Source organism: Platalea leucorodia, assembly GCF_965183815.1.
Source record: "Platalea leucorodia genome assembly, chromosome: Z".
Classification (NCBI taxonomy): domain Eukaryota; kingdom Metazoa; phylum Chordata; class Aves; order Pelecaniformes; family Threskiornithidae; genus Platalea; species Platalea leucorodia.
The window spans coordinates 88,257,689-88,369,389 of NC_138858.1; the positions used below are offsets into that span (position 1 = coordinate 88,257,689).

Consider the following 111,701-nt stretch of genomic DNA (forward strand, 5'->3'; position numbering starts at 1 on the left):
CCCAGACTTCTAATTGCTTTGTTTTGGGGTCCAAATATCCAGTTCCTTGTGCTGTGCAACGTACAGGAGTAGTGTCTGTTTGAATACAGCTTGCAGGCTGGTGCTGATACTCCAGAATTGTCAGGTGTGCCTCATGGGGACTGAAAGTTTTTGAAAGGAAGAGGGGCAGGTATCCCTGTTAGTGCAGAGCAGGTCCATGGAGACGTTGAGATGAGAGCAGTGCTGGAGGAATGCCTTGCTCTGAAAGTACTCCTAAAATTGCCCTTTTCTAATGTTATAGATCAAAGCCTGAGACAAGGTTTTTATTTTTTAACCTATATCTCTTCCCTTGTTTGACTTAATTGGCTTGTGTGTGGCCCAGTGTTGCACTCTGAGGAATAACTAATTGAATTCAGGATCTCCCTTTCCATCTCTGAAGGCAATAACTATGCACGTTCTCTCCCACTCTGTGGCGTCACACCAGCCCTCATCCATCTCATGTTCCTGATGCTGCTGGCCCCTGGGCCGATGGCAGCTCTGGTTCCCAGATGTTGTCACGTACTGCTTGGCAGCAGCTGAAATGTGTCCATTAAAGCTGGGTCTGACCGGGAGAGTGGCTGCTGATGCAAAACCATGAATCAGCCTCTATTAGGGGATAGGAATGTGGGTTTGTTTGGGGTTTGGGAAAGGGGAGAGGAAGTGGAAGGGAAGTTTAGATGGAAAAAGAAAAGGGGGAGGGAGAAGATGCTTTCAAGTGGGGCTGATAAGATATAGAAAGTTGGGAAGCCTGGGTTGACTAAAAAGGATAAGTAAATGTAGGGAACAGGAGAAGAACATGCTGATATTTCTGGAGGAAAGGCAATTAAATTAACTTATTTTTTATTTGACAGAAGCAAAGTCCTCAGGCAGCACAGTGTATAAATTAGAACAGTCCACACTGTATTGGTCACAGGGCTGGCTGTCTGAGGGATGGCCACAGGGAAATTTTCCTCTCTGCAGGGATTGTTTTATATCTAATTTGGAGAAAAGGAGACACTTCTGGGAAAGAAAAAAAGTATGGAAAAATGTAGACCCAGACGACTTCATTCTTTGAGTTGACATATTTCATTCTAAGCATGGTTTTCCTCCAGAGTGGAAGTCTCTAGATGTTCAAATGTTTATTAATTGTCTAGCTGTACTGTAGCTAATAGCCAGGGTTCAATTTTGTCTTGCAAAATAGCATGAGTTTAAATTTATTTCAAGAGATTAGAAAATTTTACTGCAAACGCTTTGTTGCTCTGAACCCGGTCTGTACTGTAGCAGTGGTGCTGCTCTGGTGTAGGTTTGAGTGTAATCGGTGCTGTTGGCTCTTTCATTTGTTAAAACATTACATAAGGGTGAAGCTTTGCTCCCAAACGGGGCTGTTGCCCATCTGCTGTTGTTTTGGTGCCTCTGTGCTGATACATTACAATAGGATCTTTTTAATTTTCATCCCACTCCCGCTGCACTGTGTACCTGCATGCGTGATTTCCACGGCCGGCTTGGCTGCTTCGCTGCCTTCCCTGAACTCGCTGACTGTGTAGCTGTATCCTTCAGGTGCCTATCCAGGTGCCAGATGCGGCTGCCGAACCCCGCAGTTAATGGCTCTGCTCCTCAGTTCCCCTTCTGTAAAATCACGGGTGTTGTGGGTTTGGGGAGAACTGACTGACGCACTATAGCAGTGAGGGTGACAGGAAAAGGCCTGTGAAGAAGTTTCTGGTTCTAGAGCAGGGCTTGAATGACAAATAAGGCACTGGACGAACACTGATGAATGAGGATAATACTGAATAGCTATTCCCTTTATTGAGCATCATCCATTCTGGGCACTCGGCAAGGCAGCTGTCTCAGAAAAAAAAATAGTCAGTGTTTATATAGCCTGATGGGGTATTACTATGCACGGAAGCTCTGGAGAAAGAACAGGCACCCAGATTTTAGGCTTCTTCTCTAGTTTGAGTGCTTGAATTCATGTATGATCAGTGATGTTCTTCTATTGCTGTTGTACGGTGTATTTATACAATTATGTACTTAATACCATAAAGTTGCTAGAAAGACACTTGGAAATGTGATTCTAGAGTCCTCTAGCCTGAGCTACCAGCAGTCCCAGAGGAATTCCCCCCAATGCATTATTTATAAAAGCAAAGACTCATTTTAAGTAAATCTCTTAATTTTATTTTTTTTGACTGTCTGGAGTGAACAAAGCTAACTGAAGTTCCCAAGCATCCTCACATCAGAGGAAACTTCCCTTATGTAGACAAGCTGTTTGAAACATCTAGGTGAATAAACTGGGGGGAACAAACAAGGTAGCAGTGGAAACAGTCTTGGGTAGCTGCAGACATTAACTACAAGCCCTGGAAACTGATGCTAAAGCCAAAATGGCTCTTCCTCTGCTTCTCATTTGCAATGGCTCATTTTTAATAACATATTGTGCTCCCCAAGGCAGAATGGGCCCTGTTCCTCTCCTCTGCGGGAGGCTTCTTACCACTGTTGGTGGTGCAAATGCCACCAGCTGAGAGAGATGGCCACCAGTGGCTCCTGGCTCAAAGATGCCACGTGTAATTAATTTTCTAACACTTCCCACAGCCAGTTTCCCTTGAGAAGGGAAGTCAGGCAGCAGACTTGTACCAAGTGGTGACATTCGAGTGCAGAGCTAAAGAGTCAACCTGCTGCCCATGCACCGGCTGAGAGACCTCGGTGGGCTTCCAGGAGAGGCTTCACACCCAAAGATGCTGCTCAAAGCAATGCAGTGGTCTCTGCCAACTCAGGCACTGCATAAGGCTGAGGACAGCGAGGGTTTACAGCAAGCATCGCATCCAATGCTGCATCTCCAAGGTCACAGCTAATGCCCCTTTTGGGAGAACCCATAGAAGGATGCCTGCCTGAAAGAGGTTCATGGCAAAAACAGGAGGGATGGAGATAAACTCAGCAGTGAAAAAGAGCAATAGGAAAAGCCAGAATTATCCAAAGCGTTATGAAAATTCATAGAATCATAGAATCATTAAGGTTGGAAAAGACCCTTAAGATCATCGAGTCCAACCATTAACCCACCACTGCCAAGTCCACCACTAAACCATGTCCTCGAGCACCGCATCCGCCCGTCTTTTAAATACCTCCAGGGGTGGGGACTCCACCACTTCCCTGGGCAGCCTGTGCCAGGGCCTGACAGCCCTTTCGGTGAAGAAGTTTTCCCTAATATCCAACCTAAACCTCCCCTGGCGCAACTTGAGGCCGTTTCCTCTCATCCTATCGCTTGTTACTTGGGAGAAGAGACCGACCCCCACCTCACTACAGCCTCCTTTCAGGTAGCTGTAGAGAGCAATAAGGTCTCCCCTCAGCCTCCTCTTCTCCAGACTAAACAACCCCAGCTCCCTCAGCCGCTCCTCATAAGACTTGTGCTCCAGACCCTTCCCCAGCTTCGTTGCCCTCCTCTGGCCACGCTCCAGCACCTCCATGTCCTTCTTGTAGTGAGGGGCCCAACACTGAACACAGCACTCGAGGTGCGGCCTCACCAGTGCCCAGTACAGGGGCACTGTCACCTCCCTGGTCCTGCTGGCCACACTGTTCCTGATACAAGCCAGGATGCTATTGGCCTTCTTGGCCACCTGGGCACACTGCTGGCTCATGTTCAGGTGGCTCTCAACCAACACCCCCAGGCCCTTTTCTGCCAGGCAGCTCTCCAGCCACTCCTCCCCCAGCCTGTAGCGTTGCATGGGGTTGTTGTGACCCAAGTGCAGGACCCAGCACTGAGCCTTGCTGAACTTCATGCAGTTGGCCCCGGCCCAACGATCCAGCCTGGCCAGGTCCCTCTGCAGGGCCTTCCTACCCTCCAGCAGATCGACACTTCCACCCAGCTCGGTGTCATCTGCAAACTTACTGAGGGTGCACTCCATCCCCTCATCCAGATCATCAATGAAGATATTGAACAGGACCGGCCCCAACACTGAGCCCTGGGGAACACCACTGGTGACCGGCCGCCGACTGGATTTGACTCCGTTCACCACCACTCTCTGGGCTTGGCCGTCCAGCCAGTTTTTAACCCAGCGCAGAGTGCGCCCATCCAAGCCGTGAGCAGCCAGCTTCTCCAGGAGAATGCTGTGGGAGACAGTGTCAAAGGCCTTACTGAAGTCCAGGTAGACAACATCCACAGCCTTCCCCTCATCCACTAAGCGGGTCACCTTGTCATAGAAGGAGACCAGGTTAGTGAAACAGGACCTCCCTTTCCTAAACCCATGCTGGCTGGGCCCGATCCCTCGGTTGTCCCGCATGTGCTGCGTAATGGCACTCAAGATGATCTGCTCCATGACCTTTCCTGGCACCGAGGTCAGGCTGACAGGCCTGTAGTTCCCGGGATCCTCCTTCTGACCCTTCTTGTAGAGGGGCATCACATTTGCTAGCTTCCAGTCATCTGGGCCCTCCCCGGTTGACCAGGACTGCTGATAAATAATGGAGAGAGGCTTGGCCAGCTCCTCTGCCAGCTCCCTCAGCATCCTCGGGGGGACCCCATCTGGCCCCATGGACTTGTGAGCATTCAGGTGGAGGAGCAGGTCGGTGACCACCACCTCTTCGACAACTGGGACTTCATTCTGCATCCTATCTCCATCTCCCAGCTCAGGGGCCTGAAAACCCCGAGGATGACCAGTCTGACTATTAAAGACTGAGGCAAAGAAGGCATTAAGTACCTCAGGCTTCTCCTCACCCTTCATGGCAATGTTTCCCTCCCCATCCAACAAAGGAGGGAGATTCTCCCTGGCCGTTCTTTTGTCGCTGATGTATTTGTAAAAACATTTTTCATTATCTTTAACGGCGGTGGCCAGTTTAAGTTCCAGCTGGGCCTTCGCCTTTCTAATCTTCTCCCTGCATAACCTCACAACATCCTTGTAATCCTCCTGAGTTGCCTGCCCCTTCTTCCAAAGGCGGTAGGCTCTCCTTTTCTTCCTGAGTCCCAGCCAAAGCTCTCTGTTCAGCCAGGCCGGTCTTCTCTCCTGCCTGCTCGACTTGTGGCACATGGGGACGGCCTGCTCCTCTGCCTTTAAGATTTCCTTCTTGAACAACATCCAGCCTTCATGGACTCCTTTGCCCTTCAGGACTGCCTCCAAGGGACTCTGTTAACCAGACTCCTAAACAAGCCAAAGTCTGCCCTTCTAAAGTCAGGGTAGCGGTTTTGCTGACCCCCCTCCTTACTTCTCCAAGAATTGAAAACTATCATATCATGGTCACTGAGCCCAAGACAGCCTCCAACCACCACATCGCCCACCAGAAATTGTTCTAATAAACTCTTGAAGAGGCGGAAATTGTGGTTCTGTAGGTTGCTTGAAGTGATGAAGGGAGCCGTGAGGTGTTTCCCCAGCCTGGAAATTGTGTGTGAGCTTTGAGTTCAAATGAAGCCACCGCCCTGAAGAGCTTATCACCCTATCCTGGTCTCTCAATTCTTCTTTGTTTTAAGGCTTGTGGAGCCAGCAATGTTGTGCTTTTTACAGGCTCATGATTTTGCATCTGTCCATACAAAGAGCCTTATAAAGAGACGTCGTTCCCTCTACAGGGGAGCAGCTGCAGGCGCTGTGGCCCGAACCTGGGAAAGTGGGTGTAAGTACTCCAGGCAGCAACTTTACTTGTGCTATATGTGTTTTTTGGTATCACTGTTGATCCTTTTCTCTGAGATTCTCCATGTGCTTGTGCTGATGGAAGTTCATGGGATGGGGAGAAGAACAAGGGCCATCGCTGGTCCTGTGGCGATGTAGCAAGAGGGAACTTGAGTTTCTAACTCCTTGTTCGTCTTTTCTCAGCAGTGATTTGTATTTCCTCTTACTCTTCTGATAACCTCGTCCTCGAGGCCTGGCTGGATGTTCTACTGTTTGTCCACAGAGCAGGGTGTTTGTAGGGAGGTGGGGCTGGCCAGCAGGTTACTGATCTTAGCGCTGAAAATATTTTAGCAGAAGTTGTGCGAAACATCTGCGGAGATGAGGGAGAAAGAATGTGATGCCTCACTTGGAGCACGCTGGCTACGACCCCCATGCTATAAATACAGCCATAAAACAAATGCTTTTTTTGAACAAACAGCACAATCTGCAAGAGCCTCTCTAGTGCTTTTCTGGTACCCATCATGCAGGCACACTTAGACAAGCCCCTGCGGTTGGGGTTTGCTTGCTTTCTGTCAACTGCAATTAGCCAAATTCAGCAACATTTGCCACTGAGAGGCTCAGTGCTGTACTGCTACTCTTCCAGCAATATGGGTTTTGCTTAGCACAAAAGATGACGTAAAAACCCTGCAGGGCAGGAAGAAATGACTCGGCACAACAGTTTTGTCCCTTCTAATCAGATTTGTGCTACATTCCAGTTATGCCATGGTCTAAACGAGTTTCTCCATGCTCTCGCCATACTCCTCCCCCTCATGCCTAGTCCTTAAAAGTCCCAAGCCTCAGCCCTTTCCTACAACTGTCCCTCACATCTTCTGCCTCTCCCTAAACTGCTCCTTAAGCTTTCTCCTGGCCCTTCCCTTGGGGTGTTTGTCCTGCTCTTCCCAGCAAGATCTCTACCTGCAGAGCACCTCCAGGACTCCTTGCCTGATCCTGTCTTGCCACTTGGCACTTTTCTCATTGCTGTACTCTGGAGCTGCAGCTCATCTGTTTAGCCGGTAAGTGCAAATTGCCTGGCCCTCACATCTCTCTGGCCTCCCAACCCCTAGCAGAGACCTTGGGTTTGCCTCTTCCAGCCTGGGGAAGTCAGCAATCCTGCCTTCATTTTCTGCCTTCTCGACCTGGTGAAAAGAAATGTTCTTTACCTTTTTCCTAGAGCTCCGCGTTCAGCCCAGCTATGATTTCATGCTGCAAGGCAGCTGGCGTGCTGTCTTCTGCACTCCTGTGTGAAATGTGGATGTGCATGTTCACAGTGTTTCCTTTCTCCTTCCTTAATACACAAGCAGCTTGAGGTTTTTAGGAATGCTGGATTTAACTAAAAATAGTCCAGACAGTTCAGCGGGCCATGGCAGATTCCCCCTACCCAAGAGAACTGGCTTTGTTCTGAGATGGAGCCAAGGGTCAAGGGGGAAAAATAAAATCTTGAGGAAAAAAGCTTAGTTGTGGATTGGAAATTATTGTTTCCAAATTATTTCATTGACTGTTTTGCCTCTCCAGGCTCAGGCAGACCTTGGTTTGTGCTGGTTAGGTACTTGTTACCTTGAGGCCCTTCCTTCTGTGCTTTCACCTCTGTCTAGGAAGATGTTAAGAAACTTCTTTTAATTGGAAGTAAGGCAATTACTAGGAGGTCTGTCTTTGTGGCCTGCACAGACAGAGCTTCCTTATGCCAAGAATCAGGAAGCAAACATTTCCTTTCTCTACACTGTACTTGTGTTGGATACTGAGCCATGCTGCTGCCCTCCGTCTCTGGAGCAGCGTAAAGGCTGCTCTTGGAGCTTGCCTCTCTGACAGTAACACGGACCTATGAGATTCACATAGAGCTTTTCCAGTCCTGCTGCAATTACAGTAAGGAACAAAATTGCAATGAATCTTCTTTGAGAGAACTCTTTCTGCTCCTGTGAAATAGCAGTTTTGGCACTGAAAGCGTGAGTTCTGTGGAGGAATCACCATTTCAGCCTGTGCTGTTCAAATGAAGGAAAAAGAAATCCACTAGTCACCTCTAATTAATTTTATTTTGAAATATTTACTTGGACTGAAGTAGTAGCTGCTCTTAAGTCTTTAAAGGATTAGCTGCCTGCTAGCCTTTCGTGCCTGAAACCATTTATTTAAGCTGTTGCTGCAAATCATGCTGTTAACCTGTCATGCAAGGTTTTAACCTTTCTTTCCTTGTCAGTGGGAAATGCGTGGTACACATGGTCTTGCTGGGAAGTTAATACATCTGCAGTCAGGTCTTCTGGGTTCTTTCCCCAGCTTGAAAAGCTTCTTCAAGGAGGGGAAAGACGGAAAATGAATATAGTAATAGCTGTCTACTTTAGGACATTGCAAAGCCTAATGAGGGGCTGTAAAAAGTTTAGGGAACACGAGATGTTTGCAAATGCATCCTACTCCCCGCCTCTCCGCTTTTCCATGCGCTGTTACCAGGGCAAATAATTCCTCTCCCTCCCACTGACCTGTCAGATAAGATGCAGCATTTCCATTGCACTCCATCCTGATGTTCGCTTGCGTTTGTCATACCGTGTTGCATCATGTTTAACGCAAGTGGTCAAACCAATCGACCAAAACCCAGCTGCCAGGGGAGAGTTTGCTCATGCAAAACCATCAGTTTCTGAGCTATAAGCCATGTTTAGCAAAGGAGAAGTCAGGTGGATTTAGAAAGAATCCTTGAAGAAAGCTGAGAACTCACCTCAGCACGAATTATTTCTTACTCTTATGTACGTAGTGTATCTAGTGTAAAACGGAAAGAGATCAGGTCCTTAGACCTACAAATACTAATTAGCATCACCATAGAATTTTCTAGCAATTGTTTTCATTAATATGTCATTAGAAAAAGTCTGCCACCTCCTATAATGTTCATTTTTCTTGTCTCAACTCTTAACAGTTCATGTTGCAGCACGACTTCACTGCTATTTCGAGTGGTTCTTTTCCAGACAAATGTCTTATTTTCTCTGTATACTGGAGGTCAAGTGAATCCTCTCTGCCTTTCATTGCATGAGAACAGAGGCAGTTCACAGCCAGTTCAAATGTATGGCTAAAAATAGGCCAGTGAATGGTTTCCAACTTCAAACACAAAAAATGTAATTGTAAAGGTTTCTCTTTGTTGAGTGACCGCATTTCAAATTGCTAAGAAGAAACTTTGAAGTTCAAGTTACAAACAACTCGTGTTTTAATCCTCCCCATGAAACAGAGGAAACGATCTTTGCCTTGCTTCTGCAGTTGGCTGAGACACTGAACACTTGAAGCTGAGAGCCTGCTCTGCTCCTGGGAGTTTATCATCCCTTTAGCAGGGTCAGCGCACTGGGATGCTGTTCTGCCCTGATGCTTCCCACCCTGTCAGTGGGGCATGGGCCCAGGTCTCAGGAGAGAGTTAAGAGCAGGAGCACATCCCTTCTCCCACCTCTGCTGCAGGGAAAATAATTTAACAGTGGCAAGACAGGCCAGAGCTTGCGAGAACACTTCAGTGACACTGTATTGGACTGTTTGGCACTAATTATGAGTCGCGGAGAGGTGGCGCTTCAGGCAGGGAAGGAGTTAAGAAAATAAAGGTCAGTTTGTGGGGGAGAAGTTGGAGTTCATTGTTCCAGGCTCTGCTGTGGACTTCCTTTTTATCCTTTCATCTCTGAGTCTTGGCTCTCATCATAAAAGTGGCTGCTACTCCTTCCTTTTTCTGTTTTTATTTAGACTGTGAGCCCTTCAAGGCCTGGACTGTACCTTAACCTGTGTGCAGCCGCACAGTGGGAAAGCTCTGTCGGTAGGGAGCTATAAATAGTGAGCCTGTCCAGCCCTGTGGCATCCATGCTTGCTATAATTGCCTGGTTTGCACTCCTGTGACAAGTGTTAGTTCGGCTGTCGGGCAAAGAAGGAACTGAAAAGTATTGCCGCAGAAAGTTTCCAGCTCTCGAGTTGTCCGTTGAGCTCGGTTTGGGCCCAGGTTTCCCCTCTGCCTCAGGGAGTTCTTTTTCTAGCTGTGTGTGCATGACGACTCCCGGTGTTTGCCAAGCGTGATTCAGACAGTTCAATTTCAGAAGCAGCTTTGCAGAGGGCTTGCTGTGGTGCTGCTGCCTATTTCAGTCTTTAACTCGTGCCTCAGCACCATGCTCATTTATTTTGTCTTTTGCCACTTGCTGGAGGAGGTTGATTCTGCAGCAATCATTTTCCTGTCATTCCTGACATCACTGTGTGTTTTTGTTACTATATGCTCACATGAGGCATTAAATGAGTCGTGGGGAGATAGCGGATAAAAGTAATGACCACATGCAAGACCATCCTTCCTCTCTAAGCACATTGTGGATGTTCTTTCAGAATTGCTTGCAAGTGGATTCAAGCGATGAAAGGTTAAAACAGGGATTCTCTGCTATCACTTCTCTGCTGAGATATGAGTAAGCAACCACGAGGGTGCTGCTGCCTGTTCTTTGCAAAGTAAAGGACTTTCATTTGAACTCCCAGTGGAGGTGGCTTAAGAAAACCTGTTTTGTTCTGTGCTACAAAATTTTTCTAATGGACTCAAAAATTATTTTGTGCACCATGCCCACACCCTTTCTGGAAGTATATTAAGTGGAAATAAGTTGCTCTGGTCCTGCCTGTACACATCTGTCAACAGAAGCTGCCATTTATCGCCACGGCTTTGAACAACAGCCACGCATGAACTTGATGCAAGGTGGCAAAACCCAGCTTGTCTCCTGCTTGTCATCTCCAAATGACATAGGCTCCATCTGACGGGTAGCTGCAAGCAAAACGCCAGTGTGAATGTGCACTGGCAAAGCAAAAATGTCAGGAGCTGTCAGCCACGGGCTCTTGCAGTGCCTTTTCTGCTGCCACAACATCTCAGAGTCAGGATACATGGCTCCAGCAATTCAGCAGTACTGGCAACTGGAACCTGGCAGAAAAAGAAAACAGGGAGGGTAAATGCATGCCTTTTTGCTGGCCCCCTCCTGCTCCCAATCTTCCCAAGATGTACAGACTCTCCGTTGGCTAGTTTCAGGGGCCGTGCTTTTGAAAAGAGGACTGGGAATGAACTCTGAGAGGTGACTAAGCCCATCTCTTCCTTCCTCTGCCAAATACAGACCTTCCTCCTGACTCAGCAAGTTAAATCTCATTTATTTGGTTCAGCCCCTGAGGTACCAGACATAGCAACATCAAGAAAATTAGCTTCTCATCCAAATCATGACCTGTCCAGTTGAGTTAGTGTTACTGTAAGTGTTCCTTATTACTCTTCCTTCCCTATGTTCACTGATAACATTTGGATGAATACCGTGTGGCCACTGTGGTCTGAGAAGCACAGGAAGCTCTTCTGGGTTGTTTGTGCTGTGCTGGCTGCCAGAATCTGGTCTCCATTTACAAAATATTTTGCATATACAAAGGTGAAGGAAGGTCTTCTCTCTCCAAAAGCTACCAGAGGTAAAACCATCTTGATAGAAGCAGCTGGAATCTAACAATTCTGCAACTATACAGATTTTTTTTCTTCTCCTGATCACCTATTGATTTATTACGTGAGTTCAGGAAACTGTAACTTTGCAACCCCTGCTATTTATCTTTCTATACAGCAAGCACAGCAGTACATCTGCCTCTTGGATTGCTGACTGAAGCCTCAGTAATTTGAGTACTTGGACCAAAGTAGTTCGAGATCCTTGGACTAAAAGCCCGATTTGCTATTAAGAGCACTTTGCGCTAATTAAACTTCATAAAATTCTTCCTGGGTCTTCCTACCTCCATTTTGCAGATGACAAAACTGAGTATTTAGCTCAGATGAGAGACCAGGAAGTATGTCGTTCAGTTTTAGAAACAGCTCTTAGAAAGAAATAAGTTTTTGATAACTCTATTTCCACATAGCATTGGGAAGGGGAGGAACAGCAATCAACTCATGACTGTCCCCAAGATAAACTATAAATTTATATAGGTCAAGGAACCTGAAGCAGTGTCTTCCACTAGGTGGTGGTAGACAGCATTTTTAAGAAGCGTTATTCACTCTCGCTTTCTTTACCTTATAGAATAGAAAGCCAGGGTCTGCCCAGTTCAGCATTCTCTTCCCCTTACAGTTGCTACTCCATATTCCAGAAGAAGAAGCAAAAACATCACTGGTGGTGAGTTGCTAACTGTTTTGCCTTTTTTTGGGGAGTTTTTTTCACCTCCTAGGCAGCTGTTGAAATACCAGGGGTTTCATTTTTATTTTGTGTAATCCAGTAAAAGATATTCGTGTTATCCATATATCTGTGTGCTGGGTTGGTCTTAGCTCCTGGGCTCCATCTGTGGGATTCACATTAAATATTGTTAAACTGATGTGAGGCAAACTATGTTTTTATCTCCTTGTTTTATGTTGCTTAAAAACAAAAACAAAAACACACCAAGAAAACAAGATAGGAAATTGGAAATGAACTACGGATCCCAGACCCAAAACAATCATCCCTGGATATAACTGGATGTGAAGTTTTGATTTGGTCTTTTGGAGATCCTGTACTCAGATCAATGATTCACATCCCAAGTGAGGCAACACTTTGGTTTAAAATGGAAATTTTGAGTAAACAGAAGAGATGCCAGCCAAAAACATTTCAGTGTTTAAATTTATGCCAGTAACGTACATGCTGCATCTCAAGAAAACCCTGACCTTCTGTAGTCCTGTCCTTACTGTTTTATTTGCACAAAGCCATGAAGAAACAAACAAAACAAAGCTGGCATGGTTGGGGAACATACTCATTAAAGGTTACCTCAGACTATCGCAATAGCATTGTGTTTTCTGGCTGCAGAGAAGGACACACAGCCTGGGCTAAAGGCTCGCCTGTCCCACAACAACATCTCCTTATGGAGACTTTTAGCTCCACGTGGGCACAACCTCACCACAAAATCAAGTCCCTACCTGCACGCTGTTGTGGAGATGTTGCAGTGATTCAGGCTGGCAAATATCACAAAGCACTATTTGCTCATGCACTCGCCAATTGTTACTACTGTGATTACATTAATACTATAATATTTATCCTGCATTATGAAAGCAAGCACAATGACTGATTAGTACAAAGAACAGAGGGAGGAACTGGTACTCCAAGACTGTAGTTTTAGCTGAAGAAAGTCGTTAACAGGAATTTAGGCCAGTTAAGGCAATTACAGGAAGAATTCAGGCTGTATATTTTTTTTGATGGACAGGTATTTTACACTGGTTGAATTGGGAAGACTGGAATAAGCCTTCTATTGTGACTTCTATTGTGAGGCAGCAACACCTCACCTGTTCAGGTAAATCCCTGAGTGAGCTTTGAGGAGCTCAGATAATCTAGATTAGATGTAGCAAAGAAAAGAAAGCAACAAAGGGAAGGTGTCTCTTTCAGGATCTCAAAGGTCTGCACACCAAATGATTAATGACTGCTAATTTCTCTTGATAGCACTGTTATGAAGGACATGCACATGCATATCCTGTGTCTCTGATTCTTCCAACTTTTTTATGGTCCCGTGAATCATTCAGGCAGAAAGCAACTGAATGTTTTCATAAATACCTCATAGTTCTTCGCTACATTTTAATAACAGAAATTATATATGCCAATAATCCCAGTAAAATTATTTTTACTTCTACAGCAGGACAGTGTGACAGCATAAAATGGGCTCTGGCTCCCTGAACAAGTGAAATGCCAGGGTATTTTCTGAAACTTTACAGCACAGGAGGCTACCTGGAAGGTAATTTTTCTAGTTAAGAGGAACAAAGGCCTGAAAAATGCTTTGCTAGGTTTGAGCCTGTGGTTCCAGGGGGTCTAGCTATGTCAAATTCAATTTTTGGAGCGCTAAATCCACCTTTATCATCTTTCCCCTGCTTGTCCTTGGGATTATCATGACCCCAAGGTCTCTTTATCTGTTCAGTTTCAATCTGATTGATGCACATGTCTGAACTCCCCGCTTGCAGATGTCTTGCCATATTACCTGTATTTCACTCTGCCATCTTCCACCAGGGGGGGGCAGGTTAGAAAATTGTAAGTCTTAAAAAAAAAAAAAAAAAAAAAGCTGTGTCTTTGCCAATGATTTCTGGACACAGAAAGTCCTCGCAGGGAGACTGCATCACTGAATACATATGATCCATCTTCCTGTACAAACTCCTGTCAACAGCAAAACTGCTGCAGTCTCAATCAATCTTGCATTACTAAAATGTCCCTTACATCATGGCTCCACGCTCCTCTACCCTAACAAACAAAGGCTATTAACATTTAAAAGCTGCACTAACTCTATGTATATGTTTGGGATAAGGCCAGGTATTGAATAATGCTAAGGGATCAATATTCATAATGTAGAGCAGTAGAAGAGGTGTGTTGTGACTTATCCGTGTCCTATATAGTTCTCCATATGGTTCATCTGAAAGCCTTTTAGAAGCTTAACAAGGAGAGTATTGCAGTGAATGTGGAAAAAATGATGCACGAGGATAAGAAGCACAAATGCTCCAGAAGCCTCACAGGGTCTACAGTCTTAAAATAAGCTCCTGGGTTTTAATGGGATCTGATGAAACCCTCTTTATAGGGGCAGCAGGATGGAAGGGGTCAGGCAGCTGGTGAACAAATACTCAGTAAACATTCCCAGTAGTCGAACTCTGCACAAACAGCAACTATTAAGGCAAAGACCTGAAAAATCAACAAAGAATTGCAGGTCTTGGTAAAATGATGCAATGGATTACAATTAGTGTCACTGGTCTAGGGAGCACAGGCTTTCCTATTGACTTACAGCTATGATGCACCTTAATCAAATAATGAAGGGGGCTGGTGGGGGAGAAAGCTCAGCATCAGTCAATATTATCTCAAGGACACCTACTGTAAATTAGCAGGCTCATGTTTGTAGCACGGTTTTGTTGGGGGGAGAATAGGTAGAAATTACCAGAGGTGGCTTCCCAGAAAAGCATTGAGCAGCAGAAGGTCTCATGGGCCGGCTGCCTCTCGGCATGTCCAAGAATTGTGCATACTGGAAAGGGCAGAAGCCAAATTAAAGCAAGTTAGTGTCATCAAAACCCATCAGGAATTTTGGCTTCTGCAGAGAGGGATGTGAGAGAGCCGGCACCCATCTTTGGTACGGGGTATCGAAGCGGCAGATGTCTGAAAACGCCCAACTGCAAGCGGTGGTGGGGGATCATGTCAGATTTGCCCCATCCCCCCAGCCAGAAAACACTGAAAATCTCAGAAAAGTGAGATTTTAGGAAGAGGGATGTGGGTATGGTGGAGGTGTCATCTTTTGGGGGGGGGGACTCAACTTCCTCATTTTTGTTTTCCTGGTTCCCCCCTGCCCCCCCCAGTTCAGTCTCCTATTATAAAACCTGGATTTTTCCTAAAAAAATCCCCAACCAAACCCCTGAAAGGGCCAGGGCTGAGGGCAGCCTGTGCGGCCACCAGGCGAGTGCCATTTTACTGGGGGCTGGGGAGAGACCCCCGCGCCCAGACGAAGCGCCCCGGGGGCACCGAGCCGCGCCGCGGGGCCGGGAGCCCCCCTCGGCCCGTCCTAGCGCTTGAACCGCCCGCCCCCGGGGCCGCCATGGCGGCCGGGCCCTGAGGGGAGAAGGGCGGGCGGCAGGGCGGTGGGCGCCATTTTGTCGGGGGCGGAGCGGGGCCCGGCCCGCCCCGTGCTCTGCCTGCCGGGGCGGCCCCGGCCCCGCCGCACTCCCCGCTGCCGACTGAGGGGAGTAGAGCCACAGCCCCCGGCGCCATTGCCGTCTTCAGTCCGCTATGGCAGGTGAGCCCGTCCTCCTCCTCCCGCGGGCAAGGCGCCGCGGCTCGCCCGCCCTGAGGGAGAAGCCTCGCCGGCGCCTCCCCCGCGGCGCTCTCCTCTTAACCCGCCGCGGTCATTGCTCTCGCCTCCCGCCTGCTGTCACCTCCATCCCGGCCCCCCGCCGCCGCCTGAGAGCCGGCCTCCATCCCCAGCGCACCCGGGGCTCGCCCCTTCCTCCTCCCGGGGAAGGTGGGTCGGGGCTCCCCCGCAGTCTCCACCATGTTGCCCGGCCGCCGTTCACCTTGGCCGCGCGGCTCCTGCGCCGTCCCTGCCTCTCCTCCTCTCCCTTTTATATTTATATTTTAAACCCTTCCACGTTCTCCGTGCTGGCGTTTTCTGCCTCGGCGTCGCCTCCAGCCGGTGCTGGGCGGAGGGGAAGGGGCAGGGGCACCTACCTGGGGCATGGCCTGGGCGGCCGCGGCCGAGGGGGTGCCTGAGGTGGGCACCTGCGGCGGGATCGCCGGCCCTGCGGGGCACGGACACCGGTGGGGGTTTGTCCGCGGGGGTGCATGTGGGGGATTTTCTCTGTTCCATTGAGATCATCTGCTTTTTTAATTGTTTTTTTTCCTTTAATCTGGAACAAAATGGGTGGCGGAGTCGTAAGCTTGCAAATGGGATGGAGAAATGCAGGTTAATTCTCCCCTGGTCCTGAAGGGGTGGGCTCGCTTTCTTGTCTGATCCCGTTCTCGTGATACGCTTTGAGGGTTTTTTTTTTTTTAATCCTTTTTATTTATTTGTTTGCGTTTTTGGTTGGCCCTTTTTTTTTTTTTTCAGTGCAGATCGAGGCAGTAAATATTTCTGATTCCTGTTTTTGACTCGCGAGCCCCGTTCAGTATCGTGCGTGGTTTTCTTTTGTTTTAAGGTACATTTTGGGTAGAAATAAGTGATGTAGGTAGTGCAGAAAAATGCCCGAACAAAGCTTGTTGAAAGCTACAATTAGGTTTTCTTACTTAACGGATAATGACTAATTACCTCTGTCGAGCGTTTCTGTTGTTAGTGGCTTTTGCATTTTTTCATAAAAGATGGGAACGCAGGCAGGGGCTTGTACAGTTTCGTTCCTCTTTTTTCATTTCGGAGCCGTCGTTGTCATTTTGTAGGCTGGGAAGGCAAACGCTTAAGGCAGGTTGGGGTCCCATGCAGCGTGTCCCTTCACCTCGCCAGGTGAGTGCAGGCAGGGGCTGACCCCGAAAGGGAGCTGCAGGCAGAGCCAGGAGAAGATTCTGGCAGGAAAGGGAGATCCCCAGATGTATTTAAGACAAGGTAAAGACCTCGCCTGTTAATTTTTTCCATCTTATCATTTGCCCTGTGTAGCTAACTCTCTGAGTATGAGTTCAGTGCCAGGTAAATGCTGGGATCCCTGTTGCTGTTGAACTTGACCAGCTGAAATAAAAATACCAAGTGCTTCGTTTTCACAGGGAGCTTAATAGGTCCATGTCTCCTCACTGCAACGCAGTGTTGCCATACTTGAGCAAGCTTTAAATTACTCAGTTTAAGCTTTCAAAAAAAAAAAAAAAAAAGCTGGTTTGGATAGTGGTTTTACTGGCAGCTGGAGTTTGATACAGGCTGTAAAACCTAGCAGAGAAGCACAACAAATACTGGAGCGATAAGCTACTGATGTGCTGCACACTGCCAGAGCTAGACTTAACAACGCTGCACACCTTGAACTGCCTAATGATTTCACTATAGATAAAGGATTATTGCAACAAGTAGCTCAGGTCAGTAAACTGGGAAATAATCCTTGAGATATGTAGAACAATTGGATTAGTAGTTGATGAGCTCTTACAACCCTACCCCTAGCTTTGAGTCATGATTCAGATAGCTTGAAATTAGAGCAGTATTAACGTGGAGATGCACTGGAAGAAATTCAACCTTGGGCTAGCAATGAGGTTAAACAAGCCATGAGATTTTTATCGTGGATTTAAAAAAGCCTTTTGTTTAGTAAAGATGGAAATAGGAGTTGAAAATGTCTTGTCAGAGCCCTGGGGATAAGGGCAGGAGGTAAGGACTGTGATTCTCACGGGTAGGTTGTGCTCCTGCTGTTCCTTAATAGGCCGCATTCATATGGTTTAAAATCCATCCCAATCTGTCACTTGTCTGGAAGCCCTGCTCTTAGCTAGGCTTAGATTTGGTGAACTGCTTTCTCAAGGCACCTGGCTCTCACGTTGAGTAGATGCAAGGAGCTGGATGGAAATAAGGTTCTCTGAGTACGGGCCTCTGGCTCATTCTGCGTCTTCAGTACAGAAACAAATCTGAAGGAAAAACGGCTTTACAAATAGTAGGATAATTTGGGCTGCAGGTTGATGAATGTTTCCTTTGGCAACAGCACCAATTCAAGCAGCCCCCATCCATCACTGGCTGCGTGCTCCCAGCCTTGCAGTGACCCCTCGGTGGTGCTGGTACCCCTGTATGGATGGCTGCTCAGTAGTGAGGTCAGGGAGCTTTTTAGGGTTAGCCCACAACCCCCCTGCTTTTATACTGAAGCCAGATATGTTTGGAGAATTTTTACCTGCTCCTTACCCTCCCTGAGCCACGGGTAGACCTGCATGTACATCCCTAAAGCCGTACTGAGTGATGTAGGTGTATGGGGTTCTTTAAAGGCTGCTAATATGAGAATTTCTCTCTTCTGTAGCTGAAGCTAACAGGGAGTTGAATTCCAATGGAGAAATAAAAGTCGTCTCTTTGTTGGTATTATTTGTTTGGAGACTATTATCTTCAGGGGGAGCTTAAGATAATGGCAGTGTTTGAGGATTACTTTTTACCTAACAGAAAACTTCATGACTCTGGATTTTGCCCACATTTGTTTAGAAGATTCTGTAGAAGATACTGAATTTGTTAGAAGTTACTCTGTAAAAGATTCTTAAATTAAACCAAGTTGAGTTTTCTTTCTTTGATTCTGTCAGTAAGTTTCTTTTTTTTTTTTTTTTCCTTCCTGGTATAGCCAAATCTGTCAACTTCTTCAATATAATGGACTTTCTTATTGTGCCATGAAGTGGCTTTGTTGTGCTATTTAGGTTGATTGGAGAGGGTTGAAAACTAAATGGGTGAAACTTTACCTATCTTCAGTATGGATTCCTCCAGAAGTGGCTGTTAAGCTGCTCTAATGACCTAATCTGAACTGCAGCAGTTAACCTCTTCTCATTCTTGTGCGTACAAGGGGAAGTCAACTGGCACGCGCGCCTTCTCGTGAGCTTTTCCAGTTCATAGCAGGTTACAAAACAGTGTCCCATGCAAAGTGATTTTTGGAAGACCTTATTTTGCTGTAGCTGTTCCTGTCAGTGTCTTTGTGTGAACCATGTAAGAAAAATAGTAGGAAAACTCGAGCCCGGAAAGATTCTGCAGGACCATTTCTTCAATACATTTATTTTACTTTTGAACCCTTCTTTATGCGGTTATCCTTACAAGAGAAAATGCAGATGGCTGAACAGAACGGTGTTTCTTCCATTGAACGTGATGGTTCATGTATTGCTGGAAAAATTTATTTCTATCAAGCGTTCTTATTTATGAAACCTTAGTGGTTGTGAAACGGTCTGACAGCAGTTACAGTGTGTTTTATTTTACTTAAAAGCTGCAGGAAGAAAATATTGACAGTCAGGATGAGTAAAGAGAGAAGCATCCTGATGTAGTAGTGTAAGGCAGGAATAAAATAAATCATTTAAAATGAAAGCTATTTGCCATGTTCTCTAGCCGTTCCCAGGGGTGAAGTGCATTAAGACATTGTGCTAACTTCGTGGTACTGCACATAATACTTCTATCAGTACTGGGAAGCGTATTTTTTTATGGCTAAATATTTTTAGTTGTTATGAGCCGTCTTATGACAGTGTTTATTTGAAGGCAAAAAAGAATCTGATGATATTTGGCCATTTTCAGGTTATGGGAAGGAAACGTCTGCTATTTGAATGTTCTTCTATTAGAGATGAATCTAAATGTGGATTTCTTGCCATGGTATTTTGGCCATGAAAGGAGTAGAATTACCTCCTTGGGAAAGGGGTGTTGAGACATTGTTGGCACCTGGTGGGGAAAGGAAATAGGAGGGAGAACTAGTCTTCTAGTTAACTTGCGCTCAACATTACTCTTCGCAATTTCTGTTGCCAAACATAGTAATAAAAATGTGTATGGCATCAGAAATACAGTGTGCCTAGCGATGCGCTATATGTCTACCATGATATTCTAATCTGGTGCTCTCTCAGAGGTTTGATGAATTTATTTCTTGGTACTCAATGATGTCATCAGTCTAGTAAATAGTGAATCATCATTTGCCTTGGGTCTGCAGAGAGCTGTGAGTCTGTTCTTGGCTGTAGAGTTGGGCTGATTGGGGTTTGAAAACTCTGGGTTGGTTGTGGGAAGGATGAATTGGCCGCCGAGGTCCCAGCCAGGCTGTTGCGAGGGAGTCCCAAAGCACACGTTTTGGTTGTCTCCATCCTGCGCAGCGGGAACGTATTGAAATACTCTCTTTTCTTATCCGATGACTCCATTTTGTTATTTGCAGAGGAATAGCTGGGCTTGAGGTAGTTGTAAAACTAGTCTTTTAACGGGTTTATATTTAGAAATTCAGTGATTTAAATCTCCTTGTGTCTCAGTTCTCAGGCCAGAAGATGAAAGTGCTGGTTGTGGAGGGCAGGAGAGGAATGCACTTACCATCCAAGTGTCTGGTCTTAAGTGTTTTTGTTTTGTTTTGTTTTTAATTAAAAAAAAAAAAACAAACCCTGCTTCAGGAGAGAATAAATTTTGTCCTATTCTGGTGAAAGGGAATTTCTGGAATTTCTTCTTACCACATTCAAGCGGTCAGGATATTTTATTCTTCCCCCAAAACCTACATTACTAAGCATGTAATAAAATTTGTATGTATTGGTAAGAGTGTGTCACATGCACCTTAGAATGATGGGATAGCTGGATTTTAGCTTGTGTATTATGGAGACTGATAAATCTATCTCCTCTTGAGTGAGTGATGTTTTGATCTACTTGTGTCAGCAAAATGCCTGAGAAAACAAGCTCTGTCTGATAGTTGTGTTTTTAGGAGCAGATGTGAGCAGATTAGTCCAGTTATAATTGTGTTAGAGGAGCTGTAAGTAGCAGCACAGTACCTGGGACTGTTTTTTAACTTTCAGGCTCTGTGTGGTATGAAAGCAATAACTGAACTTGTTTATGTGTGTTTGGATTTAGCCAGCATTTGCTTGTTATCTCCTTTGTGATAAAAGGAACTATTTGAATTTGGCACCCATTTCCTTTATGCTTGCTTTAGATTAAAATTGCTTGAAGTATGGGCTCAAATTAACATAAATGGTGAAGGGGAGATTGACTCACCATTATTTTGTTTTTGACTGTTTTGAAATGTAGTGACTCACCAAACGGATTTCGAATGGCTGCATGTCCCCCAAATCTGTTGTCTGAATTTATTTTAAAATCAAGCTATTGCAGTGCTTGTGTCATTCAAACAGTTGGCTGAAGCATTTTGAGAATGCACAGTAGACAGCAGTACTGGTGTAGCAGGAAGGTAAGTAAAAAGCAAATTCGGGGGGGGTTTATGCACTTACATTCCTGGACATTAACCTCGTGTGTGGATGCCTCGAGTTGTTTGGGCTCTAAATGTAGCAACACGTTTTAATTGGATTTACTTTTATTTTGCATGGCCATGAAACGGTAGCCTAGGGCAGTGAGGCCTATTTTAGTGGCACGCTGGCTATTATTACGCTTGTAAGACTGTAAAAGTTAAGAGAATAAAGTGCAGTTTGGAAGCTTTAATAGGAAGGTGCCTTAAACACTTGGTCTATTAAGCCTGCTCTTAGCTGTGTTTATATGATGAGGCGGTTAATGTGCCGTTAGTGAATTTATCCCAGTCTTTCAGTGCCCTGCATGTCGTTTTTGACCTGGTGTTAGCAATGGGAAGGAAATGCTGGAAGTCTTTGACCGCTGGAGTCTACCATTAAGCACAGTGTTACTGAACACTCCTTTCTAGCACAGAAGTGGTGATCCGAAGGGTTTCTTTTTTTCCTGGCCTTGTTCCTTTTATCACTTAACCTGTATTGTCTTGTATTTAAGCATATAGCTCAGTGTCTCTGTTTTGTTGTGCTTTTAAAGAAAAAAGTGTGGATATGTTCTTCTCAGTATTCAAGGTCATATAGAGTATCTCATAAAAATAGGCATGTGACTCCATGTCACGACTGTCACTTTTTATTTAGAAGCTTGGAATGGAAATAAAATGCTGCACTGCAAAGTTAGCAACCTCTTTCTTATTTTGTGGGCTGAATAAAACCAAAGTGTCCCAGAGCTAATAGTGCTTAATGGACTGTGCTGTGGTAAGGTTTGAATTTCCATGGAGTCTTTGGCAGGAAAATAAAATGGCAGGAAAATAAATTTATGAATTGTACAATTTTTGCTCTGTTTATTACTTGCCTTTTGTGTGGAGAATCCTGTGTTTGGGCCCTTACCATACCTGAGCAAAGAAAACACGTCCTTTTTTTTTGGAGAGGATGCACTCTAAAGCACCAGCTGCTTCCCAAGTTATAGCAGCTTTTTTTTTTTTTTTTTTTTTTTAACTTCTTCATGTTTTATGAATTGTTTCTAAAAGTTGAGCTAGATGTTTCTGATGCACGAAGCATTTGCTTGGTCATATTTTAGCAGATTGGAGTTTTTGATAAAAGCTTAGAGAGTATGGTTTCCTGATGAGCATTTTATTGTATAAAGGCCAAACCAAAGGAATGATTGGGATTCAGACTGACAAGGAAGAAATTGGAGCTCTAGATCCTTATTCTGTAGGATCAGACTGCAAGACATAACAGCAATATTCTCATACTGTTCTGTGACCTTTTGTATATGGGAACAATAGCGGTTATCAGTCATTTGCTGATCTTGGAAGTATGTATTTACATGGGTACCATTTAATTTTGTGTGCGGAATTTTGGGAGATTCTGCTGAGCATTACAGTTATTATCAATATAATTTTACAGGGCTCTGTTCTGGTTTATTCAGGCTGTTAGACACTTGTTTGGTTACCTGTAGTTTATTTCAACTTACTAGTAGATGCTTTGAAAACTCAAAACAAAAGAATTATATGGACGAAGAGGTGGCTTTTTTTTTAATACCCAAGTGTTGTGTTTTTCTTGTAGTAGGATAGTGTATCTATTTATTTGCTCTAGCCAGAAACTGAAAATTGAATGGGAACAGCTCATTTTCTACTGTATACATTTCAGAACATAGGAAACAGAAAATCTGGCTTGGTATAAATAATAATCTTTAGTGTTGACTGGCCCTACGGCTTGAGTTTTTCTGGGTTGCTAGTTGCGTACTGAGGTCTATAAACTGAGTCAGCTCTTATGAGTCAGGCTTTCAAACGAGCTGACGTTTTCATTGTCTGTCTGTCTTGTTTGCAAATATCAGAAAAAGCAAAGGGTGGAAGCCTGAGCTCTTTCGGAGATGATACATGATCCTTCTCGTAAGAACATAGATCTAAAAAGCCCCTTCTGCAGAAGTGGAAGAACTCCTGTAATCTTGAGCCCTGGGTACTTGTAAACATCCATTGCTAATGAGTCTTCCCCTTCTTTGGAAGGGATTAAACACATTTAATGCTTTTCATGAAGATGCCTAATAAGGCACAGTCGAATCAGGCAAAGCTGTCCATTAAGCCTTCTGTTAAGTTTCTTAGTATAAATGAGCCTAAACCCAAAGTATTATCTGAGCTCTCCTCCTTGGCTGTTTGGTTTTGGTAAAGATTTTATGATCCGTATTGGCCCAATTTTTAATCTCGCTTAGGCATACTGTTCCTTGCTTTCTGAACCTGCTGAATTGTAGACCGCAGAACAGCGTGCCGAGTGTATTAAGATCCGAATCTAATTACTGTTTTTGTTCTGGAGGCTGTTGTGACAGATAATGTTTTGTTGAATGGCAGGTAATAGATTTATTACGGAGACAGCACAGCATGTGGGTACCTTCAAAGGAGACTCTATCTGTATTGGTCTTTTCTCCTCTTAATTATTCAAATGGAGAATTTTGTTTGAGGGCAAAACGTATGCCTAAATGATACTACTCCAAATAGTAGCAGCAAAGAATTCTCTCATTTTAAGTGATGCCAATTAAGTAAGAATAATTGCGATTATTTTTTTTAAACTTGTGCTATACAGACGTCTGCAAAAGAGCCCTGACGATGAAGGAACCAGTAAGGTACAACATTGAAACCACAGTATATTGGCTAAAAAAGGGTTGTTTTACTGGCAAAAATCACAATAAAGTATTCCACTAAATCTTGCCAAAATACTTTTTTGTAAAAGGCATGTCTTGCTGAAAAGAAAAAGCTTTCCTTCGATAAACTATAGTTGGCATAAATATTATTATAAGTAATGTGAACTCTGTCAAAATATGATAATTTTTTGTGCTTTTTCTGAGCAATCAGTTCCGTATTAAGTGGACTGTTCCATTTCTGTCACTTCAGTTGGAGAAGAATTACTTAGCTTTCTTGAACAGTTTTGTTGCTTGCAGGGATATTTAGTGCATTAGTATATATTTAACGCATTCTTAATTAACTGCTTACGTACAGAGAAGAATCTTCAAAGTGAAGGGACTAAATTGCCTCTTGCGTCTCTGTGTGGTAACATGTTCTATGACGTACAGGTTAGATGTCAGCTGGGTTTCAACAGGTCCTAGTTACGTCCTGTCTCTACGAACTGTCCCTGTGCAGTCAGAGGACCGAACCTGTGGTATCACGTTATCTTCTCGAGCTGCGAGCAAGATGTACCAATGCACGTTTATGAGGAAGTAGATCATGACTGCTGTGCCTGTAAACACTTTCACCTAAGCCTGCCTGAAGCATGAGTACGGGAAGTTAACTAGCAAGTCTGGTTAAACACAAGCCTGTGTCTATAAACACTTCCAGGCTCGTTGTGAAATTAATAAATTAGTAATTGCTTGGCTTAATGTGTGGGAATCAAATGCAGGGTTGCATACAGTTGTTTAGTATGTGGGCAGAGAGTAAGTAGTGCTGATTTAACTTAAAAATCATTAATGGCAGTAATGACTTAATTTTTCCCCTTGGCTATGGGAAACCAAGCTATGCTTCGTGACCAAAACTCATGGGACAAACAGTTGGTCAACAGTTATTGGCAGTAATAATAGCGTCTATTATTACTAATATAATTAATAATAGCATCTATTATTGCTCTATGGCACCAATAGATGATCTGCTTGTGCCCTGCCTCTTGCCTGTTCCAGAGGAAAGAAATTCTCTTGCCATTTTGGGAATTGGCTCCACGTAAGGACTCGGGGGCTCTAAAACCCGGCACGGTGACAACTTACTTCTGGGAAGGTATTTGAGCAGACGTGTCGGGGTTGTGCTCACAGCAGTCAGCAGTCTGACGCCAGAAGATACTTGGCCTGCAGAACTGAGGGTACTGTGTAACACAGCACAGGCTGCCGGCACAAAAGCACACAAAGAATCATGCTGTCTCTCCCCCTCAGCGCTTGGAAGCCTTGAAACATTTCCTCTGCAAGTGGTATAAATTTGCTGATTATTCCCAGGAAAGATTTCTTGAAGTAATCTTGAAGGAGTGAAAGGTCACTGAGCAAGGAGGGCATAACTCTCCCAGCTGGATAATTAAAAAGAAAATTAAAAAGTGTGCTAAGTTTGAGATTGACTTGTGGCCATGCTTTGAAGATTAAAAGGGCTTTTTTAATTTCAGATGAAGGAGGTTGGGATTGGTGGGAGGAGGAGTTGCGGCTGCCGGAGCAGTTGGGCAGTGCTGTGAAGCTGCATTTGCCGTTTGCTTACTGAACTGTGAACGTGATACCACGATCACTGAACAGAAGTATGGCTATCTGCTCTTTTTCTCCCTATTTTAAAACATTTTAGTCTTGCAGCTAGAGTTTTCAACCTGGCTGCTCACTATTTAGTGCAGGTATATTTTTAAGCATCTGAGCAAATGATGTATTGAGTTCAAAACTGTATGAATGTTTTTTGTATAAACAAGTTTTGCCTTTAGAAAATAAAAATAACAGCAACTTCAACTAAAGGACAGAACTTTCCATGCTCTTTGCACAACCTGTAGCAAGATCAATCTGCTGGTTTTTTTCTGTACAGAGATTTAGCCCACACTTTCAAAACTACTTGTAGTCACAAAAATAAGACATATAGAGAGAGAGATAGACAAAGCTAAAACATGAGTGTGCTAACTGAATGGTAACAGCAAAATAATGCCAAAGTAATACAAAAAAATTACAAAATTGCAACTTAAGCAGATAACACCAACAGATGTTTCAAGTCTAGACTTAGTATATAAATTTGCATATCAACTCTTGTTTCGTGATCTGCTGCATCGAACAGGTCAGAGCTGTTGGGCTGATCATGGGTTTTTGCTCGTGGCTAGAACCTGTGAGTGCACCTAGGATGTGCTTCTGTGGTCTGATGTTTGGGAAATGAAGAGATTGAAGTCGTAGATGTGACGTCTAGCCGTCGAGTTTAAGTTTATGGCTTATTAGGTGTAGGGTTATGAGACACTTGGGTTCACTAGGTCAGTTGTGTGTTGTTCCCTTGGCTGAGTTATTGCATACTTCAGTTTGGGCCATATACTGTCTTCTTCTAAGCCTATGTTGAAGTTGACAGCATTTCCCCGGGGCATCTGGGAATACGTGAGGGTAATGATGCTTTAAGGGTAGCAGCCTCTCATGGTGCTATGTTGACTAATAAACAGGCTTTACTTTTGTCAGTTCTTAGAAGAAAAATGAATTGAGCTTTTGCCTTTAATTACAAGCATAGCTGGAGGTCCAGGAAAGATGTAGGCGTCCGACTTAAGTTTATGAACATAGCGAATACAATAGCAGGTCACAAAAAGCACATTCCTTCTCCATTAATTTTTGAAGCACTTTGATCTGTGCCTGTGGAGTATATGGCTTTGGCTTCACTACCCTTTTGTTGTAGTTTTTCCTTGAAAATGATTTCTTACTTCTTGCCCAGAAATCAGCCATAAGTATTTTTAAACCTGCTTCCATCTTGTAATTACTTCTTTACCTAGAAGAACCATCAGTTTGCTTTGATGTACATCTCGGACCCTAGATTTTTCTTACAAGTATTTAAAAATACACAGTTGCAGGAAAAAGTTCTAAGAAATACTATAATACAAGTTGTAACCGAACTCAGGATTTAAGAAGAAGAGAAGTTTGGGCACAAAGCATTTCATTCTCTAACTGGAAAGGTGGAATTCACTTAACATGGACTGCCTCTAGGTATGGATGAGAAGGAGGTACATTTTAATGGGTTGAGTCACATACAAGGGGTACATGTAGGTAGTACGCAGGACCACGCGTTGCTCATTGAATTAAATGGTAAGCTTTCAAAGCAATTTCAGTAATTTGTGTGTATTTGATAGAGCATTAGGGAGGAGAACAGTAGATGTTTTCATATTAAAACATATCTTCTGGTAAGTGCTTTTTCAAGGAGTTTCTAATTCAGTGGATTTATAAACGTCTCTATAAGATCAAACTTAATGGCTTAGTCTTTCTGCTGTTCCAAGTTGTGGGTGGAAGTGGATCTATTTATTCTACTGTGATGCTATTTTCTTGTGTTTGCTGTATTATGTTAAGTGTATTCTGGAAGATGTTCATGGGAGTCTGCTGTATAAATTGAATCTCTTCACTGATGTAAAAGATTACATATTTGTTATGACTTAGGTAGGAAGAATACTTAAATTAGGAGATGGCTACAAAAATGTAGTTGGGAGACTCATTTGGCCATCCTAAATGAGGCATCCTGCACCTCACCCTCCTGATGAAACAGGATGTTCTTGCAAAGAAGATGTGCCTTTTTCTGACAGCATTGCTCTGAGAGGGGTGCCTTGCCACAGCTGAATATTTGTGAGGCATCTGCTATGCTGAAACAGGCTTTTTTTTTTTTTTTTTTAAATAAGTTGTAGAACAGAGAACCTCTTCTTAACAGTTTTTCAGTGACTGCATCAGACTTGCCTTTTTTGTGCTGCGTGCTTTTCTTGTTATTACCTGGCAATATATGAAGGTTGAAAGGAGGGATTTAATTACCAGGTGTTTGTGGCCACTGGGTCATATTATTATCGGTTTTGATCATACGAGATAACCATTGTGTGCCATTCCTATACAGAAGACATGGTTTTCAGTACAGTGGAAATAAGTTACTTCAAAGAAGAATTTTTTCCTGACTCTGAGTGCTGCAAAACTAGGGAGGATGGCCTCAGAATAAATATTCAAACTCAGAACGTTGCCTGTAAATTGTCAGTTAGTTTACCAACGTGTGTCTAAGAGCAAACACTTGTAATTTGACTAGCGCACTCTGAAGTACTTGTTTCATCCTTAAACTGAACACTGTATGTCTGAGAAGAAGACAAACAATTGGATTTTTTCATAATAATCAGAAGTGAACTCCTAGAAGTAGCATTCTCAAGCAAGAGAAATGCTCCCATCAGTTTAAATTTCAGATATTAAGCAGCTAATAAAAATGATGACTAGCTATGTAGGATCATCACGACAGTGCTTCCTGGACTGAAAGAGCAAGATAAATTGTCTACTGTGATTTCGCTTCCATCAATAAAGTGCAGCAATACACAGAGCTGCTCAGCTGTTTATTCCCACCTGTCTTTCACAGTCTTATGGAGTTTGAAGATGCACTGTAAAATATTCCACTTTCTTGAAACAGTAGTCGCAAGAGTTATATCTTGAATTAACATTCATCTCAAGTATGGCAGTGATTAAGTACCTATTCACTGCAAGGAATTTTAACCAAACAACCTGCGATTAGATCTGTCCAGACTGTCGATCATGGAAGCTGGGTTTTAAGTGGAGGCATCCAAATTAGTAGGTGGTTTACTTGAACTAAATTATTGAGCGTAAATACTAAGTAATCAGAAATAGATCTTTTGAATGATCAAGTTCTGCACTCACCAGTGGTGAACTTTAGAACGATTAGTCTTAGTTGTAAGGTAAATAGACAAGTCTTGTTTAATTGGATACCTAAGTAATATTACTTGCATTGAACTCAATTATACTTTGATATTCAAGTTAAGCAGCATTTGAGTGCCTGACATTTTTTAATGCAACTATTTAAAATAATTCTGGACATCGGAGTAAAAAAAGCGAGTGGCTTATTTCTTTCAAAACCTTATGGTTTTTTCTTGCCATTGATTGCTTAGTCTTGTACCTCCCTGTGAGCACATCAAGTCCCTTGAATCTTAACTTCCAGCATATTCCTCAAAAGTATTGTAGATGAGTAATCTTACAGGTGGTCTGTGGACCTGTGGTATAGCAGTTTATATTTTATGGTCTTAAAATTTAAGATATGGTGATGCTTGCATTAAGGGCTGTAAGCTTTCTCCATATTGAAATTGGAAGACGTTTCTGTTTGTGAAACATTTGGAATTAAGAAGTAAAGAGCAAAGGAAAGAATCTAATAAATGGAAAAGGAGCAAGTGGAAGAGAAAACTTTTCAACATCTCTCTGCAGTGGAGATTAAATGCTGGAACATAATGTGGTTTTATATACGCACACATTGCATAAAATAATCAGTGGAGATAATTGGCTTTCTTCCATGCATTCTTAGTAAATGAGGAATAAAGAGTATTGCACATAATAAGTGTCAGCTTTCAATTAAGTGTACCCTATTCAGTAGTTGGTTCTTTGATGCAAGAACAAGCACATGCAGATCAGCAGCAGATCAGAAATCGGCAACTTTCAGGTCTTGACAATTAAGCAAGCTTCGGGGGTGTATGACAAACTTTTAAACTTGCGTAATGCTGACTTTGCTGACGAAGCGAAGGGAGCTAGATGGCGCCATCGGCCCGTCTTTCACCTCCACAAATTTGGGTTCAAAAGGTGCGTTTCAGGTAAAGTGAACTCTTTATTCTGCCCTCCAGCGCCGTGCTCTTGGCCGGCTCCCAGTTGCGCGCAAGCAGCAGAGATCCTGCGTATAAATGTGGGCAGCACCTGGTAGTTGGGTGCTACTTTCTGGTGGCTTATTTTAATTATCGGTTACAGTGTTGGTTGTAAAAGAGGTGATGGTGTCTCATTAATAGTGCAAGCACATGATGTATTTAGAGAGGTAATTACCTCCCTCGTGGGTAAGGGGATGGTGTGCAGACTTGATGGCAAGCGATAACTTGAGGCAGGGGCTGCGATGCGACGAATTATAAAGTGATGTTTAGAAGTGTAAGGGCAGCCTTAAGACAGCGCCTTAAGACAGCCTTAAGAGAGGTAGGTCAGGGGGAGAAGAGGAGATTCGTGTGGAAGGACTGCACGTTAATTAATTGGTGGTGTTGTTTCAAGTCTCTCACTTCTATTCCTGCGTCCCTTTCCATCTCGCTTTGCTCTGCGGCCTTAACATCACAGTTACGCAGCATTTTCCATTAGGAAAGTGAATGAGCCCAGTACAAGTTACATTGTGTGTTTCCAGTTCTTGGTGAGGTTGTGGATTGCTAAACCTTGTCTTATGGAACAGAGCTTTGGGATCTGGGACCTCTTCAAAACTGGCTAATTGCTAATAAAAATATTTCCGTGCAAGTTGCACAACGGAGGCTTATGGAAATGCTAAATTGGTGGAGAAAATCCCAATCCTGATTACAGCTGTTGGAGTCAGGCATATAAATATTTATGCAACTTGAATTTTGGAGGGCCCCGGCTGGGTTTTCTCCCTGTAGCGTTGCAGGTTATGTAAAACACTTGACCCTCCTCCTTGTTCGGGTTGATCTGTACGCACTCTGCTGTTACTCAGAGAGACTGTCTGTTCACTTACGTTTTGTAACTATGGCAGAGGCGTGTAGTAACAGTTTATGACCGTGTGGTGTCTTCCTGCATTTCAGCCGTTGTGTAACGCGCAGAGATTGTGATTGGACACTGTACAGTTATACAATGTAGTGAGCCCAACCAGATTATAAAAATCCTCCTTCGGTATGTCTGCATCCTTTCAGGCTGCGGCTTGCAACTCGAGCCGTTGCACTGAGCATAGGCTGGAAGAAAGGCAGTGGAAGAATTGGCTGAGACGGTCTGTGGAAGTTGGTACAGGTTTCTGGAGGTAAGAGCTTCTTTGAATTCAGATGTTAATGGGGATGTTTACAAAAATCCAACTGCTTTAGTGTGGGCATTATTAAGTAAGAAAACTTAAACCTGACAAACTGAGGTTTTTAGTAAACAAGTTTCAGTGTCTTAAAAATTTGAGGACTTTTTTTTTTTTTTTTTTTTTCATTTAAAAATAGTTATCACTGTAAAGAGAGACTGAAAAGTATTTAGCCTCTTTCCTGTTTACCTGTAAACTTTGGCTTCCTTTTAATCTTTAAAATGGGAGAAATGTATATGAGGTGTATGTAGTAAAGAGATTTTAAGAATGCCGCATCTTGGTTAGTTTTTGAAATTTTCTTGAATTCCAAATCTTTTATTAAGTTATGTTAAATGGAAAGGAAATACTTATTTCAAGACAAGCCTAATAGATCAACTCAGTATAAACTTTTTCAAGTGTGTAATCAGTTACTGGTTTTATATTGCTTACTGGACTAAAATTGTTCTCTTTCAGCAGGGAGTGAGTATCTATTTCAAAAGTAGACGTAGGAATGCCTAAGCCTTTGGAAAGGAGCTTCATATTCAGAGTTGAAAAAGTTGGCACATTACCCTGATTTGCTTAATAAATGGAATTTTTCTTAGACGAGTCTCTAACTTCACCTTTGTTTTAATGGGATTAAGGTCTTGGAAAAAAAAGTAGCTTTCATCAAAGTGCCAAGTAGAAGTACAAAGAAAGTGGAGAAAAGAACCAGTGTGTGCTCAGGTTGCTTTCTGAGTGCTGTGAGGGAGCTTAATGAACTGTGTATTAACATCCATAATAATGCGGAGGTATCTGAATTCTTTGGTTATTAATGCTCCACAGGGAGACTGTAAGGACTGTATACTATTATAAATCAAGTTAATGTGTACCATAAACAGTGAGGGAGGTGTACTGAGCTGCAAGTAAGACTATAAAGTATGATGTGTTTTATAAAGAACAGTGATACACTATTTCATTTTTATTTACTGTGAGCATCATCGCTATCTAGAGAACACTGCAGGTGTCATTTGATATCAGTTGCTTGATGTCAAGCTGTAAAATAGTTATCTCCTAGATTTTGCTTACGCTTCTCTGAAATGTAATCTAATGGCTTCTTCTGTATACTTCTCTCTTGGTCTTCATTAGGACTCCGTTAACGCGGACCATTGCATAGGCATTGATGGGATCTCCTGTGGAGGGTGGCACACGCTGCACAGGAATTTGGCAAAGCTGTTGCCTATTGGAACGATAAAATGAGATAGTAATGGGGTGAAAGATGAGCGAGGAAAGGCTTGACTAATAATGTTTTTGACCAAACGCACCTTCAGGTTGACCTATACTTACTGGAAATACTCGTATTTCAGATATTTTTGTTTAGAATCACAGCCTAAATAAGCTCTTCTTTAATAATTTGAATAACCAAACGTAGTTTTTGAAAGCTGTGAGATCCTTTGTTAAACATCTCATTCAGTTGGATTTAAGTCCTCGACAAGCTCATTCACACAGGAAGTTAATGAGATTTAGCTAATGTGCTTTAAATCAACGGAAGGTTTGAGCTCGGCATAACTTTCTTGTACGTCTTTGTGTAGACATGCCCTAATAACCTTGGTCAGTTGTTAAGACATACTATTCTGGATGGCAGTCAAAATGCCAACTACTTAAAAATTCATTAGTGCCTACGAAGAAAGAATACGTTTTCGCTTTGAAGATGTACTTTGAAATGAAGTGAGAAACTAACTCAGGACTGAAACTTCTTAAAGTGCCCGTCAACTCTTGTTTTTTAAAACCTGAATGTTAGGAAGTTTGGGCATATTTAAAATAGCAGTACTTTGTCTGCTTCTACTGCAGGTAAAGGGCAATGATGTTTTTTTGTGAAGTGTTGCATTAGGAATTTGAAGTATACTTTTCTTTTTACGTGTGGGTGTAGTTTGCTCTTGAGTGGAGGGGGAAAATCTTCTCTGTAGCATTTAAGGACATGGTAGCATTTCAGTGCAATTTAATTTCATGGGAAGTGAGTGCAAGAGACACCTGGTAAAGACAAATCCCGCGTATTTTTCAGACCAAACAGGCTCAGTTTCAAAATAGCCTGAGGAAAAGCTCTACTTAAGACTAAAGCGGGAAGATGGTTTTTACATGTAGCAACAGAAGATTAAGCATGGGTGCTGTGCACCTTTTTTCACATCTGTAAGACAGTCAAAATCCCCTGGAAGGCTGAAAAAATGCCCTTCAGGCACACCTACGTATCTGGAACAGTTTGTGGGGTAGAGGACCTCGCGGGTACCTTATCCAAGTACCAATCTGGAGATGTAATACTCATGGCCAGCACTGTGAGGCAATTGAAGTTGTGGTTGCGGGTCTGCAGACAGTACTTTGATTGCATCATGTTAAGTACTTGTTGGGCTTTATTAGCCTTGCTGATGAGATACTTGTTGATGAATTCTTTGAAATGGGGAGGACCTTTTTGCTTTGTAGGAAAACATCAAGCAACTTTTTGGACAACTTCGAGTAGCAAAGTTGCTACTCTTTTGATCGCTTGTAATTTGGTCATTAATATTTTAAAACCCCTTGATAATCGTATTGTTTCATTTTTAATAATTTCTCAGAAACAAGTTTCTCAGGCTTCCTGTGTTTATGCTATTAAATAGCAGATGTGAACAGCTATGGCAGGTGGGCTGGAGAGTGAAAGGGGGAATCTTGTTCTAAGGTTCTGCTAGTATTATAAATAGCATAACTCAGGACTTGTGAAAGTGAGGACGCATAGAAATAGAAACCACAGTGCCTGTGGCTCCCATCTGATGCACAGAAGACGAGGTGTGTCTAATAACAGGAAAAGGAGTCTTTGTCTTTTAATACCTTAATGGCATAAAATCAGTAAAGAAATTTTGTGCAATGGGCTTAACTAGAGCCAATGGCAATCTGGAGGAAGCCGTTCCATAATTGCCTTACTTTTGTGTTGAACTGTGTGTCTGGCCCAGGGTAGCTGTAGCCTGTAAGTAAACTTGTCTAATTGGAGCCTCCACAAAATTCCTTAATTGTCTGCATTGCCGGTCTTGAAAACGTAGAAGTACTCCTGTTCGCCTGATCAGTTTGGTACAGTGTTTCGGTGAAGGAGTTTCTTTCAAAACTTCCCTGATCTCTTGGCATCCATCCTGCCGCCTTCTCAGCCATCTGCGTCTCCCTGGATACTCTCGTGCCGATCCGAGCCGTGTGTCTGCCTTTCCCCCTTCTCCGTGTCTCTTGGTGAATGTCAGCTGGCAACCAAACTGTAAGCAGCTCTGTCCCTCAGCGTGCATTTTCTCTTATAATATGTCCCTAGTGCTGTAGAGTAATATTAGCTGTTTGGCCTAAATACACTTTCTTAAACTAAACAAAGTAAATGTGGTGCATTTGTTACTGGCTTAAATTCTTTGTAGCTCTCCGATGCTCCAGGAACTGAGAATTTGTCTTTATTTGCGGTCTACAGTGTGCCCTTTCCAGAAACAGCTCTGCAGTGCTTAGAGTATTGGGTGTGAGTGAGTGAAGTGGATTTTAAAACTGGTCTTATCTTCTGCTCAGACTTGGTACATTTTAACAGTAAAGTATCCTGACGTACAGGGAGTCCAAGTCCGTTTCTGCATCTCTGTCATTTGTCTATTGCCAAAAATATGATCTGAAATGTGGAGGATGCCTTGATTTGTATTCAAACACATCGTGTGCTTGAGTTTCAGAGATGCCAAACACTTGAAACTACTATTGGAGCCGGTGGAACTCCAGATGTACTGCTGCAGTTCAGGTTATTCTCCTCAAGTGTTTTGGATTTATTTAAAATTTAGGTGAAGCTAACCTCAGGTGATGTAAGGTTGGACAACTTCTTGTTGAGCGTCATCTCTGCTTGCAGGAGAAAGTTGTTATTGACATGAGTCTGACAGCTAATTACAAATAATAAATTGAAGGTTGTAATTAAGCTGTCACGTTAATTTGATTCTAATCTCCTTAGTGTATGCAACAGACTGAGCTCTCTTGGCTCTTCAGCTATCTGTAAAAGCCAGAAAGGTCCTGGGCTGGATCTGACACTGCTCCTTCCTCAGGGCGGTGTGACATGGGCTTACCTGGTGGCATACCTACAGTAGTGCTCCTGGGAGCTTTTCCATCAGTATGCTCTGAAGAACGGGCTGTTTCATCACCAGCTTGTTTATAACCACGCCTGTTGTGCTTCCTTTACGAATATTTCCCTTGCGCAGCAGCGTAGGGCCACTGAATGTAGGTCAGTTCCCGATTTTCCACGGTCGAGGTGGAGAGGAGAGGACCACAGGTACTGATTAACTAGTTAATTCTGTTTGACACTTCTACTATGCGAAGAGGTAGGAAGGAATACACTTACCTTTCAGGCTAGCTAGGATTCTCCTTTTAACTTTTTCACATGCTGGTTGACTTGTGTCCTAGACCTCCTCCAGCAGAACTTAGTGTTTGAAGGAAGGCAACACAGTAAACCACAACTGTAAGGTAGCCAGTTTCCATTTGTCTTTGCAGACAGTTCTGCCGCTTCATAGAGCGGTAAAACATTTGTGATTGTCCAGCAGCTTCTGGTTGTGGCTGTGGTTTTAGGAGACCTGGTACCAGTTCTAAAATGCTGCAGCCCCATCATGCAAAGCACTAAATCAGGCCACTTAAGTTGTGTTCAAACTTTGTGCCCATTGCTCATGTTTACTTGCTCAGCTTTATGCTGGGTCAGCTGTCTCCTGTCCTCTCAAAGCAGCTGCACAAATCAATACAGAAAGTCTAAAGTATTTTGGCTAACATCTTTGTATGGTGGGCCTGGCTCAGTTGATAGAAATTTGAGATCCAGTTGGAATTTGGAAAGACCCTCATGGTTTTAGGAAGTTTTCATTTTGAGTTTGGCAAATCAGGAAATACATAGAGCTGCTTCCCTCTTAAAGCTTCTGGGGAAAAAAACCTGCGTCATTCATACACTTTGCAAAACCAGTAATTTTCAGAGTTGAAAGTCATCGTGACAATCATAGGGGAACCTGAGGTCCAGACTAAGCTTCTTCCAAAGGGTTAACCTCTAGGTCTGCTTATTGCAAATGTGGGGCAACAAGCTTTATACTATTGACAATATACCCTGAACACAGCATTGCTTCCCAGTTCTGGTGCTGCCAGTCTGACAGCACCTGACAAATTGTTGACTCTTCTAATGGATGTTTTTTAAAAAAACAAACAAACAAACAAAAACAAAAAAAAAAACCAAAAGCAAAAAAAAAAACCAACAACCAAAAAACCAAAAAACAAGTAAACAGAAAAGCCCCAACAACCTATTGCCCCAAGCACGTTGCAGTCTGGAGGTCAGATGCTTTTTGTTTTCCCCAGTCTTTGCTTTGCCAAGCTCTGGATTCAAATGTTAAAGGCCCTCAAACATAGCACTGTGGAGGTGAAGGCCATCGCAGCAAATCAGATTTTTTTTTTTTTTTTTAATTTGTCTTTTGTAGTTGTTACTGAGTATTCTCAGACTCATGAAAAAGTAGGAAACATTTTTAGTGTGGTTCAGCCTAAAACTATATCAAATAATACTGTTTTTAAAGAAAATGCATGCAAAGGAGAAGACATATATATACAATTGCCTGCTCCTTTAATGGGATTCATGGTCCATTTTTCCTTTCCATGTTAAGAAGCTCTTCACGTATATCTGTATCTTCTGTCCTGCACAAGTTAACTCTTGAATCTAGTAAGAAATGAGTTTTCAAATTATTTTTTAGACAGACTTGCATGTAGTTTGGCACCTTGTGAAACAGAAGCTTTTCGTGCAGCCTCTCTTGGTATATGGGCAGATTTTTCTGTAGGAAAACCTTTGTTGTATACTTCGGTGAATGTTTTTATTTGTGGTAGAGGTTCCAGAGTAATAACTTGCAGGCAGAAACTGCAGGAAGAAAAAAAAAAGTACGTTTAATCAGTGTCTTGCATTGTACATCTCAATTTCTGATGGTTTTTATCTTTTTTTCTTTCAGCAAACTTTGAAACGCATTGTAACTTGTTTAAACAAAATAGGACCTCCCTTGGTAAAATAGAAAATGTGGTATTAGTAGTCATGAAAATGCAAAGTGTAAGAACTACCATGTTGTGTCAAGCCAGACACTCCTGTAGCTTCGTGTCCTGTCCTGATGGTACCAAATCTGGAAGAAGATTTGTGTGTCAGAGAACAGGCAAGCGTGTCAAAGATGCAGAGTGGCCTTTCCCCAGCTAGGAGGGTTTTCCTCTTGTGAACTTGCACCTGGACTATCCCCTGCAGTAGGCTATTTGTCTAGATACTGATCTTATCTAAAGCATTGTAAACCCATGTCAGCTTTTGGCCTTCCTGAGTTAATCATGTATGAGCTAACATAACTTGGTATAGAAAGAGATGAATGTTAATCAGTATCCTGGTGGAAATTTCACTTCTAGCCTTTCCATTTGATCCAAGGCAGCAGATAATGAATTATACTGTGTGTACCTAGCTGATCTCAAATGACTTTTATCTCTTTTTACATGACTTTTCAGCTTCTGATCAGTTAGATTTGTTACGGAGGGCTATAAAGTGTCTGAGTCATCTTGTTTAGCTATGCTCAGTTGGTGGGTTAAGAGGTCTGATAAAGAAGGATATCTTTCAGATAATCTGATCTACTGCTACCTAAAGATTTCTGTTTCAATTTTACACTTATGATTGCAAAATAAAAGTATTCTGAAAATCTCTTGATGATCATCTGTGTCATTAAGTGCAAGTTTAATTGCTGAGTAGAAGCAAGAAGAGTTTGGAAATTTGTTCCCTTGTTTTCCGACTGCCCCCCGCGACACACATATGCGTAGTGTTTGTATGCATGTATATGTGTGTACACAAATGCACACTCGCTTTCTCTGGGAAAAGTTGCAGATGAGGCTATTTTTGCCTGTTTATTTGGAGTTTCTTGTTCATCATCATCTGGGAACCCTCATCCAAACACTATTGTTCTAGCTATTGTGTTTGAGTTCTCAAGAATTAATATAAAGCACAGCTTATTTGCGTGCTCTCCTGATGTAATTCTCAAGAACAATTCCCAAGGAATGATTACATCTTCTTTGAGAAGATAGCAGTCTTACTGTTTTGCAATGCAAACTAAAATAGGATTATATGGTCTTTTCTTTTGCATCAGTGGAGATGCTAGTTAATGCTAACTAAGAAGCTTATCGTGCCAGAATACCTTAAACCACATCTCCTGAATGGCAGGTTTCCTGCTGGTGTAACTCTTACACTGGTGTTTTATTGGCATGGCTACATGTGTTAGGGAGGTGTAATTCTGCCCTTTCCCTTTTCCTTTCCAACCTGAGATGATAAAGCTGCCAAAGTAAACTACGCCTGTCTCCATCACTGATTTTCTTGGAGAGTAAAATATGTCTACATTGACAGAAAAAAGCAAATTCTTTTCTTTTTTTTTTTCTCCTTTGGATGTGCTTAAAAAAAAAAATCCATTATGCCTTTACAGTAAAAGCAAACAAGACCCCACCCCAGACACCCCCGCTGCCCCCAAACCTTTAACTAGTATCTGTCTCTTCCTCCTCTCTAACCTGTTCACCTCTCAGACCTGCATAGGCAGCTTTGAGACAAACGTTCCTATAAAGATTTGAGGCAGCATCGCCAGTTATCTGTGCACAAACTCAGAAGCGGAAAGGCTAATTTAAAGTTGCTCTTCATGTCTGGAGATTTGCGCTTTTGAAGGGGAAGTTTGTCATTATTGTAAAAATGGGAATGCCTCTTTTTTTCAGAACAGCATGATGGTGAGTGCTCAAACTAGTCTTCTCTTTTAGTCTTAATTTCAAGTGAGAAATAATTAGTTATGCTATCTTAATATTTTAAGAAACAAGTCTTAATTAAGACTTTATTTGAAGGCACTACTTTCCATTCCATTTTGATTTAATTAGGAGCACTTCAAGGGTATCTCAGTGCCCAGCTAGTATTTCTTACGTATGTTTATTTTCTCTCTTGAAAAGTTACATCGCTTTGAAAGATTAGTATCTTTCACCTGAAGTAAACAGAATTTTCTGGCAAATGAGCAATTAACAGCTTTTAAGAGGTTCTAAATTATTAGTACTCTGTAATTTTTCAAACAGTCCTAAATTGCCCCTAGCAGAAGGGTCTCTGTCAAGTTTCATTATTATTGCAATTACAGTAGACATTCAAGCTGCTGGCATTTTCCTGAGCAGGATTTTGGAAGGGAGGCTTAAGAAAAAAAGCAAACTCTACTTTTTTTGCTTTCCAATAAATACGTAACTGTGTTTTTCGAATGTCCGTTAGCTGCGTTTCCACCTCTAGCAATTAAGTTGAAAATGGCATTAACTTGCTTTTTAAGTAACGCCAGTGTGCAGTGGGTTTTGCTGCTTGATTGTCTTCCTGGTTTTGCAGAAAATTTCACTTGATATGATTTTGAAAAGGCCATTTTTCAGGTTCTATCATGTACTTTCATCTGTAGCTTAAGTTTGTTTTATCCGCAACTGTCTGCAGCTGCACTTTCTTTTTTGAAACTCAGTAACCACAGGTTGCAGAGCTTGGTTTGCTGCAGCATTTTCTGTGCTGTCCTGTAGGAAGTTTACGTTCAAATCTGTTAATTCGTGTTCCTTAACTTGAAAATGGCAGAAGTGTGGATGACCATGGGCTGGCAGGTCTAATTTAAGGAGCAAATGTGGGAAAACTATACTGTAGTGACCCATCCGGGAAAACAAAAGAGAACCAGTAAGCTGTATGACCTCTCCTGTTCCTGTGCCAACATAGTAGTGATACTAATTAAAATGCACTTTTTTATCCTGAAGCAGTTGCTTCAACATCATCAGGCAGATTACTTTGAACGTCCCTCACATAACTGGGATAATTTTGGGTAAGTGTGTTCAGCAGAAAGGGCTGTTTCTGTCTGTCTGAAATAAGCTCACTGAAAGTCAGGTGTGATTCACTGTCCACCTAGTCTAAGCTTTCTCAATGCCTTTTATTTAAAAATAAGTTGTTTTAAAAGGAAGGATTTAGTTATACAGAGGTGAACTAGTGAGTAGGTCTACAAATTTGTGCTCTTTGAAGAAGCACAAGAACTGTGACACCGATCTACAAGAAGGGTCGGATGGAGGATCTGGGGCACTACAGGCCTGGCAGCCTGACCTCGGTGCCAGGAATGGTCATGGAACAGGTCATCTTTAGTGCCGTCACGTGGCACGTGTGGGACAACTGGGGGATCAGGCTCAGCCAGCATGGGTTCATGAAAGGGAGGTCCTGCTTCACTAACCTGGTCTCCTATGACAAGGTGACCCGCTTAGTGGATGAGGGGAAGGCTGTGGATGTTGTCTACTTGGACTTTAATAAGGCCTTTGACACTGTCTCCCACAGCATTCTCCTGGAGAAGCTGGCTGCTCATGGCTTGGATAAGTGCACTCTGTGCTGGGTTAAAAACTGGCTGGACGGCCGAGCCCAGAGAGTGGTGGCGAACGGAGTCAAATCCAGTTGGCGGCTGGTCACGAGTGGTGTTCCCCAGGGCTCAGGGTTGGGGCCGGTCCTGCTCAATATCTTTATTGATGATCTGGAGGAGGGGATCGAGTGCACCCTCAGTAAGTTTGCAGATGACACCGAGCTGGGTGGAAGTGTCGATCTGCTGGAGGGTAGGAAGGCCCTGCAGAGGGACCTGGACAGGCTGGATCGATGGGCCGGGGCCAACTGCATGAAGTTCAACAAGGCTCAGTGCTGGGTCCTGCACTTGGGTCACAACAACCCCATGCAACGCTACAGGCTGGGGGAGGAGTGGCTGGAGAGCTGCCTGGCGGAAAAGGACCTGGGGGTGTTGGTTGACAGCCGCCTGAACATGAGCCAGCAGTGTGCCCAGGTGGCCAAGAGGGCCAATGGCATCCTGGCTTGTATCAGGAAGAGTGTGGCCAGCAGGACCAGGGAGGTGACAGTGCCCCTGTACTGGGCACTGGTGAGGCCGCACCTCGAGTGCTGTGTTCAGTGTTGGGCCCCTCACTCCAAGAAGGGCATTGAGGTGCTGGAGCGTGGCCAGAGAAGGGCAACGAAGCTGGGGAAGGGTCTGGAGCACAAGGCTGGTGAGGAGCGGCTGAGGGAGCTGGGGTTGTTCAGCCTGGAGAAGAGGAGGCTGAGGGGAGACCTTATTGCTCTCTACAGCTACCTGAAAGGAGGCTGTAGCGAGGTGGGGGTCAGTCTCTTCTCCCCAGTAACAAGTGATAGGATGAGAGGAAACAGCCTCAAGTTGCGCCAGGGCAGATTTAGGTTGGATATTGGGAAAAACTTCTTCACTGAAAGGGCTGTCAGGCCCTGGCACAGGCTGCCCAGGGAAGTGGTGGAGTCCCCACCCCTGGAGGTATTTAAAAGACGGGCAGACGTGGTGCTTGAGGACATGGTTCAGTGGTGGACTTGGCAGTGCTGGGTTAACGGTTGGACTCGATGATCTTAAGGGGTCTTTTCTAACCTTAACAATTCTATGATTCTATGATTGTTTGCAATGTATGTTCAATAGCAAGCTGTTCTACCTCATTGGGTAGCTGGATTACAGGCATACTTTGTTCCCAAAAAGTTTTATGGAAATGACTGTGAAATTGAAACAAAACCAAGATTTAATATACTACTAATAATTGAAGACCAGAAGAGAAGAATGAGAGAATACTCGCAGTATTCCCATCCTGAAATAATTTAAAATACCATCAGCTTTATCTTTAAATGGTAATCCACTAATTATCAAATCAAAAAGCAATGGTAAGAGTTGGTGAGTCATGAGCATGAAAGGGAACCAAGGCTGCGGGGCATGTGTGTTTGTACATATATCTTAGGTAATCAAGAAAAAATTAATTTATCTCTTCAATTCTAGGTGCCATTGATGATAACGATACTTAAAAAAGCAACCCTGATGTCCCAGCTGGCTTGCTGAGCACTTTTGTTATTCTTGGAGGTGCTGCTGTTTAAATAAGAAGTTGTCCTTAGTACTTGGCCTGTCATCCCAGAAGCATCCACTTGGGTACTGTATGCAAGTCCTTGACATTCTGGAAACGATGGGGATTGGTAAAAATACTACTTCGAAATCTGTGGAGGCAGGAGGCTCAACAGAAGGCAAATATGAGGATGAATCTAAACATCCCACCTTTTTCACGCTGCCTGTAAGTAACACCTTCAGGTACTACGTAGTCAAGCTCAGTGTGAATCAGTGAATAAGGCTTTGTTCTAACCGTGTTGTACAAAACCTTTATTTCCACAGTAGTTAGTAAAACCTCTTTTGCCACTTGTTACTGTTTATATATAAACATGGTCAATTATGTTGTCTGTAGTTATTTCATGTCTGCGCTCCAAAGCAGTGCTGTTCGCAGGACATGCGATTCCCCAGGCAGTTCATGATTAAAACAATTAACTGTCCTACTGCAGAATGCATCAGCTCCCGGTATGTCCTGAGTTGCTTGACTAAGAGTGGCAGGCAGCAGCAAGGAATGTTTGCGTGTTGTCTTTTACTTATTCAGATTTTCAGTTGTATCATTCTGTTATACATGTCTGCCTCTTAAGAACTCTTTCAGTCAGTCTGCTGCCAGTTTCCCCCCACCCTCAGCTGAAACTGTCCAGGCTTTGAGGAGCTGAATGCGATGTCTTTCAAGTTTCTGTATATTCCTTGACCTGCTGTTATAGAAATGATTGCTTGCTGTGCTTGTGATGTTTTCTCACAAAATGTCAAAGGCAGATGTCAAGTGCCAAGGGAGAAAACTGAGTGACATGAGGTATGGTCACAGAGAAAATGTTTATTTTAAGACCTTGTGTTTTTTTTTTTTGTTTTATTTTTAAGGTAGTGATAAATGGTGGGGCAACATCCAGCGGTGATCAGGATACAGAAGACACAGAGTTGATGGCCATCTATACTACAGAAAATGGCATAGCAGAAAAGGTATGTAGTGGTTTCCTTCTAGGTGAGAACTCATTCTTGCTTTTTCAGTTCTGTTATTTGTCCACACTAGTTTTACTTGGCTGAGAGGTTTTCTTTCTCTAATCAAACATGCTGACTTGCAGGTTCAGATCAGGCTTGGGGGAGTTCTGTCCTCGTGACTCTTCTGGTCACACATTTTGGTTGCAGAATGTGGGGAATGACTCAGCAAATGTTAGAAGCAGTTAATGCACTTTGACCTGCCACCAAAATTTGTAATGTGCAACTTTTTGATTTCTTCATTTCCACTGGCCTTTTGCATGGCTTCCCTGATAAGGTCATTCTCTTTCTGTTCTTCAGTTCCTAACTTTTTCTGCATTTAGTCAAGTAAACTGGTGGTGTTGAGCACCTTCAAAAGTGGGATTTTTCCCACTCTCTCTCCCAATTTCTTCCAAGCTCCAACCTCATGAACTTAATTTTTCTAACGCTTCTTTCAAGTAAGGGGCTGCTTATTGTTATTTAGTGACCACTTTGTGAACGAAGTTCAGGTCTTTCATAAAAACCCTTGAACATATTTCCTTAGGATAACGATGATTGTATCTTAGCTATTCAGAAAGACCCAGTTGAGGCCTCAAAGGAGAGCAATTTTGTTGTGATTTTGCCAGGTTTTTTCTCAACTCCATCATTCCTCAAGCCTGTTCAATAATAATCCTGCAAGAAGAGGCAGTGTGAAGCTAAGCTTTTGTTTAAAATAAGTAAGAGGATTACAGTAAATCTGAACAGCACCTTCTTCTGAAATATTTATATCTAATTTTCTTTGTGGTTAAGCCTTATCTCCAAAAAGCCTCAATTTGACCAAATTTTTCAAATGTCCTTATTGAAACAAGAACAAAACTCTCGTAGTTCCAAGCAAGAGCATCATGATGCTCATTTCTTTGAGGCTGTAACTTCTGTTGGGGCAAGGATGATACCAAAGGGTGTAGCTAAGGTTTTCCTAACTCAGACATCAAAATTCACTTCTGAATTTCAGATTTTAAATGTACCCTAAACAGGTGATTCTGACAGAGGTCTTTTAGTGTTAGATTTTAAAAGAATGTTAAGAATGCCACCATGTGCCTTCATATACTCTGTCTCTTACAGATAGTCTGCCTGTATGTCTTGAATACATCTCTACTATCATCTCGATCATGCTGATATTTTAATGGACAAATTTTGGCAACTGTTGACATGCTTGTGTCTCTGATGGCTGATTTTTGGAGCATGCTCAGACTAGTGTGGAGAGAGACAATCTGATAAAAGCTTTGAACAAAAGGTGTTGGGAAGAAATTGTGCAACTAAGATTAGCGATCTCTAGACATTAAAGCATGTCTTCATGGCCTGTTTTTACCAAAGGAACATTTTTCTCACTTCCACTTGATCTATGTGATCAGAACTGTAAATGATGGATGATAATTCACCTTAAAGAGACCATAAGCTTTTAATCAACCAAATTTGCTTGAGTTAAAGCTTTGCTGTGACTTACAATGAACGAACAGTGAAAGGAGGGGCTGTAGCAATTAACAGCCTCATGTATTTAGATAGTATTTCTGGTAATTTAGGCAAATCTCCTTCATTTCACTTAAAATAAGTGTGTGCATGAGGCATGTTTGTTCTTGTCTTTCCATTCTTCTTGAGAGATCATTCACCAGAAAAGCAAATGAAAGACCTTGAATAAAAAGCCTTTAACAAAGAGGACTGAAATGTACTTAATTGCTGGAGGATTCCCAATGCTTACGTTGTCTCGCAGTATTTGTTAGTGGAAAAAATAAACTATTAGCCCAGATGATAAATAACTGTATTGCTGCATCCGTATAAAATAAACAATACTATGTTGCTTATTGCTTAATAGAGATAGTTTTAACATGTTGTTCGCTCTTTATCTAAGGTATTTCTCTAAAGGCCTTATTCCCTGCAATTAATCAGTTTTCTTTTGATCCTTCCCACTAGTACTTGATAACAGAGCCTTCATCTTGCACCGTTGTTGGTGTTTGCTTCTTTGGATTTTGGGGTGGGCTTGGTTTTCCCCTCTACTCACCATCAGTTTTGCTCCACCTTTATCTCTGTGTCATTTTTTTCCCCGTTTGTACTTATTCTGTGCTTTTTTTAATTTTTGTGTTGTGTCACCCTTGGCCAATTAAAAAAAAAAAAAAAAAAAAAAAAGAGAATTAGTCTCTGATCAGTATCTCATTCAAAAAGGTGCAGTTCATTCCCGGTAGTTCCCTACAGCATACTATGGTGTACTTGGCAAGCACCAGCACATAGTCAGTATATTAAACCAGCAGGCACATGCTGGAGATATGAAAGGGTCAGTGACTACCCAGTGACTTATCAGCAGGATAGCCAGACCTCACCCTAGTTCTCAGCCTTGTCATTGTTTGGTCTTGGTCTCTTTTGTGTTGGTTGCCTTTAGCCATTATCTGCTAAAGGTCTGATGAAGGTGAAAGCTTCGTCTTCCAAAGCAGAATAAGTCTGGCTTTTGGAAAGAATAAGGAGTATCCTGGATTTTTTTTAATCTGACCACTTTGCTATGTAGGACAGCCGTTGCTATGACAATTGTGCCTTAAAGTTTGAAATTCTTTTGCTAGAAGACCTATAAACTTCACTTACTAAAGGAAAGCTTAAAAGGGTTAGCAGTTGTTGATCTGTGCCCGAAGAGAGCTTTCTACATGCCGAGGATGAGTCGATTGTTCCTAGCCCTGGTACCTGCTGATCTTTTTGTTCTTTGCAGACAAATGTAGGCATAAGTGTAACCACAAATGAAAAGCTCTGAAAGGACTAATAAACGTGCTGCATGTACCATGGTCATATTTGTAGAAACAGGTCATAATTTCTGATTTCTGCTGCCCAAACATGAGGGGAAACATTAATATGATATGGTATACTATAATATAATAGCATGTGCTATAAAATAGTAGCAGGTGGAAAAGTTGAGGAATGTACTTGATGCAATCTCATCAGTCCTACGAAGAAAAATTAGTGTTCAGCACTAAGTGGAACAGTTAGGTAGCTACTGGATATTGGTCTGGCAAAGTTAGAGAAGCTAGAAAAGAGGCCAAAAGATGGGTTTTCAAAAGGCAGGGGCCAAAACAGAGCTACCAATCTGCACAAATCACTTACTACATTTTTAGAGGATCTGGTATCCTTCATGGGAACATCGTGAACTTTGAAAATCCCATTTTTGTCCATCCTTGGAAGGAGTAATACAAGTTGCTCAGTGCACAGTGGTAGGTATTTTGACCTTTTCACACTGCAGTCAGGTGGGGATCTATCCACAGTTTGTTCTCCTAAATCTGTGCTGCTATTTGTGTGGCTTCAGCAAGCTAATGTTGATGTGATTAATGAAGCAAACAGTTAATTTCTGCTGATGCTTCTGTGTTCCCACCTCACAGGCAGATGTTGTAACCATTCTTACTCTTCCTTCATGACCTCTGCCTCTCTGTAAGTGTATGATGACCTTGTAGTCAAAGTGTTGAATAAACAGGCAGTATCACTTGTGAGCAAAGTTCTTGGGTGGAGCGTATGTTGCAGTGAAATTGAGGGGAGGTGAGGCAATCATACACACATTATTTTTTTTAATATGTATATATATGTGTGTGTGTATAGTCTCTGGGGAAAGGTTAACAAAACTGCTTTATAACAACAGAAAGTATCACAGGAGCTTCTTTGGGTGAATCTTTGCTTTGTTTTCCTGAGCAAGTTCTTCAAAGAAGCCTCTAGTGATCATAAATGTCCTGCTGTTTGTCCATAACTACGTTGGCTGTTGAGTCTTCCTCCCTCTGCCTGTCTTTGTGGGTCAGCCACTGTGTCCTGCCTTCGATCTACACATAATTGCATTAACATGAGGGTGTACGTGTTTTCTAAGTTCCAGTTAAAGACAAGATATGTACAGGTTTACTGCTGCTCAGTGCTCTCCCTCCAGTATGAGGTGAAGCTCTAAAACTCAAGTTCCTGATGTTTTTCATTTGTTGTTTTTTAGAGAATCGGGTCAGGAGAGCGGTCTCTCATTTTTCAGTCGATGAAAAAATTACACTGGTACTGCAAATTGGCAAGATGAGTTGTGCAGTGAACAGTTTCCCTTATTTCTCTGTTTAGGACCTGTACCTTATTTAAACTAACCCTAGTGAGCAGATTGCTTGGTGCTTAACGTTGTTTAAAAGAGTTTTCTGAAATTAGTGTTTCTAGATTTTGCTTTTCCACCATAATACCCTTGACCTTTCCATAGCGATGTGGTCGTTTACACTCCCTGAATTTGAATTAACCCAGTGGCATTTGTTTTCCCAACAGAAATCGGAGTTAAGAGGGAAGTACCCTGGGTCAGGTTGGCTTCCCTGACCTTGTAGATGATAAACCAAATGGAGATTATCTAAGCATAATCTGTGGATGTGTTGTGATTTTTGAAGAAGTAAAGACCATTTGTGGCAAAGTCATGAGTCTGGCAAAATTCCCGGCCTTTGTGTAAGGCTACTTCACGGGTTTGTTATGTTCTAGGGTGGATTAGGTCAGAACAGTAGTTATATAAGGTATTTTTTGGTTAGTTGAGCTGAAACGATAAAATCTGATACTTCCTTCTGCTTTTGTTGTTGGCATTTGGGCTTTGGAGCATTGTGTTTTTGTTCTCAGGAATTTCAAACCCAGAGAGTTCGAACAAAATGATTCCACTTAGTTGTAAAGAAGAAAGGATTGAGCTGAATCTTGTTCTAATGGAAAATCTGCGGGGATTTTGATGTGTGTATATGTGTGGTCAGTTAGCTCTCTGCAAATTAGGGCACACAGTAGGCCAGAATGTGGTCTTGCTTAAATTCCTGTAGGTTTGGAGGAAGTCCACTTGACTAATGTGAATTGGCCGTGGATGTATTCAGTTATAATAACCAGCATTTTTCTTGACTGCTCGAATGTGGGGTGGAAGCAAAAATAATAAATCTTGTGGCTAAAAAAGGTTAACCAAGACTGAAATTGAGTAGGAATTAGGTGGGGAAGCAATTACTGTGAGGAACTTTCTTGCGTGTGATTTTGGTCTCTTATGCAAGGATAGCCATTCTGCTTTGAAAATAGCCATTGTTGACTCTTCTACTTAGTTCTGATTCTTCATTTTTTTTCTTCTTTTTTTCTTCTTTTTTCTTTTTTTTTTTCTTTTTTTCTTCTTTTTTCTATAAACAGTTCTGTCATGATAATCCCATTTTTTGGGCACCTTTTGGCTGTCAGATCGGTTATATCATAAATGAACAATTGTGTTAGTATAAATAAGCAGGGAATGGCTTATAGAAGTGAATGTGTTTGGTACAAGGTCAGTAGCTACAGCTGGAGATGAGCTCATTGTCAGAGGTAAAAGACTTCAAAAATGTAACATATCAACATTGCTTGGGAGTATTATACCAGCCTTGGAGTATCTGGGAATTGCCTCATAGTTCAAAATCGGTTTATTCATGTGTAACAGTAACCTACTGTTGTCCTTTGTGTCCTCCCCCACTTTTTTACTCACCCCACCTTTCTACCCTCCCTATCAAAATAGAGCTCTTTGGCAGAGACGCTGGACAGCAGTGGCAGTTTAGACGCACAGAGAACTGACATGATTTACACTATCGAAGACGTTCCTCCTTGGTATCTCTGCATATTTTTGGGGTTACAGGTATGTTTCAAAACAGCTATAATATTTTCTCTGTAACTTCTAAAGCTTCTTTAGCATTTTCTTTGTAGTTCATTGCATTTGTATATGTGATAATTTTATTCTTCCCACACTCTCACACATTTGAAGAAAGTGTTAAGATAGTTTCTTCTGAAGTTCATCACAAAGATTACTGTGTTGATAATGATCTATATTATTGTTTGCTGGCTTATGCATTTGAGAGATTCACTTAAATATTTAGTCTTCTAAGCTGCTGCTAGTTAATAAGTGAGCAAATGCTAAGTGGTAAGCTTCAGAAACTGACATTTGGCACCTCTGGAATTAAAGATGGAGAGATAGAATGGTTTAGTCCTGAAATCTTGAATATTAAAGCTTCTACTATAGTCATTTCAATTCTGCAAGCTTGATAGCATCATCCTGGACTTGTAGGCTTGCTGATAAGTGGGGCAGGCAAATTCTGCCCTACTTGGAGTGAGAGCATGTGCTTCCTGCTATGAGTAGGACTGTAGTGGTGAGCTGGTCCCCACTACCAGCTCAGCCACTCACGTGTGTGAAGCGGAACAGCTCATTTCATCTTCTTGCTTTCTCGAATGGTAATAATATCTGTCCCACAGGAATGCTGAGAATTTGTTAATATCTGTAGAGCATGTTGAGATCTCCAAACAAATACATTCCAAAGCATCATTTTTATTTCAGCCTTTCCTCAAGGACAGACAGTTCTGTAGGGATTATATTTTTATTGGCATTGTTGAATATGGAGACTCTTGTTTGTTTGTTTGCTTAATGTATTGGATCAAAAAAGAATTAATGAGTACCTAGTTTTTGGTGCTTGAGAGCTTATTTGCAGCCTGGTTTGTGTGTGCTCTAAGTTCGTTTGTAAGCTAATGGTTTTTCACATGGTTGAAAGTGAATGGGGTTATTTATCTGCTTTTCTGAGTTAGAAGCTGTTTTCAGCGCAGTTACCTAGATACCTCCTCATCAAGAACAGTAGCTATGTAAATAACCTAGTTTATCCTACAGAAATAGTGATCATTAGCAACAGGCTAGTGGTAGCTCAACATGGAAGGAAAATACTTGAAGAAATGCTTAGGACCAGGAAGTGAGAGCTTTGGTGGATAATTCAAAAGCAAAAATACCCAATGCAAAAGAAAAGATGGTCATAAATTTATTTACTTATTAATATTGGCTGCAGTATTAACAAATCATTTTTCTCTTCACAGCATTATTTAACATGTTTCAGTGGAACTATAGCAGTGCCCTTTTTGCTAGCTGATGCCATGTGTGTTGGATTTGACCAGTGGGCTACCAGCCAGTTGATTGGGACCATTTTCTTCTGTGTGGGCATCACTACATTGTTACAAACAACCTTTGGGTGCAGGTGAGAGTCGGGACTTGTTTCTAGTTTTTGAGATGGTGATAAGACTAGACATCTGTTGGGATTTCCAGGATGCAGTCTGAGATCCAAGAGGTAGTTAGTCTATTTTTAAAGGATAAACATGAAACACAAGTTAGCAGGTCAAATACAGGGCAGTTAGGGAAAGCTTTTGGAAAGCTGCTCCCAAAAAAAGGTGGATCTGAAATCAGAGAAGGCATCCCAAGGGTAAGAAAATACAGCAGGGGCAGGGGGAGGGAAGAAAGAAGAGGGAAATCTACGAGGACAGAGAAGGTCGAAGTGGTTCTGGGGGAAAGGAAAAAATTCATGCACCTTGGTAAAGAGGAACTAATTTTGATATTTTTATGGGTTTCTTGAATGATACTATGTTCTGGCCAATATTTAGGTTGTTGTGATTAGTCCTACAGGAAATTGTGTGCTTGTTCCCATAAAGTGCTTGTCAGTTTAAAAAGATAGGGAAAAATTATGAGGGTAACTTTTTATTCTCTGAACTGAGTGTCTCTGGTACCTTTCAATACAAATAATTTGTTTTTATTTCTTAGTTGCTCTGAGTTGCAGGTAATGATCCTTCCTTGACTTGGGAAGAAATGCATATGTGTACAGGGATGCCTGTAACTCTCCTTTGGTCTGTTCTCCTTAGGAGGATGCAAGAGACCAATTCAGGTGTTAGCAAATACTTGTAAAAATCTGGTGTTGGTAAGAACAGGATGTTTTAAGTTTTATTGACATGAAGGTAAATCTTTTTTAAAAATGTGTGTTCTACAGTGAACACTGCAGAGAGATGTTTAACGTGTTTACTTAAACTTGTTGACTCTGCCTGTGAGAACCGTGAATAGCTAAAACCTGCAGAGTTATTTCTGCATCTTCTTGAATAAACCAGGAGCGATAAGTAAAACCAGAAGAAAAGTGCATATTGTAAGAGTATGCCCTCATATGGTTACTTGAAATGATTCATGGGTCATTTAGTTCAATTTAAGAACAATGTGAGCTGAAATCTTGCATTCCAATCGAAAATGGACAGACACCCCCCACATTTTTAAAGATTTATCTAAGAAACGGAATCTTTGGGTGGAAAAGTTGTCTCAATGGGGTGCAGAAGGCAAGCCTATGGTAGATCACTTGCAGTTTTAGATCAGCTTTTCATCTAAAAATTTTCCAAATATTTCAGGTTTTCCAATGTAATCTTTAGTTGCTATTTTAGTTAGCTTTAGTTAGCTTTCTTGTCTTTTTTTCCTTTGGAAAAAAACTTCCCTTTATTTTTTTACTATGTCTTACTAAACTTATAAAATCGCTCCACTGTTTTGTATGAAAAGTTCATTCTGATGACAAAACAGCATAATGAAAATTGTTGAAAGAGAAGGTTTTCTTTCCTCAAGGTATTTTCTTTTAGTCAAGACTACCTGCAGTTAATCATCATATTTTCTGCCTGATCAGCTCTTTGTGCTCATAGGGTAGCTTGCCTTAGCTGTAATCATAAATTTTCAAGTACCTCATCTGCAGGGAGGCAGAGGAGCAGAGTTGTGCCCTTTGGTGTTTTGAACCTCTCTTTTAATGGGAGTGATGTATTTTTTTTTCCCCCATCTTCTCTTTGTGCTTTGTATAGGGATTGTTGACCTAGGTGTGAACTGGAAGATAAGGTCCTTTATTGTTCCACTCCGAGTCTCTCCTCCCTGGATTTACTGAAGTTTAAAATCTTCCAATTTCGTAAGAAGTGCAGAGTTGCAGATGGAGATGAACTCGAAGGGGAGCTTGGTTTTCCTGTGCTTCTACCAGCTTTCTTCTTCTGCCTCAAATTTATCAGAAAAAGCTTAGGGTTTTTTTGTGCTTCCTGAGACTTGTATCTCTTCACAGAACTGAAGTTTGTCATATTTTGTCTTTTTTCCCTAGTTAATCTTGGGCTCTTTCTCATTATTACTTACTATAGGGTGATTTTGGGCTCTTGCAGAAACCAGTGCGGTCCTGTCAGTTTGAAATGCTCTGTTCCTTCTGTGTAATCCCACCTCTGCCCTCTGGTGTTTTTTTATACTTTTCAGTGGCTTCCACTTGCACATGTTTATATACGGAAGAGGCAGTGGTGTTTCGGTTTTAAAATAAGTGAACTTGTATTTAAGGAGAAAATTTCTGTGGTTGAATGTTTTATAACTATTTAACGTGTGATTCTGGTTTTATGTAAGGGTGGGAATGGGATATAGCAGCGACGTTCCCTAAATGAGATTTTAAAGTATTTATTGGCAAGTCTGTCAAATGCAAAGTATTTCAGCAAATAAAGCCACTATGGTTTCAAAAGGTCAAATTCCATGGTTTAAAGGTCCTTAAAGATGGATTTAGCTCAATTATGAGGAGTTGTTGTGGTCAATGTGGTACCCATACTAATTTTAGGAATTCAAGCTATTTATTAGGTTATGTAATAAGCCAAAAGATTTGGCAAGGATTCAGAGTAATTAGTGTGACTGAGACAATCAAATACAGTTTTAATATACCTAAACATTTTAGATTTGTTGCTGTGCCCATTGCTACATTGTCTAAGCATTCTTACATCTGCGTGACATGTTAAGATAATGAAGACATTTCCAGATAACTTTTAACTGCATCAAAAGCTCTGTCTTCACAAGGGCTCGTGCCAAAATTGAGAAACTTCACAATTTAGACATGAAATTAAAATGATATCCCAATCATAAGCTGGTGGTACTTTACCCAGCTAGTAATGAATGCCTGGCTTAGCAATCAGAAAGGTATTTCATAAGTCATGTTCCAAACTGCAGCTGTCTCTTCAGAAGGAGACTGATCATAGTGGGCTGATTTTGAGTAATGAGTTTAAAAAAAAAAAACAAAACCACAACACTTTTTCTTTCTGCTTAGGGAAAAAAAAAGGCAATATTTTGAGCCTACTGGCCCTTTTGGTAAATATTCCAGGTTAACTGTCTCATATAAAGGTTGAGCAGATAGCTAAGCGAGACATACTAAGACCTTATTACACAATATGTATGCAGGGTATTTTATGTGATACAAAACTCACAATCTGGACCTAAGTCTCAGTACAACTGACTTCATCACTGGAGAATGTGTTTGCAATGTATATTTACAAAATCATTGGCGGGGGGACAGAGTACTGTGTAGGTGGGATAGAGGAGTAACAGCTTGTTACAGGTATTGCATATTTTGTCATGGGCACCAGCTTGCCCAGTTTGCTTAATGAACCTTGAAAAATAAGGTGAATCATTCACTCATAGCTACCAACTGTTTCTTCACCAAAGATAAAGCTTTGATTTTTGCTTGAAGAAACTTAGAAGGGAATTGCATGCCAGCCAGGTGTGCTCAGATGGCTCGTGTATTTTATGAAGTTTGAGTTTCTAGTGCACTTTTCAATGTTTGCGGTAGATGGGTCAGCTTTTTAGATTGCTCATGGCCCAAACTCCTTTGCAATGGTAGTTCAACTGTTCTAACTTCCTGCCTCTGAACTTCACAACTACTGTTAGTAACATGCTTCTGGTTTGATCTTTTTTGTGTTAAGCATATATAAGATTTTTTTTTTCCCCCACAGATTTTTTTTTTTTCCTTCTTTGTGCCTTTTCTGAACTTTATCTGAATTTGCTACAGTTACTTCTTTTTTCTTTACTGGTGTTTGCACTGGCATCGAGGCACTTCATTGTGGCTGTAAAACAGCTATAAACACGGTGCAGTAACTAGAGCCGCATGAGCAATTAAGTGTTCCACATGTTACAGTTTGAGGTCTGCTATTAAAGAGAATCCATTAATTATTACAATCTATTAATGACGGTATTTATAGAATAGTTCAAAGTGCATCTTCTCTGTAGTTAAGTAACATCTGGATATTTGTGATGTTATGCAAGCTACAGTTGATTCAATAAATATGTAGTTGGTGCTGATAGATGCTCTTTAGATTGTAAACCTTTTGGGAAGTGTAAACACCAGTGCTAAGAATCTGATCTTGAAATTCTTGTAGTGTTTGTATTTATTGTTGGTAGCCACCTGGAACATCTAATCAGCTCTTATCAACGTAATGGTTATTTACACATACACTTAAAGATGAATATATAAATGACTGTACTTCAAGTCATGCAGAGGGAAGGTATTGAGTATGCAGACTGCATACTGCTCTATCAAAGAGCGTTTTTAATGTGACGGGACGGTAAAAGCTGCACGTTCAGCAGTCTGGCTGGTGCTTACATCAGAACGTGCATCTGTGTCCTTGTTGTGCTGCTGAGTCAAAACCTTAAATCAGTGTCTGGTACTTGCATGCTGATATCCAGTAATTATCTGTTATAGGCGTTGTAGTAATAACTTCATGCATGTAGCGTCTTCTCTTAGGTCTTTGATTTGTGAAGTCTTAGTATTTCTGTGTCTGTTCTTTTTAATAAGAAATTTTCATATTTCACATTTTTAATAACGCCCAGTAAAGGATGGTTTTAAGGATGAGTAACCACCTAGCTGCAATTGATATCCTGACACAGTACCATAACACCGAGAAATGTCAGCATCTCTTCTTTCCCTTTCCACCAGGTTACCCTTGTTTCAAGCAAGTGCTTTTGCATTCTTAGCACCTGCTAGAGCAATACTCTCCCTGGAGAAGTGGAAATGTAATAATACAGGTAATTGTCATTTATGCTTGTTCAGGTTTAAGTGACAAATGACCCAGATCACATATAGTGCAACTGCCAAACCTTTTGATACGGAAACTGGAAGTAATGAGCAGGGAATATGAAAAACTCTCTCTTTTAACAATGTTAAAGCTTTGTACCTTGGAAAAAGATTCCTAAAAATGCCCTTGTGGAATTCTGTTTCGGTTGGGGTTTTTTTGGGTTTGTTTTTTGGTTGGTGTGGGGTTTTTTTTTGTTTTTTTGGTTTTTTAATATTAAAAATGTTGACAAATCTAGCAGTAGCATAAAACAGTTCTTTTGTTAACAATGTACAGAAAGGCAGAAGGATTCCTTAAATGTTCCTTTCAGGTATTTAGAAATATTATGTCCAATCAAGTCCTTTTAAGTTGAGTAGTAGTAAGTTCGAGCAATGTTCAACATCACCTGAAGACCAGTATTTTTACCTGTTAAACTCATCCCTGACAGGTTTTGCAGAGCAAACTTTGACAATATTTGGATGCTCATTTTAACTTTTTCTTTGCTAACTTCATCATCCTGAAATGTTTTGAATTTATTTACAGTGAAAATGTGCAGTAAAACTGGTTGGGAAGGGAGCTTTTTGTCAACTTCGGTTAGATAACTGAAGTGGAAACAGCTCTGGCAGTTTTCTTTTTAATGGGATGTGGTTATTCAGTAATAAGTCTGTGGGCAGTGCAAAACAGCAGTATAGAGAAGCAGGCTGCTTGCTTCTAACTAAAGTTCTTCCCAGGGGTCCTTTTGATTCTCTAATCATTTATATTAGTTATGTGTTTATACATCTCTTTCAATTCACTTACAACCATCTAATTAGTTTTCCTGATGTTTTTTCTGTAGAAAATTTAGCTTTGAGCATTCACATTTTCTTACTGGGCGAGCCAGATTTAGCTAGTGGGAAATAGCATGTGAGTTTCAGTGCACAAGATGTAAAGGCAAACCATGGTGTGCTTTAGCAGTGCTAGCTGTGTTGGATATTTCTGTGTGCCAAAATGTGCCAGTATCCTAATACACACCTTGTTGAAAGAAAATACTCTCTGATAACCTTTGATGGCAAAGCAATTTTTCTACTACTTCAGCTTTTCAGAAAGAGCCTTTGCTGCATCTTGCTTTTGAATCTTCTAACCTTCAAAAGGTGTCAGATGGGGTTGTAATCACAGGTCAATTCATCATTCAGTGAGTGACCTAAATTGGTGAACAGCAGACGTTGGAGTACTTGATTTCTAGTGTGCAATTGAGTAATTCTCCATTCATCTGTTTATTGGAGTGGGAAAAGAATCCCTAATTGACCTTTCTTTCTGAAAGTTATGATTTTTTTCTACTTTGGTACAGTGGGCAAGATTAGTGGTTAGCTCCTGGGAAATGTAAGCATGTTATTACTTGATTTGTACCATTGCAGAACTTCTATTTTGTGCAAATCAAGGCTCATGTGTCAGACACCGCCTAAGAAGAGATTTATTTTGTATTAAATGATGGCAAAGTGGCCAAGGAATAAATGCCTGTGTTTTTTCTTCTCTTTTTGTAAGATATAACAGTTACAAATGGAACGACAGAGCTGCTTCACACTGAGCACATCTGGTATCCCAGAATACGAGAGGTAATGTAGGAGTAGCCTTTAGCTGTTGATCTGTCTGATTCCTGTTCAGTTTCTCAGCTAACCGTCTGTGTGTTCTCGTCTTTAAGTTGGTAATTTCTTCTTTCACTGCGATTTCTTTTGAATGTATCCCTTTACTCATTTCATAGAAGTCTTCATCTTTTCAACTTGATCATTGCTGGACAGCAAATACAAGGAGTTAGTTGCCACATTGCAAAAGATGCGCAGTAAAATGCACAAGCAGGATGAATACTCTTCTTGTAACACTTTGCGATTTGTGCTCACTGGTAGCAGTTCAGCTGCTACCAGACCACTTGCCTGCTGTCATTCTGTTCAGTAGGCTGTCCTGTGGAAGGTAAATGTGCAGTTAGCAAATCTGTTCATCCCTAGGTGTCTTAAGTTGGAGACTATTCTGATAAGACGTTGATTCCCCCAAGAGACTTGCTGAAATATATCAAACTCCTTCTCCACTCGCAGCACTGCAGTCTGAACTTCATCATGCTCTGCAGAGCCCAGGATGAGGGTTGTGCCCAGGCATCACACCAGAGTGGTAGATAGCATAGTCCAAATTAAGGCGTGTGTCATGGAATTTATCTCCCATCCCGTTGCTTTGGGCTGCAAACTTTTTCTTAATTAAAAACAACCCCTCTCTCTTCCCCATGTTCAAACCATAGCTACATCCTGCCAAGAGCCCTGCAGCCAAGAGGGCTGACAGTCTCCTGAGACCACAACGCTGCTCTATACCAGCTTCTAAGGAGCACTTGTGAACAATGCAGCATACACTCTGCCCCTAGGAGCTAGGAGCATCACCTCCGTGGCGCCACCAACCCTTGCCGGTTCGATCTGAGAGCTTAAAGGTTAGCCTGGAACCCAGGTCTCCTGTCTGACAGTGTGATGTGCTATCAACACAACTACCAGACTGGCCCACTGGTCTGTTGTGTAATAGTTTTGTGGAGAAAACCATAAGTGTTATGCTTAAGCAATAAGTCACTTAAACATAATGAGCTGTTTTATGACGAAAAATTTGCTGACTTCTTCTGTGTCACTGAATTCTTTTAACTGCAGTTTGTAATCCAGAGCAGAAAAAGAAATGTTTTGGGTTTGCTTTTAAGATTTGACTGAACTGTCTCTTTCCCGTTCTTGTATGTTTAGATCCAAGGTGCTATTATCATGTCCTCCTTGATAGAAGTGGTGATCGGTTTGCTTGGCCTTCCTGGCGCCCTGTTGCGATACATTGGACCTCTGACCATCACACCAACTGTTGCTCTCATCGGCCTCTCCGGTTTCCAAGCTGCTGGAGAAAGAGCAGGCAAACACTGGGGTATCGCTATGTTGTAAGTACTCCTGGGTGTTCTTGGCTTAGGCCAGGGGGTCCCAGTTGGTAAGTCGTCGTGCAGGAATTTTGGAGCGCGAGGGAAAAGCCAGAGTCTGCTTGGCTGCCAAAGGTAGCATTGCAGTGCTCCCAGCATGGAGAAATACCGTGTGCAGGAATGTGAGTGGGTCAGGATAAGGCCAGCTGGCAATTGGGGAATAAGGAGAGCAGCAAGTCAAGAAGAGGTGGAAGGAAAGGACAATGGCTGAAAATGAGGTGTGGAGTACAGAGAATTTTATAAAACAATAGTTGGTCTGGGAGCCATTGGCTGGGTCTAATTCAGTGCTATAGGAAAGCCGATTTAGCAAAACACCAGAGAGATTAGTGAACAATTTATATTTCTATTTTTGTGATGCTATTGTGTATGTTTCTTATTCTGCAAATAGTGGTCCATTTGTCATTATTACTGGTTTGCTTATCTATAGCCAGGAGAAATTCGTATGACGACAGAGAGCACGTGTATTTCCATGAATGCCCTCAGTTGATGAGGCATAAGTAGGCAGATTTCTGTTTAGTAGATAAAAAGGCTTTTAGAGTGAATGTCAGGGCATGATGTGTGTGCCTCTGTAGGTACAGATGCCAGGGAAATTAAAGAATTGAGATAAGTGGTATGAAAGGGAATAACTGAGAAAACTGAGATGAAGAGAAGACAAAAGCTTCCTTTGAGATGCTGTGGATAACCAGCCAAATAAGGATGGAAACCACATTTCAGGGAGAAGGAAATTGGCTGAAGCAGTTACTGTATGCAATGTATAGCGACCAACTTGGTGCTGGCTCTGAAAGCGGAAGGAATGACTTGATGAGATCAGATTCTGATCTCACTAATCTGTTTGCACAGTACTTTGAACATATAAAGTATTCTGTAAGTGCGGCTTATGATTAAAAGGGCTGTTTAATTCTCTTTTATCTCAGATGTTAGCATAATGAATATTTTTGTAATTCTATTATGTTAAGCAGCTGACCCAAAGGAACATTTTATTTTCCTGTAAAACAAATTCTATGCAGGTTGGGACTAATGTTAAATCAATCAAGCAGACCTTTGGTGAATTGGACCTAGAAACGTGTGATTAAAGTTGACATTTTGCAGATGGAAAAAAAATAAATCAATTTAGGAACAGGATTTAAATATTACCCAGTCAATAAATATTTCTGGCTTCTGCCATGCAAAAATTTGCACTAGATTGTGGCAAACAACTCCATAGCTGTCTAGAGCCACTCAAAAGTAACTTGATCTCTACAAGATGTGGCACTTGAAATTGTCTCGACTGTTCTGATGAGACAAAAATACTGCGTTGCTATCTAGCACAGCAGAATAATACCTGTGTTAGAGCTATTATCCTCTATTAGCTGCAGATGCTATTTGACAAGACTTTCCGTTTCCCCAACAGTTTTCTGACCTCATTTGTTCTGTGGGTGCCAGGCTGAAATAATTTAATCCATAAAACACATTGCATCGTGATCTGTAAAAAGGGAAATTATTCCTGAACTGATCTTTGCCTGTATATCTGGTGAACTAAACTGTTTCTTGGGCCATTTAAAGATTTGGTAATATTTTACAGAATGTCAGTAAGCCTCCTGGCCATGTAACTGATATAATATTATTTACAGTAATATAATGTTATTACATTATTTACAACTCTGTACTAAATAAATCAAAATACAAAGCCACCTGTCCTCAGGGCCGGTGTGGCAGGGTAGCTGCTGTTAGAGAGTGGAGCCCAGCTTTCCATAATGGCTTGGGAGAGATGCCAAAATGTTTCATGAATGCAAGGAAAAGGTACCTTTATCATTCGACTCTAGTCGGGGGTAAAGACTATAAATGACACCCTTCTTGTGCAGAGCTCTTTGTTCCTGGAGACTGAGGGAGAATAAAGCTCTGTTTTGTTTCTTACAGACCGAAACTGATCTTGGACAGAAAAGGGAGGAAAGCTTAAAATCCGACCTTTTTTTTTTTTTTTTTTTTTTTTTTAAGTCAGCTGATAAAAACATAATCTCAAATTTCAGAAAAGCTTTGCTTCTTCAGAGAGCTTGACTCTTCGTGTAGCTTTTTTATAGCAAAACTGGTTTTGGCTATTTCAGAATTGAGCAACCTGCGCTGACTTTTTATTTTTCATTGCACTGGATACTGGTTTTAACCATAGAGTTGAATTAATTTTTAACGTATAGAGGAGCTTAGCAGTTTTGATGAGGGGGGAAGATGCATAATACTTGAGGCATCTAAAAACTGTAATAAACTGCGTTACTGGTGAACTGCAATTGAATGGAATCTTAGGGTTTGGGGCCTTATTCTGCTTGATTTACAGCTGTTTAGTGAAAGATGCGTATACAAGAAAAATTGGGATTCTTAAGAATTGAAGAAAGAATTTCCCTTGACAGAAGGTTTTCAAGTGCTTTGGAGCTTTATGCAAATTTTGAAATGTAAAAATTACTGTATACTGGCCTCCAGTTTCCCTATTTCTTCCCATTTGCTAGCAGCAACCTTTGTGTTTCATATGCAGAACAGACCTGGACACACGAAAAGAAGCCAGCAGCACAGCGTAGCTCTTTGCTAATGGCCGCTTAGCTCTGAAGATCTTTCTCTAGTCTGATTCATTTTCCTGGTTTCATTTACCCGTTTGCTGCTGGCTGTTGTTGCAGCACTTTAGAATACAAATTATGTTGTTTTGGCTTTCGTGGAATAATAATTTATTTAAAATACATTCTCTTTATGATGTTTTGTCTTGAGCTAAATTTAAAATATACATTTATACTCTGTGTCTGAAGAGCCTGAATAGGTTTATGCTGAGAAGGATTTTTAACATATTGGTGCTAATGACATGTCTCTCTTGTTCCTCCCTCCTTCTCTTTTCTCAGGACTATTTTTCTAGTATTGTTGTTTTCTCAGTATGCCAGAAATGTCAAATTTCCCTTACCCATTTACAAATCCAAGAAAGGATGGACAGCATACAGGCTGCAACTTTTCAAGATGTTCCCTGTAAGTAGTTGAACTTGTTCTTCGGTTGTCAAAAACACCCTCCTAATTTGTGTTTCTTTTTTTTTTTTTTTTTCCTTGGTTTTGATTTTTCTTAATAATACAATAGATCACAAAGTGAGATAAAAGCTTAAATGGGCTTATGGGAAACTTATCAGCAAATAGTCTCATACTGTAGTCTTGCCAGATCCCATGCTCGTATCTGTCTCTGATGAAGAGTCGGAGTGATGAAGATCATGAAGGGGAGGGAAGGGGGTAGAGAAGAAGGTATGTTTATGCATGCAGTGAAAGCCTAAACTGAGCCCTCCAAAAAGGGATGGCGAGATCATTATCTTCTAGTTTTATGAAAGCAATACTCCGTTCCCCCATGTGAAAGACTTTTTATTTCTCTGGTAAAGTTGAGACTAATTCACTGGTTTGTTTAAGTGCCCATTTGGAGACTTTCCCATTTTTTAGGGGAGAGAAGAGGCTTGCTCTATTTCTGAAGTTTTTGTAACAGCAGCTTCGTTAGGGGCTGAGGGGAAACACCTAACGGATCTATTACGGGATTTACTGCTTGTTCAGACTTAAAATATCACTTAAGATCATGCTCAGATATGTGTGTAATAGATATTCTCTGCAGGAACAGTTTGCTGTTAATGAATATTGCCAATGATAGTTTATTTTACACAGATTTTTTTTTCTCCTCTTTCACAGATTATTTTAGCTATTTTGGTGTCATGGTTGCTTTGCTTCATCTTCACTGTGACAGACGTCTTTCCCCCTGACAGTTCGAAGTACGGCTTCTATGCTCGCACAGACGCCCGACGAGGAGTGCTGTTGGTAGCTCCGTGGTTCAAGGTTCCTTATCCTTGTAAGTATGTCTGGTTTTAAGGGCTGTTTTTCTGATAATATGCCTGTGAGTATCATTTTTGTTGTTTCCAGAAGCGTTGCTGTTTTTTTTCTCAGTACTCTATTCTGATGCACTTCAACATGCACTGACCTAAAGACACCATAGGTGGGGATGATGGGTTTTTTCTTGTTTTCCTCTTTAATTTGATACCTTAATGTCTCCACCAAGAAAGACTGAGTCTCTGAAACTTGAATTTGTAGAAGGCACTTGCAGGGTTTATCTAGGTAACTCTTGATTTCTGATAACATAGTGTGACTGTATATATAACAGGGGTTTTTCAGGGAATGGTTGATTTATCTGTACTTGTTGATAACAGCTGCTCTTAATGTTGTACAATAATAAGGATGGGTTATTACAACTTCTGTAGAGCTACTGAAATCATTGATTCTCGTTTTCTAAAGAAGCAGTAGTGTGTGGAGTTTTTTCCAATTTAATCCACTTCCCTTCCCCAAAGACACCCATTCTTGAATTAGCGCAAATGCTAACGACTACACAAAAAAACCCTGACTTGCAGAAGCGGCATTGGAATCGGGCCGATGTGCAAGTCAAAGAATGCCAGTCAATGCTTATCAAAGGACAAAAAAGCATTTACAAGAGAACATTAAATGCTTTACATGACATCTTGGATGTTTGTATTCTTTTGGTGGCCACCTCTAAGTTTAAAGCTGCTAAAGACTGTTTCTTACAGCATGAGATAGAGTTGCACAGCTGTTTCACCCTTGTGCTGCTCAGAAATTAATGGGGTAGTAGTAGAATAGCATTCTACTAGAATAGAATAATAGAAATTGTTAGGAATACCACTGCATTGTAATGAGGCAGCTTCATTGTGGTTTTCCATATGCTTTGGTTCTGATTAGTTCTTAAAAAAAAAAACAAAACAAAAAAAAAAAACAACACTTCTAAAGCAGTACTTCCAAGATGTATAATAGAAGTTTTTCGGAAAGAAGAAGAGGAAAACTTCTCCACCCTGATTAGACCTTTCTTATTTGTGAAACTTTGTCCGTTCACGTTTGTGTGACTTGAAGTTCCTTTTGTTGCAAGAGGCTCATCTATTTCAAAGAGATAAAAGCATCAAGGCAATTGCTGTGGAAAACCTGCCAAGCTTTTCTACAGGCTTGAATTAATCTTATTTTCTCTTCTACAAAAATTTGGAATTGGAAGGTGTATGTGCAATGCTCATAGCTCGTTGTTGGCCATTCTCTTCGCTAGACTAAACTTGTAACCAAAGACTGAGTTTTCAGAGCAATAATAATTAAGTGGCATTCGCCTCACTGATCAGAATTGTTTTTTCACAAGCAGTAGTTCAAATTCCTTCCTTCTGAACAGCAGGAATTTTTTTGGTGGGGTTTAGGGTTTTTTTGGTTTTTTTCCAAGCATGATCAAAGCAGTTGGTTAGGCGGTTTTTCTTTTGCTCCTTTCATCTACTTGAACTTGCCAGACTGTGTTATTGTGAAGGGAGTTTGTTGATGCCATTAAAGATGAATAAATTGCTGTATGTTTTGATATCTAAATTGTTTTCTGTGGCATGAGAGATTTCAGTTTTCTTTTCTTCACAGTTCAGTGGGGACTGCCAACAATTTCAGCCGCTGGAGTAATAGGAATGCTTAGCGCAGTTGTTGCTAGCATTATCGAATCAATAGGAGATTACTATGCCTGTGCCAGGTTGTCTTGCGCTCCTCCTCCACCTATTCATGCAATAAACAGGTATGTCAAAAAAGAAATATTTTCCAGTGTCTTAAGCTACTTTTTTTCCCTTACCTTTTTTTTTTTTTCCCCTTGGGATAAGACAGGAATGTGTTCTGAGTTTAACTGTTACAATTTGGTCAAACACAAGGGCCAAGGATCTGAAATACAAGATAAAACTGTCATGTTGAATTATTTTGTTGCAAATGTAGCATTGGAACCCTAGTCCTATTCCTGCTGGAGTCATGGAAGTTAATCGTACAGTTTCCCTAGGGACAGAACTCTAAATTGGTTCTGGAATCAGGGTAGCTTGTCAAATTCACCTGAAATGCAATTTTAGAAATAAAGAGCAGCTCTAAGTTTGACTTGAATTATTTCGTAATTTCCTCAGTTTAAGAATGTGGGTATCTAAGACACAGAAAACCCAACTCAAATTGGTTTTCCAGGGGTGTTGGAGCTTGAAACATGAATTATAATAAATCATGTGGGACAGATGCCTTAACAGGCCTCCACATACTGAGTCTACACTAATATAAGTTTCACTCTTTTTTTTTTTTTTTTTTTTTTTCTGTTTGTGATTTACAGAGGGATTTTTATTGAGGGTCTCTCCTGTGTTCTGGATGGAGTATTTGGGACAGGGAATGGATCCACTTCTTCCAGCCCTAACATTGGTGTCTTGGGCATCACAAAGGTATGTGCTTCACCTTGATTACTCAGTGACTGCAGTATTGTATCTCCTCTGGTGGATGGTTTATGCCATTTTCATGTTTCACAGCATGACCCTCTTCCAAGAAACCATACTACTTAGTACTTTGTGCAGATGAACTTCACACAGCATTCTGAATTTACATAACTTGTCTGTACCAGCCATTGTCTAATGGAAATGCATTCTAGATAAGGACCCCAAAATTCTTATTTTTATTTGGAGTAAAGGGCAGTGAGAAAACCTACATAAAGCAGATGATGCTGAATAAGCTATCCTTTTGAAAACAAAACAGGCATTCCAGGGCTCTGGGGTGTTTTGAGTTGAGGCATAAATACTGTAAACCGTATAGAAATTGATACTCTTTTAGATGTCTTGCCTCTGAAAGCAACACTAGAGAACTGACTATTTTTAATGTCTCACTTTAACACACAATGAAATGCAACTTGAGGTCCTTGGGTCTTATCTACGTCTGTACTAGGATGTTAGGCTCACACAGCTGCAACAGGACCTGCGGTCAAGGTAACTTCAAAGTTAAATGTGCCCTAAATATTTGTTTCCATCCTGATAGGTTTTTAAGGCACCGAGCATGCTTAGGAGATTACATATTTTTTGGGGTGTTACTCAGCAAAATGTGTAAGCACTTGAGGAATTCCTTTGTTCACATGTGGAACTGGATGTGTGCTTGAATGCCTTGCTGAACTGGGAGACCTTGGACTGCAGATAGATTTGCTTGATATTGTTAATTTAACCTTGTTAAGAAATACCAACAAAATTGGTAAGGGTAATTTATGTTGTAAATACATACATCTTGTTGCGTATTTCGCTTGGAAGCTATAAATCTCCTTCATGCATACAAGATAGAAAATGTATCCTCTCTACTTACAATAACTCATCCTGCTGACTTAATCCAATATAGATGATGAATTTATCTTCGGCCATTTTTTTTCTGCACAAAGGATGATTCTGTTCGGGTTTAGGGTGGAATATAAATACTAATAGCACCATCTGCTGTCTGTATAAGTCTTCCATTCGGTTGCTGATGGAAATTTCCTAGAAGAAATTTTGGTTAGAAAAATCCTTAAAGAGAAGTTTATTCTGTTCTGCTTCCTTTCTGTTGTTACTTCATAGGAGTTGATATGAATTAACAGCACGTTTTTATTAACAGTCCACTGAAATGAGTGTACGTTTTGCTTTGGAACAGCGAAAAATGAATGTTAAACTGGCAGCTGTTACAGGGAACAGTTAACTACAGTTAGGTCTGTTCAGAGCACATGATGGAAGAGTGAATATGCCTTATCCAGAATGGCACAGCTGGATGGCTGTGCTCCAGTGTTTTGTCTTGTTTTCCTGTCTGCATACTCATTCCTGAAAAGCTAATAGTTTTTCAATTTCGATTTATATTAAAACGTAGTTTTGGCACATAGATACTCTGCTGTTCATTTGGGAGAGGAAATCTTTAGTGCTCATGAATAAAGACTACATAGTCCTGGTGATCCCGTTATACCAGTGCAACATTTGAAAAGGCATTTGCCTCCTTTGAAATCAGTATATGATTATGCTTACAATTTAAATTCGAGGCTTCAACTGGATGTAAATACTGCAAAGTCTTTAAGCTAGTCTGTGAGCAAGCTTTATTTGATGAGGGGAGAATCAATTACATCTGATTAGTTGGGGAAAACGTATAGGCAGCTTATGCCGTAATGTTGGTGATGAAATGGATACTCCAGTAAGGTATTAGGTACCATATCATGCACTCCAAAATAATCACATAAAGTGTGTGTACGAGTGCCTGGGAATAAATATGTAATTTGAGCTAAATGCAGACCAGGATGCTTTCAGCAGCTTTCAAAAGGAGCTTAATTTGTTTGCCTTGTAGTGATTGACCATTTGCATAAATAAATGTCGCTATCGTGCAGATTTTTTAAAGAATCTGCCTATTTCATGCAGGAAGGTAATTTTAGAGCAAGATATTGGTAGTCCTAAGGAAATTAATATATTTCTAAAAAATAGAGAAAGGTGCAGGCTAACTTCTGTTGTTATTCTGGTGAACACCCTAATTTACTGGTCTAGGTTCTGTTTGTAGGTGAACACATCTCACCTAATAGTTAAGCAGTGAAGAATATGGGGGAAGAAGGTACTTTTACCCTAAATATGCCTGTATCTTTTTTTTCTCATTTCACTCATTTAGCTCAGTCACACATGATTAACAGATTAATATCTACTTCTCTTTGAAGCTTAATACTCTAACAGGACACCTAGAAACACCTTACCAGCATAACAGGATTTTTTTTGTACCTGGTGCACCTCTTATGCAAGTATAACACTATTAAAATATTGAACGTTCAGGTTTATCAACTACCACTACCACTACAATGTAGTGCCAGAGAAATACTGCACTGAAGTTTGAATTCTTAAAATAAAAATGGGAAGGAAGTGCAGGCGCTTGGTTTCACAGTGTTAGCACAGCCATGATTTGCATATGAAGTGAATTCAGCTCTGATCTCAAAGAGGGATGTTACAAAATCAGTTGATAATCTTTGTCTAGAAAGCCTGCATCTCCTTCAAGTGAACTGCGTGGTAGGTAACTAATACATGTATTCTTGTGTAAAAGGGCAGCAACACATGGATTTTAATTTTTTTTTTCCATTTGCATTACAATTGATCTGTTTGCCACCTCTCCTAGTTATGGTCTATTTGTTTTCTTTATTGTAGATGGGACTGCACCACATTTCATGGTTATTGTGGCTATAGCAGTTACAGATGGTTTTAAAGATGACTTAATGTTAACGAAAACAAAATCAAACAAAGTTATGTTAGAGTTGGAGTGCAGCCATGTTACGGCTGAGCCCTCCAAGACATTTGTACAGGCTCTGCAGCCTGTGTTTTAACACAAAAAAAATATTCATGGAGGCTTGAAAAGAAGGTTTAAATGCGAAAGAGGAATAATAAGATAAAAGGGAAGGCATGAAGTTGGACTAAGTACAGACTTTTTCCAGTGTCCTTTCCTTTTTGTTCTGCAGGTTGGAAGTCGCAGGGTTATTCAGTATGGGGCAGCCTTCATGCTCTTGCTTGGGATGGTTGGGAAGTTCAGTGCTCTCTTTGCATCGCTGCCTGACCCCGTGCTTGGTGCCCTCTTCTGCACTCTCTTTGGTAACGTATGTTTTTTTGCTCCTCTCTGTCTCTTGTGTGGCTATACCTTTTTACTCTAGTGCTGTGTTTATATGTACGTTGTTATCTTTTTTGTGAAGAAAAAGGCTATATAAAAGCTGAGACTTGCTTTATTTTTATTTAGGGATGATTACAGCTGTGGGTCTGTCTAACCTCCAGTTCATAGATTTAAATTCTTCTCGTAACCTGTTTGTACTTGGATTTTCCATTTTCTTTGGACTCGTCCTTCCAAGCTATCTCAAACAAAATCCACTGGTCACAGGTATGTGTTTCTGCTCATTTACAGGAAGCATACTTTTACCTTGTATTCATATGCAAAGTACATACAAGTACAAAGTAATGTAAAAGGTAAATAAGAGAAAAAACAAAGTATTATGGAGACAATAAAAAAATGTAGATAAGAAGGCAGGTGTGTTCAGAGGAGAATTAATTGAGATTTTGAGACCTGAATTGAACATTAAGTGGGATACATCTGAAGTTGTTCCGCTTTCTGAGGGTACGATTGTAGAGCAGTGAAGGAGACGATTGCCAGTTGGACTGGAAGAAAGACTGAAAGGGTGAATCTGAGTTGTAAATTATGTTAAAAGAACAAGAAGAAATATCAGACAGAGCTTGGAAGCTAGGAATTTGTTTTGGGTTTTGAAATTTTTTGTCACTGCAGACGTGTTCTAAATCTGAATTTTAATGAACTCGGTTTCAGACTGTTAGCCAAATTATATAGTTTTGGTGAACTGATGGAGAAGGTTTTCTATTTTAATACTACGTTCTCAATAGTGGTCATGGCAGTGTATGTCATCAAAGGAAGACCCTCTACAGGAATACTTACCTTGATTTTTTTTTTTTTTTTTTAAAGAAAGGAAAAAGTTAACTAACTTTTTATAGCTATTGCTTCAGACCCAGATTTAAGGATGTATCTAACCTACTAAGTTATTCAGAAAAGTAGATCATTCAAGCAGAGTTAGGTGATGATATATTAATACAATGTTCTTCTGTGAATTGGTGCTATTAAGTCGTGCCCTTTTAAAAAGTAAAGATTTATAAAAGGAATTATTTCGGTCTGCATGATTTTGCATTATGAACATTTCTCCTTTTCCGTTTTGTAGTTTTCTATTTAGTTAAATTAAGCAGTTATGTCTGCAGTAGAAACTAAAATGGCATTTCATGACATTTTTATAAGCAACTGAACGTTCATGGAGTTATGTTTTGGGAAAGATGGGGTCCCCATGGTGTACTACATTAGTCGAAGGTTCTTCTGCATCTATTCTCATCCGTTTTTGAGAGTCCTATTTGAGCAAATTCCTCAGTGAACTCAGTAGCAAGTTTTCCCAGTTGACCTGCATGTAAATCAGTAGGATGTGTATGTGTACAATAAAAATTCAAATTCTAAAATTTTTTTTTTCCTGTTCTTCTAGGAATAGCGGGAATTGATCAAGTATTAAACGTTCTTCTCACTACAGCCATGTTTGTCGGTGGCTGCGTTGCGTTTATTTTGGATAATACCATTCCAGGTCAGCATGTGAACTTGTCATTTTATCTGAAATAGTAACTGCCTTTCTGAATGAAGATAGCACAGCGTTTCATGGAGGCAGGAGATGAGGAAGAGATTACTGCTTTTGTTGTTGACTTCTTTAACACCTAGAGCAGACTGCTTAACACCTGCGTGCCTCAGTTTACTTGAGAATGCTTTGAATCTTTTTCAGGTTAAGATCTCCATCCTATTAAACGTGTAAAACAGATCATAAAAATCAAACCAGAATAGTCTTCTTCAGGAGACAGAGTAAAAATATTTTAAGATCCAAACCTGCTTCCATTTATTTAAGAGCAAAAATTTGCCTCAACTTCCAGTTAGAAAATAAAACAGATAATAGCCATTTCCAATAAACATTTTTTCCCCTCCTCCTGCTTCTTTGAGGAGTCTAGAAGATCTTTCCAGTGCTTTGTTGAAGATGGTGTCTGAGACTTGGGGTTTTCTTTCTTTTCTTAACCTCTACTATATATGTGTGTGTTTACGTATAGATATTAATGTGTATGTTTGGGTTTTTTTTCCTTTTTCTTTCATTTTGATTTCTAGGAAGCCCTGAAGAAAGGGGAATACGGAAATGGAAGAAAGGGGTTGGTAAAGGAAGCAAGTCATTGGATGGCATGGAAACATATGATTTGCCTTTTGGCATGAACTTTATTAAAAAATACAGGTGTTTCAGCTTCCTGCCCATCAGCCCTACCTTTGTGGGTTACACGTGGAAAGGCTTCAGGAAAAGCAGTAACTGCAGGAGTTCAGATGAAGACTCAGAAGCTACAGTATAGCCTTAGTTGAAATTATATTATCTAGTTGTAGTAAAAGATGTATTTGCAGTTTCTTGCTGATTAAGAAGCATTAAAATATATGTTTTGTATATCTGCATTTAAATTCTGGAACCAGAGCTGAGACGGATTTAAAAAAAAAAAAAAAAAAAAGCTTTCCTGTTGTGGGTGGTGGTAGCCAGATCTAGTGTCTCTGGGTCAAACTTGCAAACGCTCCTCTGTTTGATTTCCAAAAGCTATAGATACTTGCGCACCTAAGTCTGTTTATTTTAAATGGCACTTAGGTTCCGGAAGTATGTAGGTGCTATTGAAAAACGTTACTTTTTATGGTGATTTTATTTAAGTCATCGATGCTGGCATTTTTGGCGCATTCATTGCTGGCAATGTTAGTTACGCCAGAAAATTTGAATCCTGTGAGAAGGGGGGAAAGGAGGAGGGGGGGAGGAAAAAAAAAAATTTACTTCTAGTCATGTCAAATCCCATAAATATTGTTCTTCATTCACTGATTTGCACATTCCATATTTTCAGCCCCCTGGAAACGAGGCTTAGTTGATACTGGCAAATCATGAGAGTATTTTTTTGAATTACCGATAGTTCAGTCAGATGTCCAGCGTTAAGACAGACAGTTTCTGTAATAACTTTGCTGATGAAAACTATGACCGACTTCTGATAGCTTAGTGCTGTAGAAGGAACCACTCATTTCATGTCAGTTCACGTTTTTAAACATGTGCTTTTTCTGCCTGGCATTTAACCACCTAATTATAGTGTCCAGGTGCAGGTTTTCTTTAAAGGGACACATGTAGCTTGAGTTTGTTACAGAGATGGGAAACTCTTAACTTCCAGACGGGACCTGATAACAGTTTTTACAGTGCAATGCCTGTATCCGGCAAGACATTTCCTGAACAAAAATGGCAATTTGTTGAGCAGTTCTAAGCAATTAACATCTGTATACATGCAGCTTTCCCTGCAGGGAAAGCCATGCGGTCAAAACGCTGCCGGCATTCACTGGTTTGCATCTGTGCAGAATTTTCTTGATCAGATATCAAGAGCCGATGCTGCCTACGAGCGGCTTACGTTGCATTGCCTCTTCTCTCTTTGTGGGGCTTCTGCAAAAGCTCGTTACTGCTGCGGAGGTGGTCTTGAACAGCGGAGACACTACATTTGATGTCCTCATCCACTGGATGGTTTAACGGGTATTGGGTCCAATCAGGGCACCATTCAGATTTTTTTTTTTTTTTTTTTTCCTGGAATAGTCTCAGCTCTGATGTTATGTGGGTGTTCATGCTCATCATGCATTCATAATTAAAAGTTTTATTCATGTTTAATGTTCTTACTATTGCAAGTTAGTTTTAGACTTCAGTGTGGCCCCAAAAGCATTTTTAAGCTGTGGAGATCATCAGGGAAATGTAGTGTAATGTAATTTCAAGGCCAGTATGCTCTACGGTGCTTGCATTTTGTATTCCTGGAAAAAACATAACAGTAGATCCTGTAATTCACTAATATATTTATCAAAGTTTGACTACTGGACAGGAGCACAGGAACTCTGTTTTCTCTGAGTCTACTTCCAGGTGAATTTGTTATTGGTTATTCAAGCATGGAAGGGTTGGGGTGGGGAGGGCAAGGAAAGAGCCTAACAGATCAGTACTGAATAGTGTAGAGTTGGAATGATTCCATTGATATCGTTCTCAGCATGCCATGGCTGTTTCCAGAAACTATTTTATACCGCTTTTTCCATAACAAAGCATGTGTTTGTTCCTGCTTCAGGGCACTTTCAGTAGTTTGCAGTCTAGGTGTCAATTGGACTATCTCGAAAGCTGGTCGGAAGAGTTATTGTGTAGTAGACAAGGTTAGTTTGCCTGTGAAACAAGGTCATTTTTGTCATTTTTATAATTTTTAGATTTTTCTCTTCAGGTAGTGAGGTGTTAGATTTCCACATCCAGTTGCAGATAGTTTGAGTGCGGAGACCTCTACTCAAGTGGCACGAAGCTTCCAAATTTCCCAACTTTATGTGCAACCAAAGATGTGTGGGAGACATGGGGGAGTTAAATATATATATATATATCTATAAAAGGAAAAAAAAAAGCTACCTGTGTATGGTGGTTGTAATGATGTAAAATGCCAAAGGTGGTTATCTTGTAAATGTTGAGAAAGGGAGGCAAAAGTTTTTTATTTAGAACAGTGCCACCTTGGAAATACAGAAATGTCAAGTCCAGTGATGCTGCTGGGCACAGAGCGTGGCAGTGACACCTGTGTCCCAAGGTTTTTCTGACTTCTCCCCCTAAATATTCTCTTGACAACTTCAATGCTTACGCAGTCAAGAGACGAGGCGATGAGAAATAGCATTTGTCTTCTCTCTCCTTTGGCTGAAGTAAAGCTGTGCGTGTTCTGTATTGCCTCCACTTGGGAATTGCCAAGACACTTCAGTCAAATTACAGGGCAATGAATCCAAGGATTGTTTTTTATTCTCCACAGAGCAGAACACCACTCCTTTCTTGCAGCATAGGAAAGACTGTCCAAATAGGTGAAGTCTGATTACTCTAACTGTTGGATTTAATTCTTTTTGTGACTTTGAGTCCTACCGTGCTGATTCTGTTGACTGGCTGAGAGAAGTGCAGCAACGTTTAGCCAGCATGTTTGCTTTTCTAGCCACTTGCCTTGGTAACACTAAAATAAGTAGTTGTAGTTAGCAGTCATTTTTGTAACCAAATTTGTATACGTAACAACTCTCTCCATCTTATTATGAACATGAATGGTTAAAGATGAGCCTCAGTTTTGCAAAGGAGATCCGCTGAATGTATAGCGAGGGGTTATGATGGAGTCATTGGCAGTACCTTGAATGTACAGGGCATGCAGCTGCTGCACCCAGGATGTTGCTATTAAAGCATGCGTCTCCCCAGCGCCGAGAGGTGAGAGGTGAGCAAAGGACGGAGCTGATGCACGGGTGCCTTGGAAAGAGAAGCTCCCCTTTCTCTTTCCGATGCACCTGAAACCATCCCAGAGCTGCCAGTCAAAGAAGATGCATTGCTTTTCTTTGTGAGGGAAATAACTCTGAATTGCCCCCAGTTTTGTCCAGTTGCGGCAGGCGATTGTGGACCTTAAATCCTTCTCCCACATCTGCTTTTCTGCATTGGGGTTGTAGTAGCTGTTGTGAAATGCCCTGGCCGGGGGAGCACAGTGCGCAGCCTGAGCTGCTGTGCAGCAGCTGCTGGCAGATGTGTTGCAGAGGATTAACTTGCAGTTTTGAAAAGCATTTAAATGCTTCCTGTTTGCTGGTTACGTCCAGGCTTTGATGTGTAAGGGTGGCTGGATATAGAAATCTGACTGTAAATGCAATACTATATTTTTCCTATATATGTTATTGCCTGCCTTTCAAACAGCTAAACTAAACAAAACCACATAGGGATGATGACACCTGAGAGATGAGTTAAGAGGCGATGAGATGTTTCAACCAAACTTTAAGACGGAAGGGCAAATATTCATGGTAGAAATATCATTTTGTCATATCGAAGATGGTATCAATGTATGCAAAACAAAATAACTTGGAACTTTTGTAATTGATATTCTATTGTATTTTTTTTAGGTTAAATTAAGAATTCTTGCTAACATGTTGAAATACGTTTTCTAAAGCAAATACTTGCAAATTATACCTATAGAAATATAGGTTTCATAGCTAACAGCTATGACTGATTCATGTTGTCATATTAGAGTGCATTGGTGGAGGAACTTAATCAGGTACCTTGCTTGGAAAGTTCAAACTTTAAACCCAGAATTTGCTTTATGCCTTTTAGTACTGACTTTAAATATGGCAACTTGGTTTGTACATGAATATTGCAGTGTTTTATTTCCATATATTAAAAATAACATTTCCACTCAGGATAATGATCGCAGTTTTCCTGGGAGGGAGTGGTATGATTGTCATGACAATGTCATGTGATGGTAGAATTTCTTCATTGACGAATCTATAGTAGTTGTGTATACTTTATTTACCCATGTTTATGTTCCTACCAAAAACTAAAGGGTTTCTGTATTGTTCATTTCCCTACTGAGATATTGGTACTCCTGATGCAGAATTGGCGCTTGCAAACTGAAATCCTCAGTACTACTTATACCACAAGGAGCATCAGTGAGTGCAACCAGTCATTTATAGCATCGCATCCTTGGTAAGAAGTGTTGAAAATCGCATCATTTGTGGTATAGACAGCACTCCAGGCACATCTGGTTTAAAATAGCCGGCTTCTAATGGTTTGAGTGAGCCATTGGATGCTTACATGCAATCTAAACCAACCTGTGCTTAACATAATTTGTATATCGATGTAGAAAATGCATGTGTGACCAGCACAACCTACGGTGTTTCTTTTACGTGGCCTTCTTAAACCAAAAGCGACATTTTTTTTTTCTTTTTTTTTTAAGGGGGGGGGAGTAGTGGGTCACTCATTTTTGCAGAAAATGTCCCACTTGGTGCATGTTTCTTAGTATTTCTTAAGGCTGAAGGCCTTTTTGGCCATGGGGTGACAGGTACTCTATGCTCTTATGTTTAAATAGCTGCGATAGGTCATTGCAGTATTGGAGGAGGCCACGAGTTTGCCAGTGTTTTGCTTCTGCCCATGAGTCTATACAGCTTAGTGCTGGGCTGCTTTTAAATATTGGGGATCCGTGTTCAGAGCCATGCAAAATATTCCTGTCTAGTTCTAATTTGACTGTGACTGTGCATTGTCATCCGTACATATTGATATGAGAGATATATTTAGAATTGCCTTGTGTACTATCTGGCATTTACTACATCTTTCCAGGTAAATCATCTTGCTGCCAGTCCAAATTATTGTACTTTGTCTGTTCATAACAACCTTTGGCGTAACAAACTATTGACTGTTCTTAGGCAGTGGGGATAAATATTTTTTTTTCATGACTTCTTGTGACTGACTTTGGCTGTAAAACTTTTTTGTTAAACAGCAAGAGGTTTTTTTGGGTTCTTTTTGTTTTGTTTTGTTTGTTCTGAGATGTGTAATTCCTTTATGGAGTTTTTTTTTTTAATTTCATATTTTTTTCTAACATTGCTTCATTAAACAATTAAATATTTAAAAATGTAATATTTGGACCAGATGTTGTGAATAATAGTAGATAAAGCTATTTTATTCTGTATTTTTAAAGCTGTTCAGTATAAATAAACGCGGGCATAGATGCAACTTGGCAGCGTGGTGTTACATTTCCTTTTAAACGTCCCCTTCGAAGGAGAATCGACGTTTTGGGAACCCAGGTGATGCGAAGACCAAGCATCTCTTTGTAGCAAGTGCCACCCAACACTACAACCGCCAGACACCTCCCCGACCCTTCCAGCTCTCAGCCCGCAGCTCGTACCACAAAGACGCATTAAGTTTCCTTGATTTATTTGGAAGAGGCACTGCTTACTGTCCATCTGTCTTATTTGCTGTCTGTCCCTGCTTTCAGTTGAGGCACCTCCGAGATCTCCCCCCGAGGAGCTGCTGGCTGCAGCGTGGGGACCTGTCCCCCCTCCGCCATCCGCCCTGCGCCCCTCTCCTCTCGCAGCTTCCAACCTAATTAAAATAAAAACCCAATCTTCGAGTTCTCTTAGTAATTTGCACTGAGCAGAGGCTTTGAGTTATTCTGTCCACTAAGAATATGAGCAGCAAGAGTTACCAGCAGAGAAATAACCTCTGGTTTAGGGTAAAGCCTCAGGATTGGGAATTTGTCTAAATTCTTGCCCTGCCTTTGGCAATTTGTAGCCAAAGCGAAGTCTCCTGGGCCCCTTTGTCAGGGCTGCTGCATGCCCAAAGCGGTCCGTGGGGCACGGCGTATTTGGCGATATCCTGCTGCTCCTCTTGGACAGTGTGTGAAGATAAATTAGCCGAGTATCACTTTGTCTCGTCACCTGCATTTAAAAAGAAAAAAAGCTGACTAGCCCCTTGCCTCATCCCCAGCCATTTGATGAACTCATTTGTTTTATCCGGAGCTGTAATATGAAATTCCTAATGTTAGCCTGGAGCACCAGTGATGCGCGGTAGCTGCCTGCAGTCAATTAGGACCTGGAAATGTCTGGCTGAGGATACGCAGCGCCCTTGGACGTCTGTCAGCCTGCAAGGTATCTGAGCTACTCTTGATTTTAAGGGGAATTAAGACCCCCAAGTACCTTTCTTAACTTAGGCGCAGCCCACCGCGACTAGTCCAAAAACAGTGTAGTCGGATGGGAAGAAAAATGGGAAAAAAACACCTAAATCAGTAGCAAGAGCGGGTGAAAGTAGATTTGGTATCAAAGCCGGTGGAGCAGCTGTTTGACCAGGGCAAGGGATTTCCAGTCGTTCCTGAGCTGGGCTGGGTTTGGGTCCACAACAAAAGCAGCTCTGATCTTAATCCTGATTAATCCTTCGTGCTACTGGGTCAAAGCTCTGGAAATAATTGAGTTTTCTCCTTGTGTCTTTCCCGAATCGAAATTCAGCATCAGCTGCCGAATAAGAAGGGCCTTACCCAGACCCAATAGGAAGGGCCTTACCCCAGGCAGAATCTCAAAACCTGAGGATTTTCAGAATGACTGAAACATCCTCAAACGGGGACAGCGACTGTGTTTCGAAGGTACGAGCGAAGGCCTTTTCAAGAGCCACGTCTCTTCCCATCTGGTTCCCAGAGGCTGCGTAACGGCTAACAGATGCTCCTAAGCTAACGTGTATCCAAATGCGTAATATTGTTTGGTATTTACTGACAATTAGCTCCCAAGCTAAAAAGTCTTAAAGTTGAAATAATGGGAAGCTGCCAGAGCGTGAAAGAAGGGAGCTTGGATGCTTGCTCAGTCTGGGGGAAATACTTGAGTTTTGGAGAATTTTGGAGCTGGTGTCTTACGCTTGGGTCTGACTGAGGTCCTTGACCTCCAGGCTCAGCTATGGGAGTGGAAACAGAATTAAATCCATCAAAGCTGATGGTTTAAAAGACATCAACCACATTCCCTGTGTGGCATTGAGCACAGAAATGCTGATTTAACCTGTGAAATGGGTGCCATAACATTTCCGTGTGGCAAAACGCAGGCTCTGCCTTCAGAGCATCCTTTTCCTGGGAGATTTTTGGCAGCCGGGAGGGATGCTCGGCCTCACGGCAGCGGGCCAGGACCACGGTGGGGCAGAAGTTTTGGGTTCCTTCCACGTGGGTTTGGTTCCTCTTGGGTTTGTGCTCACAGCTGCTGTGTGGGTAAGGAGGAGCTGGCAGCCTGTCCCAGCCTCGCAGGTTGCAAGAGCGGGTCAAATTCCTTTTATTTGGTAAATAAATGCCCCTGTCTGGGCTCAATCCTTCCCAACCCACTGAGCAGGGTGTAGCAAAATCAGGATTTAACCCCAGTTCTGCAACCAAGTTCCTCCTTGTGCTCATGCAGGTGCCTGCAGCAAAACCCTCTTTTTTTTTTTTTTCTTCCCTTTTGCTCTTGCTCTGATTGCAGCCATCCCAATGGCTGGGGAGGGTATGGTAAAAGCTTTCCCTCTCTTCGGGGCTAAATCCCTGGGTTTTGGGGCTGGTGGTTGCACAGTGCAGGCGGCCAGGGCCAGCTCTGCTCCATTGTGTGGCACGGCCGGGCTCTTCCCACGACAAAGGGCCTCTCATCTCCGCCAGCCCTCGAAGATGCTGCTGGAATATAAATACTAACCCCCATCCCGGCTTGCTTTTGCCGAGTCAGTGTTTCCCCAAGCCAGATGGCTCCTCCTGAACTTCTCATATTTTACATACAAATAAAAGAAAAAAAAAAAAAAAGGCTGATTACAATACGTGGTTGTAAAGACTTGCTTGTTTTGCTAAACCAGCTGTTTAGATTATTCCTTTGTTTTTGGTTTTGGTTTTTTTTCCCTTCGTGTGGGCTGTTTCTAGGCAAATTCCTTAAAAAGAAAAAAAAGCCTGGAGAAGCCACAAAGCACTGGGAAAGGTCAGGAGCAGACAAAGGCAGAGGGACGTGGCTGTACATGGCTGCTCTTCTAGAATACTTAATACCACTGTGCTGCCCCAAACCCTCCCCGCTGCGACGCGGGGTTCACGGGCAGGATGGGACCCGCAGCCCAGGAGCAGAGGCTGGAGGCTGAGCACCGCTTTGGAGGGAACCGTGACCCCAAGCTGCAACATCTGCTTCCAGGCAGATTTTTTTTATTATTATTTCCTCTTCAATGCCCTTCTCGGAGGCGGTTTTGGATCCAGACAGGATCCCACGGCCGTGGCTGGGAACCGGTTTCTGCCAACACCTGGCCCTGTTGCACAGTCCTGAAGGCAGAACAGCAAAGTGATGCCTGCGTGGCTCTGGCACTGAATACCACAGAGTTTGGGGTGTTTTAAGGCAGAAATAACCACTTTAGTCTGTGTGATGCAGCCCGCAAGGCTCCCTCCGTGAGTCCTGCACGGAGCTGGAGCTGATCATAAGAGCATTTCCAGCGCGGGTGCATGGGATGGGGCATCCTTTGGGATCCTGATCCTGGCACCGGGGATGGGGCATCCTTTGGGATCCTGGTCCTGGCACCAGGGATGGGGCATCCTTTAGGATTCTGGTCCTGTGGTGCAACCTGGGTGCCAGAAACAGGGTGTCCTTCAGTCCTAGAGCCTGAACCACAGGTTTGAGACGGAGCATCCTTTGGGATCACGCTCCCGAGGGGTACAGGGTGCCCCAAGTAGGGCATCTTTTGGGGGATCCCCAATCCTGGCAGCCGGTACGGGGTGTCCCTTGGGATCCCGGTGCCGGGGTGACCCTGGGTGCCGGAGAGGGGTGTCCCCCGCGATTTCAACACCAGTACCCCGGAGGGCACCGCAGCCCCGCCCCGCCCCGCCCCGCCCCGCCCCGCCGAGGGGCGGCCCGACGCGGGGCGCCGGCTGCGGCGCGGAGCGGCGCGGAGCGGCACCGGGTGAGTGCGGGCGGCTCGGGGCATCCCCGTCCTCATCCCCGTCCTCATCCCCGTCCCCACCTCCATCCCCATCCCCGTCCCCATCCCAGGGGAGCAGCCCCGGGGCTGAGCTGGAGCTACCCCGGAGCCCGCTCCGCGGTGAGTAGAAGGCGAAGGCTGCACCCACCCCCGGGGGGGGATCCGGCCCCCAGGCCCGGGGGGCGTCACCTCTGCACCCAACGACCATCCCCGGCATCACCCTCTCTTTTGGGGCTGGCTGCTGTCGCAGGCGGGGAGGGAGCCGCAAGCACCCGCGGGTCCCCAGCCCGGTCACGACACCTTTGCTGCGGCCCCCATCGCGCCCGGGGTGGAGACCCACTGGATCCTTTCCTGTAGCCCACAACAAGCCGTTGATGGCCACCAGCTCTGCTTGGAGGGTCTGACCTGCGGAGTGTGGCCAATGGGTCCCCTCACTTGTCCCCAAGCGAGCCGCCACCCCAATGGCATCGCCCGCCCGCGGCTCTGCCACCACTCACCGCTCCCCTCCTTTCCCCTTTGCAGGACGGGGCTGAGCAGTTGGGCTGGCGAACAATAGCGGCGCTGGAAAACAATGGAGCTGCCGCACCTTCGCGCTTAGGGACGCCCGACAGACGCTCGGAAGAAATCCCGGCTCCAAAATAGCGCCTGGGCCAGAGCCACCACTGCACCGGCTCACGCGAGCCGTCCGCTGAGCACCGTCAGTCAAGCAAAGGATCTGCCAGGACAGGGTGAGAGTGCTCGGTTGTATCCCACTGCTGAGCAAAGCAGCTTTTAGAGGCTCTCGGTGCCTACGAGGGAGGAACTGTCGCCTCCGGATGATGCTTTGCTACTGATTCCATCGGGATCGGTGCGCCATTGGGCTGGTTAAAAGCTGCCCTGGGCTGCAGGGAAGCGGCAGGGTTTGTGCAGGAGGGAACATTGCGGCCTCCCCGGGGAGTGGGATATTCCCACAATCCCTCGCACGGCTGGGGGGAAGCATCAGCTCCGCCGAAACCACGTCTGTCGCCCGAGTGGGGAGATGCTGAAGTGGCAGTGGGGATGCTGCCGAAGCATCTGCATGCTGCAGAAGGGGATTGGGAAAGCAAAAAACCCCCGAAAAACGCTCCTTTATTTGTAGGAGCAGGGAAAACCACCTCTCTCCTGCTGAAAATGCGATCTTTGAGGTTTTTTTGTACTTTTTTTCTATTTTTGTTGCTGCATTTGAGCTGCGCATCTCCCTGGGAGCTCTGCAAAAGCAAGTACTCATCCCTGCTCCATGTGAGGGGCTGCAAGCATGGCCAGGCTCCCTCTGCACCGCAAAGCAGATGGGGCTGTAGGGATGTGGGGAAGGGTCTTAGGAAAATTATTTTTAGGGAGGAGAATAAGTCTGGGGTCCATCAGGCCTGAAAGTGACTGTGGGAGCAGCCGACAGCTCGTGTTGGAAGGCAGGGAGGGCTGAAATCCTCTTGCCACGTGTGCAGGGGGAATTGATTTGATCTGATGTTTTTTTGCAAGACAGCAGTGAAACCTCAGCCCGCGCCGGGCGCAAAGGAAATACGTTGGCTCAGAGTGGGGAAACTGAGGCACGGGGGGTGCCGGGAAATGAAGACAGCGCTGAGCTGCCGAGGTTGAGCAACCGATTGGGCAATTTGTACGTTGCCAGCCCTTTTATTTTGGCAATTTCCAGCCTTTTGCCAAAGCCAAGGCAGAAAACTGGGGGGGTGGCAGCAGCTGGTCCGCGTTTGGGGATCTCCAGGCAGCTGCCACTCCCTCCCAGCCACAGCCCGGAGCTCTCAAGACCCAAAAAAGGAAGAATTTTGTCCTTTCCTCGTTCGCTCGGAAGGGGATGTGATGACGGAGGCAAAGGTGACAGTGCTGGACCGGTAAACAGGAAACCAGGCTCCTTGGCGCAGGGGGATGAACCTGCATTTCAGGGCTCCCCTTCCATCCCAAAATGAGTATTTTTGCGGCTGAGTTCACCCCGATGTCCCCTTCGAGGGAACCAGGGCTTTGGCTTCACCTCTTTGTATCGTTGCGATGCCACGGAGCAGGACTCCCTGCTGATACCAAAGGCTCCACCCGGGGCTGCACTGCTGGAGGGTTTTTTTTTTCAGCCACTTTGGTATTTTTGGCAATATTTTTGCATGGGCCAAGCAGCCGTGTCATTTAATCCTCCCTCTGTGCAGCAATGCCTTAGCAATACCTTCCCCAGAGCTTTATCATCCGCTTTCAGGGGACACCCACAAGCGAGATGCTTATTTCTACCGTTCTGTATCTCACAGCTGGTAACCTGCAAATTTGGGTCCCTGCCGCAGCAGGTGCCATGCAGCCTCCGCGCCAACATTTATCCCGAAGCCACAAAGCCAGCTGCAAAATCCTCTCCCAATATCATTTTGGAGGGCTAAGATTATTAATAAGATTATTATTGGGTTTATTCCCTGTAGGAGGGTGGATGGATGCGGGAGAGGCAGCTGCCCGCCGCAGGAGGAGTGTTGATGCCAGGCTTTGCTGGGATGCTTATGCGGCTCCTCGGCTCGTCAGGAAACCCGAAGCTTTGTCAGCTTTTCCGTTGCGACGTGCGATTTTTCAGCGGCAGGTTTCTCTTCTGCTTTCCCCAGGCAGAGCTGGAGCCCCGGGGGCCAGGCCGGCTTCCTGCCCTTCCCCTGCCTACTTCTGCCTGCTTAAAGGCAGGCTTCGCTTTTGCAACCTCTTCTCTGGTTTGAAGCATGATGCAGAATGTTTTTGCTGTTGCATAAAATGTATTTGCTAGAATATATCCTGATGTGCAGGGTAAGAAGAGGGGATTGCCACTGTGCTGAACTTTTAGGGCCAGGTCCATCCTCCGACACAGATTTTTACCACACGGCCTTGGTTGAGTCATTTATCCGCCTGGAGGTCATTGTGGGTTTGTTTTTTTGTTTTTTTTTTGACAGGAAAATGGGTTTGTTTCCCAGGGGATTGGGAGGAAGCACATGGCAATGCGGGAGGTGGAAGAAAACAGTGGTTTGTGGATCAAATGCTCTTTTCTCGCCTCGGTTTCTCTTTCTGGATGACGGAAGGGAGGGGAGAGACCCTGGAAAAATGAAAGCCCATCTGTAGGAGGGTTTGCACAAACACCCGAGGAAAAGCACAACCCAAGAAGTTCTTTCTCATGGCTCAAAACCACCCTGACGTTGCACTTCAAGGTCTCTCCAGTGCCTGATTTCCAAAGTGCTCCAAGCCCGCGAGCAACCCTAAGGGCTTCGCCCTAAAACTCATTTTAATTCCACTTCGTAGCATCCAAAAATCACTCTTGTGCTTTAAGCCAGGGCCGCTCCAAAGGTGGGATTTTTGGGAGCTTCCGAGTATTTGCATGAAAGCAACGGAGATGTTTTGGCACTGGAGGGAATGCATCAAAATTTAACCGGCATTGTATAAAAGGCATAAAGGAACCAGCCCAGCGTGTCTCGCTGCTTGCGAAAGTCAGCCCTCGTGCCTGCCACCTCGTTTCAGGATGGAATGAGGAAGCATCAAGCCAGATCCAGACCTGCGTGTCCAAAGCTTTGTAGCAAAACCCTAGTAAAATAAATGGAGAAAAGGAACAAATCCTGCTTACAATCTTTCCACCTCCAGGTCTGGCATCACCGGGGCGGTCTGTGGATGCTCGAAATGCAAATGTTAGCGTAAGCGTACCTCTGCCGATATTAAATTTTCAGTGAGTTTACAACGCTTCTCCCCTTATCTGATTTCCCCTCCCTCTCCATCGATTTTGCCAGAGAAGCTGCATCAAACTTCACCCGTGGCTGCACCCACTGGAGCTTTTTCCCAAGAGCTCTTCCAAATCCAAGCAAGTTTATTTTTTCCCCCGTTATCCAGGGGTGTGTATCAGGGATGCAATAACGGGGCGGTTCATGCCGATCCTTTTCTCTCCTCCCTCTTTGCAGTTCAGCTCCCATGAAAGAAGAGCAGGAAGATGGATTACGGCGGCTGCGAGTACCTGGTCCCCTGCGGAAAAGAGAAATACATCTCCAAGTAAGATGCTCAGCAGGGCTGTAATGCAGAAATACAGTCGGTGCTGGTAGCTGGGGAGTTATTTGCAATATTCCTGGGGGTTTTCACCTTCAGGCTGAGAGGAGGGGAGTGACCCTGGGTTTTAACTCGATTCGGTTGGATTTGGAAAGAAGAAGCCATTCTGGGGCAAGAAACGGCAACTTCCTTTTAAAAAAAAAAAAAGGTTGTTGATGGGATTTTGAAATATTTTTCTTAGGAGTGTGGCCAAATGCTCTATAAACTTTCATGAAATATAGGTTTTGCTGAAAAAGGTCCCGATTAGTAATTGCTCTTTTATGCTTTGGTAAAGAAGTAAAATGATTCCTAAATTTCAAGGAAGATTTTGGAGGAGATAAAGCATAGATGTGATATTCCCCCCCCCCCCCTTTTCTTTCTCATAACCCCAAATCCCCATGGTTTGTGCTTCTTTATACTAATCTGACGGTGCCGAGCATCCTTAAACTCCATCAGCCAGCCAAGCTGAATTAATGACAGCTTTATGAACTAATGCCAGAGGCATCGCTTCCCCATGATTCATAGCTGTGCTTAGACAGCCTGGGTTGGGTTTTTTTTTGGTTTGGTTTTATTTTTTTATTTTTATTTTTATTTTGTTTTTATTATTATTATTCATTTGCAACTGGAGCAGGGCTCAGGCTTTTAATTTGAGCTCGAGGTCAGGGTCCGGAGCAACGAGCCAACGTGATAAACTCGCCTGTGATAACTTGTGACTCCAGCATGACCCAAGGGCTTGGGCGCTCCAAAATTTTCCTTGTTTTTCAGCCTTGTGACTGACTCCACCAAGGTCTGACGGGTTTTCTTACATCTTTTTGCATGGCTTACGGAGGGCACAGTTGCAGGGAACTTGTACCCCCTAATCATGGTTGCAAAGGGCAACCCCTGGTTGAACCCGCAGCAGATATCCTCAACAAGGGAGGTCTAGAGGTGGCAAAAGACCCAAATTTGCCCCAAATGAAGCTGGTTTGGGTCCCCCAGCAGTGTAGCAGGTTCATTGCCCACCCCGGCCCTGGGAAGCCATTCCTGCTTTCTCCCAGATCCCCCAAAATTTCCCTCCAGCCGGCTCAGGGGGTACCACGCTGAGTACTGAGCAGTGCCTGCAATGTCCCCCCTCGCTCCTCCACATCTCTTCTCAGCATCTTTCCCATTTTTTTCCAGAAATGAGCTGCTCTTACACTTGAAGACGTACAACATCTACTACGAAGGGCAAAATTTGCAGCTGCGGCACCGGGAGGTAAGAAACCCCCTTGGGCAGGCACCCAACTTATCTCTGGCAGCAGAGAAAAAACAAGGAAATTGGGTTTGATTCAGGCTTGTGAGGTCAAAAAAAATGCCTCTTAGTAATATTCATCGCTATTTGTATTTGGGATATTGAGCTGCCCATCTCTCGTGCAGGAGGAAGGCGAGCTCATCGTGGAGGGGCTGCTGAACATCTCCTGGGGCTTGCGGCGACCCATCCGCCTGCAGATGCAGGACGACAACCAGCGCATCCGCCCTCCGCCCTCCTCCTCCTCCTGGCACTCCGGCTGCAACCTGGGAGCCCACGGGTGAGTGGCGGGAAGAGAAGTCATCCCCTCCCAAGGCAACGTTTGCTGGGTTGCAACCCCAGCTACCTTGTCTGGGTCCTGTTTTTTTTCCAACATGCAAAACCCTGAAGAAGCCAAGTCTGAAATAAAGTAGCTTGGTTTCACTTTGCAAAGACCCCTCTCTTTTGCAAAGACCCCCCTCTTTTGCAAAGACCTCCCCTTTTGCAAAGACCTCCCCTTTTGCAGACCTCTCCTTTTTGCAAAGACCCCCTTTTTGCAAAGACTCACAGTTTTGTAAACCCCTCCCTTTTTGCATAGACCCCCCGCTCCTTTTGCAATTCTTCTCTTCTGCAACCCTCCTTTTGCAAAGATTCACCCCTTTTGCAAACCCCCCTGTTTTGCAAAGACACCTGCTTTCTGCAAACCTCCTCTTTTTGCAAAGAACTCCCTCTTTTGCACAGACACCCCCCCCCTTTTGCATCCTCCCCCCTTTTGCAAAGACTCCCCTTTCTGCAAAGGCCCTTTTGCCTGCAAGAAGCTCCTTCTGAAACCAGCCTGGGTTTTAACTTTAATACAAGTTTAATGCTGGATGTTGCTCCAGGCCCAAGTAATTCAATATCTTCATAAGCGATGTGGATAATGGGATCAAGTGTAGCCTGATGAAGTTCGCAGATGACACCAAATTGAGTGGGGAAGTAGACACTCTGGAAGGGAGAGCCACCCTGCGGAAAGATCTGGATAGGGTGGAAGAGTGGGCTAACAGGAACCTTATGAAGTTTAACAAAGACAGACAAGTGTAAGGTCTTGCACCTGGGAAAACAATCCAGGCGTGCAGCTCAGACTGGGATCCACCTGGCTGGAGAGCAGCTCCGTGGAAAGGGACCCGGGGGTCCTGGTGGGCAGGAAGCTCAACATGAGCGAACAGTGTGCTGCTGCGGCCAAGAGGGCCAAGAGGCTGCCGGGTTGCATCAAAAAGGGCATCGCCAGCAGAGATAAAGAAGTCACTATCCCTCTCTACTCGGCGCTTGTCAGGCCACACCTGGAATACTGTGTACAGTTCTGGTCCCTGCTATACAAAAAAGACGTGGACAGGCTGGAGGGGTCCGGAGAAGGGCCACCGAGATGATCAAGGGTCTGGGAAGCCTGCCGTATGAGGATAGGCTGAGAGAGCTGGGCTTGTTCAGCCTTGAGAAAAGGAGGCTTAGAGGTGATCTCATCACCATCTACCAGTACTTAAAGGGGAGCTACAAAGAAGATGGAGACTCCCTTTTTACAAGGAGTCCCATGGTGAGGACAAGGGGTAACGGGTACAAGTTATTCCCAGGGAGATTCCGGTTGGACACGAGAGGTAGATTTTTCACAATGAGAACAGTCAACCATTGGAATAATCTCCCCAGGGAAGTGGTTGACTCTGCTACGCTGAACACGTGTAAGACTCAGCTGGACATGCTGCTGGGCCATCTCGTCTAGACTGTGCTAGAAAGGTTGGAGCAGGTGATCCTCGAGGTCCCCTCCAACCTGGTATTCTGTGATTCTATGACTTTAATCACCCCGGAACAGCCGTTTCCCAGCCATCCTCTGCAACCACCCTGGGCTGCAGCGCGATCCTCAAGTGCCCAGGAACAGCAAGTCCATGGGTTCTCCTGGCCGTGGTGGGGGTCTGCCTAGTTTTTGCATGTTTTTTTAGATGTTTTCAAAGAGAAAGAAGGGGCAGGTTCAGCTTTGCTTGGGCAGGTTGTGTGGTGGAGCTTGCAAAAATGCTGTTTTGGGCTTCAGCATCCTTTCCTGGGAAGAGGACAGCTGGGATAAGACCCTCCAAAGGGTTTTTTGGGAGCAGGACAGGATGAGATTCAGGATTTATATTGCAACTAGCCTGTGCTGCGACCCTGCAGGGATGGTTATCTGCCAAATCCGCAGGGAGAATGGGCTGCTTCCCATCCTGGAAATAGCAACGTGGGGGCTCGGAGGGGAGATCATCCCGGTTATCATTCCCTCTGCAGCTGCATGCTAACAAGGGACCCATCTTTTCTTTTTTTTTTTTTTTATTGCCAGGTCTATGCTGAAGCCCAGCACCTTGCCGGACATCCAGGTTACAGATGCAGAGGGCACGCCAAATGCGGAGGCTCCCGGGAGCGGCGCAGGTGAGCTGGGCTTGGATCTGGTTGGATTTGGCCGGGCAGTTGGGAGCAGCTGCCTTATGCTCCAGTTTGATTTGAGAAAATATAAAACAGGCATTTTTTTTCTCTAGAAATCAGTGTCCCCATCTTGCTCCAGGTTTCTTTAAGCCATTTCCAAAGTGCCTATACTTAATTTATTTAATTGCAGCAAGAAAATCTTAGCCCCGATGGTCTGAAACCCTTCCGAAGGTCTTCTGCAGAGGGAAGGGGCCACGGTGGGATGTGGTGAAAAGGAGCTTGGAAATAAATAGGGGGATGGAGCAAAGAGCCTCGTGGGATCGTAGGGAAAAGGATGTTGGCGCTTCCCCTTCCCGGCAGCTCCGCTTTTAGGGAAGAAGAATAGGCGCCATTGGGAAGTGCCGTTACCATGGGGAAGTCAACATTTCTGCAAAGTTTTTTTCCGCTCCCTGGTTTTTCCTCTGTAGAGAGGGGGAAGAGCTAGGCCCAGCTCTTCGTTAACCCCTTGTTTTTAGCACAAGGCAGTGATGAATGGGACACAAACTGTCCCACCGGCAATTCCCACTGGAAAAACCTGCTTTATGCATTTTTCTTATTCGATCGAGGCATTTTGCAGATGTTCCTCGCTTTATTTTTTTTGGGGGGGGGGGGAAGTGAAGGGGGGTGTTTTTATGGAAATACACCCTGGAGGCAGAGAAGAACCAGCTAATCCTTTTGGCTTCGGGATGCTCATCCACTTCCCAGCTCAGGGAGGAGCTGAGCACTTGCAAAACTCATTGATCCATGAAACCCTTTGCCCCATCTTTGATTCTTCAGCTTTTCCCCTTTCTCTTTTTGATCTCCCCACACATGATGCTTTTTTCCCCCTTAATTAAAGCTTGCCCGGGCGATATCCACAAGGCATAGCACCATAGAAGTAACCCAGCAGCTATTTCAGCCAGCCATATGATGTTAATCCTCTGCCAGCGCATAAGAAAGAAGTCTTTTATTATATTTTTCTCCAAAAGCCTATAAAAATCAGTGCATAACATGCGTGCACAGCTCCTCGTGAGTGCTTAGTCACTGTGGCCCATGGTGTGCAGCTGGAGCAGCACGCACCAGAGATTTTTCTTGCTGCAGACATGCTTTGAATTAAAACATCCAAGCTTGAGCCCAAGAGGTTCATTAAAAATGGATGAAGAGCTAGTTTATAATAATCTGGACACAGGCCAGTTTTCACACAGAGATCTGAAGCGCTGGCCTCGTTTGCCTGTTCTCATTAAAGGAAAGGAGAAAAAAAAAAAGTTAAATTATGAAAAAGCAAGTAAAGATGCTCGAGTTCCCAGGAGAAGAGGCTTTATCCAGGTAGCAGCCTGGATTTATGCAGCTAATTCTGAATTAATAGCCTCCTTCAGGAGCTGGGAGAGAATAAACCAGTAGCAGCCATGCTACTGCATGGCTACTGGTGGGTTACATCTGTCCGGGGAAGTTTGTAGGGCTGTATTTCTGGGATGGGGACTTTTGCATCCATGGGGGGACTCCCAGGAGCTATTTTGCAGCAGGGGGATGCTGGGGTAGGACCCCAGGGGGTTCCTGCTTGCCCCTGGTCCTCAGCCCCATCCTTCCACCGGGTCTTTTCCAGCTGCCAAACCGCAGCCGGAGGAGACGCCGCAGCTGATGCGGACGCGGAGCGACGTGGGCGTACGGCGCCGGGGCAGCGCCCGCACCCCCAGCGAGCAGCGGCGCATCCGTCGTCACCGCTTCTCCATCAATGGGCACTTCTACAACCATAAGGTGAGCCCCGAACCTTGCCGGCTCCCCAGAACCTCTCCAGACAGATCGGTGGGGAAATCCGGGGGGGTTAAATGGACTTTGTGCCCCATAGACGTCCGTGTTCACGCCAGCGTACGGCTCCGTCACCAACGTCCGGATAAACAGCACGATGACAACCCCCCAGGTCCTCAAACTGCTGCTCAATAAATTCAAGGTATGTTAGCTATCCCCCGTCTCGTGTTTCTGGGTTGCTCTGTATGCGGAATTTATATCCCATGGCTACAAAATGCAAGGGCAGAGCGAAATAATGGGATTTTTTTCTAATTGCTGGGAAAGCCTAGGATAGAAACATGGACCTTTAATAGTGATTTATGTCTCCATTCAGATTGAAAACTCGGCAGAGGAGTTTGCACTGTATATCGTCCACACCAGTGGAGGTGAGTCTGTAAAAAAACCACCCCCAGCGCAGCTGGCGGGTCAGACGTGGCAAAGCCCCATCGTCCACCAGGCTGAACACCGGTGCTTTTGGTGTTGCAGAGAAGCAGAAGCTGCGAGCCAGCGATTACCCCCTGATCGCCCGCATTCTGCAGGGCCCCTGCGAGCAGGTCTCCAAGGTCTTCCTCATGGAGAAGGACCAGGTGGAGGAAGTCACCTACGATGTGAGTTTGCTGGCACGAGATGCTCATTGCTTTTGGATGGGCTTGGGATGCAACCGGGGCCGGAAAACCAGGGGAACATCTCCGTGCTGGGGATGCAGGAATTGCTTTGCTCTTGTGTCTCCCTGTGAAAACTCCCCATCTTATGGCAAAAACCTTGTTCTGTGCTTAAAGAGCATCTTTAAACTGCAACCGAGAGCAAACGCCCCCAGCCCTGTTTTGCCATCCCAAATCTGGTCGCAGAAGAGCCATTGCTGCACATCCTTTGGTGTAACTATTTTTTCCAGCCGGGGAAAGCGCTGCAGGTGGGGAACGGCTCATTTATGCCATCTGCCGGCTCCCTCCTACCCCGGTGCTGCTCTGCTCTTAAATGAGAGCACAGTTGATGCACTTTTGGGGTATATTTGAGCTTAAATAGCACTTGGCAACACATTGGGGATGCACAGGGCTCTCCATATGAAGGAGCCAAGTCTTGCAGCCAGTGCGTAAAATAAAATAAACCTTAGGTGGAGTTTCTTCCCAATAATTAGCTAGCGCTCCTTTGCACAAGCTGATGTTCATGCTGTGCAGAGGAAATGTGGTTTATTGCAAAAGTCAGGGGGGTCCTTGATTTCTCTGGTTAAATCTGGGGAGAGAATGCTGCGAGGTCGCCTTCAGCCTCGCGGGGTCGGTGCATCGCCCTCTTCATCGCCCGGCTTGGCATTTCTCTCCCACCCAGGTTGCTCAGTACATCAAATTCGAGATGCCCGTCCTCAGGAGCTTCATCCAGAAGCTGGAGGAAGAGGAGGATCGTGAAGTGAAGAAGCTAGTGCGCAAGTATGCCGGGCTCAGTGCCATCGAAGGGATGCTGAGAGTTCAGGACATTGTTGGGGGGTTATTTCGGTGCTGAAAATTCATTTGCACAGCCTTGCATCCCTAATGCATGCATGAGCCACTGGGTTTTGTATTATTCCAGGGTTTTCTTGGCAATTTGTGTTAAAAGCCCAGCTTGATGCTGCAAAAATCCTCTTTTCTTTGTCCTTCACCTCTGCAGATACTCCATCCTCCGGCTGATGATCGAGCAAAGGCTGGAGGAGATTTCCGAAGGTCCGACGGCGATGTGAAACACTTCACCATCACCCCGGCTCCGGGTTGCATCGCACAAAGAGCCGTTTGCCTGCAGGATGTACTGTACCGAATCCCAAACCCCTGTCATTCCCGCAGCGCTCCCGGTGTCCGCCCGGATCGCTCCGGCTCTGAGCCAACCCATCCTCCCGCACCTTCATCTGCGCAGCATCCTCGGGGGGTTCCTCCTCTGCAAATGGGGATTTTCCCAGCAAGGCTCTGGCCAGTGGCAGCTTTGGCCAAAACCTCAAATTCCTGGAAATAACAGGGGAAAAAAAAAAAAAGAGGAAATCCATGCGCAGGGTGAAGCCGCCAAGGACAGGGCCAAGCAAGGGCTGCAAGTGTTCGACAGCAAGAATTTGGGCTTGGTTTGAAGATGCTCGCTGCAGCAGTGCCCACACATGGCTCCTGGCAGAGGACCCACTGCTCAGTGGCAAGAGAGCACAAATAATTCCTCCTTTTTTTTAAAAAAGCACGTTTCTATTGCAATAATTCGCAGGTGACGGGAAGCTTTTGTAAATCAATAAGGGTCTGCTCAGAATTGGGGGGGTTTTTTAACACTTTTGCTGCTGAAAGCAAACTTGGGGATTGATAGTTGGATTTACAGTGAAAGAGTAAATTGCATTTTTCTGGCGTGTTCCCTTAACCTGCATCTGGTCGCGTAACTCCCTCCTTCCCCATTTCTAATTTGCACTAATTTTAGGGTTTTTTAAAAAAAAAAAAAAAACAAAATGATGTCAAACCTCTCTAGTAACCGCAACATGCCAAATAGCGCCCACAGGAATAGTTTATGGCACTGAGCATCTCTCGAGGGATGCTGTACGGAAAGCTGGGGGTGGCAGGAGGAGGGAGAGGCAGAAGTAAAGAGGGTTTTATTTTGCAAACGGGTTTTGCAGTGGTGCCAGCACATCGTCCCGGTGAAACCGGGACCGGGACTGACTCCATTATCACCATCACACCTGGAAAAACCTCTTTCCTCCTGGGCTAAACCAGCAATATCAATTTTATACCTCGATGTGAACTAAAACTCTGACTTTCTCCCTCCCTTGAGTTTTTGCAATGTATCTTCGTATTTTTTTTTAAATTTTGATGGTACCTTTTCCACCTTTAACACATGTTAGGGAAAGCATTGTACAGCAAGAAAAGCTTTTTATGTATTTGAAGGATGACTGTGGCATTGCTTCATTGATTAACAAGAAAACAAAATATGTAGCAACTTAATACAGAATGAAAACCCCTGTGTTACAGCCTGATTTGTTGAAAATAAAGCACTTTGTGGATAGAAATGCTGCTGAAATGTGCTCTGCATGGGCTGGGCATGATGAGGGAAAACAGCAAAACCTGCCTGAATCCTGGCGGAGAAGTTTCCCAAGGAGAAATGCTCCTGCCCTGCAGTTTCGGAGACTCACAACTAAATCGCTGGAGGATTTTTGGGGCTGTTGTAGGGTTTATCCAGCCCTAAGAGACTATTTATCCCCATGCACTGTGGTCGGTGGGCTCCATGCTCTGGATATTTCCCTTCCAGAAGGTAAAACTCGCCTCTAGAGGAAAACCTCTGCATTGCCTAGCCTTGTTTTAAACCCATGGAGTTTTTAAGCCTGTTATATTCAGTTTTTTTCTCCTCCTTGAGGCTGAGCTCTCTGAATCCCCAAGGTTATCCCCAGCCACGCTAGTCTTTCTCCCCGAAGCTGCCAGCCCCACGTTATCCAGCCCACTGAAGCCCATTTATCCCTCCCTGCGCAGGAGGGGGATACGAGTGACGTTGGCTCCGCTTATCGAAGCTTTATCCGCCGGGAAAAGTCTGATGTGAGTCGAGCCCGGCAGGCGCAGACGGGAAGAGCCAGCACCAGCGTGGCCCTGGGTGCACGGGTAAGGGCGGCATCCTCAGCACGGAGCTGAGGGATAAAAAGAGAAGGAATTGGGTGGATAGCAAGGTGAAAAGTGTTGGGTTTTGGCACAGAGCTGAGCTGGAGGTTGGGATGGGGAGAGCAGCCCAGGGAGGCACTGCACCCTGCCTAGCAGCTTCTGCACCGGGTTGTGATCCATAAGCTTGAATAATGCAGGGGAAATAAAGGGGGGAAAAAGAGGAAGGAAAAAAATCCCCATGTCTTAATTTTTGTGGGGTTTATGGTGTTTCCAGTGGTGGCGATGCAGCTGCAAACAGCTGGAAGGGGGACACGTGCTTCTCCAGGCTTTCCTTAAAATAAACCACATTAGTTGGAGGAGCAGGGCAGCGAAACAAGGCAAATTAAATTAATCAAGCCCTATTTTTTTTTTTTTTTTGAAGCACTGGGTTTCAACGGGGGGGTCAGGCCTGGCACCTTCTAGCAGGGGCTGCAGGAGGGAAATGCTGACGCAGAGATGCTGCGGCCGGCCAGGCGGGCTCTGCTTTTTCAAAAGGCTTTTGTCAACACAGCTCCTGCTATTTTTGGGATGATTTTGGGGCCGCGATGGCTCAGCAGCTTCGGTACAATGAGCCTGTTTGCTCAGCCGCCGGCTGGAGGGGTTGCAGGGTGGGGGACAGGGCCAGGGGGAATCACGTCGTCATGTTCCAGTGCTTTGCAGCAGGGTGGAAAAATGAAGGTGCAGCTGTGATTGGGAAGTCAGGAGCATTTGCATTCCACCACACCAACAAATATATTAAATTATATACGTTGAATATGGTAAACATATTCAATAATACATTAAATATATTAAATACATTAAATTATTAACTATGCTAAATGTAGGTTGGCCTAAGCCTAAGGCAAACTATGTGGTGGACGGACCTGGGATCCCTGTGTTCACCATCCCTCCTTGTGCCCCTTTCGCAGGTCGGGCAGGATGAGGCCCCGCGATGCCTGGTGCTGGGTGGCGATGCTGCTGCTCGCCCTCTTCAGCGACATCGCCGGCAGCCGCCGTGGTGCTGGTGCGAGAACCAGCGGGCGAGGCGGTGGCAGCGGTGGCGGTGGGGGGCCGCGTGGGGGCTTTCGGGCCATCTCCCGCAGCGGTGGCACTCCTGGCCGCGGCTCTAAGGTGGCGGGGGCCATCGCGGCCGGTGCTGCTGCGGGGTACGGCATGGGGCTCTTGGGGCGCCCGCGACCATCCCGCTTGGGTCACGGCGTCCCGGCAGCCCGGCAGCCCCCACTGGCGGGCGGCTTTCATGCCCCAAGTTGGCCGGACGTGGGTGCCAAGCGGGGACCCCCCAGCCGAGCCCCCGGGAACCAGCACGGTGGCATCGGCCCCGCTCTGCTGTTGGCACCCATCGTCTGCTTCATAAGCCGCAGGCTGCAGCGCTGAGCACGGAGAGGGGACCCCGGGTGACCCCTGGCCGGCTGAGCCCGCTGGGGTTTCTTAGTGAATGACTTTCCTGGGAGATTAGACGTGGCTTGGGGAGGTGGAAGAGATGCTCTGCAGTTGCCTCAGTTTCCCCCCGCCAGCACGACGGGACCCTGCGCCACAGCCGGAGCTGGGCAGCCATCCCTGTGCTCGCAGGGCCACCCAGGAGCCGGCTGGATCCTGCAAACCCCCATCTGCAAGAGCACGTACGTGAGCAAATCAAGCCCTGAAAGGACGCGTGGATATTTGCACCCAAAGAGATGCTGGATCAGCCCTGCCGCGCTCAGCTCTGGTTTCCCATTACGTGGCTTTACCAAAAAACACTCCTTTCCCCCAAAAGAGCACTGGGACTCGGGGGTGGGGTGCGGGGCTTGAAAATGGACCCCTCCACCTTGCAATAAAGTTTGGCCTTGAGACATCCTCTCTTTTTTTAACCAAATCCAGTGTGTTCAGCACCGGTCGCAAGCCAAGGAAGAGCTACATCTTCAAGGAATGCTGTGGCAGGGGTGAGCATGATGCTTAAGGACAAACCCCATCCCCGTCCCATCTCTCTGGCTTTGATATGATCAAACACGTCCCAATCTTTAGCATCCCCAGCCCAAAACACACCCAGCCATGGGACTGAGCCTCCCTCAGGTGCTTCGTGTTTGGCAGAGAGCATGCAAATCCTCTCTGGGAAGAGCTTAAAAGGAGCACAGAGGGATACTTCCCCCTCCGGCATCTGCATTTTCCTCTCTAGTCCCTGTCTTGGGTGGTTAAACCTTCCCTAAAACCTGGTTTAGCTGCAGCAGCTCAACCATTGCTGTGAGCAAAGAAAATAAAGAGGCACCAAGTGAAATATTGGGGATCCCCAAGAAACCTGTGGGAAGCCACAATCACCATCCTTCAGCAGGTAAGAAGTCCCTCACCAAAGTATTTTTGAGCCTGGATGTCTGTAATCAGGTCATCTCCCCTTGGAATTAGTGTTTTTTTGGGGGGGATAAATATCCTTATCATCTCCCCAGAAGAGAGGTTGAGTCAGGTCTCACTTTTATCAAGGGGTGGAAGGAGCCCTGGCCAGTGTATGTTGATTTTCTGGGCTCTTTTACAATACTTTCTTAAATTTTACAGAAGTCATTTGGTTCCTGAGGGATTTAATAGCATTTCAGAACAGGTGAGCACAGGATGTACCCAAGGCCGATGCTCTTACAGCTGTCAAAATCACTGTGGTCTCTGCCCCCACTTAGGGGATGGCTTCTAGGTTGAACAAATCCAACTATTCCAATAATGCACTGAGGGTTTTTTTTTTTTAATGTACTTCTTTAAAATGAACAATAAACCCAGCAGAAACTCCAGCCACAGCTCAAATTTGCATTTTTCCAGCATATATTTTGCATCCAGACCTGCTTCAATGGCCGGACCCCATCACGAGCATCCTCTGCTCATGGCCCTAATTTACAGCCTGAGCTCAGAAACGCTGCAGGGATGATCCCACGCTTCCTACATTGCATTCCCAAATTTTTCTTGCTTTTTCCCTCCCGCCGGCATGAAATAGAATCATAGAATCACAGAATTGTTAAGGTTGGAAAAGACCCTTAAGATCATCAAGTCCAACCGTTAACCTCGCACTGCCAAGTCCACCACTAAACCGTGCCCTCGAGCACCACATCCACCCGTCTTTTAAATACCTCCAGGGATGGGGACTCAACCACTTCCCTGGGCAGCCTGTGCCAGGGCCTGACAGCCCTTTCGGTGAAGAAGTTTTTCCCAATATCCAACCTAAACTTCCCCTGGTGCAGCTTGAGGCCGTTTCCTCTCGTCCTATCACTTGTTCCCTGGGAGAAGAGACCAACCCCCAATACATGGGGACACACTCCAATCTCCCCCCTCAATTTAATTTCCAGCCCTTTCAAAGGGCTGCGCTGCAGGAAAAGGCCTTAAAAGCTATTAACATTCTCTTTAATCACCTTGTGCTGGGGAGTTTTGGGGTTGCATATTCAGATGGGGGAGCAGGGCTGCTCTTGAGCAACCCCAGATGCTGAGATCCCTCGGAGACATGTTTTTCTAGGCGAGTGGTTGCACGCAAAATCAAGGCGTTTTCATGCATTTTTGCTCTGAAACAGCAACCAAACAAGTGCCTGCCTTCAGTGCAGCCAGCTGCAAAGCTCAGCCTAATTTTGGAGGGTTCTTTGGGAGACCCAGCCTTGCAAAACCATCCCGATGTTGATCCTGGGAGCCAGGGCTGGGCTCAGACAGGAGATGGTGCTGTTTACTCGGCGATGCAGCTCCTCTAATCTCCCACACTGGATCAGATGCAGAGATAAAATCACCCCTGGCTGAGGTCTGGGGACTTGCTTTGCATTTCAAGCTTCCAGATAAGACTGTTTCTTCTCCAGCTCTCTGCAAACTGTCCCACTGTGCACCAAAAATCCTCTTTTTGCAGTTTTTTTTCAGGCAAGAAAAATATATTCGCTTGCTTTACCTGCATGGAGGATGCTTATTTGTGGAGATGAGGGATGCAAAGCACCATGGGATGGGCGATTTGGAGAAGAGTATAAAAAACCCCCCAAATTTTATTCCATTTGTACTTTGGGGTGTATTTATTATCAGCCTGGTAAATGAGAAACATTTTCTGTTCTCACTTGGCAGCAAGGCTCCTGCCCACGCTGCAGGACTTGGAGTGTTTAACTAATCAGTATAGAGCAATGAGTTTATCTAGTTCAACAGACCGCTCCTAGGGGCCAAGAGGGCTCCAGGGTTATTGGATCCAACCATCCTTAAAGGACATGAGGGCTCGGACCATGTCCCCATGTCCTGCTCAGGGGCTCCCGGAGCCAGGAAAGCACTGATATTCCCCACTGACCCCACAGCAGCGAGCAAACGGCTCCAATAATCGCCATAAAATCCGATTACCCACACAGGACCTTGTGCTGGTTAAAAAAAAATGGGTGCAGTGCATGCAGAGGGAGGGAAATGGGTTTTTTTTGAGCTCGTCTGAGCGTCACCAACATCAGGGTTTCCCCCTGCTTGGGGCGGTTGGAGCAGCTTCCCCATGCTGGGGTGAAAAGCAGGGAAGATGGATTTTTTGGGGGGGGCTAAAGTTAGCATTTTGTATTGCTGCCTGCTGAGGTCCAGCCCTCCTCAGTGGAGTTTGCCGTGCAGGCGCTGCCAGCCCCTTCCTGGCAATACCCATGTGCTCACCTTGGAAAATGGGCCGTTGTCCTTCTTTTGGGGTTTTTTTCCTTCTTTGTTGGGGGGGTGCGTGTCTTTGTTGGAGGTTTTTTCCTTCTTTGTGTGGGGTGGGGTTTTCCTCCTTTTGTTTCCCCCCCCTTTTGGTTTTTTTTTTTTTCCTTCTTTGGGGGGGGCCTTCTTTGTGTGTGTGGATTTCCTTCTTTGTTGTTTTTTTTTCCCCTCTTTGTGTGTCTGTGTGTTCCTTCTTTGTAATTTTTTTTTTTTCCCTTCTTTGTATGTGTGTGGGTTCCTTCTTGGGGGGGTGTCCTTCTTTGGGAAAGAGATTGTTCTCTTTCTTTGTTGAAGGGGGATTCCTTCTTTGTTGGGTTTTTTTAATCTCCTTTGCTGGGTTTTCGTCCTCCTACTGCTGGGCTGCAGCTCGCCAGCACAAGGTCTGTTAGCAGATGGGTCCTCTAAGCCCATCACTGAAGCACCATATCTTCATTGCTACCTCTTTTAAGTCTGAAATCGCTCTCGTTTTACCTTGAAAAATCTTAATTAATAAGAAGGGTTGTATAAGCCTCCCCATGGCCCTGATCATCAGGGTCCCCCCTGTAGTTTGGGGACTCGTGAAGCAGTTTTCCCTGCAGGGCAGCAGAGCTGGGGGTTTTGGGGGGTCTTGCATTTATTTGCCCTCCCCCTCCCCCCCCCCCCCCTTCAATGACATGGGAAGAAGTCTGAGCTATTCAGTTTTGAGTATTTAGGGCAAAATAACCTCCTAAATAAAATGTCCTGGTAAAGTTTGGAGCTGGAGAGCTTTTGGGATGTGTCAAGCAGTTGGATGCTGAGTTGGTGCAGGATGAGCAGCGGCTGTAGGGATGCTTAGGACAGACCCAATAACCTCATGGGGGCTTTTTATTCCCCAAATCTTCCTTTCCATCACCATTTTTTAAACTTGCTTTTGCATACGGACGATGTGAAGGGTGGGATCCTGACATTTTATTTTTATTTTCCTCATTTTGGAAACTAGGTCCAATACTAAACTCTGCCTGCCATCTGTTTTTTTTGCCCCACTCCCTGTTTGCTGCTCTACCTACCAGTATTCAGAGATATTGGCCCAGTAGCCAATTTCAAGCAAAAAAACATTTTATTTTGCTCTTTCCAAGCACCTACAGGAGCTCTGGATCCCTGTTACGGACCTTTCAGGGCTTCCTCTTTGGGAGCAAGCTGCTTGCACTCAGGAATAATCATCTATTTAGTGCTGAATAGGTTTTTTCTTTGTTTTTCTGCCAAAAGTATGCAAAAGAGTCACATTTGGGGTTTACCTGGAGCACTGCTTAAAGACCAAATTCTTTAGCATCATTGTGGGCAAGGGGCTTTGCAGCGCAATGAATCACATCCTGCATAGGCTCAAACCAAAGAGGTCCAAGGCTTGGTCTTGAGCTTAAAATTAAAGCACCATCTGGCTGAAGGGTCCAAACTCTTCCATCTTTTTAATTGTAATTTTTAACCCTTGCTATAGTCTAAGTCATCTAACGGTGATGCTGGTTTAGGTACCTGGGAGATTTGGGTTTCTGGCAACATTAAGTAGGGCTTGAGGCTTCACGTAAAGTTGGTCAGGCTTAATGCCACTGAAACAGCAAATGTAAAAACTCTTTTATTAGATAGAAAATAGATGGAGTAAATACAAGGTATTGACTTTCTATGGGGAGAAGAAATCCCTGGCCCCAACCAGTGCACTGGCTTTATTAGAAAATATTTGTTGGATGGTAGTGATACCATTAGTGGGAGCAGGGGAGGAGAAAAGGTTAACTGAAAATGTGGTTTTTAGGCCAAATTTAGTGCTGAAAGGGAACAAAGGCGCCCACAGGCTGGGGAGGCAGGGACAGACAGGGCGAAAAATGCTGCTTCTGTCTGCGGCGCTGCGGGGATGGGTGAGAGCTGTTTGCATGAAGGAGGCTGACGTGCATCTTGGCTTTATCTGTTTTAATTTGTACCAGACGTTGAACACTTAGAAAAGTATTGTAATGGCAAATTTCGTGCATGCATCATTACGGATTTACAAAACATTTGCGTATCACAAAGTACGGGTTACCTCAAAGCCCTGCTTTTCCGGTGAATATCCTGAAAGATTTTTTTTCTCTCTGTTTTTATATATATATATATATATATGTATATATCTTAGCTTACACCGATGCAAAAAAATCATTTAGGACAGTGTCATTCAGTGCCTTGCAAAAAAAAATACACAAGAGATATTAAATATAACTCGGGGCGACCAGTTCAACAAGCGCAACTTTACAGATGCTACAGGTTTTATACAACCCAGCATTGACCCAAACACAAGAAGCAAGAATTTTACCCACCGCTTCCACAAATTACTTGCAAAAGGTGGGGGTTTTTAGCATCTCCCATTCCTCAGGCTTGGTTTTCCTGATGCTGTTTGCCCTAACCATCCAATTTAGCTGATTTAAGTCTCTTGCTATGTGCTTGACCGCCCCAAGCATCCTTTTTGCTGTATTTTAACGTCCTTTAGGTCAAGGCGCAGAACTGTGAGCATGACTTGCTACCTATAGCATCCAAAATAGCTTTTTCTCAGGCTGTAACACACCAAGCGTTACTGCTTTCAGGGTTTTTTGGGCATCCAGCAGCACTTTTTGCCTTTAGACAGGCTAAGAAAGACAGGGAGGCTCAGCTGAAAGCAAAGTGGTGGGCGTCAACCGAAACCTGGCCAGGGCTTCAGCCTTGCTGCAGAGGAAAAAAAATAAACCACTTTATTTTTGTGTATTGCTGCAGGAGGTATTTGCAGAGTGCAAGGTACGGAGCAGGCAGGTCCGTATGTACATGAGGAAGAGTGGTTTTTAGGATTAAAGGGTTAAAATTGCAATCTGGCAGCTTGTTGCTTGAAAAACCCATATCTGACCCTCCTAAAACCCCTATGGGGTATGTAGGTGCTCAGGTGCACCACTGCGGCGTGCCTGGGGAAAGGGGTTTTGGTGGCAGTGGGACTAAGGGGATTAGGTAAAACCTTGCTAGTTAGCAGAGAGGATTTTCAGAAACGCTCTTGCAGGGATGCCAAGGACCAGCTGAGCTCCTCTTTGCCTGGTCCCTCTCGAGGTGGCCCCGAGGAGAAGGTGGTGAAGGCCATTTTTTGGGCATCCAGCTCCGTCACTGTCCTGCCATGACAGGGACATGTTTGGGGTGGAGAAGAAAATTTTCATCCGGTTGCCTCCAGGGAGGTGACGGGGAGCGTCGGTGCCCGTGCGCCCCAAGGGCTCTTCACCAAAGATGACCGCAAGCAAGAATGGCGGGGCTCGGGGGGTCCCCACAGGGACATGGGTGACATCTCAAAGCTGCGGGATCCAGGGCGCATCAGTGCATGGCGAAGAGGGTGAGGAGGAGGAGGGCAGCAAGGGAGGCGTCAGCGAGGTGCAGCCGGATGCCGGAGGCCAGGCGGTACTCGCGGTACTGCTGGATGCACATCTCCCGGATCACCTTCGTCACCACCTTGGTCTCCAGCTCTGTCTCCGTTTGGTTCACCGCTGCACCAGCCTCTGACGTGTTCTTCTTGGCAGCGGGTCCGATGTTGTATTCGGTCACTGTGATGTTAAAGCAGTCGGCGACAAAGGCGTCCTGCGAGACGGGGCTGCTGTAATCCCGGTAGTAAACCCGGTTGGGGTAACGTCCTGCGTTTTCATTCCACCATCGGTACTCATCAGGGCTGTCAAAGTGATAGTGCATCCCCGACATGACGCGTCCCATGGCGTAGCCCCCCAGACCTCCCACCACGGCGCCCGCCGCCGCCGCCCCGGCCACGTGCTTGAAGTTGGTCTTGGATTTGGGGGGTTTCCATGGCTTTTGGTTGTGATAGCTTCCTCCGCTGGATGGGTTGTAACCCTGTCCCCACCCCGGGTTGTGGGGGTACCCCGGGTTGTGGGGGTACCCGGGGTTGTGGGGGTACCCCGGATTATGGGGATAGCCGGGATTTTGGGGGTAGCCAGGCTGGCGGGGGTAGCTGGGCTGGCGGTGGCTCCCCATGCCCCAGCCGCCTCCGCTGGGTTTCCCTTTGCCCTTCTTGGAGAAGGCGACATCAGTCCAGGCACCGAGGAGCAGGGCCACCAGGTAGCAGGTGACGAGGAGCCTGGCCATGGCTGTGGGACACAAGGACAGGCAGCGTTACAGGCAGGAGGCAGAGACACCGCAGCCCCTGCATCTGTGCCTCCACGAGCATCGCAGGCTTTAGGATCCCTTACTTATGCATCATATAAAACACACATTGTCCCCTTTAATCTGGCTGCAGAATAAACATCTTTGGACTTAAATGCATATTTATCCTCCCCCAAACCCCTTATTTTTATATATATTTATATATTTGTAAATATGTATATATATATTTATAGTTCTATTTATATATATATCCTGCACCTCCCCAGCAGGCCCTCTGCTAGTAATGGCAATTTTAAGTAGTAGGAAGAAAAGCTTTGGGGAAAAATGCTTCACTTGCTTGGGAGGTAAAAATCCACTTATCAAACCTGCTCTATCCAATCAGATGATATAAATGAGATTTCTGCTGTGCAAGGACTGATGGCTGTGAACAGATTCATCCCAATCTCAAAGCTTTCGGGCACCCAGGGCTGCAAGGAGGGCAGTGCCCAGTCTTGCCCCGGAGTTTTTTTTTTCCCCAAAAAATGAAATTCAGCGTGTTTTGCCCAAGTCCCTGTTCACGTGCAACAGACTTTAACTGAAGAGCAGCATTTTTTAGTTTAATGTGTTTGCAAATATCTGCTTACTCAATGTTTTGCTGTTGGCATCTCAGGGGCATGCCAGGTATCCCCTACGTTAGCTGGTGGGCTGGCAAGGATGAAATCGCGTTTTAACAAGCTCTTTCTCTCCCTATGTATAATCCAGCCCATATAATACACACCACTTCTGCAAATCCTTTGGAAAGACCTTTGGAAAACACCTCCCAAGCTGCAAAATCCCTTCAGATGCCTCCCTGCCACACCAAGGAGCATTGAATTGCTGTTACCCTCGTGTTTAATATGTGAATCCAGCAATAGCAAAGGGTTTTTCTGTCCTGCCTGAGGCTGAGCCATCCCCAGAAATACCCCCGTGCATGCCAGGATGCTGGGGAGGGAGAGCGAAGCATTCCCGGCAAAGTGTGGGTGGGCATTTCACAGCATCTTTGGATGTTTTGGATGCGCTTGCTGGCTCATGTTACAGCAAGAAACAATTAAGGTTTGGGTCCTGAGTGGGTTTTTTTGCGGCAGCTAATGGATTGGCTTCATTAAGAGTCACCACTCAACACAGAGGTAAGTTTAATGCAGAGAAGAGATGATGGTCTCTTGTGAGATGTTGCCCTTAACAGCACAAACAGCCAGAACAAACCCTTGTTTAAGACAGAAATTATTCTGTTGCACGTTAGCTATGGGCTTACGGTCCATAAAAAGCAAATTAATCTCTCTTTGGGTTCAGATAATGATGCTCTTTCTCTCCTCCCTCCCCCAAAAAATCTGGTCTTATGTCCAGGTATGTTTGAACTAAGGTCCTTCAATGTCAGTGTTTTGGTTGGGTCATTAGCAAGAGGCTTCATTAAAAGAGCAGGGAAGATGCACAAGCCTGTCCTTTGTGATGGGGAGGAAAGCCAGGCTCGGGCTGCCTGCTTGTAAAAAAATCGGGTGCAAGCTGCCCGCTTTTGAGCAGGTTTGCTGCCTCCCTCACCCCGCAGCACCCACCCGCTGGGAGCGAGGATGAGATCGAGGGGTTAAAAATAGCTGAAAGACATGGCAAAAACTTGGATGGGTGAATGCTCCTTGGGTCCTGCCCGAAAAAAAGGAAACGGGGGGAAAAAAGCAGCAAATTGGCAATTTTTAATATTTGTTTTTTAAGATGTGACTCCCCGCAGCGAGTTGCAAGGGGGGGGGCGCGGAACAGCCTCTGGATGAAAACAGGTTATTGCAAAGCCCCGGAGGATATTCCAGCCTGGCAGCACCGACCTGTTCCTCTAATTGCCTTGGCATAGACGAGCTCTGATAAACAGGGCAAAGGCTCGTTTGCGTTTGCGCTGCTATTTATTGAACATATATAAAATTATGTATGTTCCTTTTCCAGGTTAAGTAAAGGTGGCCCTTCCACCTCGGTAAAGACAGGTGACTAATGTCTTTTATTACCGAGCTCCTTGGGCAGCTGAGCTTCACCCCGAATAAATGTGGTCGCTGGCACAAACCCTCTGCATGCGATGGGGACCAGGGAGCCGCTTCCTTGGGCTTGGAGCTGGGTTCCCTCTGCTTGGAAATAATATTTATGATGTGACCATAATATTATTATTAAATTAGATTACTGAATCACTTCGCAGGTATTTCTTCCCTGGCTCTTTTTAACCTTCCTCCCCCTTCCCTCTCTGCAGGCAAACACAGGCAACGAGAAATTAATTTTAGTGATTTATATTGGAGCGATTTATATCTGTGCTTGTGTTGGAGAACCGGAGGAAACCCGGTGCTCCTTAAGGGCAGATGGAGAAGCGGAAAATGGAGGATGTGAGGAGCAAGCAGCATTTACGTGCGCAGGGCTGGCAAGAAGGCAGCTTCGGGTTGGGAGAGGAAAACCAACACCCTGGTGCCAAAATAACTGTGGAAATAACCTTGTTAAGGTGCCAGGGGGAGAGAAGAAATGAAGGGAGGTGGGGAAGGGGAAGGTGGAGGAGCGAGGAGGGTGGGAAGATGCTTGGGAATGGGGGTGTCAGGACCCTCCTGGCGATGCTGGGAAGGTCCTGGCTCATGGGGGGTGAAAAATCAGGGCTGGGGCTATGGGGAAGGGGGATGAAGGCTGGCAGTTTGCTTTCTGAAAATGCCACCCCTAGTTTTTAGAACACCCCCCCCCCCCTTTTTTTAACCCCCCAAATAATGGGGGAGCACAGTCCTGCGCAGCTGGGAGCTGCGGGAAAGAACAAAACCCTCCAGGTAGCTCGGGGCGGGGGGAGATTTCCCACCAGCGTCAGTTTTGAATCAGCCCTGAATAAACAAGCAGCGGCAAGAAGCAGTGCTCTGTCTTTTAAGGAGGACGCTCGCCTTTGGAGCCCGAAATATCTATTTTTAGGCAGTGATGGCGGGGAGAGGAGGCAGCCCCCCATCCCCTGTGATGCTGCTCAGTGTTAAAAGCCCCCTCACCTCCAGATTTATCCCACCCAAAGCCCCCGCGTCCCATTTTCCCTGACACTCACCAGCTGGGAACCCGTTGCTTGCTCTGGTCGAGGTGATTCAGCCTTGGCCGCAGAGCCACGGGGAGGAATAAATAGCGAGAGGGAGGAGCTGGCTCCTGCGCAGGCCAGCTCTGCACAGCCTGGCCAGCATCCACCCTCCTTCCCTCGGGAACACCGTGGCCCACACCCCACAAAATTTGGGTTCAACCCCCCCATCATCCCTCCCGGCAGATACGGGCATGGGAGGCAACACCGGTGACCAAACGGGTGGCTGGAAAATTGCAGCGCTTGGACGGTTTATGCAAGAAATATCGATGGGATCGGCAGGGTTTGGGGCTGGTTTGGAAATCTCAGAGTCGAGGTTCTGGGAGAGGAAAGGATGCTTTTAGCGGTTGCCGGCTGCAGCTCCAAATCCATTATCCTGTGAAATAGAGACATGCTCTGCAGGTTGATGGATAGAAAATAAAATAGGCTGAGACCCACAGGGGAAAGGATGAATCTGTCTTCTGAGTTTGTCTTGCTCCAGAGCAGTAAAACTCACTCCTGTGCAGAGCAGTTGTGCTTTATATTGAGGTACCCCAATATTTAATGGGAGGAAACGCCACAGAAGGCAATTAAAAATTGTACGGGATGCTCATGACAAGCCAGGGCTTTTACGGCACCCTTTTTTGGAGGGTAAGAGTATGTGTGGCTACAGAGACCTGAGGACCAGGATGGGGAGTTATTCCCATCCTTTAGGGTTAGGATGGACTATAATAAACGGGTTGAGTCCAGAGCAACCCAGATGCTTGCATGGTGGTTAGGAGATTCAAATGAAACTTGAAACTAATTGCACTGAGACTGATTTTGGCATGGCCACGCGATAGAGCCAAAACCCTACTGAGGTTTTGCTGCCCGAAATAGCTGGGCCAGGTACGGCCATCCCGGCGGCGCTCCCACCCCTGGACCACGGAGCAGAGGTAAAAGAGGATTTCCACCCTGATGCTCTATACACTTGTTTATCTATCTGGCCAGATGATATTAAAAAAATATATAATAATTTCTGTCTGGCAGGGAAAGGGGTTGTGCTGGGCACTTTGGCTGTGCCGGGGAGACATGCGTATTAATTTCTGAAGGAGAAAATTAAATAACAGGGGCAGGATTAAGGTCAGTGAGCCTGTCGAAGCTCTCTCCTACAATACACAGACATATTTATTCCTCATGGGAATGCACAGATGGCTCCTGATTCCCTGGTTTTGCTTTAAACACTCTTCAGTAGGCTAAAATCCAAAGCCAGGAAAAGAAAGAAATACAGCTCCAGGAATGGGATGGTTGGGATGAATTCATCTGTGGCTTCTAAAAATCCAGATTTTTCCATAATAATATATTTCAGGGGAAGTTCTGGTCTTGTTTGGGGAAATACAGAAACTCTGTCAGATCCCAGTGGCAAATTGAGCAGGACTAGCCTATTGACTTTTAATTAATCTTTAATTTATTGTGGAAGTTAGCAGTGCTAAACCCACCCAAACCAGTATATCCACAGCATCTATTTAATGGAGCCATGTGCCACACGGTTTCTTTAGCATCTCAGGTTAAAATATCTCTCGGCAGCAAGCCAAGAGCTGCATCAATCCCTGCTGGAGGTTTGGCCTTCTTCAGCCACAGCTCAGGCAATGATGGGGGATGGAGGAAATAATGGGACATTAAGTGCAACAGGGGTTTGTGCCAGGTTAGAAAGCATTAATGGGATGGGTTTTTCTCATAACAAATGGAAAACGCTGACTTTGGTATAATGATGAGCTGGGAGAGAACCTGGGTTCATCTGACCCTGCTTCATTGCTTCTCATTGATTTTTTTTTTCTTTAATTCATGCAAAACACTTTTATTCATATAACTCTGGACTCGGTCATAGAATTAGCTGCAGCTTGCAAAGGCAAGGGAGGGCGTTAAAATACTTTGTGGGAGTTTTACTGAGGTTTTGGGGTAAACTGGTGGGGTTTGGAGGTAGGGATGAAGTAGCAGAGCCTCTCCCCATCCTGCCATTCACTCCCTGGATACAGCAAAAAATCTGGGCTCAAGCTCAGCCCATCTCAAATCACACTTAGCTCATCAGGAAACCTCTTTAAACCCTCCAAAGGCAAAAATAAGTGGAAATAAGTGCTGTGTTCAGAGGGTTAATGAAATGCATTTTGCAGAACTTACTTTATGTTCTGGTCTCACCACAGAATAGCCTCTTTTAAGTTAAAATGCTCTACTTTGGATTTTTCTTGGGAACCAGATGTCTTGGTAACATTCAGCTCCTGCCTGGATGAGAGGAGAGAAAATGCAAATTGGGGAATAAATGGGAGCGCAGGGAGGGGAAGCTCTGGGAGCACTTGTTGCCCAGCAAAAAGGAAAGATGCCACTCAGTCAGACTGTTATTTTCCCATGTCTAATTAAAAAATTGAAGCCTTATTAGGGTAGTTTGCATTTTCTTCAGTGGCATGGGCTTCATTGCATGCATGGGGTAAAGCTACACTGAGGCTCACAGCCCTGCAGACTCCAGGAAGGGCAGCTCCCCTCCAAGAGAAAATAAATGTCATTTCTGGCCCATTTTTAGTAGAAGAAGGGGTTTTCCATGCGCTGCATAGAAATCTTTACCTACACCATTATTCTGTATTAAACTGCACAAGAGGAAAGCGCAGCTCACGGATGGCATTTCTCCTTTGCTCTTGACAACTGTAAGTTTGCCTGTAAAAATTAAAAAAAAAAAAAAAAGATAAAAGGACTATATGAATTTTTAGCCTTTTGCCATGGATGAAAACAGGCCAGGAGGCAAAACTGGCAGGAGCAGGACATTAAATACATGCACTTCCAGGGTATCATCAGCATGCAGTTACACAACCCGTGATGGTGAGGAAGAGAAGTCCCAGCAAGTCCCAGAAGCATGTAAGGGCACGAACATGTCAGGAGAGGAACCATCGAGGGGGAACAGCAAGCAACTCAAACTTTCCATGCAACATCTCGTACTGCTTCCAGGAGGGTTTGTTGGGTTTTGGGGTTTTTTTTGGACAGATGCAGCTCTGTTGCAAAGCCAAGGAGTGCAAAGCTAGCATGGAAAAAATAATACAGTTTATGACTGCTCTAGTAAATCAGACTCATTGTAGCCGTGATGCTGGGGAGGAGTTTGTCTCCCCTGTGTTCATCTGCTTTTCTCACCTGTGATGTCTTTTTGCAATGTGATCTACAGGCAGATGTGACTCACAGGCAACAGGATCCTGTGAGCATCTGCCTGCTGGTGGGAGGTTCCAGTGAGGAACTATTGAAAGGTAATTTTGGGGGGAGAAAGCAGCAAATAAGGCAAGTCTTCTTCTTGTTGTGTTTCCAAGACACAGTTAGATCCTTGAGGAAGAAGATTAGCCAAATTAATTTAATATTAATTTCTCTTCTGTACAGAGCAGCAACTGAAATATAAAATAATGGAGGCTGCACGCATCCTCCTTCTCTTTACTATTAGACAGCTGTTTTAAAAAGGTTATAAATGTTCATCCAGCTGCTACAATCTGATTAGGAGTGTAATAACCTTTGCCCATGTGCTAGCTGCTATTCCAGGCAGGGACATACGTAAGCTTCTTACAGATGGGACCCTCCCTGGCCACAGGCTGATGCCTTCCCAATGATGCACTGCGTCTTTAGAAGATAACCTGCATGAGACACAGCTCCCAAAAATGTGCCTTTAACACCTCCCAGGGTTGGTGGCATCACCCAGGTGCGCTAGAAGGTAAAATAACATTAAAATAATGTTAAAAAAAAGCACGCTTTTTTTGGAAATACTTTCTCATTTTGGTATAAGCACTGATAATGAAAGTACTTTGAAGGGCGGGGGGGTGGAAATCATGTTTGGGTATCTAGGCCCCCCTGCTGCCCGCTGGATTAATTTATGGGAAATGGGAGGAGTAAGTCACACTTGTTCAAAATGTTTGCTGTCCGATTTGGTTTCAGCCCAGCACTTGGTTTAAAAATAACTTGTCCCTGTGCCTTGGGAGCAGCCACTGTGGGACACACTGCGTTTGTGCCTCCGGGCTGAACAATTCGCTGCTGTGTCTGGGAGAATGAGCGAGGGGAAGAGCCGTGACCCATCACAGAAAGGGCTCCTTGTGCCCTTTCATATCAATAAATCTGTTTTTCAGACAGACTTGAACAGCCTGGCATTCAGGCTCTTTTAAAACATGAGGATGACCCTCCATAAAGCTGCAGGAGCAAATACTTTCCCAGTGATGCTATAATCCAGCTTCCCATAAACTTCTCCAAGCAGTGCAATACCCCCCAGCTGGCTCCTTCACAGGAAAAGCTGAATATTTGTATTTTTTTTTCCTCGCAGCAGGGCTTGTAATATATGACTCACGGGGAGGCTTTCCTTTGCCTCTCTCCCATTTATTTTTAACTTGCAATCCCCTCAGAAGACTTTCCGAGATCAGAGCAGTGGCGTAAGCACGTTGCATGACATAACGTGGCTGCGCTGAGGTCACCTTCTTAAAAATAAACGAGGGCACACCCGGGATGGGCGCAGGCGCTCCCATTTTCATTGTTTTTACATCAGTCATCTATGCCAGCCTTGGATCCCACTTTGGGGAATTGTTCCTATCCTGGACTGCGTCAGCTGCGTGCTGAGAGCTTGTAGGAGCATGCCAAAATCCTGGCTGATGTATTTAAATGTTGTATTCCCCAAGTGGAGACACGGGCAGGAGCATCTTCTTTTGGAGGTCTGATGGGTGGAGGGATAATGCCACGGTCCTTGAGGCTCCCTGTGGATTCCTGGCTGAGTTGCATTGGGAAAGGGGCAGGAGAAATCAGTTTTCCCAGTGGGAAAAGGGGCTGTGGGGTGAGATGGGGAAAGCTGAACCCCAGGATATACAGACAATTTTTTGATTTTTAATAAAAAAAAAAAAAGAAAAGTCAAGATGACTGCAACAAGGACCAGGTTGGAGATGGAGAAATATTTAAAAGAGCTGTTACATTTTTCTCTTAGCTATGTGTTTTTCTTTTATATACATAATTTTTGTCCAGGTCTTCACCTTGTTTATTCACATGAGAACAAATCAAGCTTTTGCATCCCATGACCTGGTTTCTAACGCATGTGCTCGGTGAGGATGAGATTATTAAACCTAACTCACTCACAAAATAGTCATGCAAATCCTCTTAGCTGAGCCGGTGAGTACATTTCCACCCTGATTTTCCCTTCTACTTCCATATAAAGGGTTCCCAAGGCCGGGGCTGGATGTATGGGGTTTCATCCCCTTTTTCTCCGGGTGTAAATGAGAATAAGCAAAGACGAACTGGGCCTGGGAAACATGTGTCCATGGGGGGAAATGAGGCCAGATTTTAGCCATTAGGGTTTTTAATCTATTGAATCAGTTTCCCATGTGATGTGCACCTTTGCCCCCATTTTGGAGCACCTTCCAGCGGGGATGTCGACCCAAGACCACGCGTGACTTAGTCCAAAGCTTTTCTTTCCCCGAAAGCAACAAATTAAAGGCTCTTTAAGAAGTTTATGCTGAGGATCAGAATGACATTATATACCAAAGAGACATTATATACCAAATATTCAGGCATTATATGCCAAATCTGCTCCATATGTTCAATTCTCTGTCCTTTTATCTTGGAAGGGGAGCTGCTGATGGGGGGAAGCTTTACCGTTGCCGGTGTGGGAGCAAGAACAAGCCAATAGTCACCATCTGCAGCGAGGAAAAGCCCGGGGAGAGACAAGACTGCTCTGAAGATGCTCAAGATGCTCATGCAGAGTTGTCATGGGCACGATGCTCTCCGTAATCATCTCCATGGCTACCTCAGCACTGAGCGGAGGGGATGCAAGTGATGTAGGAACGGCGTTGTTAGCTTAAATGCTGCACGCTCTCTCTTGGCTGGTGTAAATAAGTAATGCTTGGGATCACCCAAGAGGTTTATCTCCAGGGATGACAGCTGGTTTTTAGCCGGAGCTTGAAGGCAGCTGAGATTACGAATGTTTTTATTTATGAAAAACTGAGATTTGTAGCATCTCCCCTAAGGTATTTCTACAGCACATGCACTGGGGTACAAGTGCATGATGTACTCAGATGAGGCTCAGGTTTTTTTACTCGCCCTTAGCCAGTGCAATTGAAAACCCCAGATAATATTCCTGCTTCTGACCCAAGGTTATCCTATGAGAATGGCCAGCCTAAGAAACAGCCAGCTGTGTAGGAAGTTGAGTTTTGACCAGGGCGTGGAGAAGGAAGCATTTTGAAATTAGGTTTTTTCCCCCCAGCTAGCAATATTTTTTTGTAAACAACAGCAAAGATTATTCACAATAGGACTACCGAGTCAATACAGCCTGGAGCTGAGATGTGCTAGCTTTAGGGCCTGAGTGGAGATGCCAGAGCCGACAACTCCCCTAAAGGATTTCTCCTTAATTTTACCTCCTTAACTTTTCCAAAGTAACTCCCAACGCAGTGCGAACACCGCGGCTTGCAGCCTGCGTGGAGAAAGCTGGGACAATAAAAGTCATGTTAAGTCTGTGCAGAGAGCTTCAATTACAAGGGAAGAAGCCCACAGGCTTTTCAGGGATTGAGGTTTCTGTGATCTCCATGCCACCAAGAGCAAAAAAACAGAGGTATCAAGCACAAGCTGCAAAGCATTTTACCTAGCAATGCTTAGAGAGGACGGAGGAAAATGGTTTATAAGATTATGAATATAAACCCTGCTATGAGCCCATGTGTGGGAGCAGCACCAGAGGACAAACCCCAGCTTGGGCAACGGTGTTTTGCTCCAGTGATGGGCAAAGAGATTTTTTTTCTCTCTTTAGTTATGCCTAAAGCTGCATCTGGTTGAACTACAGAACTCTTAATGTTCCCTTTTCCCAGCAGCTCCAGCGACCTTGGCCCCTGGCTTGTTTTTCAGCGTGTTTCTCAGCAAGCCCAGCAAGGCTCTAGGGAGGGAACAATGATCAAAGTACAGAAACCAGAGGAAATTAGTTTTGCATTTACAGCGGCAGGTCGGGAGCGTCTGTTTATCCTGAGCCAGGGGGACACTGGGCAAATTGTTCACACCAGGCTCAGTGCAAGGAAGCTTCCTGCAAGCAAAGCCCCATCCGCAGCTGTTAAACAGCAAATAATAATTAGCACTAATAATACAACACCGTTTATTTTTCCCAAGGTGTTTTCTTGTCCACATTCTGGCCTGAAACATCTGTGCCGTCCAAAATATTTTTGTGGTAGCAATGACCCAAGGAGCTTGTCATGTTAAAAATAAAGGAAGCTGGAGCAAAGCCTCTGGGACTTGATTTCTCACAAAGCTTAGCCTGTTTGGGAGCTTGGGTTATTCTGCTAAGGATTCGTTAGGTCATCCATTGCTCAAAAAAAAAGGAAAGTTTGATATAATTACATCAACTCCTTGGTTGAGATTAAATGAAATAAAACTGAGAATTGGGGTTTTATTGCTCCCTTACTAATCGCTGGAGCTCTTCTGCACAAATAGCTTTAAAATGAACATTTTGGCGACTGGGATGGGAATGAAGTTTTGAACAATTCTTCATGGCAGCTGTTTTGTATCTAAGCTTCCTGAGCTGTTTTCAGGGGATGATGAGAAAAGCAGATGGAAGAGGTCGCGGATCCTTTTGCCGGAGAAAAAAAGGAGGTTGGCATTCCTTGAAAAATGGGGAGGAAAAAAAAGGGAAATGAAATAACAATAGTAAACCTGGATATTATTTTAATTCCAGAAATAGGCTGATTCTGGCAGAATTGGCTGCAAGCGCTTTTCCTGTATTTCTCCTTAGTTCCGGGAATAGAGAAGAGAGATCTATGTCTTGAAATAGGTGTTGCTGGGGAACCGCAAATGGGCTGAGCAGAGCTCCTGGCTCTCTGCCACAGACCCAGCCCAGCGAGGGAGAGCCGACAATGCCACTGCCCTCCAGCCCTTTGAATTATTGATCTTATGTATCTTAATTATAGATACTTCTCAGGGTCAGTAGGTAGAGCATGAGGAAGGTGTGTCAGATGAGGTGTCGCAGGAGTTGAATTTCAAGAGAGGAAGGTTTGAGAAGGGAAGTGGTTAAACCAACACCAGTTTAGTTAAGTCCTTATAAGTGCACAGAACACGGATCCCAGAAAAACTGAGACAGAAAAAAAAAAAAAAAAAAAAACTCTGATGGAGGAGATAACCACTTTTTGTAAAAAAATACCATATCGAGGAGCTGGAAATGAGCTAATTTTAGTCTTTAATTTATCAATACAATAATCAAGCAGAGGCAAGGTGGGTCGGTCTTGAGGTTTAACCTCAGCTTTACAGAAGTAAAAGCTTTACAGAAGTCTAGGTAGATGACATCAATCGGTCTTCCCTTGTTGGCTGTTGCAGTGACTCCATCACAGAACGCCACCAGATTGATCAGGCACGATTTGCCCTTGGTGAATCCATGCTGGCTTACTCAGATCACCTCCTTGTCTTGCATGTGCGTTAATATTGTTTCCATGAGGATCCGTTCCATGATCTTCCCAGGCACAGAGGTAAGGCTCACCGGTCTGTAATTACCCGGGTCCTCCTTCCTACCCTTTTTAAAAATAAGGGTAACGTTGCCCTTTTTCCAGTCACTGGGGACCTCACCTGACCGCCATGACTTTTCAAATATGATGGAGAGGGGTCTTGCAACCACATCAGCCAGTTCCCTTAGGACCCTGGGGTGTATGTCATCAGGTCCCATAGACTTCTGTTTGTTTAGTTTTATCAGGTGGTCTCAAACTTGCTCTTTGCTTACAGTGGGAGGGCCTTCGCTCCCCCAGCCCTCTCCTAGAGGTTCTGGTACCTGGTAGGTGCAGGGAGCCTGGCTGCTAGTGAAGACCGAGACGAAGAACTTGTTGAGCACCTCAGTCTTCTCCATATCCGTTGTCACCAGTTCCCCATTCATGTTTATCAGAGAAGGGACACTCTCCTTGGCCTTTCTTTTCTGACTCATGTACTTACAGAACCCCTTCTTATTATTCTTCACATCCCTTGCCAATTTCTGCTCCATCTGTGCCTTGGCCTTCCTGATCCCAGCCCTACATGTCCTAGCCATTTCCCTGTACTCTCCCCAGGCTACGTGTCCCTGCTTCCACTGGCTGTGCATTTCCTTCTTACGCCTTAGATTGAGGAGGAGGTCCTTGCTCAGCCACACCGGTTTCCTTCTTGCCCTGCCTGATTTCTTATACAGGGGGATGGAGAGCTCTTGCGCTCTAAGAAAAGTGTCCTTAAAGAGTTGCCAGCTCTGTTCTGTTCCTTTGTCCTTAAGGACAGTTTCCCAGGGGATCTCATCCATTAAATCTTTAAACAGTTGAAAGTTTGCTTTTCTAAAGTTCAGGGTCCTGACTTTGCTCTTTGCCAGGCCCATGT

The 111,701-nt window shown here is 44.0% G+C and overlaps 3 protein-coding genes across 7 annotated transcripts; 2 read left to right on the plus strand and 1 right to left on the minus strand.

The window, feature by feature from the left end:
* The first annotated feature begins 15,206 nt into the window (after positions 1 to 15,206).
* Positions 15,207 to 73,643, plus strand: LOC309602623 (solute carrier family 23 member 2). Of its 2 annotated transcripts, XM_082336320.1 has the most exons (16): positions 15,207 to 15,305; positions 41,190 to 41,475; positions 42,147 to 42,245; positions 47,770 to 47,886; positions 49,104 to 49,261; positions 53,798 to 53,886; positions 55,434 to 55,504; positions 56,654 to 56,835; positions 59,727 to 59,847; positions 60,541 to 60,697; positions 62,293 to 62,440; positions 63,005 to 63,110; positions 66,146 to 66,275; positions 66,418 to 66,555; positions 67,706 to 67,801; positions 68,365 to 73,643. In XM_082336320.1, the coding sequence occupies exons 2-16, from the start codon at positions 41,344 to 41,346 to the stop codon at positions 68,595 to 68,597; spliced, it is 1,977 nt and encodes a 658-aa protein (XP_082192446.1). In that variant the 5' UTR covers positions 15,207 to 15,305; positions 41,190 to 41,343; the 3' UTR covers positions 68,598 to 73,643. The 2 variants fall into 2 exon arrangements, with proteins under 2 accessions (XP_082192446.1, XP_082192447.1); XM_082336321.1 differs by lacking the exon at positions 15,207 to 15,305 and having other exon boundaries at positions 41,411 to 41,475; positions 42,151 to 42,245.
* Positions 73,644 to 77,405: 3,762 nt separating this feature from the next.
* RASSF2 (Ras association domain family member 2) lies at positions 77,406 to 89,890 on the plus strand. Of its 2 annotated transcripts, none has more exons than XM_082337090.1 (12): positions 77,406 to 77,467; positions 78,008 to 78,213; positions 81,388 to 81,475; positions 82,667 to 82,742; positions 82,904 to 83,055; positions 85,087 to 85,175; positions 86,791 to 86,942; positions 87,034 to 87,135; positions 87,307 to 87,358; positions 87,459 to 87,580; positions 88,296 to 88,393; positions 88,611 to 89,890. In XM_082337090.1, exons 3-12 carry the CDS (start codon positions 81,417 to 81,419, stop codon positions 88,678 to 88,680), a joined length of 972 nt encoding a protein of 323 aa, XP_082193216.1. In that variant the 5' UTR covers positions 77,406 to 77,467; positions 78,008 to 78,213; positions 81,388 to 81,416; the 3' UTR covers positions 88,681 to 89,890. The 2 variants fall into 2 exon arrangements, with proteins under 2 accessions (XP_082193216.1, XP_082193217.1); XM_082337091.1 differs by lacking the exon at positions 77,406 to 77,467 and adding an exon at positions 77,482 to 77,605.
* Positions 89,891 to 96,781: 6,891 nt separating this feature from the next.
* On the minus strand, positions 96,782 to 102,395 carry LOC309602357 (major prion protein homolog). Of its 3 annotated transcripts, none has more exons than XM_082335866.1 (3): positions 102,369 to 102,395; positions 101,320 to 101,433; positions 96,782 to 99,300 (listed from the first exon to the last, which is right to left on the minus strand). In XM_082335866.1, exon 3 carries the CDS (start codon positions 99,296 to 99,298, stop codon positions 98,522 to 98,524), a length of 777 nt encoding a protein of 258 aa, XP_082191992.1. In that variant the 5' UTR covers positions 99,299 to 99,300; positions 101,320 to 101,433; positions 102,369 to 102,395; the 3' UTR covers positions 96,782 to 98,521. The 3 variants fall into 3 exon arrangements, with proteins under 3 accessions (XP_082191992.1, XP_082191991.1, XP_082191993.1); XM_082335865.1 differs by having other exon boundaries at positions 101,320 to 101,436; positions 102,369 to 102,380; XM_082335867.1 differs by lacking the exon at positions 101,320 to 101,433.
* Between the last annotated feature and the right edge of the window lie 9,306 nt (positions 102,396 to 111,701).

Excerpts from the sequence above, each read along its gene's own strand:
- LOC309602623 (XM_082336320.1), top strand. The coding sequence starts at position 41,344 with ATGCAAGTCCTTGACATTCTGGAAACGATGGGGATTGGTAAAAATACT. Across the intron at positions 42,246-47,769 it reads AAAATGGCATAGCAGAAAAG|AGCTCTTTGGCAGAGACGCT; the intron begins GTATGTAGTGGT and ends CTATCAAAATAG. Across the intron at positions 62,441-63,004 it reads CCTATTCATGCAATAAACAG|AGGGATTTTTATTGAGGGTC; the intron begins GTATGTCAAAAA and ends TGTGATTTACAG.
- RASSF2 (XM_082337090.1), top strand. The coding sequence starts at position 81,417 with ATGGATTACGGCGGCTGCGAGTACCTGGTCCCCTGCGGAAAAGAGAAA. Across the intron at positions 86,943-87,033 it reads GGCACTTCTACAACCATAAG|ACGTCCGTGTTCACGCCAGC; the intron begins GTGAGCCCCGAA and ends TGTGCCCCATAG. Across the intron at positions 88,394-88,610 it reads GTGAAGAAGCTAGTGCGCAA|ATACTCCATCCTCCGGCTGA; the intron begins GTATGCCGGGCT and ends TCACCTCTGCAG.
- LOC309602357 (XM_082335867.1), bottom strand. The coding sequence starts at position 99,298 with ATGGCCAGGCTCCTCGTCACCTGCTACCTGGTGGCCCTGCTCCTCGGT.